A 126,722-nucleotide genomic window follows, 5' to 3' on the forward strand; every position below is an offset into this window, starting at 1 on the left:
TGGTAGTGAGAGCATATATCTAGAATACTTCACCTACTCTGGGAGGACCAGGGAAGGTTTCTCTGAGAAAGTGACCAGAAGCTGAAACCCAAAAGATAAGCATGCTGGAGAAATGTTTCAGGCAAAGTATGCTAAGTTGATAAAGTCATAGAAACTTTACAGAAATGAAAACAAACTTGTATGATATGGCGTAAGAAAGCCCAGATAAATTAGAATTAAATTAAGGGCCTGATCCCATAAGATCATATATAAAACATGGTGATAATAATCGCACTTTATCCTAAGTAAATAGAAAACCTCTGTGATTTTTAAGGAGGGAGTTACATGATAAGATTTGAGGTTTCAAAATATTTAGTTGCTGTGCGGAGAAGACCGGAAGGCAAAAGTGAATGTAGGGAGGGTAGGAAGTTACTGTCCAAGGATAGATGATCATATCTTAGACCAGAGTAGAAACATGAATAAGTGAATTTGGGAGAGATCCAGGAGGCAGAATCAAGAGAAATGTGATTACATTTGGGATAAATGGAGGTGGCAATTAAAAATGTCTCAAAAATTTGCTATAAAGTGAGTAGAAAAAAATAGTGGTAGCTGGAAAAGGAGGTGGAGTCTAAAGAAGGCTTTTTTTTTTTAATTATTTATTTTTTGAGACCTTCATATTTATTACAGGAGAGACCTTACCAATTTTTCTTATTCTGATGGAAAGAGGCAAATAGAAAGTGAAAGAGTAAAGATAGAGAAAAAGAGAGATAATAGCATTAAGTACCTAATATGTTCAGAGGATAAAGGATCCACTGCAAAAATAAAAGAATTACTTAAGCTAAGAGACAACACCGGCATTTTTTCAGAAAGGACTGGAGGATAATAGGTACAGATGCAGGTAGATTTGTAGTGTTAGTGGGATGATGTTGTTTGCATTTTCTTGGTGAGGCAGTTTATGCAAAGTAGGGGAGAGGTAAGAATGATAAGCAGAGGCTTAGAATGAAGATAATTTGAAGGAATCATTTTCACTGATTCAGCTGACTAGTGAAAAGGATTTCTATGGATTCCAGGTTGGTGACAATTTACAACCTGTTTAGTTGTATTTTCTCCTGCTTAACCCAGGCATAGGCCTATATAGAGAATACTACTCATTTAACTCATTCAAAGTTGGGTTCTGTTCAGGCACTAAAGTTGGTAGGGGAGTTTAAGATGTTGACAAATGCATGCCACTGATTGACTATTCGGTGTAAGCTAGAAATGAGGGGAACTGGTGATTTCTGAGGTGACAGCGTAAGTTCAGAGTGTGATGATAATGTATGGTAGCACAGAAGAGCAAGTTATTGCATGTGACCTTATAACTGTATTCTCAATGGGCCAAATCCTGAGCCACAGTCTGAATCAAAATGACTGGATATCCAACTTGGACAGTCTGATAAAATTTTCATTTTTTTTGTTGGAGAATCTGCAACACTCTTCTCCCTGTGTGAGTTTGACTACAAACTAGAATTTTCACACAGTGAAGCCAGCCTAAATCCAGACGATTGTTGATTTTATGATAGGAAAGCAGAATAAAAAAAAAAAAAAGTAGAGATCTGCTGTATACAACAGCTAAGAGAAATTCAAACTAAAGAGAAGCAGAAACAAAGGCTTTGATGTAACCAATAAAGTTAGAACTTTAACATGTGTATGTTTATTATATAATATACTAGTATGAAGTGTACATAGTAAAATAGAAAATTTGAATGAGATAAAAATTATGTGCATGTATGTGTACAATTTCCATTAGTTTCTTCCTGAACCTCAGAGATCATCTGGTACACCCACTTTGGCGAACTGGTACATAGTGCTGATCATCTTTTAGAACAGTAAATATTTCCCTTAGTCCTAAACTAACAGCAGTGGTATTAATGAGTAAATGCAAACAGATCGATCTGAGTACATAAGGAACTCTCCCATTAACTTGCTGTAATTCAGAAACCATCACACTTGGAAATTAGAAATCTTATTAGTTCTTTCTATTTGAGGACATAGTGATGTTTAGAGATTTTGGAAAGTTATGCCCTCCCTTTTGGCCACTTGAGAGGAAGAAAATATTTTCCAGGTCAACTACCATTTATTAAGGTAATTGAGGTGGACAATTTTGTAAAAATGAAAAGTAGCATTTCTGGAGATTAAAAAATTCGTGCTAGAGTTCATATTTTTACTTGTTTCTAAATTTGGGTGGGGGTGGGGGAGTGAGGGAAAGGTGAAAGTCAGGGCAAAGATTAATGGTTTCTTTTAATCACTTAAATCACTTTTATTCCACAAATGTCAAATGAGTGCCTGTTGAGTGCAAGAAACTTGCACAAGAAACTGGGGGAAAAAAATGTAAAACATGCCCCAGCCTTCTAGACTTTATGGTCTCATTGGGGAAACCAAAACTGTGACATTTATGCACAAATAAATACTGATTATTCTTGGTAGTATATAGTAGCATTCAAGAGAATGATAGGTGAGCAAGTGGTACAAGGAAATGAGATTTAAATAGTGAAGGGGTTCAGCACATGCCACCACAAAATATGCAACTTTGGCATATTGACTCTTGAGCTGAAAGTATAAGAAATAGATGTAGGAAGAGCTCTCTGACCTCTTTTCTAACTAACACTGGTCATTAAATTTTCCATAAGAAAGGTGCCCTCCCTCTATCAGGAAGAGAACATTCCTATCACTAGAGACAGGGAATTGATGCCAAAATGGACCTAATAAAATAACTTTTATCTCCCATTAGTTTCCCCAGTATATTCAATAGTCACTGTCCCACAATTTACTGCCCTGAGACTAAGCCCTTTTGTCTTGTCACATCCCCACAATTTATTGTCTTTGTGTAAAAATGTATATAAACTTTTGGGCCTATCAGCTTCTTCAGATTTTCATTTCCTTCTGAAGATTCCTAGGTACACATAAATATGCTATATAAATTTGTATGATTTTCCTGCTGTTGTCCATGTCAGTTTAATTCTTAGACCCAACCACAGAACCTAAGAGGGTAGGAGGAAATTTGTCCTCCCCTCCCTACAAGAAAAGTAAACATATCAGGTGAAAGGAGCCTCCTGAACCAGTGTAGGAAAAGTCATGTTGATGGAATGGGTGAGGTAATCAATTTGGCTGGAGTATGATTCACATCAGAATGTGTTCAGAAGTAAAACAGAAAGATATGTAAAGTGCCAGATTAAAGACTGTCAACTTTATCATTGTCTGCAATGGTACATAACTAAAGATTTGTTTGAGCAGCAGTAATGTGTATGGTTCTAGGAAGGTTTATCTGGCCATTAAGTGGCTGTTGATATAGTCTTGCTGAATAGAATAATGGTTTGAACAAAGAATTGAAAAAATACAGATGACGTGAGGAAAGAGCACACATGACACCTGACTAGAATCACGAAACCGACACAGACGTACATTAGGAGAAAGATTTATTGGAGAACCTTTTAAAGCTTTTGAGTTAGAGCTGACAGTAAGACATGTACATAAAAATATCTATCCAGTATCCAACAAGCAGCGGAAAATGTGAAACTAGAACTCAGATGAAAGTTGGATGGATTTAAGACTCAAATTCTTAGAGAAAAACAGCAGAGAAACCAAAGGCAAGCTTTAAACGCCATCATTTAAAAGTTGGAAGACTAGAGTAGATGAGGATCTAAAATAAATACAGCTATGTCCCAGAAGCTAAGAAAACAAAGGGTTTAAATGAGGAAAAAAGTGATCCTTTACTGATGTCAATTGCTACAGAACTGTTAAATTCACTTGTAATAAGTCATTTGTAACATTTGGGAGCTTTGTCGTTTACCATTTCATCTTCCAGGAATAACTGGGAAGTATCCAATTCTTATCACTATGTCTTGGGCTACAGTTAATTCTTCTTGCTCTTCTGTTAATGATTGGAGTTGAAGATAAATCGTAAACAAGTCCCCGCAGACCTCATTTTCCTGCCACCTACATCGGGTCTTTGGTAAATGTGCAAACAAGCAAAGCACCAAGCAAAAAATGATGTAGGCAGTTCTTACATGCATAGCCTTCTAATTCAAGAGCCAATAAAGGTTATCCAATGTCTGCCTACGTTGAGGTGCACCCATAATCGTGAGAACTCCAGAAAGCCCACGGCTCAATTCAACCTAGACAAGATCTTGAGTAGAGTAGTGGGTAGTGAGTGGTAAACAGGGGAAAGCCAAAACAGACTAAGAAACTGAGGTGTGAATCCTATGGACGTAGGACTTGCAATCACAGGCGATCTGCTTGCTGCTGTTCAGTTTGCGACACTGTCTCTTCAAATTTTTCATCTAAAATAACAGGTTTAAAGGTAACGGATCCTGCAAAACTAATGAAATCTATACACCCTCTCCCCACAAAAATGTCTTCTAGCATGCTTTCCCGGGAGGGAGCTAAGGCGCAGCAATCACACAAACCCGCCCTCGTACAGCCGGTGTCCCGACGCCCCGTGTCTGCGCAGGCGCAGGAGGCCGCCGCGGAGGGCCGGAGTGGGGCGGGGCGCGACGCACGGCCGCGCGCTCCCAGTCCCTGCTGTACCTCCCCGGAAGTCCAGTGTTACCAGGCGTCGGAGGCGTAGGAAGTGCTTCCTGGAGCATAGAGGAGGTCACAAGTCATGTGAGGGTGGCTTTCTGAGGAACCTGCTTCTGAAGTTGTTCCTGAAGGACAGCAGGCAGCCCAGAACCCTCCTTCCCAGAGAAGCAGGCTGTCCAGAAACCGGGTAACGAGCCACTTCGCCCACTTTTCAGGCTTGGGCCCGCGGGTGGCACGGGCGGTGAGCTGGAAGAGGAGAGGACGACTCTTCCCCTTTATTTTGGGCCTAGACCTTGGGGGCTAGGGAGGCCGAGTTGAGTTAAGGCATCCTGGCTACCCGTGTGGGCATCTGGGAACTCCTTTTCCCATCGATTTCCTTGCGCCCAGTCCTAGAGCCGCGGACTCATGCCTCACCGTGATGAGAGCTGACCCTCTTTATTGGAGTGGTGTTGGGGAGGGCGTGGAAGCCTTGAGCGGAGAGTCACCAGGAGTTTCTTTTTCAGGCGTGGATATTGAACCTGCGGGAGAAAGGGGTTCGTCATGGCGGATGTGAGTTAACACTCCAGCACTAGAGAAGGAGAGGGTGGGAAGTTTGGAGGCGGCTACTGGGCGGCGAGAGTGGGTGCTTCCCAAGTAGAAATTCGTTTTCGTTTTGTCCCTCCACACCTTTCTTTTCTCTAGGATCTGGAGTTAGAGATTAATGTGAATGAATTTTCTGGGGCCATGAGTTTCTGCCTGGAATTGGGCTGCAGCACACTTAGGTGCCTCCTCCCACAACACAACCCTGCGGACATAGAGAGGCTTTGAATATCATTTCAATTTTAAATGATGGTTTGTTACTTGGAATCCTTTTTTTTTATCTTCCCAGCCAGTGGTCGTGATGTTTTTCTGGGTTCATTGTAGCATTTTTAGGTGATTTCCGACTGATACCTCTTCACAGCAGTAAAAACCAAATTCTAAGTTTAGGTAACTTAATTGTGCTAGTTAATAGAAACAGCTGGAAATTAATACTAGTACTTATGTTTATATTTTTTATCTTGTTGCTTTGCTTACATACATCCTGGTTCTAAATATTGGACATGTACTTGTTTCTAAAAACAACTTTAGGAGGTAAGCATGTTATCCCTGTGTTATAGATGAGACTGCTGAGGCACAGAAAGGTCAACTAACTTGCCTTAGGTTACACAGCTAGTACTCGTGGAGTCAAGATACCAACCCAAGCAGTTTGGTCCAGAGTCCATGCACTTAACTATTACACTGGTCATTCAGCGTTAATAGGAATCTGATTTTTCTTTTTAGTTTGCAAGATTATGTGTTTCAACATTAAGCAACTTTTTATGCCTTTATCACTTCATTTTTGGGTGTCTCATATTTTCGAGACATTATTCAGGCATCATGAAATCACTAAATATCTTTTGAGCATCTGCCTTGCAGTCATTGCTGTAATAATGGCTATGGGTGAAATAAAGATGATTAACGTATAATTCCTCTCCTTAAGGGTTTGATGGTTTAAGAAAATAGGCAAGTGATTATATATATATATATATACACACACACACACACACATTATTGTGTGGCGATGCAAAGGTTTGTGTTTATCAGGAAAGCCTGTTTGGAGTATATGGCGGTTGAGATTAGCTCTAAATGATGAGTAGCAATTTTTTTTTTTTTAAGTGAGATTGAGGGGGAGAATATTACTAGTTGAATGATAGCATAAGCAGAATTAGGAAAGAGAGGGGTGTGCGTGTGTGTGTGTGTATATATATATATATCTGGGGCTGCAGATATGTGTGAGGGAGTGGTAGGAAGCAGGACTGTACACTTAATTGTAAACCATATTGTAAAGAGTCTCGAATGTCTAAAGAATTTTTATGTAAAAAACAATGGAAAGCTTTCAAACACTGGTTCTCAACCTCAGCTACCTAGGGAGTCATCTTGGGAATATCTCCGACTCAGGCATTAGTGGGTTTTTTGTTTTGTTTCATAATGCACATTATGTGTAATCCATACCTGAAGTTGAAAATCACTGCAATTATGGCTTTTGAGAATAATAATATCATTATTGGCACTGCATAGAACTGTATAGAATAGAAATGGGAGATCAGCATACCAGTTAGGCTAGTGCAAGTCATAAAAAATAAAATGAAAATAAATAAAATGTCAATTGAAAAGGAGAAGAGATCAGTTTAAAAACATTTGACTTCGCAAGTGATTTAAAAGTGACAAATTTGAGATTAGGGTTAAATACTACTCTTAGTGTCACCTGAATAAACAGGCTTGGTAGTGCCATTAGTGGAAACGAGATTGAGGAAATCTGAATTTCGAGTGAAACACAATGGGTTCAGGTGTTTTGTGTGATTAAAAAGAGAGCAAAGGTAAACTAGTGGTGACATGAAATAAAATGAATATTCAGGTTTGAAGAATAGTAAGGATTTGAGCTTTAAAACAGTAGATCTAATTTATCTATGTAGAGCTCATAATTGACACCTGGATTGTCATTGAAATCCCCTAGATGAATAAAATAAAATAGTTTTCTATTTCTTTCATCCTAATTGTGTTCCGTGCTAAACCCTTGTCATACGTTGTTATATCTTTAGTCATGTGAGGAAATTGCATTTTAGAGAAGTTAATCAACTTACCAAAGATTGTTAAGGTGATGTAAGAAAGTCTGTATGTAGATGTGGAAAGATTCATAACATATTCTCAAGTGAACACAACAGTAGCAGCACGATGTGAAATAGGAAAAGTACGATCCAGTTTTATAGCTAATATGTATTTGTGTTTCCCATTTTCAGATATGCTAGTCACTTTATATGTATCTTCTCATAAACTTTAAAAACAATTATTATGACATCGATTCTATTATATTATCCCTACTTAACAAATGAAACTAATCTAAGGCTTAGAGAAAAGGGTTCGTTAACTAGCTCCAAGTCACAAAACTAGTGTCAAAATTAGAAAAAGTAAAACACAAAAAAGGTTATGAATTATGATTTAAGGTACCTGAAATGTGGCTAGGACAGGATGTAAAGAGCTAGTGCAAGGCATATTATTATTATATGATTTATTTTTATATTCTCTTTCAGGACCTAAAGCGATTCCTGTATAAAAAATTACCAAGGTAAAAAAATTTCTAATTGTTACTGTATAAATTCTGTATAACATATTTTGTGTAGAATTTTATTTCCAGCTGTTTTAGACTAACATTGTGTGTATATTATGCTATTATTTAGCATTTTCAAATACCTAACATAACATAATTTGCAAATAAATAACATGGGACCTGGAGAAGTTAAAAGATTTATCCCAGCTTAAACATCAAGTGGATGCCAGAGGACTGAAAATTAGATTTCTACTTTGAAGTAGAGTAATTTTGGGGGAAAAAACCTAAGAACTTGTCTTTATTTTTAATAATACCTTTAAGACCTAATTGTTGAGTCTGCAAAACCCAAAAATGCTGGATTTAGACAACATTTTATACTCGGAAAACTCGTAAGGCTTTCTTTTGCCTGCACACAGTCCATTTGATGTAACATTTTACAAATTAGGCTTTTCTATCGACGACAGGAAACTTCATATTAGAAATTTTACTGATCGAAATGACATTGTTTTAGTTTAATTAAAATTCACACTTAGTTTAGTGTAAAATGATACCTTGCAGTTAAGGACATGAGAGGAATATGATTTGAGACATTTATTTCCACATTCCAGAATAACTGAATAACTGGTGAGAGAATACAGTAGAATATATGCTGAGGTCTTCTTATTTCTTTTTTAATTTCTTATCTTCCAAATCTGTTTGAAGTTTTAAAAGATTTTAGACATCAGTTTATTTCTGTAGGTAGAGGGAAAAACCTTGTTTGGATTTTTTCTCGAATTGTTTGGTGTGGCTTTTCCTGTTGACGTGTGCCTTTACTCTGATTACAGACCACTGGTGATTAATGATACTATCTTTTATTTTTAATTTATCTATATATTTTTTCCATATCAGGAATAAAACTGTTGAGGTATTAAATAATTACCATTGATTTTATGTTAATACAATGCTTAAATTTAATTTTATTCTTTTTCTCTTAGTATTGGCAAACTAAAGACCAGCTGCTGATTTCTGTTCTTGACCTTATGATTAGCAATACAGGCAGTCATAGCTTTGCACAGTACTGCAGGACCATAACAATGACTACACAAGCTAAAATTGTCCAAAGCAATTTTTGTAATCAATGGGAAAAATTAGCTTTTTTTTGTGACCTTTGAAAGTTTTCGTCAAAACATTTAAATCTCTTATTTGTTATATTTAGGGGACTGGAAACAAATGCTAAAACTAGTATTTGCTTAATTCACTGTAACTTAAAACAGTAGAAACATTGAGAATTAGAGTGTTAATTTCTTTGTAAACAACTTACCAAGAGTATTTTGAACAGTGTTTGCGTACTTCTTTTCATATACCTTAAGATATATGAAAGCTGTATTTTAAGGTAAAGAGCAGGCATCTTTTCTGTGCTTTGGCAAATTGGCATACTCCTTTTTAAGTTTGGATCAATGTTCAACTTTTTGTCCTTTAGGCTTTCAATGTTGTAAAATGTCTCAAGAGTTTTTGCCAGTGTCACTTCCTCTGAGATATCTTCATCCTTTTCATCACAACCACTTTCCTCATTTATGTCAATAAGTCTGCCTTCACTAAGTTTCTCTGGCTACGCGTCTTGTTCACAGCAGTGATGATGTCATTACTCCCTCAGCCAGCTATTTCTTTGTTAACTCAGCTTTCTATTTAGATTTCACTTTCAGCATTATCACTTTTCATTTCTTTGCCATATTTCATCTTTATTGGCCTTATTTGAGTTATTTTTTAAATATCACTGAAAGATGAGCTAAAACTATATACTTTGCTCTCATGTAAACTAAGTAACATGCTCAGTGACCAGTCACCAATATACTTTGAAAGAAATGATGTGACTGGTTAATGATCGCAATGCCTGTTATTTATAAAGCCATTTACATAGTGGCTTGTGACCTGAAGAGTTAGAGAAGTCTGTACTTTATACACTTACTCAGTTAATATACCATACTTACGGAAATTTGACCTGGGCTGTTGAGGGAGAGTGGTGTTATTCAATTAAACTGACAACTGAAATGTGTCCAAATTAGAAGTACAAAAATGAGGGCTTTCTATATTAATCTGTATTTACCTTGTTGGGCATAGTATATTGAAAGGCTGCTAAAATTGGTGACGTTGGAGAAGGGGAGAAATACCACACTGGAGACAAAATAGAGGAACAGAAGCATAGTTGATAATTGTAAAAACATAATGAAAATCTTTTCATAATGGAAGGAAAGGGATTACTACCATGTGTTTTTTTTTTTCCTCATGACTGAGATCAGTTTAATTTCCTATTCATGACCATTTCTTAAAAGTCAGCGTATTGAATCCTAAAAGAATAAAGAAATAATGATGTTGAACACTTATAAAGAAAAGTAGTCAAATATACACTTTGATTTGTTGCTATATATATGTAAAGTTAAGGGAATAGGTTGCAGGCAGCCTGGCTTCAGAGCTTGTGGGTTCATGCTTTTATAATCGTTAGACTGCTGTGCCTCTCAACAACCAACTCAGATGTTAATATATGTGGTTTTGGTTTTTTCTCCGGCAAGTTTAATTTTTAGACTTGTATTTTAAAATCTAGTTATGACCCAAAGCAGTCTTAGGCTTTAATAGTTACAACCTTATGTGTTTTAAAATAGCCAAAAGTTTCACCATTATATGACTAAAACTAAGTATGATATCTTTGAATACTAATATAACATTTACTTTTTTGAAATAAAAACATTTGTTTAAGCAAGTTTTAAGGTTTAGATTTCTGCAGACTTTCATGAAATTTAATTTATTCCATCTTAAAGTGTAGTGTACCTATTAATGCATCATAGTTTTTTTCAATTATTACTAAAATGTATTCATGTTATTCTTTGTTGACTGTGTAAAATTAGAAATACCTTTTATATTTGTGACCTGATTTCTTTAATTGGGTATTTTAAGTATGTATGTATTTTTTCTGCTTTGTTGGACATTTATCTTTGTGAATTTGCAATCCATTAAAAAGAAAGTCTTTCTGTTTCTACCTCCTGTTGGTGCATTAGTTATCATTTAAATTAATTACTATGGAAAGATAAAAGAAGCTACCTATGGTGACACAGATATTTCTAAACATTTTTGTAGTACTCTTGTTTTTTAATTTGCTTATTTTTTGAATAATACTTTCATAAAGTTTACTATTCAAAAATTAACTAAAGGATATAGAGTGAGAAGCTTCCCATCCCTGCCTTCCAGCCACACAGTTCCCTTCTGAAACACAAGTTGTTACCTTCAGAGACATTTAATGCACCTACAAGCAAATGCACATATTTACACATATATACAGAAGTCTTAGTGTATGTTGCTATAACAAAATACTATAGATTGGATTTCTTATAAACAACTAAAATTTATTTTTTGTACTTCTGAAGGATGGAAGTCTGCTAACGGTGTCAGCATGGTCAGGTCCTAATGCAGGCCCTCTTCTGGGCTGCAGGTTGCAGACTTCTTACAGCCTCACAAAGGGAGAAGGGTAGATAGGTAGCTCTCTAGTCTCCTGTAAGGACACTAATTCCATTCATGAGGTTTCTACCCTCATGGCCTAATTACCCCCAAAGGCCCCACCTCCAGATAACACCACAGTTGGGATTAGTGTTTCAACATGAATTTTGAGGAAGGTGACACAAACACTTAGTGCTTTGCTACGTACACACACCTGTGCCTACGTATGTTATTACATAAGTTGGTGCTTATATACACTATTCAGAACTGTTTTTTCACTTAATATGTCTAACTTTGAGATCAGTTCTCAGCACATAAAGAACTGCTGCATTATATTTGTCTGCAGAGTATCCTACTATATATGTGTGTCATAGCTTATTTAACCTATTCTTGATGGACAGTTAGGTTTCCAGTCTTTCTCTGTTTTAAGCAATGTTGCTATTAATAACTGTACAAAGTGATTCGTGGGTATGCAAGTATCTGTAGGATTATTTTTATGTAACCTAGTTTTAACTTAGAAGAATATATTTACATATTAATCTTACAGGGTATGTTTTAATCCATAGATAATTTTAGAATTGAATGATAATAGAAAATATCAGTAAATATTTATACACAGTGGTTTCATCATTCTTATTTTTAATCTAAGGCAGATAAATGGCTTTGTAACATTTTCTAAAATTTTAATAACCCTTCTCTGATTTAAAAGTTTTTGACAATGGGATTAATAGAATTTTAATTTAAATATATTAAGTTAATATGAATTTTCTGCATCCCTAAATTAAAATATTAAGGTTAACACAATAAGGAGTGGATAATTCCCGGTTATAGTAGGAACATTGAACATATTTCTGAGTTACAATCTACAGATAGTTACAAGGCTGTGTAACTATGTCCTATTATAATTTTCAGTACTATACTTTTGTGCTCTAGGGATTCTTACTAATAATTAAATATTTAAACTGCCTTGATAAATTACGTCATTGTCAGTGTACGCAGATAACACCCAGATGTTAACTAATGATATTACTATAACTGTGTACCAGCCTCTACTTTACATGCATTACTTTATTAAATTTCACATAGCCATATAAGTACAGTTATTCCCATCTTCAGATTGTGAACTGAGGCTTAGTTTTCATAACTGGCCCAAGGCAGCATAAATAGTAAGCAGGAGAGCCCAGATGGAACCCAGGTCTAACTTCAGAGCTGTTGTCTGGACCATTCTGCTTACTGCTGCCAATGTGGGCATGGCTGACAGGGTTGCTGCATGACCTTCATCCTTCCCTTTTTGTTCCTCAGCCTAGAAGGAACAGTCTTTTTGCGCATCTTCTCTTAATCAATGCGTGCCATAACACTCCAGCCGAACTATCACTTCCTCAGGGAAACTTTCTCTGACCCAGATGTCTAAATCGAGCCCCACTTTGATTTGATAAGATTTCATGTCCCCACAGATCTCTTAATGGCACTTGCCACAGTTGTAGTTTTATATTTGTTAGTGTAGGATTATTTGATTGATAGCCACTCTCCTTTTAGATTGTTTAGTTTTATGAAGGCAGTGACTTTTTAAGTTTTTGCTTAGCATAGTATGGTATTATAAGTATTAAGTGCCACAAATACTGGGCACTTGATATTGGAATGAAGGAAAGTCTTTTTGTCACTATAACCACTACTGATAATCTGTCATACTTTTGTAATGATAATTAGCAATTTAAGGAGAATCAGCTGTACTTCAGATTTTTTATTGATAAACTACATAAATTTGTAAAGATTAAGAACATGTCAGAAATACATATTCAATTTCTGAAATAGTTTTGGCAGACAGGAGCTTATGCTATCAATAATTGCGTTTCCGTGGTTTTTCAGAAATATGCTTGAAAAATACCATTATAACTGTAAGGTACATATTTTGAGAAAATGAAATGTTTTATAATATTTTAACTTTTTTTTTCTTCTAGTGTTGAAGGGCTCCATGCTATTGTTGTGTCAGATAGAGATGGAGTGCCTGTTATAAAAGGTAAAACTGAGCACTTTCAAGCTAGTGTCAAGTTTCTTTTATAATAAAATTATTTATATCTGAGTAGTACAGAGGCAAGCATATAAAACCCATTTCAATAAATTCAGGATATGATCTTAATTGGGGGGGACATATTTGTTTTTGTATATTGAAAGCTGTGTTACAACATAAGTTATTACATGTTCAATATATCATGTTACCATCCAGAGTTTAAGGATGGATTTATCACAGGCCCAGTTTCCTGTTAAAGACATTTTATGGTATAATATTAGTAAGTCTAAGTGATGACTCTGGGTATGTACGCAGCTATATATGTTATACACACAGACTCTCCTAGTATACATATTTTTTTATCATATTGCTGGTAGTTTTAGGATAAACGTCCATACATTTGAATCAGTACATATTTATTGTGTTTTTTAATCTTTCTTGATTTTTCTACTTGTTTATTGGAAATGAGATTTTTTTTAACTTTTAATTACTTTAGTTAACCAGAATCTAACAATAATTTTTCACCTAAAGAAGAGCTTGTTAACCTTAAAAAAAATTTTTTTTCACCTGAATTTCAGCCTTTTTTTTTTTAATGTATGCATTATCACAGAATCAGTATGTGTTAAGACCATTTTTACTACTTCTGTCTGGTATCAGAATGGATGTGTATAGTTATACTGGGAAACTAATAGCTTTACCAGAGAAAGATTAAATAATGTTCTGTACATTTTGTTTCCAATCTGTTTTCCACCTGCAATTATCATATGTGTCAGGTAATTTTAGACTTTAGAATTGAAAAGAAGTTTAGAAATCACTTAATTTAGTTCTTTTTTTTTATAAGCAAAGATGATCAAGTGCAAAGAGTACATTGTCACTACTAAGCTACACATGTGAATGACCAGATATAGTAGAAACCACCATCTCCAGTGTGCATTCTAACTCACCATAAAACATATGTGGCCATGGGCAAGTCACTTGCCTTTTCTTAGTTCTATAAGGACTCAGAACAAAATAATCTCAGATTTTCCAGCTTGTATGTTTTTTCTAAGGATTATGTGTTAAAGCTTGCACTTAACTGGTACAGCTACATGACTTTAATGAGTGAAAGAAAACAAATAGCCAGCTGCGGAATTAGTAAGATCTATAAGCAATACTACTGTTGATTTTATGAGAGCAAAGTTTTCTAACGCTTTTTTTCATTATTCTAGCTTGGCTCTCAGTTAACCAGAATATTTAATTTATTAAATGTACTGATTAACCTGTCTTAGGGTTGATATTAAGAAAATATCAACATTTAGTATTCTTTTAAAAATAAAAAAAATACTGTGAGAATCATCATTTTTTCCCTTAGTTATGATCACTCAGCTTCTGATTGAACAGTATTTCCCACCTGAATTGATGAGATCTAATTAGCCATAAGATTTTAAATATTGTAAAGCAGAACCCTTGTGCTTGATATTTTTATGGATATATGTTTTATATCTGCGCGTGTGTGTGTGTGTGTGTGTGTGTGTATACTGTAAATCTTTTTCCTATCATATTCACTGCGTAGGTTTTGATTAAATCATTTGTATTTCCAGTGGCTAATGATAATGCTCCAGAACATGCTTTGAGACCTGGCTTCTTATCTACTTTTGCCCTTGCAACAGATCAAGGGAGCAAACTTGGACTTTCAAAAAATAAAAGTATCATCTGTTACTATAATACCTACCAGGTAAGTTCATAACTAATTAATGGTTTGCTGATTTCAACTATTATTGTTATGTCTTTTATAGAGAATAACTTGTGTTATTCTAAGTTTTAATTTTGAATGGGATGGAATTTTAAAAATCTTAGCTTTCAAATTGGTTACATTAAACTATAGTACTTTTTTTCGTATTTTACACTGGGAATTAATATGGAAAAGTATTTTTAAAAGATTTAATAATAAAGTACATGTTACCCTGAAAAGGTAATTTAGATCACTGTTACCTCCAGTAGATGGTGCCCTTAGCTTAACAACTGATTTCTCAAATGACACACTTTTTGTTGTTATGACAGATAAAGAATTACTCTAGAAAGTCAAATGATAAGTTATTTAAATTTGTTACTGCTGCTAATACCTTTTTTGATTTGGACTATATATATATAATTGAGATTGTTAATTGTGGGAAAGAAATTATTGCTATATACCTCTTGATCTCCAGCTGTATTTTCTTTTTTAGAATAAATTAATTGCTGTGTTTTAGAGCAGTGTTTCCCAGAGTATGATTTATGTATCACTGATGATAAGCAACTAACATCTTTTTATTTTAAAAATTATATATTCTAATGTGTATTAGGCAAAAGATAACAGACCCGTCTGACCTTTAATTTCACTGATAAGGATTAGGCCGAAGCCAAGTGTTTTAAAAAGATAGTTAATTTAAAGTTAATTTGAATCCATTTGAATTATAGTGGTACACAAGAGGCAGAAAAATCATGAAGGTGTAACTACTTGCATGAGAAATACTGCTTTTAGCCATTTACTTATCAATATTTATTGGAGCCCATACTATGTAATTGACACTCGGCTGGGCTTTAGAGGTAAAAAGATGAATAAGACACAGTCCCACCTTAAAAACTTACCAGGCTAAGTAGTAGTAATGTCTTTAAGAGAAAGTAAGTAACTGTTTTATGAAAATATTTAATTTCAGCTCTTTTCATAGTTCATGATGTAATATCATGGTGTTGGGCTAATATGTTACACATTGACTTTTTAAAATTTTTTGAAAGATTAAGATATTTCATTTGAATTATGCTACCTTTTCACAATACAGCATAATGTTTAGATTTTATTTTCTTTTTAGGTGGTTCAGTTCAATCGTTTACCTTTGGTGGTGAGTTTCATAGCCAGCAGCAGTGCCAATACAGGTTTGTTTTAATTACCTTAAATGCATCTTTTAATTCTAAATAATCTTCAGCTGAACAGTCTAATAGGGTAGGAATAGTAAATTTAGAGTTGAAAAATCTGAGCTCGTGGTCTGGCTCCACCATGTGTTCCTTGCTCTCTGGAGAAGTACCTTCACTGAATTCTGTTTTCCATATCTGTATAATGAGCTTATATCTGCTTTCTCCATCTTATGGGGTTATTTTTTAGTTCAAATGAGATAGTATATGGGTAAGTGATCCTTTAAAATAGATAGAGAAAATTAAACTTTATCTTTAACTCTTGAACGCTACATCTAGCTCACATTAGAACAGCTTAAGAAAACAAAAAGAGAAGATAACCAAACAAAACACATAAATTGGGCAAGGACGAGTTAAATTCTGTATAGACCAATCTATTAGAATTTTTAAAATTTTGAACGAAAGCAAGATGAATGCAAGTGAGAATTTAAAGAGTACAGATAGGATGAACATAATTCATGTACTTCTCAAGTGTCGAAGAATTTGAGAACAAACACTAGGAAACTGTACTTTCTATAGAAGATAGTAAGATCCCATTATATCCAGTAGCCTTCCCTGGGTATTTATGTATAAAATGATAATATTTGTTGAATTGTAATTTTTTTACTCTTTTTAAAGTAGAACTTAAAAGGTCTGTCTCCTTCAGATTAGACTGCTGTTTAGAACTGTTATACATTCCTTTTCTGTTCTTTTCTTTCCAGTTGTTTGATCTAGTTCTATTACTACCTGTATCACTGAAGCCAGTCCTTAGATCCCTCGTCTTTAAAATGAGGGGTTTAGATTTGATGATCTTTTAGGTCTCTTCCATTTCTAAATATTTTAAAGCTGTAAAATACTAAATGTGAAAACACTTTGTAAATTACATAGAATTGTAGTGGTGTCAATATTTTAAGTATGTTAAACCTGTTGTGATAAATCACCACAACTATAATACTAAATTATCAGTTTGTATTATAAATTATGATAATATACAGAATTATATTTTAGTACTTAGAACATTTCCTTGAGAACTCTAGATGCTTTTAATATTCTTTGAGACAGAGGAAGATGTTTATTTGTTTGAACATAAAATAATAATGTCTAAGGTATATAGCTTTTCATTCTGGTAAACTAAGAAGGCTAGATATGCTAATTTCTAGACTTGGTTGTCTTCTAGATTCATCATTGAACTTCCTTTTAAACGTGGAAGTATATGTAAACTTCATAATGAATGTGGTTTTTTGGTTACCTATAGTATTTGTTTTAGTTATGAGAAATAAGCTATGTCTCATTTACTCTTTAGCAACCAAATTTTAACAAGAGGGAATTTAAGTCAAAGACTTTTTCTTAGGCACATTTCTTTTCTGATGTTCTGATTTTTTTTAAATCTCTTTGTTTTAGGACTAATTGTCAGCCTAGAAAAGGAACTTGCTCCATTATTTGAAGAATTGAGACAAGTTGTGGAGGTTTCTTAACCTGACAGTGGTTTTGATGTCTAACAGATCTTGATTTTAATAGACAACGATGTCATACCCAGCAATCTTTAGACCACACCAATACCTGTATCCATGTACTCAAGAAAGGGCCCCTTCTTCCACCTTGCACTAGAGAAAGAGCCTGTAGATATAATTTATGGATAGATTGATTGTTATCCTTTCTTGTATAGAGTCATATTTACTGAGATCTGGGGATACCACAGAAATGGTTCAGTCTATCACAGCTCCCATGGAGTTAGTCCAGTAACCAAATCTGCATGAAATTCTATTCAGTGGGTCAGAATCAAAATGGTACTTTGATCCACTTGAGCCATGAAATGTCCCTATTGTGTAGTACACCCAGGCCTGCAGAATGAAGCAGACCCTTTATATTGTGAATAATGAGGACATATTTTTTTTCATATTGTTTTAGTTCTTGCATTGAGTGTGAGGAAGATAAAATGGCTTAGTAAAAGTAATAAAATCAGTACAATCACTAACTTTTCTATGTATATTATTTTTCATTATAGACGAATATTACTAATCGATATGATTCTTCTCAGAGGGTGCTGCTCTTTAATGAAAATGAAAATGATAGCTAATGGTTTTTTCCTCCACTCTGCTTCCTATAACCAATCGGTGTTTTAATGTTTGTGTATTCTTTATAAAATTTGTTATTTTTTTGTTTCTTTATAAAATTTAGATGTGATTTATTATCAAACTGTTTCCAATATTGGTATGTAAATATGATAGTACAGCCATTTTTTTTATACATAGGTATAAATAAAATAGTATTTTTAAAAGTATAGTTTGATTACTATATAGTTTTTTTTCTGCTGACTTTCTTTGAAAAGTTTAAAGAATATAATTCATTCCTTTCAACCACATGAGTAAGTAGTGTTTCTTGTAGATATTGGTTTAGAGATTTTATTTTCAGTTAGAAAATAACCCTTATCCATGAGCCTAATTTAATCTCTGAAATTGCTAACAATTTCTAGAATATGCCCTTTATATTCAGAAATACAGCCCATCATTAGAAATTATTTATTTCCTCCTAGATTTTTTCACAGTCGGTCACTGATACAGTTCAGTACACATGCACTGAATACCTAATATGTACCATACCACAGTGCAGAATTCTAAGGAGCACTTTTGACATCATGTTTCTGTACTCCAGGAGTACGTTTTACGTGGAATGTATGTTAATGCAGTTTATGGAGTTGTGGAGTGAGGTAGTCGGCCAGGCACTGTGCCTGCATGCTACTTTCCTCACTCCCTCTCTCCCTCTTTCCATCCTATGCAAATATGAAACTAAATTGTGGCAACCCACCTCTTAAAGAATTTACAGCTCAGTAAATGATATTATTTTAGCTACAGGGAACAATAGTTCTTACAACCTAATGAAGCATTAGACACACCCATTAAAAACTAGAATTTCCATTATTTAGGTGATTAGTAGCATCTAGGAAATTTTTGCCAATGCAATGATTCATGAAAAAAATCTCTTTTATAATTGAGGTGACCAAAATTTTCATGGTGGCGGGGGAGGCTAGGACAGTAGCTGTAGGTGTGGAGGTCAGCTCAGCCCAGTAGTTTGAGGAGCTTCTGTATTTCAGAGCCAAGTCCCTCCTTTTCCATTTTTGGGCACCATCGGCTCTACAGTGTTCAGATGAACAATGCGATGGCAGTTAACCAAAAAACACCCCCAAGTTTTATTTAAGTTGTAAGTAGAAGCTGTTCCTGAAGTATTTGAAAAATATGAATTTAGTTCTGTTCCACCTTTCTGTTTTTCAAGAATTCGCAGAAAATTGAGTAATTAGATGGTGCACATGCCCCAGAGTTGACCAAAAAAGTTCAATGACACACATCTGTGGGTTCCCTCCCTCTGGCGATAATGAGCACCCTAAAGAAGACCTCAGCCTGCGCCTGAAGAAGTTAACTCAGGATGCCCCGAGTGCTGTTTATGAAAGGGACTCCACAGGAGCCGCTGTGGTTTCAGCAGACATGGTGGAAATTCTTAACAACATTCAGGTTAGCAGTTTTGATACCTTCTCAGATGAGGAAGTTCATCAAGGCCTCAAAACCTATTCCAATTGGCTCACCTATCTCCAGCTCTGTTTCCAGAGAGCTCATAGGAGGACTTGATATAATTAAGGAACTAGAAGCATCTGAAGAACTAGATAAAATTTGCCCCAGAGCTCCTAAATTAGAGGAAAGGCTCAAATTACTAACAAGTAAAGCTTCTGTGATGCTCTTTATGAAAGGAAACAGGAAGCTAATTGTGGATTCAGCAAACAAATTTGGAAATACTAAATAGTACTATTTTAATATGAGACATTTGGTATATTGGAGGATGAAGTTTGGCAAGGATTAAAAACATACTCCAATTGGCCAATATACTCTTAGCTGTATGTGAAAGGGGAGTTTGTTGGAGGATTGGATATTGTGAAGTAACTGAAAGAAAATGTTGAATTGTTGCCTGTACTGGGATGAATAAATGTTAAAATTGGTGCCCAACTGTTGGAAGAAATATTTAATTACGGTGGAAGCATTCATGAGTTCATCCTCAGAAAAGAACTAGGAAAGGAAAAATGCTGCTTTCCCAGTTTCACTTTGTGTATTTCACAAGGTCGTGGTATATAAATGTAGGTTTCATTTTTTCCACCAAAGATAGAATACAATAAACATCTTCAAATTCAATTTAAAAATTATAAAAAATAAAAACCCCAGGAAAGAAAACTAATAAATGGAGATACTTGACCTTTACAAGGGGAATATTGTTACTATTAAAATTTCTATCTGAAGGGATATAATAGATGAATTGTTCTATGGATAATCTAATAAATTTTTGAAAAGGTAATATAAAACAGATTAACTCTTTCTAAAAGATGGTATAAAACTAGATGAGGTGCACAAGACAGATACATGGAACAGACTAACCCAGGAACAGACTTTAGTACATATCTGGACTTAAAACCTAAAGATGACATATAGGTCACTGGGGCAATGATTAATAAGCAGGGCAGGCATTTCTGATACTCTGCGTATGGAAGTGAAAATTGTTATACCCTTTATGAAGGACAATTGAGCAATCAAACTTTTAAATATACATAACCTTTGACCCAATGTATTAAGATCATCCAGAGAAACAATCCACAGACACAAAATAGTATTTAATTTAGGTACCTCATGGCTAGTCAAGTTGACAAAATTAACCATCACACCCAGCAATTCCACTTCTAGATATTTATCCTATGGATGCATATGTATGTGTGCAAAATTATATATTTACACGTCTATTCATTGCAATTTAGTAATACCAAAGGATTGGAAATAAACTATCCAGCATAGATAGGGTGACCATATGTTAAAAAAAAAAAAATAGTACCAGTTTATACCTGCTCTTGGTATAATTATTATTGGAGCTCCTTTCAATTTTCAGGTGTCCCACTTTAGATGCATTATATGGATACAATAATAGAGAATCAGTTAAATTACTACATTTGCAAAATGGAAAAAAGAATGATGGCTTTAGGTACTAAGATGAAATGATCCCTAAGACAATGATCAATGAAAAAAAGCATGGTATGAAATTGGGTGTAGTATGCTACAATTATGTAGAAAATAAAATATATGCATGGGTGTTTATATTTGCTTATATATAATAGACTATCTCTTTAGATACACAGAACCCAGTCACGTAGGTAGCCTCCAAGGAGTGGACTAGGTACCTGAGAGAACAGAGATCCTAAGTGAGGCTTTCACTCTAAATTTCATTACACTTGAATTTTTATTCAAAAATTATTTTAAAAAAGTATTTCAGCAAACAATTTATAATAAAATGATGAGATATTTGGGGGGAAATGTTTTAACAGGGTTAGCCAAAGAAACAACTAGTAAGATAAAATTATAAAATTTATTTTATGGAACTCGTTTATGTGGGAACTGGCAAGTCCAAAATCTATAAGGTGGCTAAAAGGCTTGAAAATCTCAGGCAGGAGCTGGTGCTGTCATCCTACTGCAGAATTTCTTCCCCTTGGAAACCTGTTTTGCCTTAAGGCATTTCACCTGCTGTGTGAGGCCCACCCACATTATGGAGGATCAGTGGATTGTAGATATTAAACACATCCACAAAATATAGCAGGAGCTAGATTCGTGTTCAAATGAGTAACCGGGTAGCCCAGCCAAGATGACACATATAACTAACCTTCGCAGTCTACCCTTGTCAGCTTAGCACCTGTACACATCTTCAACTGTATTTAATCTCCAAATAAAGACAAAAACCAAGTCGTACTTCTGTCTAATGTGATAAAACTACCCTGCTTATAATTGAGAACATGTTAACCTTTTTTCTGGAAGAGGTTGCAAAGTCCTTGGGTGTTGTTCACTTTTGTCTTTGTAATACTTTAGCTTAAATACTATAATGTAACCATTTTTGATGCACCAATGTTAGAGGATAAAAGAGGGAAGATGAAAGATATTTGCTTTATATATATGTGTGTGGGTGTGTGTTTATAATATATACGTATTTGATACATGTACATAAAAACATTCATTACAAAATAAGGAAGAAACACGATAATCAGTCCTTGCTTCTCCAACTGGGTATGTGGTCATAGCTGATATTTATAACTTATCTTTCATTATTCATTCCATATTCCCTCTGCCCTCAGGAAGCACCTCAGCTGGTCATGGCTCTGCCTGATGGGGTGACCCAAACCTTCATTCCTGAAGAATTTGAGCCATTAGTTGTCCTGCCTGAATTGAATTTTATAGTTTTCCATTGCCTTTAGTCACATGGCTTGGTGGTACTAAAATTTAAGAGGTCTTATTTTGGATATACTCTTCCTCACTCCCGCTGTGCAGTAGCAGCCATTTTCTCTTGGTAATCAGCATCAATCACTCCAGCCTGTTGATTCAGAGGCACAAAAAGCCCAAAGTAACTAGAGGCATTCTTCCTTTTGAAACAAAGACCTCGAGACCAGCACAGCCTAAGGACATGGAGATAGGAAGCAAAATTGTGTCAGAAGGTTACTAGGGTTAATAGTGAGTGGCGTTATGTACATTTCCACCCCTTGATTCTGGCTATGTAGCTATTTAGATCTGATTTAGATCACATATAGCTTCCTGGAGAACACTGCCCCAGCCCTGCAAAGTGTTGCCTTCTAGGTAGTGCCATAAACTGAGTCTTCAAAGGCTATTTCATCATCCCATCAGGCCAGATGCTTCAGGAACATGGTAAGACCAATGAATTCCATGAGCAATATGAGAAATATATTTTCTCCAATCCAGAGTTTCATTAGATACTGTGCCTTTTTGTTGGTTTGATTGGTTGGTTGGTTCGTGGGAGAAGCCAGGTGCAACAAGTTAATCTTTATTTAGAAAAGATATCTTGACTTGTCCCAACTACCAGACCCCCAAAATTTCAGTGAAGTGGAAGGCTGTTAATTTTTTGCTGGATTTATTTCCCACCCTCAGGCATACAAATGTATTAAAAATAAGGTTAGAGTAGTTGTTAACAGCTTGTTTACTCCATCTAATTATCGTAACGTCATTAGCGCAGTGGACCAGGGTGAGAATGTCTTGTGGAAGATGATCATGGTATGTGTAGACGAAATATGACATGGGACTGGAGAACTGATAAACCTCTGAGGTAGAATGGTGAAAGGTGTATTTTTGGCCTTGCCAGATAAACTGTTTCTGGTTCTCCTTACTAACAAAGTATCAGGAAAAAAAATTTTTTTTTTTCCAGATCAATAGCTACATACCAGGTATCAGGGCATGTGTTAATTTGTTCAAGCAATAGAAACACATCTGTAGCTGCAATTGAAGTCATCACCTGATTACATTTGTAATAATCCACTGTCATTCTCCAAGATTCATCTGTTTTCTGCACAGGCCAAATAGGTGGGCTGAATGAGATGTGAAAATCGCCACCCTTGCATCCTTCCGGTCCTTCATGGTAGCACTAATCTCTGAAATCCCTCCAGAAATGTGCTATTACTTTTGGTTTTACTCTCTTCCTAGGCAGATGCAGTTCTACTGACTTACATTTGTCCTTTCTTACCATAATAGCCCTCACTCCCCGGGTCAGAAAACGAATGTGGGTATTTTGCCAGTTGCTGAGTGTGTCTATACCAATATTGCATTCTGGAACTGGGGAAGTGACCACCAGTTCAGGAGTCCACTGGGCCACTTCTCTGGTTCCATCCTTGCTGCTTCTGTGCAAAATCCAGTCCCTCTCAAATGCCTTCCAGATATTTCTGGGAGTCCCCTTAGAGCCCTTTAAATGTATTCCTGAAACAAGTTTCCAATTGTTCTTCTATTCTCCTGGATAAGCTCCGCCCTCCAAACCCTGGCTATGGTTGCTGCTCCTGACTGAGAGAGAATGTGTTTGCCTAGAACCTGCTAAAGGCTAAGGGCACCATCTTCACAGTTGTAAATGTGACACAACATACAATGTCAGTGTCTGTCCCTTGAGAGTCTAGTGAAATAACTTCTTAACGTTTTGTTGAGCAGCTGAGGAACAGAGAAGAATATGTTCAGAATCACTCTATAACCGATGTCCATAATCGGTAAAACACACACCTCAATTCTCTCTACCTTCAGATGAATTCTTTCTCAAGAAGATTCTTGGTTCCTTTTACCTGCCAGTCCATCAGACCAGAGCTCCTAAGAATGTGATCCACAAACTGTGCTGTTCTGTCCATCTGTAGTATGTGACAAGTGAATATAGAAATTGAGAGCAAAGGGTTTAAAATCTTATAGCAACATGACATAGTAACTTGAGGTCTGCAGAATCTGATAAAAAATGGGACTGTGATATTTGTATTTTTTATCTCATTTTTCGGCTGTTACAAAATCCCAGTCTGAAATTTTTTGAAAAGGAAAGTCTGATCCTAAACCACAGATGATTTAAAGAAACTACCTGACATCATATCCACACAGCCTGACTCTGTAGTGAACAGGATATGCTCAAGCCTGGAACTCTGCTAGATACAGTACTTGGCTGGGAAGAGTTTGACGAAAATGGGTTTGCTGCTGCTGACTTAAAGTAGTAGAGGGGGTGGGAGGTAGGATTGACATTCACTCTATAATTATTCTCTTGCTCTCTACCTCAAACATGGACACAGTGTTAACTAGCTGACCTGCATGGCTCACATTTTTGAGAGGTGATAACCTAAGAGCCTGCTCTCTCAGATGCTGTGTAGGTGGGAAGAGAAGGGCTTTGACCACTGAGAATTTTGATGTCCAGTGGCTCTGAAATAGGGGGCAGCTATTCCAGGGGCAGTAATAACCATCCCCACCACAGGGGTGACTCTTCTGGTCCAGAAGGGATGGTGTTTCTGTGGGGCAAGATGTTCTTAGTGGGAATTCTGAGGCCACAGTAGTCTTCCCTTATCTGTGGTCTTGCTTTCCATGGTTTTATTTACTTGTAGTCAACCATGGTCTGAAAATAGTAAATGAAAAATTCCAGATATTTTGAGAGAGAGCGTATTTATATAACTATTACATTATATTGTTATAATTCTATTTTGTTATTAATCTCTTCTCAATTTATAAACTTTATCATAGGTATGTATATTTAGGGTTTGATACTATCTGTGGTTTCAGGCATCCACTGGGGGTCTTAGATCATATACCCTATGGATAAGGGGGACTACTGTAACTGCTAATACTTTGTGTCTTAAGAAGTGAGTGCCTCCTTTATAATAAGCACATACCTGTTAGCCACTGTCTATATTCCCAAACAACCCTGCTTGCATCGGCCTTTGGCAAAAAAAACATTTACCCTCATCTTGGGCTTATAGAAATAGCTGAGGGTCCTTCACCAGGCTCCTCTCAGGAGATGAAATCATGACCACTGTCAGGGCTGCGAGAGCAGGTAAAACCTAGTACTAATTGCATAGTGGATATATGTTAGCTTGCCCTTTTCATGTCAAACCCTTTAAAAAATGGTTTTATCTCCATTGCAGCACATTCTCCATCATATAGCTTTGTGTACCTCACTGGCGACATTTATCTTTACTTCTATACATTATTATGTATTTTTATTGTCTTTTCCATATTCAACTAAGAAATCCTTGAGGATGAGACTACTTCTTCAACTCCAAATCTTCATAGCTCATAGTCTAACCGACTTGTATTCTTTACTGCTATTTATGATATTAATTGTTTCTTTTAAAGATATTACAATATATTTTAATAGCAAAATATTACAGACACAGAAAAAACATGCTCTTTTAATGAACATAACCAAAGATATAAATAAACATGACATACTTTACAAAAGGTAAAAATAATATTACCTACACAAAGAAACACCCGTGGTTCTAAGAAAACAGAACATAAAACCATACAGCTCGGTAAGGCTCCATTTGTAACTCCTTACTTTTCAGACTTCACATAATACATTTTAATTTGACATTTGCTTTATCCATATGATAAGAACATAACAAAACACATTAAAACCTTTTTTTTTTTTTGAAATACACAAAAATTTAATGCAATTTCCGAGTCGAGTCCAAGATGCTTAAATAACAGAAAAAAAATTTATTTAACAAAGTGTCACTTTAGACTGCAAGAACAGTGTCCTATCATAGCTTTGCACCATAATCTTTTTATTTGGGGGTTCCTCCTCCACTTTCTCTCCCTTCAAACTATCTTAAAAACCAGTATTAATAAAGGCAATAGAACCTACTTACGAGCTCTGGATGACAGTTTCTCATTCCCCTATTTCAATCCCCTTATTCTAGTTTAAAAATGCTGTGTAACAAACACAGGGACAGTAGTAGCTATCCCACTTCGTGTGGATTTAGTGTTGCTCCCTCAACCGGCAACAGAAGTTGCTCTTGAATGAGGTGCAGGGTGCTCAGCCATCTCGGTGCCAGGTGGTTCTTACTTCTCTTGGGTCAACACCTACAGCCCACTCTCAGAAAGGGATTGTTATAACACACCTTGAGAAAGCTCTTTCAGTCTGTTTGGAGAAATGTTAGATGAAGATAACTTAGTGCTTACAAGTGATCGATTATTGTTATCTACAAGTCATCTGCAACTTTATTACCCTTCCTCAATTTATGTTTTCTCATTTTATAAAGCATTGCTTCCAAAATGACTAAAAAGAGATTTTTTTAGATTATACTTTCTTTTATCTTTATCATCCTACTTAATCATCCATAAGACATTTAGTTCTCACAGGTTCATCATTAGAAGAGAAAGAAGGCCCCACTAGATTTCTGAGCCTTTTACAAAGAGAAAATAAATACTGCAAACATTTTTCATTTTAGTTTTGGAAATTGTTTTGTTCTTTGTATAAAGGGGTAAAAAAAAAAGCAAAAAACCTCTGCCCTCCCAATCTTTGTTGTTTGCTGTCTCAATATATTTTCTGAAGAGGCGGCCTAAGCCTCAAAGTACACAGCTGCTTCCTTCTTGGTTCATAGCACAACCTGGATGTCAGACAAGATGACCAGGACACAGAGCGGGACTCCAGGACGAAAACGTCCACAAGCCTGGGGACCACAATGTGGGAAAACACAAACCCTTCATCTTACATTGTGTGTTCTAAGAGTGAGCACACTGGGCATGGCGGTTTCATCGGTTTCCATCAGAACGATGACTTAACTCCTGCGTATTCTCAAGGACATGACAACAGCTTGAAGGGCAGCGGTTTTCCATGAGTCAGCAAATGTGGTATGCTCTGAGAGATCCAAATCAGCATCTGCCTTTGGTTTTTTGGTTTTTTTTTTTGTTTGTTTTTTAAAGAAAACTGAAGCCTGCTACAGATCACAGCATCAGGGAGAATGCTGCCCTGCTCCTGGGCCACAGCATTCCTGTCAGGGAAGGTCTATTTAAAGATGAATGACCGAGACCGGATTGTGCCTTCTCCTTGATCGAGCTGTTTTCTTATCTGAGACTGTAATAAAACACATATACATGTATGATTAAGCAATTTTAAGACAACAAACTCTGACTTTAACAAATATTAAATAAGACCTACTGATTAGTAAGGAAACCATACAACTATAAATTATCGTACCCCCATTTTAGTATGTTTTTTATATTTTTCTCAGGAGAAATACAGTAAAGTATTTGCTAAAACATGTACAAATTTGGAATTGGCCTATAGTAATCAATAAAATGCAATGCTATTCAATGAATTAAAGTGAAGATATAGATCTAAATGTATTGGTAAGGAAAGATGTCCATAATGGGTTGGTAAGTGGAGTGAGCATGTAAAGAACACTAGAGAATGATTATATTTTCTTTTTAAGTATTTATTTGCACAAGGAGAAGTCTGAAAGTGTGTGCACTTGATATATCGTTTCCCGAATTTTTATGTCACTTACATAAGTACAAAATGGAAAGAAAACAAAATTGATTCATATCTGAGCAAAAGCTTCATAAGCAAAGTATTTCCCATTAAATATCAAATACACTGGAACTATCTCAAAACGAGTGGTATATATATTTGCATGTCAAGCTATAAAGAGAGCCAAAAGCAAAAGTTTCAGTATCTAGACAGGAACATTCAACAAGATGCCCTATATCAGCTAATTTCATAAAAATAATTAAGAAAAATTATTTACTTTTGAAAACATCAAAGGTCTCAAGATAATCTCTATAGGAAATTTTATAAAGCTTTAAAGACAAGCTCTTGGCTCACAAACCACTAACTTGCAAACATGTTTTTAAAAAGGATGAGACTGGTAAATTTGTTTAAGCATTCCGTCTTCCCCTCAGGGAGGTATATAGAAAGCAGATAAAATAAACCACCTTTTGTCTTTGACCCGCACAAAGTAACGCTTACACTGGAAACTAAACTAAGTTTCTCTGGCAAGCTTCCTTCTCTGACAATTTCCAAGGATTTCCTATTATAGAAATGTGTCAACTTTTCTCTGTCCAACCTTCTTTCTGGTTCTACTTGCCCTCCTCCAGGCAAATTTGGGCTAGCCTGCACACTTAAAGGACGGCTGATAGCAGCAAGGCTAAGGCTCTGCAGTGAGACCCTGGTGCAGGTCCATCATTTCTCTTTTCACCTCTGTCTCCATCCCTTCCATAGCTCAGAAGAATGAACAGACTATTCCACAAGCCTGCAAGTAGACATCCCAGCGATTCTCAAGGAGAGTCTGACTCATTCAACAGAAATAAGTCTCAAATCATCAACATGTTACGTCTGAGGACTAGGCATCCATCCGGAAGACTCGTATAACTCACCAACTTCCAGCGTAATATCTTCATCCACTCATCAGCTTCTACTCCTGTCTTTGCACAGAGATAAAATGTCCTGAATGGAAATACTAAGCTGATAAGACACAAGAAAGAAAGAAAGATACTCCAGATGGTTAGTCGAATACATATTAGTTAAACACTAATTAGAGTATCCCAAGGAAACAAGAACTGACAATGGGCCTGGGAAAGCAACGTGTAGAACTGGTATGAATGGAGCCATTCCTGCCAGCACATTGTGCAGAAGTGTTGAGGACGCTGTAGATTCATGCTGTTGTTACAGGCCAGATTTATATTTTCTAACAAGAATTCGAAGAAGTAAAAAAGATGTTCAGGACTCCCCCACCCACCTCCACCCCAGATACCTTTGCAATGGTTAAATCCATGTACCTCAGGTCAAAACATTTGTACACATTAAGACAATAGTTTTTTTGTATTCCTAGGTGGTCTCCCATCCAAGTACTAAGCAGGCCTAACCCTGCTTAGCTTCCGAGATCAGACAAGACCGAGCATGTTCAGGGTGGCATGGCCGCAGACAACACATATAATTTTTTATTCCTCGGCTAAAGTGTCTGACAAGAAGACTTTTTAAAACATTTCTTTAATAAAACAACTTACCAAAAACAGTTGACCCTTTCCTGTGAGTAATCAAATTGCACGGCCGAACATTCTGTTAAGTCTAGGGTCCGAATTGGTTCTGGTGACTTTAAAAAAAAAAAAAAAAAAAAAACCTATGTCATCGCAAGACACACACAAATCTTTTCACTTATTCCCCTCACAAATCTTCCACTATGTGAAACTGTCTATTTTCCTTTCACCAAGGGTACAGAAAACCTACAAAGGCAGTCACACACCCTTGGTTTGGAAGTTGCCCTTTCATGAAACTAAGCACTAAGAAGACATCTATTTATCAATTTAAATTTGGTGGGGGTAGATTTTAACACACAGGAGTCATTTCTCTCTTACATTTTTAAACTTCTGCTTTCTCGGAAATTTTGTAGAGGGAAAGTAAGAAAAAACAAAATAAATTTAAACTGGCTTAATGAAATGAGCATAGGAAATGAACATGTTTTTAACAAGCAGGGAAATGGCAGTAAGAGACAGCCAAAACATTGTGGCAAGTGAACCATTCCAATACCTTAGTTTAGCAGCCCCAGAGAGAAGTTTGTAGGATACACATCTCTTTATAAAATATCAGGAACCACACTCATATCAGGAACCAAGAAAGAACCGATGTCTCCATTCATTATTTGGGTCTTTCAGGTGCTCATAAGGAAAAGTGTAGAGAATTTAAAGGCAGATGTTCCTTTCATCTAGGGAGCTGACTAGGGAGCTGATTTTTAAAGGGAAAATGTATGGCCATGTTTCTCACCATCTGGTCTTTGAAGTATTTCAGTTCATTCCTGTGTAAAGTGAACCATCTTGTTTTCCAGGTCTGAGAAAAAAAAACATGTAGGTTATGAATTCAGGAATGCAATATGTGAATTAAATATTGTCCTTTTGTTCTAATAGTATCTAAAAAATTATATACGATAAAATATTCTTGTGGCGTCATTTCTGAAGAAAAAGTTTCAAAATATCTACAAAAATAAAAGTGATTTGTGCATTGGGTCATCATGAAGATAAAGATCTCATTAGCATATTTAAACAAATGAAAAGAAATAGCCTATCATAAATATTCAAGGTGTTTTATAAGAATCACTAATATTTCCATCTTATTAACTCTATAATAAGAACAGGTAGCGTTTTTTGAGTACCTACTATGAGCTACATACTATCCTTGGAGGTTTTTATATGTTATAGCCAATCCTCATATAATGTCAAACATTATTATTCTTGTTTTATAAATAGGCAAATTGAGGTTTAAGAATCTCGAACTACATGATCTTCTAAAACTTGCCTAAGAATTCCATAGCATCGGTGGCAAAAACTTGTTTCTCACTGCCTCTTTCTTATTATTAACAGACCCTTTATCTTGTCCTGGGCGGCAAGGTTACCAGTTAGAATAAATAACAATGGATTTAAAAATAAATATGCTATGAATATGAAAACTTCCTGTCTTTAGGAAGCATCCAGTCTAGTAGGGACCCAAATAACTAAATATTTAGGTTCAATTCAAGCAGGCCAGTACCTGCTAGAGAGGTTAAGTGCCATGTACTTAGGAAGGAGTAGAGATGTTTCACGAAGGTCTTCTTGGCATAGTAAAATGACATAGAGTGACTTTAAAAGTAAGATCATATGAATGGAGAGACAATTAAACACCTTCTAGACTAGTAAAGTACTAAATTATGTTAAATTTTTTTAACATAGTTACATTGGCCTACTTTTGAGGAACATTTTATACAGTTTTGATTTCTTCTTTGTTAAAGAAAAATTAAAAAGAAAAAAATAGTGTTAGAGTTCACTTGCTTCTTTCATCCTCAATCATTCCATTAAAGAACTGTATTTTTGCCTTGGGTATCAAGTGTAGGCTACTCTCATACATATGGGTTTCCCAAAGAATAGTTAGGTAACTTTACAGAATTTTAACGAATAATAGCCATTAAGGTGAACTACTGAAACAGGTAAATATCATAATTAGGCAATTATGCTTTAAGAAGTGTCAGATTTGAGTGTCACTGATGTGCCCCCTTTCTCTGTGGCTGGCACCAGCAAACACATGCCTCCTTACCTTGACCAGGCCCCCCTGTTTGGTGAGGTAACCTTCCTTGGTGCCCAGCTGAAAAAGAAAGAAGTACCAAGTAAAACCAACAACCGTGACAACATGATTTTTGTCTTTCTGTTCTGTCCTGTTTTTAAATGAAACACAAGATTGCCTTTGGTCTTCAAATGATCACCTTTCATTCTTCACCTAGGCACTCGAAAATCCTCCCTGTGGTGTTAGAGACTATCAGACTGAACAGTCTGGCATAATTCTGTAGCAACAGGCAACAACTGAAATACTCTCTTCTAACTGGAGTTAGCTATTTGTAAATAATAAACCATATCGTATCACTTATAAAGATTAGTGTTGGGCAAAGTGCGTCACACGAAACCCCGCGGCTCGGATTGCCAGGGGTATCAGGCATATACACATGCACATAAACGTTGACACTAGGTCTATACATTTGGCAAACACCGGGTTAAGCAAAGTAAAGGATTTCTTTACTTCGGGGTTTTCTAGAGTTTATAAGACGCTAATATCTTCGTGAATTTTTAAGAGGGAACATTATAAATCATATTTCCAACATTCGTTTTATTACATAATCCTCCAGTACTCCTTCCCCCTCTCCTATTTTTTCATAGGCCATCTCCTGAGACCTATATTCCATGGGAAACACTTCCGAGAGTGCAGATTTATTTACACTTGATGCATCCGAAAGGGATCTGAAGTGAGAATGAGTCATTTCTTTTAACTCACACATCATTAGTTCAAGAGTAACAACAGCACAAACTTCACTAGCACCTAGGAAATGTGAGGAATGGTGGGAAACTGAGTTAATAGAAATTTGTATAAAACAAGGATCCTAAAATGATGAAACATATAACTTCATAAATTTCTGTAGAAATTGAATTTCTGGTAGTACATTTTGTTCTAATATGGTGTTGTAGCATATTAATACGAAAAAAATTTTAAAAACTGGGAAATAACTTGTTTGACGTTGAGGTTATTTCTATGGGAGTTTCCAGATTATTTTTTCATGAGGTGAATTCTCTCTACTGAATAAAAAGAGGAACAACTACCACCACAGTAAAAAGAGGTAAAGCAAGAAATAGTATACAATCACTTCTTTTAAAATTCTTAAGGCATTAAAGATAAATTTCTCAAGTATTCATTTAAATATTATTAAACAATGTTAGTGAATTTGATTTCACATTATTAGTTTGATTTATTTTGATATTAAAAGAACTTAAACTGACTGAACTGAGTTTGCTTATTATATTATGGAAATGGAAAAAAATTAATATTTTGGGTTGTCTGCTAAGGCAAAATACTTAAGGGTAAATTCTTATGTAGAATACCCTCACAGAATTGTTTCTTGAAACTGAGCTAAGAAATTATGCTACTCATTTCATCCTATCTCCATCCAAAAAATATGGTTAGTAATTTTCTAAGTTTTTAGAAATAGGTGGAAGGCTGCAGTGGAAAGAGCTGAAAATATTAATTTTATTCATAGTCTCAGGAGGTAAGAAAGGAAATAATTATGTAGCACATTTATCTTTAAAAAAGAAAAATCTGTGATCTGTAATAAGAAAAGTGTTCATAAGAGTCCCAAATTAGAAACAAGCTAAATGTTTGGAAATAAAGGATTAGCCTTCCTCTCACCTTTTCTGTCTGCCTGCCTGTTTGCCTTAAATTTAGTCAAAAGCCATCAGGTGGGGTAGAGCAAGGTAGGCATCATTGTGAGTATATGCAGGGTATTCATGCATCTTAGTACAGGAGGGACCCAAGCAAGGTACGGAGATCGTCTATGTGGACAATGGTGGTGGCAGGAGCTTTGTGCGAGGTGTCGAAGCCTGGAAGGGTAAGGAAAACTGCCTGAAGGGGTGGAGGTGGCAGCCAGAGCACAGTTTCAGAGCCAAGTCATGCCAGATGTGCATCTATGGTGCAGGTGGGAATAGCAGTGACCAGGGAGTGTTTCTTGGGCAATAAGATTGCTTAAATGTGATTGATCACAAATAAGTAAATGTTTTGAAGATAATGGAATTCATATTCTTTACCGAGGGAGAAAGGAGTTACAAATATGAAAAGTAAAAAAACTACAATGAGCCTTGTGGTGTATAATTACAATTGGAGTTATCGATGTGAAGCCATGGATGAATGATAGATGATAGATAGAAGGATAGATAGTTATATAGACAGACAGACGGATGATAGATAGATGATAGATGATAATGATAATAAATAGATAAAAACAGAAATATTAATAAATATAGACATCAAAATAGGTATGCATACATATTTTTCCTAGCTCTGTTCTCAGAGTGGACTGGGAGAGTAACGTTCTGATAACAATAAGCATGTAGCATCCAGATCTTAATCCCTAAAGTACTGCTCTCTTGAAAAAAGAAAGGATTTCTTGGAGAAATAGCTGATTCTAGAGCTGGACACAAGGAACGCGCAAGATAAGCCTGGAACATTTTGCCGTACCAGAAAATAAGAACATCCTCAAAGGATTAAGAGGCTATGGACACAGAAGTCATCTTGAGTGGTCTCTTACTGGCCAAATCTGGGAAGATTTGAAGGATCAAAATAAATAATGATAGTCATGATTATAACCCATTGATATAAACATAAATAATTGGAGAAACTCAGAAAATACAAAGCTTTTTCTCATGGTGGAATGACAACCCATTGATATAAACATAAATAATTGGAGAAACTCAGAAAATATAAAGCTTTTTCTCATGGTGGAATGACAACCAATAAATATAAAAGGGAAAAGAATCATTATTTGGCAGCGATATAGTAATAAACAGCAAAGAAATATTAATGGATGCTAAAATTGGTTGATAAAAGTGTAATGAGTAACAGGATATTTATTTAGTCTCAACCTCCACCCAAATATTTATTAATAACAAAGGGAATGAAGTGATTTTAAAGTGAAGAAAACTTGCAGACACCACTGAATAAAATAATCAAACATACCATAATGAGACAAACTGAAATTATGTTCCAACTGAGATGGTGCACTGAGGAGCACAAAGCATCACCTTTGTGGTATTTCTACTAAAAATGCAAAACCTGAACCTAATCACGAGGCAACATCAGACAAATCGAAGCTGAGAAACAGTTCACAAATAACTGGCCTGTAATTTTTCAGAAGTGCGAAGTCATGAAATCACGGAAGAACTGTGGAGGTGTTCCAGAGTGAAGAACACTCAAGAAGTAGAACAAATAAATGCAATTTTTGATTGCAGATTGGATACTTTTGCTCTGAAGGAACTTACTAGGAAAACTGAAGACATCTGAATGACGTCTGTGCATTGGACTGTGGTTCTCTATCGATGTTAACTTCCTAATTTGAATGGCTCTATGAGGTCATGTAGGCAAATGTCCCTCTGTGTAGGAAATACACACTCAAGTATTGGGGTGATGGGGCATCATGTAGGTGGTAATTATTTGCTCTTTGTTGGCTCAAGAACAAATAAATTTTTTTGTATTTACTATTCTTGCATTTTTTTCTGCAACTTTGAAATTATTTAAAATAACAACAATGTGTATTTTCAATAAACCTTGAACAACAAAAATAGCATGTAAAAACAGAGGATTAACTAAATAAAATATGATAGATCAAAATAATGAAATATTAAGGAATTTTTTTAATGATGTTTTAGAAGGCTATGTAATGACATGGAAAAATGTTCACAATATATAATTAAACAAACATTGTAACTCTATTTACAATGAAGAGCTCAGTATATATATTATATATTGATTACGTATCATATATATTTATTCAAGAAGAAGCCTGAAAAAATAGATTCTAAAGAGAGCATACTAAAAAAGGCAAACAGACGAGGCAAGTGTCTAAGAAGAGGAACTATAAAATGTGTTAAAGGGATAACAGAATAAAGAGAGCAAGATGTTGCAGAAGCAAAGGGAGTTGAAATTATAGAAGGAGGGAGTTGCTAAAAATATCCACTATCATGAAAGGAAAGCTAAGGAAGCTAACATTTTAGATAGGACATGTTCTATGTCAGGCACTTGAAATATATTACCTCACTTAATGTCTACCAACATAACTAATTGGTATCTCGTATTTCCCCGGTTCAAAATTGAACTCCTCTTTCCCACCCCAAACCCAACCTTCCTACAATCTTAGCAGTCTCAGTGAATGGAGGAGTGTTTACTCTGTTGTTCTTTCTTTTTTATCACATTCAATCCATCAGTAAGTTTTATCTCTTCTGCTTTCAACACACATCCTGAAGTTAACCAATTATCCCTTCCTCTCGGTCTAACTGTTCATTCTTATCCCTCTTCCCCAGTTTCAATTACCATCATCTTTTACCTGGACTGTGGTAAAGATTCCTAGCTGGTCTTGCCTCCAACTTTGCCCCCACTTAATTTTCCACTTAGTAGTAAGAATGATTCTTTTAAAACTTAAAAACTTAAACAAATTACGTTACTCAAAAATCTCGTAATTTCTTGTCTACACTTAGAACAAAAATAAATTTTCTTCATCCTATAGGTCCTTCGTGTTGTGTAAAGGAAGTACAACTGATGTTTCAGGCAGGATACTTCTTCACTATATATTGCAGCATATTTTGCCTCCATGACTCCTGCCCATTGTTGAGAAACAATTCTCCGGTGTCTCTCATGTTTCTGTACATCTTATGAGCAAAACACTAACAGCCCTTTGTCCCAGACCAAATTTTAAAGCATGTTTGTATAGCAAACGGCCTCAGAAGACAGAAACAGTGTCACCCTCTGAAGGAAAAGGCAGACCACCGGAAGCACCCACGACAGTGGCAGGGTAACCTGTTAGCTTGCAAGTCGAACTGTTTGCAGTTCTTAACACCCACTAATGTTGGTAGTGTCCCGAAGCACTATGACAACTAAAACGGAAGTTCTCAGCTGGGTGGTACGAACCCTTGAGGACTGACTCCATTGTCTTACATGATCTGACCCCTTGTTGCCTCAATAATCTCATTTCCTACCACTTTCCTCTAGCTCATTTCAGGCCAGTCACAATGATCCTTTAGCTAGTTCTTAAAACACCTCAATTTAGTTCCCACCTCAGGGCTTTTGTACTGTTCTCTCTGCCTGCAACACTTGCCCACATCTTGAAATGAGTTTCCTTCCCTTCAGAGAAGACGCTGTTCAAATGTCATCTCCTTAAAGATGCCTCCCCTGCTTCCTTCCTCCCTTATTCTACTTTATCTTTTTATGACGGATTACTATTGGTTTGTATTATTACACTGATCACTGTCTCTGATCTCCCCACTGGAACATGAGTTCAATGAAGGCAGAGACTTTGCCTAATTTACTGCCAAACCCCAAGTCCTGGGTGTATCATAGGCACTTAAAAAAGAAGTTTGTTAAATAAGTGAATTAGTTAAATTTTATCTTATCTCAGAAACCCAAACTAATGCTGTTTACAAAATATGTAATTTCCCCAAATGCAGCTGCCAAAGGATGTGAAGCAGTGTTACACAAGCATCTACATTTCTGGCCAATAGGACATCTGTTTTCATTTTCACTTAGAGCAAGAAGTTCTTTTTTCTGTAAATGGGACTTAATTCTCTTTCTCCACTGCCAGAGCTGTGTAAGACCTGCATCTCCCAAAAAGAAGACAAAAGTCTGAAAGCTCTTGGAACTCTCAGTTTGGAGAGGGAAGTGTAGGACCGCGTGGACATTGGGGGGACAGTAAATGCTGAGAACCCTTGTGCTCAGTAAGGGACAGAAGACCCTGATCAGACCAGAACTGTTGCCCCGGCCAGCTGGTCCCATTATCAACCATTCCTTACTTAAAAGTAATAAAAGACGTGTTAGTATCCACTAGAAAAACTTTATAGTTTTCTGTCTTTAGTAACACACAATAAACTTCATAGACTTCTCATGATATCGTGTGAGTACAGTCATTCTCAACCATTCACTCACCACTGTTTCAAAAACTCCATTATACAGAATCTTCTATGTCTGGTCATATTTAAATACGTGGGTGGGTGAATTCATATGATAATCTAGAGTGAGCAAAAAGGTAAGTAATAAGGCCTTCAGAATTTGGTCTAAGTATGCTATATCTCATGCTCACACCAACTCTACAAATTAGCAATGATCTACATTTTACTGTTGATGAAGGACACACATAGCAGGGTATGGTTCGATTGTCCTTGAGTGGAGATCTTTAGGAGAAGGGTAACAGAGGAGAATGTGAAGTTAAAGTGAGAGTACAAATAAAAGAGATATGGAAGTGATCGATGGTGGGGTAAGGGTGGGTAAAGAGAAAAGTTAGAAAGGATGGGATCGACTGGGAAACAAAGATTTGTTCGGAGGTTAGATCTTATTTTGTTCTTTGGTCTGTTCTGACAGCTATTTATTATCTTCCTTTCATAAGTGTGTTTAGTTCTGAGATCTGATGCTTCCTCCTTCTACTCTAACAAAGCTAAACTATCTTTCTCAATCAAATTCCAGGATTTTTATTTTTAAGTAGATGTAAGATAGTGACGAAAATACAATGTGTGCTGTGAACCTGGCCAGGCTATAAAGCTACAAAGACCAGACGTAATCCTTGTCCTTTTAAGTGTTAGGCTGCTGGGGAGGGCAGCTTCCAGTACGATGTTTCTAGAATAAAGGTTTGCAGAGGGTGCTTGGGAGCAGAGAAGAGGGATATTTTATAGGAGAGGTCTAGGAAGGCTTCCTGGAAGATTCTGATCCCTGATGCAGGTGTTGAAAAATGAGGAGACAGCATGGTGTTGATAGCATCCCAGATTCAGGGAGGGGAGAGGAAACGCAGTCACGGAAATGCACGTCACTGAGGAGGCAGGTTCTACGGCGTGAATGGCATGAGGATAGAGGGGTGAGCAGGGTCCAGGCCAGCTGAGAAGACCCTGGGTGCCGTGGAAGGACGTTAAGCAGGAAGGGCATGTATGAATCTGCTTTCTAGGAGAGATGTTTCTGGTGGCAGAGTCAAAAGAGACAGACGAGCCATTCATATTTTAATATAATTTGCAGTGGCCATCTTCAAGTGATTATTTTTCAAGTGTAATGGTTGCTGTCTAGAATTAGCTCTCGATACTCCATTTGTGTTGTCCCCTTTATCATCTGCACAAATCCAGATATCTTATACTAGGAATATTTAGCAAACAAAGAAGAGAAAAAGAAGAGCCCTGAGCATACTGAAAGGAAGAGGGTGCTGGAGAGGAGTCTGCAGGGTCACAGCTCACAGAACAAACAGAAATGGACTCTTAGAAGAACAATGAGTGCTCCGGGGTCACTGAAGCTGAACACGGGCTCATGTTGCAAAGAAGCGCAAGTATTTTCTGTCTGTTCCCTTCATTCAGTGAAAGAAAACAAGACTAGGAAAAAATAACGTCCCGGGGGTTTACAGCAAGGGTGGAAAATATTTCCCTTCCATAGAAGGGAAATGTAAAAGAGAGTATTTTTCTTCATTTCAGAAATTCGTTGAAGAATAATAATTTAACCAACTATGTGAACTTAAATATCCCTTCTACCGTGAACTAGTTTGGCTAAATAAAGATGGGAATTCTAAGTATTTACAATCCTCTCACTATCTCATTGTACTTTTTTTTTTTACAATTTACTCTAAGTTATAAGCTTCAAACCTTAAGTTCCTTTACAAGTTTTATATCTCAAGTAGAATTTTTATGTGAATAAACATACTTTAAGAAGTATATCATTCTTATTGCACTATTTTTCCTACTAGACAGTGAGAGAGCTATGTCAGATTGATGGCCACTTACAGAAGGCGCGGTGGGCACCAGGTCGTTTTCTGTTCTTCCTGTCTGCATTGCTGTGTGAACCCGGACAGATTCATAAATGGAAGGTTCTTCCACTTTTCTTGGATAAGGATGTTTCAGAACAATCAGAGTACCTGAATGAAGGGAAAAAACCCGTATTCAAATAATTTCCCCAGAAAGATGATCTAGATGCTAACGACCAGATAACTGTGGCTAGATTGTAGTCTCTTGCTCTTTTCACGTGTTCACTTGTTTATTTTTTAACGGGTATTGAGTACCAATGATGTGTCAGGCACTTAAGGTGGACACTGAGGATATAAAGGATGATGAGATGATTTCTGGCCTCCTAATATTCAGAATGAACTATCAACCAATATAATTCAATGAGTAGTCACTGGGGTAAGAGGACAATGTTAGCGACGTGAACATAGCATGCTCGTGTGGTGGTGCCTGGAGGCCCTGAAGACCCTTCTATACAACGCTTCAGAAAAGCTTTCATAGAGGAGGCGACATTGATCTAGACTTTAAGCAATAACTGGAAGTTTTCCAGGTAGGCTTTACAAAAACCATGAAAAGAAAACCCAACACATGCATCAGGATACAGGAGTATTATTCCATTGTCCTTATTGCTTACTAGTTTTAAAAACACTTGTAACAAATCAGTGGACTCACAGTGTTCCCCCTACTGTCTCCTACCATCCAATTAACAAAATAAACTAAATGAAGCCTTTGCTTATCTTATGTGAACATGATGTGAGTGGGCTATGCTCATGCACTTCCATCTGGAAGAAGTCTGTCCAGGTGGGAAATGGGCTCCGCCCGGGGGCCCAGTTTGGGGCTTGGGCACACCTTTGAGGGGCTGGAAGCGGTTCTAACACAACACTTTTGACATTTCCTCCTTCTGATCCTTCCCTTCCCCCAACTAATCAGTCAATCAGAAACTAGAAACTGACTACAAAAAAAAAGTAAGGTAAGAATTTTGTCTCCCTCGCTATGGCTTCTTGCTTTGTATTTCACTAGGGTCTTTTATACGGCAGGCTTGGGATTGTACTAGACACTGAGAAGATGTAAAGAATTCAATAATTCATTTGACAAATATTTAGTGAGCTTTACCATGTGCCAGGCGCTCGTTTAGGCACTGGGATGCAACAGCAAACAGAGGGGATATAGCATCTGCTCTTGTGGCAGGGGAGACAGAAAAAACGTTAAAAAAAAAAAAAAAATCCGGTGAGAGAAGTGTTTCGAACAAAGAGAGCAAGGTAAAGGGATACAGGGCTAGTGAAAAGGGTGTGGTTGAGTGAGAGTGATATTTATATGAGTGGTCAGGAAGACTTCTTCAAAAAGAATATAGAAAGTATGGACCTTAAACTGGACTAAGAGAAAGACAAATAGCTCCTCCGCAGCTATAAAACCCTTAATAATAATGATAAACCTACAAACAAAACAAACCTTTCCACAGTGCTTGAGTACACATAGTGTACTAACTGCACAAACACAACCGTGGCTTCTGATACCTGAGCCCACATAGTGCACTGCTGTGAAATGAAAGGGGCATTGAGAAAAGCCAAGAGGATCTCTAAACTCGACCCCAGAAAAGAATGAGAGACTCTGGTCTCCTTCTCTTTCCGCATCCGACTCACGTCAATAGCACTGGAATTACAATGAAAAAAGCGCTTTTGCAGTTATCAGAAGCCCCAGTCCCGCTTTTGCAGATTATCTGTGCTCTCTTTTATCAATGTGATCCTTTCATGAGAACAGATCTAGTCATATCAGGAAAAGGAGTCGGTTACAGTTTTACAGTCATAATGAAAGCAGCGCCACCTAAATCAAGAGCAGCCATCGTGCGGGCTCAGGGCGAGCACAGTCATAACATGGCACAGATGCTTGGTGAATTTGGGGCTGGCGCCTCTGTGACCTACCATAGAGAAACACCTCCATGATGTGCCCAGCATTGCCGTGGCGTCACTCGGTACCTACTGATCTTGGACAATCATTCTAGCTTTTGTTTCCTCCTCTGACAAGTGAGAATAATTACCCTTTCTTCACAAGGCTGTTTTAAGCACTAAAAGGAAGTGTTTGCGAAAGGATTTTAAAATGTTAGATGTTATTATGTTTTGATATAGATATTTTTAAATCCTTAAATGACAGTCCAGTAATCACATCTTTGGGAAAATGAATTTTAAAATGTTAAGTTTAAAAAGACCAATGTGTAACATTCTGCTAAGAGTGAAAATGGCAGTAGTCCAGTATCACTGACCACACTTCTAAGACATATCAGTGCCTCTTAGACGCTTCTGTCAGACAATGGAGGAACCCAGTGGAGGAACACAGCTCATTAATGAGAAAAAATGTAAAACCGTGTGCTTTTTCTTCAAATCTTTATCCTATTCCACATACTCAGTATGAAAATAATTTTTAAGTGATGCTCTAGAAAGATGCACCTAGCCAATCCTCTTTTTGCATATAACTAGGCACACTCCTAGGAATACTCCGACTGCACTAGTTTCTAATTGCTGCTATAACAAATCACCATAAATATAGTGACTGAAATGGGTCTCACTAATCTAAAATCAAGGTTTTGTCATGGCTGCTTTGTTTCCTTCTGGAGGCCTTAGAGGAGAGTCCATTCCTTTGCCTTTTCTAGCTTCTAGAGGCTGCCTGCATTCCTTGACTGGTGGGCCCATTCACCATCTTCAAAGCCGGCAGCAACAGCAAGCCAAGTATTTCTCATGCTGCCATTTCTTTGGTTCTCCCTTTTCTGCCTTTGGCTGTTACTTATAAGGATGCTATAATTACATGGGGCCCACCTGGATGATCCAGGATCATCTTCCCATCTCAAGGTCAGCTGATTAATTGCCTTAATTCCACCTGCAAGCTTAATTCCCTTTTTTCGTGTAACATAACATATTCACAGATCCAGAGAGAGTTGTGGGATTCTTTAGGCAGGGGTATTATCTTGCCTACCACAATATCAGTCCATGGGGAGACAAGAATAGCCTTAGGGGCCAGTTGTGCTTCCATGTAAGGATCTCAGGGCCAGTGTTGCTCCCTGGGCCTGTGCTGCTAAAACCACTTGGTATTATAAAGTGATTGCCTTTCTAACAGGCATGTTTCCAAGCCCTGTGAGCCCCTTCAGAGCAGGTATGGTTCCAAATTTATCTTTGTATCCCCATCTCTTGATAGAGTTTCTGACAAAATGAAGTCTTGATGAGTGGTTAGATGGGTGGCTGGATAGATGGCTAGATGTCACAATAATTCAAGTTTAAGACAGGGAAGAACCTGAGGTGAACCAGCCTCCTGAGGTCCACAAGCGCCCTGGCCAAGGGCAAGGACAGGGCAACAACTTCAAGTTTGGCTCTCCAGATCTCCATTGCAGGGATCCAAATTTTATTTTGAAAGCCTCTGCTAAAGTTTAACCAACAAAAGCTTAATTGAGGGAAATGATATTGAGTCAACAGGAAAGAAGAATTGACTATAGATTGGCTTCAACTAGTAATACTGTGAATGAGGCAAAATCAAATGGGGAAATGAAGAAATGATAAGCTACTTATAAAATGATAACTTCCATTGATAAAAATCTGGCCTCCTAAACAACAGGTCTCCTTAGCTGACCTTTCTGCCCAAGGAAGGGCCAATATACAGACTTCCTGGTATGGCTGCTAGGCTTCAACGATTTCTCCTTCTATAAAAACTGTCCTACCCCAGTACAGTGGTAGATCCCCATAGATCCCGGCTGTCCTTCCAAACTCCTTACCTGGGCCACACTCATTGGATTTACTTCCCAGGGATCTGCTCAGTTATTTCTCTGGAGAGAAGGTCCACTAACTTCAATTTTTGAACTATGTGAAAGAAACTGGTGTTTCCTGCCTTTTGACTGAAACCTGGTTTCAGAAACGCTCAGCGGAGGTACATTTTGAAGTGATCAGAACAGGACCAAGGCAGGCATATTAATTTGCTGAAAGCTTCAGAGTTTTCATGATCACTGGGTTAATTTCTTATTGTGTCTTGTTGTTCAGTTTGTCCTTAGATTCTGGGAGGGAATACTAATATCTTTCCAAAAAGTTCTACTTCTCTCCCTGTACTTCACAAACAAACAAACAAACAAACAAACAAAACAGCTACTCAGGGTTGATTTCTGTGATTTGCAATCAAAAGAAACTTATCTAATGTAGCCACTACAGACTCATAATTTCTACCCAAGGTCCAAGATAGTGCCTTGGCTCCATAGGAGAGAAACTCTGGGTTAGTGATATTCAAATCAAATTAATTCTAGAACTTGGCTGGATGATTCAGGCAACAAGAGGCAGAGCTGCTAGAGGGAGAAGAGAAAGGAAGATTAGCAACCACAGGTCTTGGAAATGTCTGTATGTAATACTGTGAGATTGCATTGAAGGACCCACCTTGTACTCCAGCAGAAAGAATAAGAAAAGTCTCAAGCCCCAGGCATTGGTTTGATACCTGAAATAGAGTGTAGTGCAAGAGCACACATCACTCATGAAAGGAAAATTTTGTTTTGAATAACTAAATCTAGTGCTTACCCATCAGTTTCCCCAGCTGGACTATAAGGTGTTTGAGAGTGAAGATGATATCTGATTCATTGCTATATTGTCAGTGGCTAATAGTGCCAAGCTCATAGCACTCAGTATCGCTTTGATGAATTAAATTAAAATAAGACCACATCTATTCATGTTTTATTATTGGCCCAAGTTCAGAAAACAAGCATTGCAACTGGCTTATGCATGTGGGTTCCTCTGTCTCGTCAATGGGAAGTGGCTCTTTTTGGAGGCGGGGTTAATAGGAATATTCAAGATTTTTCTCCTTTCTTCTTTGCAACCTGCTTTGCAAATGGACTTTATTTAACCTTTCATAAAATGGTGTTAGTTAACCACATTCATTTACATACAAAGAAGCTTTAATATTCAATTTCTAGTTTCACAGGGAGAAATATACTGAGGTAAGAGAAACAGCCCAGTCAACCAGAGCAAGAGAAAATATATAATATTCTGTTAAAATAACCAAGCCAAGTCAGGTCACTCTTTTTGGAGTGGTCAAAAGGTTGATTCTACCTTTGATATAAATCCACTATGGAACTGGCTTAAAATTTGAAGAAGATATAAACATTTTATAAATACAAATTCAGTTGTCCCTAAACAAACTCTTCATGATATACCGAAGAACGTACAGCTTTTATGTATAATATGATGGAATAACTTACCATAAAAGGGCTTCATTAAATTACAATAATAATGATTAAGTAATTATGCCATGCTAAGAATCATTCTAAATGTCTTACATACCTAATTTCATTCAATTTTCACGGCAAGTCATAAACTTTTAAGGTATAAACTATTATAGCATCAGATCAATCATATAACATGATGACACTGAAACTCAGACAGGTTACATAACTTGTCTGAGAATACATAGCTGGTGAATGGCAGAGTCCAGAGTTGAACTGGGAATTCACGTTTACTCATTATACCTTGTATTGTTCTCAGCCTTGGTGTGATCACCACTATGGAAACTTTCTATGGTGAAATGTTGCACTCTGTCTATTGTGAGCAAGAGAGCATATGTATAAATCAATATTCAAAGAAATGGATTCTTCAGGAGGAGGCTTCAGGAAAGGAGATGAGAGTTTTTGCCTCAACATTTCTCACCAGGGCTTAGTTTCTTCATTTTTAAGAAGGAATTAAATGATCTGAGATCCCTGTGTATTCTAACATTTATAAATCTAGTTAAACACAGAAGCCCAATGAGGGGCAAGAAATATCAGCATGTTTTGTCACCAAATATGTGTCCCGTTTCCTGTAGGCACGCCATATGCATCTGAAATACTTTACTCCTGATGTCATCTTATCTTTGCATCTCACTTTCCTTTTTCTCCACTAAACTTGACATTTTATTTTACCTTCTTACATTTACATAGGCTGTTTTATATCCTTTCAGGGGAGACATGAATGAAATGGGCCAACGTATTTGGATGTTTTCTAGTCCCCCTCTTCATGTTTTAAGATGCTCTAGAATCATTTCCTAAATGGCAACTTATGTAAAGTAAGAAGAGCAATAAATACAAAGACAGAAGTTCAAGTTGATTCATAGTCTTTAGAGCAATGGCTTTCTATCACAACCAAAAATATTATTGTAGACTAAATGTAGAAACAGAGAGATAAGACATATTGTAGTCCTCCGTATCCTACGAACATCCTATAATATCACTGTGGCGGAGATTCTTCCTATCCAAATCCATCTAAGGCTATGCTGTGCTGCGGCACTATTGTACTACAGCGTCACCACGAGACTAGTTTCAGGAGACAGCAAAGTGAGAGGAAAGAACTTATGCTTTAGAGCTAGGCTGGTCTGGATGTCAGCCTCAGCTCTGATGCTTACTAGCTGTGCAAACTTAGGCAAAAAAAAACTTAAAAACTCTGAGGTTTTTATTTTTCTCATCTGAAAATGGGATAACTTTGCACATTTATTGTGGGTGGTTCAGAAGATTAAATAATCTAATATATGTCAAAACATCTATTAAAATGCCTTGAACTTAGTAAATTCTCCACAAATGTTGGTTTCATTCTCTTCCTTGCATGCTTTTTCCTTTTACAAACACACCTCATTACAAACTAAGAAAATATACATTTTTTGCGAACATAAGCTAAAGAAGTGAGTCCTGGTCATGGTTTGGCAAAATTCCAAGTAGTCACTAATTATTTTCAGAAATGTCACATAATTCTAAAATTAAAATTAATTTTAACATAATTATTTTATAATGCCACCTGGGTAAAATGGCTGGTATCACTAAATAAAATAATAGTAACAGTAGAAGTTATTGAGAAGTTGGGAATCCCCACATCAAAACAGAAAGAGACGTGGAAATTTGACATTTTTTAAAAAACCAGATAGGATCTCTAAAACTGAGAACCAATTTCTATAAAGGGTAAGCACAAACATAGCACTTGACTTATATCGTAATTTTTCATGCTGATAAGCTGGTTAAAATTACAACACAGTAATACCTATAATAAATATATATATATATATATATATATATATATATATGACGGTTTCACGTACATGAGTATTGCAACAGAAACAAAAAGTAATGGGAATGATAATTTTTAAAAAATATTTGGACATTTAAACATAAAGATAAACACTTTACATTCTTAAGAGTAAATATATGAAACTTAACTAATTATAAGGGGATATGATCAAAATTAATAATGGACTAAACATATCCAAACTAATAAAAAAAGTCACAAATTTCTAAGTTTATTTGAATTGAATTTAGAAGCCATTTACAAATATGAGGAGTTTTATATAACATCTTACTATTATAAATTTAAGGCAAATTCTGAATTTAATCATTACTGAGCAATCGTACGACACGAAGCATTGTTTCAAATTATGCCTTGTATAAATTTTGGAAGTAAAAATGTATTGTCAGAAGGTTGCTGGTTGTGTTGTGGCCATGCAAGCTGCAATGCAGGCATTCGTAACAGGATACTCAACATGAAATGTTCCGGATAATTATTAGCACTTATCCTTTTAGGTCCTGGGACATATCAGGGAACAAAACTGACAAAAATCCCTTTTCTAAAAAGTTTAGATGCTAGTGCAAAGATTTTTGAAAAAAGTGAAATATACAATCTGTTAGAAGATAAAAGGACCATTAAGGAAAGTAAAGCAAGAGGGTACATTGTATACGTTTATGATGTACTTCGGAAATGACTGAGTTTTGAGGATTATAAACATTTTAAGAGTGTTTATGGGTATGAATAAAGAGAACTTAGAGTGAACAGAAATTTTAATGGAGCTTGGAGAGATTAAATGTAGATGATAGCAAGGAAAAGGGGAAATTATAATAATAGAACCTTAAGGTTGTCAGGAGGCTTAGATCTTGACAACAAATTCCTTATTGAATAATGAATAGCATAGAAGATAGTAGGGGAAAGGATAAAAATCTTAGTTATCTGAGTTTTTTTGCAATATGTAAAATAATTATAGTAATGATAATGAAATAGCAAACTTTAGCTTTGGAGAAAACTACTAGTAGTCAGGATGACAAATCCTTACAATCCCCAAGGCATCAATCATAAACCTTCTTTAGCTAAATTAATGTATTTGCAGGGAAGCTGAACATTGTTACAAACTCAATATTCAAGGAGCCTTTACTTTGGAGAAGTCTTAGGTGATCTGATAGCTTGGTTATTAGAGCAGTGCCAAAAGATTCAACCAAAAAGCACTGCATTCACTTTGATCTTAAAGTGTTTTGAAATCTGTTGGTAAGCAGAATGTATGCCTTTTCCCTAACTTCAAGAAAATTTAGGAAGGAGTCCAGAGAATGATCAATGCTGTTGAAATAAAGTCTAGGAGGAGAGTTTAAGAGAAGAAAACTGACTTTGCTTGGAGAAAGAAGATAAGGCTGAATGAAAGGTAACAATTATAATGGCTTTGAAGGCTACAAAGTGGTCTTATTCATAGTCATCCATTCATTTATTTGTTCATTCATTCACTCAAAGTGCCATCCACTGTACCAAGACCTGGGGTACATGGAGAAGGATAAAAACGGAGGTAGACAAAACAAAGTTCTTGGCTTCAAAAATCTCTTCTCCATTGCCAGTGACCAAGAATTGAACAAAATTCAGTATAGGGTTGAACACACATAGGAAGTAAGTCTGAAATGAGGGGATTTGAGAAACTGAAATGCTTGCCAAAGCCAAAGGAGCAATGAAAATAAATATATCTTTGCCTGCCATTTGTTTATGAGAACTACTGCTGGTTAAATGATGTAGTAATTTTCAGGTCTGACTGGAAAAATTTCCACCAGAAAACAAAATTATAATTTCAATTTTATAGTTTGGAATATTCTCTCATAGGCTTTGTGTGGTCAGTATAAAGTAAGGCAACTATTTTGTGGTTTTCATTGTACTTTTCGTCTATGCTCGACACTATATGATTCATAGCAGGGTCTATCCAGACCACAGAAATAGCTGAAAAGGAAAAAGCGATGGTGATATCTCTTCCCACTACACTGAAAATCACAAAAAGCCCCCTGGCCGTGTTTACCAAGAAAAGGAATAAGTACGAATTCATAGTAACTAGCTGTGTTATTAAATTTTTAGTTCCTCTTCCGCCACAGGTTCTTTATTAACTTGAATTTTCTGGTTTGATGCTAACCACTCGAACAGGAAAATTCAAAAATTTCCAGCCATACTTAAGTACAGTTTAAAAACTTAGGAGAAACCAAAACAAGAGAAACATAATTTTATGATGAAATGAAGAAATTGCTTAGGAGAGCAATTGCAAGTCAACATTTTCAATATTTAGTGATCTTTATGGAAATTTAAGTATGAATTTATTTTTAAAATGCTCAAAATGATCCTTCATGGGTATCCCTGATATGCAAACTACCCATACCTAAAATTATGAAGAATCAAAGCACTGTTCTTACCTTTGTTCTTCTTTTGTTTATTATATATATTATTTTAAAGTGAATAGTTCATTTTAAAGTAATTGTGTACTTTTAATCAATCCTTTAAATAATATTCTGAAAAAATGATCTACTTTGTGAAAAGCACATTTTCTTCTAAAGATATTATTGAAATAATGATATATATAATGATTAATGTAGGATAGGGCATAGTAATTGGAAAAAATATTTCAATTGCATGTCACATGCACATAATTCAATAGAAGTGACAGTATTTAATTGATATCTGCCTTGTATCCTATTCTGAAACAATGTTTCATAGATTAAATTCATAGCTTACCTGTCTCACTTCCAATCAAAGGCTGATTTGCAAAATGCTTGACAAAATCTTTCAAAGATGAAAATTCATTAAAACCAAATTTAAAAGAATATCCGGTATATTCAACATGAAAGTGTTTGACAGAGTCTTTGGCTCTGAAAGAGAAAAGGAATATTTAACATTATTTAATAAATAAATATCACCTTCGAAGGGAAATACTAACCTTAGGTATTAGTATCATCATTAAACCCTCTTAAAAATTGAGAATTATGACACAGTCGTTGAAACCATTGGCATTTTTAAAGCACAGTTTCTTTTGGCAGAGTGCATTTTTCACTAATGGAAGATGAGACAACTCTCCCTGTGCATTCACTGACTTATTGAAGGAGTCCTTGAACATTAATCCCCTTAAGGAGTGTGAATTTAAGAAACGCAGGAAAGACAGATGACAGAAATGGCAGGTCTCACCTTCCCCAAATTCTCCTCTGGCCTTGGCCTTCCTCCCTTTCTAATTTGGGAGTCAGTCTGAATTCTGCTTCTGTTGCTTAAATTAGTTTTGTGATTCCAGCCCTTTTTCTTCCATGCCTGTTCCACTGCCTACTGACTAAAATATCAAATTTCCTACACTGTCATTTTTCACCTCACTTTTGGAATGAGGCAGAACATTAAATAAATTATAAATTATGTATAGTATATGTACCTTATTTGGCTCCCGCTATTCCTCCCCTCTCTGTGCAGGACACACTCCGACTTTTGTATGCCTCAGAAATCAGAATCACCTCGAGGCCTAGGTAAAACTCAGATTTCTGGGCACTACTCCGTGATTTTATGATTTAGTAAGTCCAGGGTCAGGCCTGAGAATTTGCATTCCTTCCACATTCTCAGGCGATGCTGCTGGTCTGGGAACCACACCTTGAGAACTGCTGCTCCAGTCCAGCCAGACCTGCAAATTCCCCGAGGAGTTTCCACTTTGACCCTTAGCTCACACAATTCCCTTCACCTGCACCTTCTTCCCTTTTTTTCTGATCAAGTGTCCATTCAAATACCACCTACTCTATCAAGTATTGCAAGATTCGTCCAGCCTGAGTTCCCCGCTTTTCTCTTCTCAACAGCCCAAGCACTTATCTTGCTTTCTTTCATGTCACTTGCCGCACTCTCCTTTGTAGTGAACTATTTGTAAATGGTCCCATTGCCCCTGATAGGCTATACTTCCTGAGGGCAAGGTCTTTGAATCTTTTGCAACAGTGTCAAAGTGATTGACACAGAGTGGATACTATTAAATATTTATTCTTAAGGAGTAAATGAATAAATGAATGAATGAAAACAGTCATTCTCCTGAGCTAGTCTGTGGTTCCTGTCACCTCTGATGGTGTGTCCTTTGTAAAGGCATTTCCAAGTGCTTGTGATGAAAATTAATAATTTATATTTAAAATTTGATATGGATGTAATGTATATGCTGTCTATTTGTAATGAGCTTATGATTCAATTGTTCAGGTGGGACATATAGAAGTGAAGAGTTAACATTCTTTGACCCCAATATTCCACAGGTTTGTTTGAGATTTTGGGAAGATCCATGCAATAAAAGATCTGCAGCCTAACTACTTGATGAATTTTTAACATTAGTTGATCAGAAGAAGCACAATTCCTGCTTCCACCTAAACAGAATTCTATTTTTGGTTAATAATTTCCCCATTAATGTTATTTAGAAAGTTTGCAAAGAAAATATAACAGAGTAGCATAAAAATGTTGACGTGTCCCCCCCACCCCCTTGTATTTACTGCACTGCCTTCCCGCCATTTCTCTCATTTCCCTTAAAGTAGCCCGCAGCCTTCCTTCCGATAATGGATAAGATCATGGATAATCCTGGGAGTGACAGGTGTGGCAGGCAGCATTCTAATATGGCCCCAGGGTTCTTGGCCCCTGGAGTACATAAAACTTTCCCCAATTATTCAATAAAATGTTAATGTAAATGCTCCAGGATTCTGTAGATAATTAAGGCCCCAAATCAGTTGACCTTAAAATAGGAAGCTTGTCTTAGTGCACCTGACCTAATCATGTGAGAGTTTTCGTAAAAGCAGAGTTTTCTCCGGCTGTCAAAAAAGAAGAGATTAGAGAGACCTGTTCTAGCTGGCCTAGAAAAAAGCAAATATCCATGTGAACAGCCTAGAGGGGCCACCAGTAAGGAACTGGCCCACGGGAGCTAAGATCAGTCTCTGGCTCATCATAGCTTTATGAAAAATGGGGAGCTAAGTCCAACACCAGCAAGGAAATAAATGTGAAAAGGAATGAAGAGGAAAGGAGAGACCAAAGGAATCAGACGCTGAGCCCCATATAAGGCACAGCCTTGACCAAGACCTATCTCACCTTCGTAGGAGCCTGAGCAGAGAAGCCAGCTATATCATGCCTGGACTTCTGAGATACAGAAACTCTGAGAAAATAAATTTATGTTGTTTTAAGCCACTAAATTTTAGGGTTATTTGTTATGTAGCATAGAAAATATGGAAGGCCCCAAGTCTAAAGATAAGAAAATATGTTAATTCTTGGCTTTTGAGCTCGCAGAGGTCTGTCATCAATTATTTAAGGAAATACATTTGTAGCCAGTGTTTTCCTCCATATCAGAGAAAGAGAGGATTAAAACAAACGAACAAACAAAAAATGTTGCTGAGCTGAATAGTAGGATAGAAAAAAGAGACCAGAGAGAAGGGAGTTGCTACTGAGTCATGAGGAGACCTGGACCATGCAGAGAAGGAAAAAAGGGAGAAAATCTTCTTATGCCCAGTCAGTGATCAGTGTGAGGGACTGCAACAGGATGGGAACCTGTGACTTTCTTTCAAGGAGGGCTCCCTCAGAACAGCAATAAAATAGTGACGGTTTGAGGTTAATGGGTGGGTGGCCGAGGGCAGTTTCATGGAGTCCTCACATCCCCAGTCTAAGCCAGGGGCAAATGCCCATGAGCTCACAAAGACTTGCTACATGCCAGCAAACAAGGGATCCTGAACCAACAACTCCCCCTGATTATCTCATGGGTATGTCAACTTCTCTGACAGGGAGTCCAGCCGGAAGGGATAGGTGAGGAGAGAGACCCTGGGAGGATGAGACAATCACTGTTTTTAGCTGGGTATACCCGGCAGAGACTAGATTAATTTTGTTAACATTCAGGGGAGATGAAAGGTCAGTCTATTCACAGAAGAAAAAAAAAAGTTGACTTTTTGCCTGCTTGAGTTTGTGATTATAAATGTTGCACAGCCACATATCATTCTTATTTTCCAGAGGAAGTAATAAATATAAAAAGGGCACCGGACCAGCTTTCAGGGATCTGGCGCTGTTTCTATCGCTGACGTATCGGGTGCCAGACACTTTACCACTTCAGGTTTCAGTTTCTTGACCAGTCAAGCAAGAGGCTTGGACTAAACAGTTCATAAAGTCTCCTTCAGCACTAACATTTTTCCCCTGCCAACAGAAGGAGCAGGAATGTTTTTGTTTGTTTGTTTGTTGTTGTTGTTGTTGTTGTTGTTTATAGTGTCACCACTCAGAGCTTCTTGTCCTTGTGTCTGCTGGTCTAACAGGAATCAAGAGAATTTTGTTACATGACAATTTGAGTGTGATGGCCATGTAAGTAAGAGTTGGGGACCATATTGAATTTATAGAGTTCTTATGCATCCTACCTCACGGAGAGAGAGTACAACCCGGTCCTTTCATTGCTGTCCCTCAGAAGGTAGCTCCCATCACATCCGTTTGAGAGGAGAAGAGCCTCGGCTGCATGGCGGGTGAGGTTGCTGTGATACCACCTGGGAAGGAGAGGACAGAGCTTTCACTCAGGGCAGACCACAGGGTGACGCTTCCTTCTCTGGCTCTTCCCCTCTGAAATTTACCTTAACAACATTCCCCGCACAGGTAGTGCAGGGACCAAGCTCTCAGCCAGGACATCAGGACAAGGAAATTGCTGGGCAAAGCTAAAAACCCGTATGTTGAAGTCCTAACCCTTCAGTACATCAGAATGTGACCTTATTTGAAGATGGGTTCTTAGCAAGTTATAACGAAGTCATTAGTATTAGCCCTCATCCAATATAACTGTGTCTTCTTGTATAAAAGGGACATTTTGGAGACAGACTTGCAAACAGGGAGAATGCCATGTGAATGTGGTGATGACCATCTGCAAGCCAAGGAGGGATGGCTGAAACAGATCTCTCTCACAACCCTCAGAAAGGAAACACGGGCAATGACACAAATAACGTCAATGTTGTCAGTGAACAAAGGACTGTCAGTGAGGTGTGTAGAAGGTACAAGAACTTCCAGGAAGAGCCTGACTCTGGGGGTGAGGAATCTTGCTGTCTTGGAACACACTGGTATCCTCTGTGACATCCCCAATGCCTGAAAGTTTAGCCTGATAATAAACAGTAAACATAAGGCCATCTGTGGAAGGAAGTTTCTACATAGGCTTCCAAGCTCTATTCTAAATCTGCATTTCCTAATGGATATTTCTTTAGCATATTTCCTTTGGAGGGCAGAGATGCCGCCATCCTGTACTGCAAATGTTGCTAGCTAAAGCAATGGCAAGAAAAAACAGCTAATTAGAAAACTCATTGAGTTATTTACTCACGAAGCAGCCTCATTCATTGAACTGATTCACTGACAAGTTCAAATCTTCTCACTACAAAATGCTTTAAAAGGATAATTATAACCTGAAACTAATGATGTATGTCAATTAAAAAAAAAAAAAGACAATTGGAGGAAATAAAAGTGAAAAACTATTTGAAAAAAAAAAAAAAAAACAGGTTTGGCTACAGCCAAAATTCTATTTCTTTGGATAGGTGAAATCTCCATAAGGTCACAGTTCTTAAACGCCTTTTGCCAATAATTAATTTTTGAATGAATGAATGTATCGGAATAAGATTCAGTTTGAGCCAATAGACAATATATTTGAAGCAACAAAATTTGATCAAAAATATTTCTAAAATGTAAGGGACTGGACATTCCTTTGGATTCAAGCACTTACAGAATTCTTCTGATAATTACAGCTTGATGGTAGTTTTTACTAAGAAATTTTTATGGCACTCTTTTAAATAATAACTATATACTATAAACACATATGAAATACCTGAGTATAAGGCAAGAAGAATTGCACTGTGCTTCAATAGGAAACATTTCAGTAAGTGTTAATTTCTGGATGGAGGCTTGATTGAGTGAATCTTGATTTCTCTTGGATTTGATGGAGTCCTGGGCCCTGGCAAACCTAAGACAGAGCCTGCCACATGGCCACCTACATTTCATGATGTAGGATCCTCATTCCCCAAATAGCTCTTCCACAAATTCCAAAATTTCCTCTTTTAATTGTGTTAAGCATTCCTTTCCCAGAAACTTATGATGAGTGGGTCTTCCAGGGAAGTGACTATCAATCCAAAAAACACTACATATCCTTTGTAGGAATATGTCCACCTGTGTGCATGAAGAATCAAAGGTCGAAAATATAATAGAGTGAAGTTGGCAGTTTTCCCATAATCAACTTTCTCTACCTTCTATCATTCAACAGTATGAATATTTATTTACTAAGCTTCAAATCTATGCAAAGCATTATGTAAGGCATTGCACTAATGCAGGTCAAAAAGGACAAAAATGGAAAAGCCTCAAGATGGGCTTCAAAAAACCATTAAACTAGTCAGGAGGGTGAGAAAAATACTTTTCAATCTATATACCAGAGAGGGAAGCACCCAACAGAGTTTCCAGGAGAAAGATCAGAATCGTTTCCTAAATGAGCCAACATCTAGGTTGGCCTTGAAAAACATGTAAGTTATTTTTTAAAGTGTGTATAATTTTTTTTCTGATTATAAAGTTTATATAGTAAAAATTAAAATATATGCACATAGAGAAAAGAAAGTCTTTCACAGAAGAGGAATTATGTATTTCAAATAAACTAACTCAATACTAATCAGAGAAATGCAAATTACAACAATGTGCTATTTTCTTTATCCACTACATTGGTTAATAGAGTTAGATTTAGGTACTGGAGAATTTGGAGACAATGGATACTATCATCTGCTGTTGGTAGGGGTGTAAGTTGGAGGGGAATTTAGCACATGCACTGTAACTGAACACACACAGGTGACCAGCAATTCCATTTCTCATGTCTGCCTAGTGGAACACTCACACACAAACAGAAGGAAAGATGAACAAAGGAGTTTGCTGCAGTCATGTTTGTGAGAGTAAAAATTTGCAGCCATTGCAAATATGAAGTAACAGTGAGATGATAAAGTTGAGTGCTCATAGGAAGAGATTATGTAAAGACTCATCCAAAAATGTTTTAAAAGGCATGAGAGCATTTTTGGTTGTCAGATGATGAGGGCAGGGGAGTGGGTGCTACCAGCATTAAGTGAGGAAGACTTAACATCATTTCAAAAATGACACAAGTTTTGAGCAACCAAGACTTGTCCTACTCAGAATGCCAGCTGCACTCCCACTGAGAAACACTGAGGGTGTTACACACACACACATACACACACAATAAAAGCTGATAGATCCCAAGAGGAGAAAAAAATGGCGTAGATGATAGAAGCTCTGTTCATCCTTCTGGTGACCAAATCAAAGTTGTGACAGTAATAAGGAGCAGCAGCAGAGAAAAATTGCCTGGGATCTAGAGGAACAAGCCATACAACTAGGGAGAAGTCACCCTGGTGACGTAAAGTCAAAAGGAGATTGATGCTGGTTGTACAGGGCATTGGATACCTACAGATCCTTGGCTGTTACAGCGGCTTTATATAAAGGGCTTTTTATGGCTTAATACACATATTCAACAGTTCATTACATAAAACCCTAATTGCATGGACCTAAATTTCCTGTAATTGGAACTGTATTTAAAAGTTTTTGTTTTGTTATGCTGATTTTTAGGAGGAAGAGTCAGATTTTAAGGGTCATTAAGCTTATAAAACTTGGAAGTCTCATTAATAAATTTAATATAAAATTACAAAAAATAAGAAAACATTATTTAGAATATGAAATCACAATTACAGATTTAAAAAGCTGAAGATCACAAACATCACAAATGTTAAGAAAAATAATTTATTTTCATTTATTATTTAACGCACCCCAATACTTTTTCCCTTTATATTTTTAGTTGTATTGTCTTTTATTATTTCTTCATGTAATAATAATTTTATAATATAATTTTCTAGAGGAAAAAAAGAACAGTAATTCAGTGTTTCACCTCAAATATTTTAAAAAATTATTTAGAGTGTAGAAAAGTTATTTTCAGCTTTATTGGTAATGAAGTTTTTAAGATTGTTGGCAAATTTGAGGACTTCCATCAAATTTCTCTCAAATATGAATTGTAAGATTCCAGGGCATTTTAAATGTTCATGTACAGGGACTGATATTAAGTGCTCTTTAAGGTGACAACATTTATTAATTACATTGCTAGGATCTGCTCCAGGGAGGGGCCTTGAAGCTGAAATTTCATTGTCTTCACAGTAAACTTACCTCTGGTGATTATAAAGTTACATATGCTTTTTTATTAAAAAAAAAAACATTAAAAATGTTTAACTTAATAAATAAAAGCCACGTAGAATCCCAACACAACCATCAGCTTGGTTTATAATTCTTTTAATTTTTGTAAAGTGTATGAATAAAATCAAAACCCTAATATGACCCTCATCTAATCTTTGCCCACTATTTTATAGGTAAGTTCATTCCATACTTCTATGACTGATGCCAGAAAACTCTTACCTATATTGAAAAGCTATTTCCTGCTTTCAACAGATGGTCCGAGAATTACTTTCTGGAGTTATACTTAAACTTAAAAAAAAAGTTAAACTTAAAACAAACAAAAAAAAAGATGATACTTAAATGGTTAAAAGCATTTAGAATGTACTTTCTTCTCTTTCCATCATCTTCAACTTCTCCATTTATGATAGGCTATCAGTCCCTTTAGGACGCAGGGACCTTATCACCCAGAAGCCTTATCTCCTTTGAATACTTTCCAAATTTTTATAATCTATTTTAACACTAAGGTCTGGTGAGCAAAACAAATCCTCTCTGGTCTCCCTCATTCTAGCTGCTGGATAAGGCAACCCAAGATTACATTAGTTTCTTGGCAGTTATTTGCATCCTACTGACGATTTGCCCTAAACTGAATGTTGATTTAATCTCCCTCATAAGTCATTTTCCTCTGCTGCTCTGTCAGGTCTCTCCCAGCTGATTAGCAGAATGATGTTTTTAAAATTAAGTGCAATAAGAAACTTGTTACAACTGGGAAATGCCAAGTGAAAAGGAATGCTAATGAGGAGCTAACTTGGATCCCAAACATCCAACCAGAGTCAGTGAGAAGTCTGGGGAGGAAAGACCACAGCTTTGTCTCAGGTCATTTCCTCTGCTAGTCTGTCCCCTCCAATGACTTCCACTTAGTGATGCGACCCCACTAAAGTATCAACCTCAGTTTTCTCATCTGCGGAGGTGACTTATAACACCTAGTAAGAAAAACCTCTTATTTTCATATGTTGGAACATTGTCTTCTTTTATAAACTTTTTATATGATTCTTTCATTTTTGCAGAAGAGAATAAGGTACAAGATTTTCTGATCTATACAACATATTATGAATATGCCAGACATTGTGCTAGGTGCTGGGAATAATTTGGGATAAGTTTCATTGTTCTGAAACTTAAAATTCTTTTGGTCTTGTTTTCCCTGAAGAAATTAAAAAAAAAAAAAGATCAAGAAATTACTATTTATAACAACACGTTCAAAGCAATGTTATATTCTTCTTTTCTGCCATGGCCCACACAGTGCCATTATTATGTCCAAAAGCTATTAGAGGCAACAGAGCAGAGACTTATCAAGCTTCAAAAGAATATTTGTACTGGTTTTTTGAGATTATCAAAACCAGCAGTTGACCTTGAAGGAAACAGTGGTATTATCCCTTCCATGATACAGTAGCAAATTAGGAAACACCCACCCACCAAAGGATTTTCATAGCTGCCTCTCAGTTAGGCACAGGAAATAAGCTCAACCACAGAGAAAGCAGACAAGCTAGATCCAGAAAGCTGGTCCCCAAGTTCAGCCTCTTACCAGGTCTTCTCAGTGCCCCTTCATCCTAGAACCTTCTGGGAAATTTCCCCAGCATATTGGAACCTTCATAGATTCTTATCCCATTGGGTTTCACTGTCTTAATTTGCTGTTATAAATTTATATCTCATTTTGCACTGTCTTTTAAAGGAGAGGCTTTTAAACTTTTTGATTTAGCTCATGGTATAAAATACATTTCTCTCTCTCAATCTCACAATCTTTCTCTCTATAGATAGATAGATAGATAGATAGATAGATAGATAGATAGATATAGATACACACAGATATATATTATAAACATACAGAAAAAGCCAAAAAGTGTTATAGGAAACATTATTCTATATGCAGTTTATTCTCTTTTCTATTTCTTTTTAACATATATTGATTGTGACTCACTAAATTGACCGTAAAAAACATTAATGAGTTGAACATGGTGTTTGAAAACAATGCAAAGCCTTGGTACTCCTGTCCTAGGATCTTGTTAGCAATTCATATTCTCAGGCCCCCTACACCTGCTGAGTTTTAATCAGTATTCATCAGCAGCCTTGTGTGATCGATATGCAGTTTAGAGTTTTGGAAGCACAGAGGTGAAGGATTCTTGGTCCTGAAAACTTGAATTTGTTTCAGTAAACTTGATGGTTTGAGTTCACAGTGTGTGGCATCTGAAGGACAAAGAGGACAAAGCAAAGTACTCAGTGGCTTTACAGTACCAATGCGGAGGAAAAGAGAAGGACTTACAGGCTAATGTTATCAGAAAATCCCCAAATAGCTGCCATCGTAGTGATGTGGACATTAAATGGACCAGAAGAGGACCTCACAGGGGGCTGGGATGATTAGGGAAAGCTTCATGGAGGAAGAAGATCATGAGTTGGAGCTTGAAAAATAAATATAGAACTTATTAGGTAGTGAGAGAAAAGGAGCAATGGCAAAACCAAAGACACCGAGGCTTCCATGTGCGTGGCATATTCAGGAAACAGACGCCCAGCTAAAATAGAGGAACTATGATAAGGAGTGATGCAAAATGACTAGAATAGTGAGCATGGTGGATCTTGCATATTAAGACATAAGCCGCACGCCTATTTAGATTATATAGTTTTGGTGAGAAAATTTCTTAGTAAACACTGTCTATAAATGATTCATATATTTAATGACATTTTTCTCCTTCCTGGCAAAGAGGAGTAACATAGAACCGAGATTCTGTCCCATTAGAATTATAAAGAAGACATACAAAGCAAGAACAGAAACTCCAAATTATGTAAAAGCAGCTGAAAGGCCCTGGAGTTGAACAGTCAACAAAAGTGCTCTTCTCTAGATGATTTCCTCTTTTCATTTTTCTCAATGACATTTGGAATGACACGGACACACCTTCTGAACTCTAGATAATTTTTTCCATTTTCTTCATTATTCTCAATTTTGAATGATGTGCCACACTTTCTCAACTCCTTACACCAAAGATGACAAATGCTTAGCACATGATGCCACTCCCCTTTTCTAAGACACGATAGTGGCACCCATAGATACGCATTAAGTCACATATTCACAAATGTGGGCTTATCTTTCCATGATCATAGCAGTGGACTCCTCCAGGAGAGAAAGCCAAGCAAAGTTTTTATATTTCTAATGAGGCCTCACACAGGCATACTGTAATGTATGGGGGAGGCTGAAAGACTCACCACAGTCTTTCAAATGAGGAGGTTTCTGTGATGGAACCAGCTTGCCTGTGGCTTTCCATATTGCCATTCTAAATGCCTACATTTGCATGTGCTAATAGCAGAGCTAAATGGTGAGGCCAGCTGCCTGAGGCTTTAGGAAGCATACTTGAGTGATGACAGAGGCAGACTACAGGAGTATCTGGTCAAACAGTGAACTAAAGGCAGGTCCCAAGTTTTTTTGGTGGTAGTCAAGGCTCAGCTAAAGATAAATAGGACTGAAAGAAAGAAGAGAATTATGTGGGAGTTGAAGGCCAGGTAAACCTGTTCTTGAAGAAGTCTGAGGAATGGGGCAAGATGGAAGCAGAGGGGGAGAGAGAGAGAGAGAGAGAGAGAGAGAGAGAGACTGACTCAGAGATTCAGAGACATAGAGTGACACAAGGCCAGAGACACGGAAGTTAAGAACCGTTGACAGAGGCAGAAAGATAGAGATCAAAACTTGGAGACAGAGAAAGGCACACCAGTGCACATAGATAGCCAGAAGCACACAGGACAGTGACTTAAAAACACAAACATAGACCCAAACACAGTGATCAAGGAGAGGCAGAAGCCAAAGAGAGAGAAGGATATAGATGAATAAAGAGAAATTGAAAGAGCCTGACTGGAGGTAGCTCAAGGGTGGGTTGTCAGAAACTTGGAGAGATTGGAGGGGCAGAGCCACCAACTGGAGGGAGGGGTGGCAAATCGCATCTCATTCCAGCTGAAGTCCTTGGTGCGGTCCTTAGGTCAGCCCGCGCAGTGCAAGGAGAGCTATAAGACCCAAAGTGCGTCACTGCTTCTCCAGTGACTGGGGCCAGGGAATGTTTGATTTACACTAGGACCCAAAGCTCAAAGACTGACTAGAAAAAGTATTTTATGGTCGGTTTCAGACAGGTTCATATCAGGGGCTAGGAGCCAGAAGTGTGTGGGCGCAGAATAGGAATTTATTCTCTAGGGCAGTTGGTGGGAGGACGACATTAACCCAGGCTTTAAAAAAAACCTGGAAGTGTTCTAGAAACCAGAAGAAGAAAGCCAGGTAGAAGCTTTCTCATAGAAAGGGGCTGAAGATAGGGACTCTGAGAGGTGAACACCGGAACCAGAGTGATTAAACGCTGATTGACCACTGGGTCTCAGAGAATGGAGGGTCTGAGTCCATGTGGGCTTTTTTTATCTTCTAAATGCTCATGTATTTTGCCGACTTTAGCACTTGACTTATGCTATTTTCTCTTTAGAAAATGTCTTCTTTTCGGACTTCAACTGACAAAATCCTATTGGTTACAAGGTCATCCTCTCTATGTCCAGTCGCATGCTGTGTGCCTTATCTAGGCACTGTCATGGCCCTCAGCCCACTCTATTCTGCATTCTCCAACCATGTGCTTGTGCGTTCTCTGTCCTCTATCTTGTAAAGTCCTCAAGGGGACAGCCATTTCTTCTTAATTTCAGTATCTCCCACACTACCTTGCATGTCATCAGTAACAGATGAACCTATGAATGAATGGAAGAGTGAATGAATGAAACAAAGTGACCCTCCTCAGTGCAGAGAACCTGTGTGGACAGATTTCCACATTAAGTAGAAGGAAGTCACCATCACCCACAGAGGAACAAAAAAACAAAACAACCGAAAATGAAATTTGCTTGAGTCAAAGAGAGATCAAACCGTACACTAGTTACAAACTCTCCTACAGTCACAAGAGACCTATCTTCCGTTTTCACTCCAAGGTTACAGAAATGTGCACAGAAGAGGAACAAGCTCTACTTGGCATCACAGATCTGTAAACAGAAGTTTAATGGAAACTAAGAAGTTGCATTAGTGACAGGCATGTGGGTTCTGGAGGAAATCACCTAGATTTGAAAGTTTTTGTGCATGTAAACTTGGGCATGAGATAAAAGCTCTGCCCTTGACGTTTTTCATTTGTAAATGAGAATGACTTCAGTGACAGTATCTACCTCACAAAGATGTTTGAATTTAATAAGTCACACATGCAAAGGGCTTAATACAGTGCCTGGCACATGGTGAGCATCCAGTAATTACTAATAATTGCCGTGATTAGAACATATACCTCACTGAATCAGTGGAAAGAGCTTCGGCTTTGGGGAAATCTAGGCATGTCTCTCAGATGCACCACTTATGAGGCTGGTGACCTGGACAGTTCCCTTAACTTATTTGAAGTCACCGTCTACATCTATGAAATAAGTATAATTGTACATATGGAAAGTGTTATTGTGAAGGCTAAATGATATAATGGATATGAATGGCATGGTGCTGGCACAGAGTAGGAGGTCAGTAAAGAATGACCATCGACAGGAAAGAATGCTGGTTTGTTTGGATAAGCAAGAGCTTGGGACCTAGATTCACTGGGATGTCAGGCAGCCTGGTTGCTCTGCTAATGAGTCCGCTGGCATGTAAATCTGCAATACCAGTACCTTTTGAAGACTAGAGTGGGTGTGTGCAAAATGTCTGCCTAATAAAAGCTCATTTTGGTTATTATCATTTATTCCCTGGGTTAGCAAAACACCACCTGAGGTCCAGTTCCTGCCAGAGCACATGTTTTTGTATGGAGCAAAGAATAGTTTTATGGTTTGAAACTGTTGGGGTCGGGGCGGGGGAGAGAATAAGAATATTTTGTGACCCATGAAAATTATGTAAAATTCAAGTTCCAGAAATAACATTTTATTTGAACACTGTCATTATCATTGTTTCTGTGTTATTTCTGGTAGTTCTCACATGAAGGCAGATGTGAGTCGTTTTGACAGAGATAAGACCTGCAAAGCCTAAAATATTATTACCTGGCTCTTTACAAAAAAAGTTTGCTGATCCCTGATCTATGCTAACCTTCTCTTATATGTGGAGGTTATGGGATAGAGAAATAAAAGACGTTTTGATTTATTTACTTATATATCCAGAGCTTAGAGTTTTGCTTCTCGTCTCTGGCCAGCACAGCCAATTTTTTAATTTCCTTAAAAATTTTGAGATTTGGGTAAGTATAGAAAAAAGAGGATAGTTATTGTATTTCTCACCTGAAGGAATTATGTCTGACTAGATAATCTGCTTATCTAATTTAAAAATATCCTAAAATATTTGTATTTCACAGTATCCCTTTTGTTTACCTCTTTATAAACTGTATAACTATAGTGTTATTACATTATCTCATAGAAAATTTTGTTACAGTCAAAGAATTTCTGGAATTTTAAATTATTTTTTAATTAATTATTTTTTTTAATTGAAGAAATGATTTAAACTCCCCCTCCCATCTACCTCCCCTTGGAATTTTAAATGATTAACTGATTAGTAATTCTACACTAGTTTGTTGCTTAGGTGATGTCTCTAATATTCATTACTTGTTTCATTTCCCTATTGCTTCATTTTGAAAACAACAAATAGCCTGACAGTTCCCAGCCCACTTCTCACTTCTCAAGGGCCATTCTCCACTCCCTTGCCCCTCCCTCTACCACTGCCCACTCCTCCCCCAGTGAAGCCGAGCAACAGCTGAAGATGGTTTTATGTCCCCTTGCTATTGGACACATTAATCTATTTAAGATGGAAGAAAATAAATGTTTTTAGATCGACACTCTGTAAATGAGACAAAGAAGTCCATCTGAGTTACTTGATTTAAGTATTTTAGAGAGGAATAAGTTTGTGCTCTTAGCAAGTCATGCGTATCCTATCTAGGCAAGAGATGGATTTGCTGCAGTTCAGGGTGTAATTTTTAGAGCTTACGTTTCCAGAGCCCGAAGAAAAATAGAGACTAAAATAATAAAGATGTATATTATCCCTCTAATTTAACTGCCACATTATCTGTTTATATCCATCAAAAATACAAACATAAGAATCTGTCTGACTAATCAAATAACATATTTAAAATAATTTAAAAATTAAGTCATTAACACCAGCTACTTTTTATGTATCAAGTACATTATTTCATTTTGTTTTTTCGGAGCTTTTTAAAAACTAAATTAACCAAGAGTTTTGGTATAGGTCATACCTAACCCATGACTTAAAGGTTGGAAAAAACATTTCATTTATGTTTGAGAATTCTGCCAGAGGAAATGGGTCATATTACTACCTATAAAAGTTACATCAGGTATGTCCTGGAGGGGCAAGTACTGGCTCTGAGTTGATTACTTTTCAGGAATTTTCCAAGCTGGCTGTTAAATCCTTGGCAGCACAACATTGCCCGAGATAAGAATATTTACATCAGGGAAATAAGCAGACTATAGAAATCAGGGCTGCCCCTTGCCTAGGTGGTTTATCAGCACACCACTGGGCCTATTTAAATAAACCATGATCCTGACAGTTCTTATCAGGGGAATGAAATGTTCTAAAATTGATTTATGGTGATGGTTGTACCACTCTTGAAAGTCACTAAAAAATTATTAAATCGTGCACTTAAAATGAAGGAGTTTTATGATCTCTAAAATATACTTTAATAAAATTATTCAACGAAATGCTTCTAAACCAACAAACAAGATGTCAACGTGTATTAATGGCTTTAAGATTCACATACATACCCAATAAATAAAAATAAAGCCATATTTACTTAGTGGTGCTGATGGATTTATAGTCTATGCAGTGATTCTCAACCTTGGTCTCACTCTGGAATTCGTTTGGAAAGTTTAAAAAGAAAGTGCTCACCCCTAAAAGACTGAAGCCATTTGTCTGACCTGTGGCCTAGACGGAAAGTTTTAAAAACTCCCTGGGTGGTCCTAGTGCGCAACCAAGGTTAAGAACCACAACTATGAAGCAATGTCCCCAGATATTGGTAGCTCGCTTATTGTTACAGAAACAGTATGTTTAATAAATTCCCAGGCCTTCTGAAATAGAGAAGTCTGGACATAAACGCGCCTTTTTTTGGAGATGTGTTTCTGGGTTGTATTGAACATCTGTTCTTTGCACATGGGGGGAGGACACAGATCTGTTTTTTTGTGGGTTTCACCTATACTTGCGTCCTGCCATAGGCATTATGGTGGGGAGAAGGGACATTATCTAGCTAGAAAGTAGAATTTGATTCTGAGACCCCAAATTTAAAATCTAAAGACAGGATTTATTGAGAACTTTTACAATGATGTGACACACAAAAAAACACAATCTCTGCAGTCCTAGTGCAGAGAGATTGCATCCCTCAGTCAGTGTTTTCTCGGTTAAGAACATAGGCTTTGGCAGGTTGGAATCCCGGCTTTGTCATTTAATTGATGTGTGATGTGGGCAACCGCTTTGGTGCTCCTTTTTATCCTCTGTAAGATGGAGTTCCTATGTCATCGGGTTGTTGTGAAGATTGGAGCAGTCTAGGAAGACAGAGGGTGCAGGTCTTGCCCCTCGTGAAGCACGGGTGTTAAACCAGCCTCACCAGGATATTCCCAGTGATTTAGGGTGACCTTTCAGTGTCTCTAGAAAATCCCCCCTTGCGTAATACTTATTTCTTTGGTTACATGTCCTGATGAGTTGCCTCATCTGGTCTGTTCGTAAAGATAGGACTATGATGACTTTCGCTATCCAGACTCATAACCCGTTGGAGACAGAAATTGTATCCTTTTTCTGCCTTGTTATATTTAAATGCATTCACCCCCACCTTCCATCTCACACATAGACATGCACACCCACGAGAGCTCACAAATGCCGTGTCAGGAGAAAGAAGGGCATATGGGACGTTGCTGCAGACACTTCCTCATTCTTTCTCTTTTGAAAAAGTTCCTCTCCTGTACAGTAGGCTAAGCTTTCTGTTTATCTTACTATGGTCCTTTTACTGTCAACAGCTTAGAACTCAACATTTTTAACAGCACATTTATTCATGAAACAAGAATCAATATCGAGGAGCCTAAGCAACAACAACTCAGTCCTGTTCCTGGTCTCAAAGAATGTCCTACATTTGATTTTTGTCCCATTTTCTGCATCTACCTGTTCTCACATCCAGAAAAATAATACAGGCTTTACAATGCAATTGTCCCCAAGCAGGGAGACACCTAATAGATGCAAATGGATAAAGTGGAAGGGATAGAAGGTTAAGGTGCAGAGTGCTAAAGGTAATAATCCTTAATCAAAGTGAGCATTTGGGTGGAGGTGGGGAGTTAATGTTCACCCAAGAGGCTTTGAAAGGAGATCTGTTCTCTTACCCCAAGTCCTGGATCAGCTCAGCTTCTCCATCTGATCTGCTCCACAGGTCTGAAGGATCCTGGGCGCTCATCTTCTCTTCTAGAGACTCTGCTCTGCCCATTCGCGCTCCTCTCGTCTACGAAGCCCCTGCCAGGTGCTGTGGGAAGAGGAAGAGATGGGCTCTGCAGCTCCTCACACTCTCCTCTGAAAGAGAAGCCAGCTGTGGCTGTGAGTCTCCAACCAGCAAGGAAGTGAAACTTGGTTACCCCTCCCACTGACACTCGCCACCCTAGCCCCAGGGCACTGGCAGGAGTGTGCTGTCAGTCAGGAAGTATGCAAACAGCAGGTAGCCACCTCTCAGGACACCCACACTTCATCACGCAACCTGCAGTTTCTGTCAAAGGAAATGAAAAGACAGCATTCAACTGAGATTGGACTGTTAATTCAAGCTTCTCTCATGAGGCCAGACCACAGTTTCTCCGTAGTGCTGTTGACCTCTGGTTTGTAGACAGGGAGGTGCAGTCAGTCATTCACCCCCACCTTCCATCTCACACACAAAACAATGACAATGAGGAAGCTTCAATTTTAGAAACATTTTTAGAGTCGATCAAGGAATCAGAGTCAAGCCACTAGCTTCGATCCTGAAGTCTGGTTTATAGCAATTTCTCACTATTTCTGCCTTAATTATCCAAGCTTTCCAACATACCCTTGATGTTCAGGTTGGCACGATTGAGAAACAATGATTCAATATTGTTTCCTCCTATGGCAGAAGGATTAAGTGAGAAGAGGATGGGAAGAGTCGGAGGGGGCCAGCCTGTTCCCAGCTGCTGGGGCAAGTTACGGCTCCTGGAGTCTTTGAGTGCCACTTCCTTCTTCACTGGGCTTACTCACAGCCGGTACTGCTTCGGGTCCCGAGCTATGGGCAGAGAATTCCATCTGTTTGGAAGTCCTAAAGGAAAACTGCCATAACTCCGAATCTTTGGGAATCGGATGAAATACAGTAATAAATGAGTAAAGGACCTGTGTCGCTTCCTCACTCTGGGTTCACCAGAGTGCTCTGCAACTTGCTTCTTCCAGCGCCATCTGAGGAGGGGTGGTACTGGCATCACTGGGAACGTATTAGAGCACGGAATTTTGGGTCATCCCGGCCCTTCTGAACCAGCATTTGCATTTTGAACCAGATTCCCAAGGTGACTTCCTGCACTTTAAAGTTTACGGAGACGTCTTCACAGGATACCAAGATAGCAGAGCTGTTCCTAAGGAGAGGGCGATCTGAGCCTGGCATCATTCTCTTTCCTTAAGGCCCTTCCCTATCACCTCTGTGTGTCAGTGATTGGTGAGACCCTGACTTCCTCTGATTTTCAGGGAGAAATTCCCAAGTGTCTAGGGACAGCAGGGGAAGACTGGACTTTGATAAAACACACACTAACTCATTGTATATGAGCATTTAAAATTCTCTTTATGTTCACAGAGAAAGGCAGGACCCACTCGCAAAGAAACCAGGGTAGGGAGGGGCTAAATGTGCCTGCAGTAGAGATAGGGGACCAGCTGGGCTGCAGATTCCTGTTTCCTTTCTACAGCCCTCTGTTCAATGTTTCAGTATCTACTTTGTTCTTGTTTTAGCAAATTCTGGTTTTTCTTTTTTTAGCCTTTTTTTTCCAGAAAAGTAGCAGAATTTACTAACATGACCCTCTTCCCTTTTACAGTCTTCCTGTCATTCTCTCTTTTTCATCTTGCTTTCCCATCTGTTGTTCTCTCCTGTAATGCCATTCTTTCTTTTTATCATTCATTCTATTTCCCCCAGGATACTTCCCCTCCTGCTCCGCTAAGTACACATTCAGCATTCTGCAGTGGAACTAGATGGCTTCAACACAATGCTGGACATTCATAAAATATCCGGTAGTATATTTTACATGAGAGTGTTTGAAAGTTATTTTTTATTAAAGAAATAGCAACTTCTGCCTCCACACACCTTTCAAACAAGTGCAAGGTATATATTTAAGTAACACATAATTCACTTATTTATTTCAATAATCTCTTATCAACGGTGCTGATTCATAGCACCTAATTCTTTCCATGCTAATATTGGACATAGAAGTTGACACAATCAAGTTTATGTTGACAATTTTGGAACTTCTCGTTCTTTGTTGGAAAACATTTATCAAAAATATTAGACCTTTTTTGGAATGGCAATCACACTCAAATTATCAATTTTCTCATAAAGAGAATTCTGGGAGCACTATTGTGTTCAGATTCAAATTTCTTTATTAGGATAATGGGCTTCTAACAGTCGGGACTTCTCTAAGGAAAACTATTTAATTAAAACAACTCCATGTAGTTGAAGGCCCTTTTTGATCTTTTTTTTCTAATTTATTTATCTCTACAGAAAGCTCACATATCACGATGTCGCTCTATCATCTGGGCAACCTGGCAGTGGCAATTTTACTCACGCCTTCCACAGCAGGAGTGGTTCTCTGAGCTCCCTTTGTTACCTGTTTTCTGTTAACCAAGCATGATCTGTTCTCAATTATTGGTGGGGAGTAAAGAATACATTCTGGAAAGGGACACTGTGGTTTGAGATTATCATGAACTCAGGTTACCATAGCTTTTTGGGAGTTATTTTACTTGCCTTTGGTCAATTTTTTTTTTTCTGCCAACCTACACAGGCCACGTGCTGCACTGACCTACCCTTGACTTGTGTGTTGGTTTCTCCTCTCTTCTCTGCTGCTGCATGTGGAATCCCATCACGGTCTGTTCCCAGATCCCTTATTATTGAAGGGGCCCGCGCCAGGCCGCCATGTTCCACGTTCTGTCTGCGTGACGTCACTGCTCCTTCCGGACCTCCAGCGTTCCTTGGGATAGCTACTCAGTCAGCTATGCACAGTTCTCATCTCTGTCTCTACAGGGTTCACTCTTTTGTGAAGATGTGTGGTGGGAAGAAGGAAGTGGTCACAGCACTGCACTGGCTGGAAGTGACCCATTCCTTGAAGTTGATGACTTAGAGCCAGACAGATTTAGCATGGGTACCTCCAGGGAACTGGATGAAGCTAGGTTTGAGAATTCTCTCCAAAAGCACTCTTCGAGGCTCACTGTTAAATAATATCAGACTCCTTCCTTATTTAGAAATTTTCCTTTCATTATTTATTTTAGGCAAACAGATTTCTGGATTCCTCAGACTGCTTTTCACGTGTACGCCTGTCTAAATCCCAACTCCAGACAGAATTTCCAAAACCCCACGTCAAACCAGGTGTGAAGAGTGAGGAGAGGTTTAGGAACGCTCCACCCTCTAGGTTCAATTCCAGCACAACTCAAAGCCTCTGAGAAACTACTTGGCCATGCTTTCTCCTTTCTTTTTCCCCAAGGTAGAGGAGACTCAAATGCTGCCTAATTTTAGTCTCATAAAGAATGCATACACTGTTGTAACATTCTCTTTTTGCTTGGCACGCCTTCACCCTGAACTCTGTCCATTTTCAAGTCTCAGCATAGGTTTCGCCTGTCATCGTGATGGTTTTCTCATTGGGTCCAAGCATCTATACTGCCATATAGAATTTACATATTTTGATGATAACATTTTTGCTACCTTATTGAGATTAAAGTCGTTTTTTTCTTGAAGTGTTCCTCAAGACAAAACTCTTCATTAGACCGTGAAAGCGCATAGGAAGAACTTACATCTTGCTCGTTTTTATGCCCCTGCCACTCAACACAGTACCTGAGGAGTAGCAGCAGCTTGACAATTCTTGTTCAATTGATGGTGAAGATGCTTTCTGAAGATTTTGATCGAAAGCTGCTGAAAATTGGGCTACTTTTTTATTTGAGGCATTATGTCAGTTTGAGTTTTTGGAAAACAGACGCCAAGATGAAATGAAAGGTGCAGGGCGTGCCCTGGGTGAAAGTGCCTGTGGAGGACAGAGGGGAGCAGGAGAGTGGAAGGCGAGCAGGGCCTCGGACCACAGCGAGGAGCTGCGCGTTGGCTCCTAGAGCTGTCATGACAAAGTGCCGTAAACTGGGTGCCTGCAAACAAGAGGAATTCATTCTCTCACAGTTCAGGAGGTCAGAATTGTGACATCGAGGTGCTGGCAGCATGGGTTTCCTCTGGAGGCTCCGAGGGAGGGCCTGTCCCATACCTCTCTCCCAGTTTCCGGTGGTTACCAGCACCCCTTAGCATCCCTTGGCTTGTAGACCCATCACTTAAATGTTTGCCTCTGTGTTCACACCACTTCCTTCTCACCGTGTCTTCTAAGGGCCCTTAGAACACCGCAATCCAGTATTGTCAGCATCGAGCTGATCAAGAAGGGAAGGTTTTGGTGGTGAGACATCCAGTTGCAAGAACGAGGAGGAGCCGACATGAGAACAAAACGGCAGGCACCAAGTTTATTGTGGAGAGCACGTGCTTCTGTGCGAGGGGACTGCAAGGGCTTTATACATGTCAGAACAATAGTGGCGTTCTGCCACACACGCGTGATGCAATGAGCTGAGTCATACTTACATAAGTTACGCGCAGGTGCCCTACTACATTAATATAACATTCTAAATCTGGAGGCCTATCCTGAGCCGCAAGCCTGGATCACAGCCAGACCTGGGACCCACAAGTATGACCTCATTTTAGCTAATTACATCTGTAAAGAGTCCATTTCCGAGTAAAATCACATTCCAAGGTTTCAGGTGTAGACATGAATTTTGAGGGTAAGCTACGGAGCTCAGTATACACTGACACCTGTGAAGGGAGAGAAAGAGGAAGAAGGGGAATTAGGGACAAAGAGCTTCAGATTCAAGTTCTCCAAAGGTCTCAGTCAGGCCAACAGGGAGCCCCAGAACAAAGGTTGCCTGTTAAAGGAGTTTGTGTCAGGCAAGAACGGCCCAGCTCTAGTGCCCTCACAGCAGGTTCTGGAAAGGGCCTTAAACATAAAAATATGTTCTCTCTGTTGTTGTAAGAAATATCTGAACCTGTAGAGAAATTTTATAATAGTTTATTTGAGCCAAACTGATGTCACATGCCAGGGAATAAGATCTCAAATGCTCTGGAGAATAATAATTTTTCAGCTTCATTTATGCATTTCAGATTAAGGAAGGGACATAAGGAAGATTGCAGAAAGCAAGGCAGGGATTGGATTAAAGACAGTTAATAAAATTATGTGCTCTCTTGAGGGTTAATATCCCCTTTAAGGGGTATTACTCCTGGCATCTCAAAGGTGTGTTAACCTAGACACACAGGAACAATGGACAGGGCTCACTTAAAACCTTCCACTAAGAAATTATAGGCCTGGAGCGTGACTGCCCACCATGACCTGCTCAGTTAGAAATTTATGATCAGATCGGCCTGTGAGGTTACTTTCAAAAGAAGCCTCTTTTTTGTCCATACTTCTTTCTTTTCACCAAATAATTACGACAAAAGTAAAGGCCTTCTAGCTCTGGAGCAGTTGGGGGACTGTAGTGAGCATCTCCTGATACCCCAGGCCACTGATCTTCTCTAAAAGAAAATGTGATAGAAGAAAATATTGGTTCCCAGAGTCCAGGTACTCCAGCTGATCAGCTTCTTCTCCAGACAAACCAGACATCTGCCAGAAGCACACACCCGGCAGAAATCTTCTCAATCTTTCCTCTTTTCTCTTTCTATTTCTTCTCTTTTGTTTCTTCTCTACTGTTTTTCCACTTTTCATTTTCAATACTCAATCTTGAACTCCATTGTTAACCTTCTTTATCTAATGGGTAGGATTTGTTCCATTCACTAAGCCACTGACTTGGTTTAATTCCTTCATATTATCTTTAAGTACTTGAAGGTTCTACAGAAGCAGTACATCTGTGTAGTTCACAAAACCCATTCCAGGGAAGGTAGAAAATCAAGAGTCCCTCGCAGTAGTGGGGAAATCCTCATCTTGCATTGAGGTTCGTTAGGACTCTTATTGTGGTATGTCATCCAGAAGAGGATTCAGTCTTCCTACATTTCCTGAAGGCCATATGTACTCTTCATCATTGTGCATTCATAGTAGAGCAAAGCTCACATCCTCCAACAGCGCTACAAGAATGGAATGTCAAGGATCAAGCTCATGGCTTCTGTGGACTTTATCTCAGCTCCTACCGGTACATTCAGCAGCTTTGTTATCGAAGCAGGGACAGAGAGCATCTTGTAGATTACAAACCAAATATATGTTTAGAGCTTTCCTCCCTCTCCTCAAACTAGCCCTTCCCTTCTTTTGCTCCTCTTTGGACATGACTCATGTTTGCCTCAAGCCTCTGCAATTGTTTACCCTTTTCCTGGCTCTCTCTCCCTCCCTCCAGATTTCACATGGTTCTTTCTCAGAATTTATTCAGATGTTTTGTTCAAAGGTCACCTTCTCAGATTAAGCTTCCTAACCACTACATCTAAAATACTCCTCTTGCCCAAGGCCTGTCATTCTTATTCCCTTACTCTGCCTTAATGCTTTTCAAAGCATTCGGTGTTGGCTGTTAAAATACTATAATACTTCCATACAAGTTAGGAAATAGCCACTGCTCTGAACCCTGTCAGCATCCCCCAGTCTTCCGGCCACCCATGTTCCTTGGACACCTAAGACCTTTCCACACTCCACTAAGTGAAGGGGCCTCCAGGGCCCTGTTTCAGCACTAGGGCCAACGTTCATGTTTGTTTTGATTGTTCAGTGTCTGCAACATACCAGTTGTGCATTTCACATGTGTGTTGAACTGCAATTTCCTTGAAGCCTACAATTTAATGATTTTTAAAATAAATTTACAGAGTTATACAACTATCATCACAATTCAATTTTATAATGTTTTCATCATCCCCAAAAGATCCTTTGTACTCATTTGCAATCTAAATATTTTAGATACTGCTTCTGTTTAGCTCTACCCGAATTAATTAATAGGACATTTGCTTAGTTGTAGTAAATAAATTATATAATTTATAAATATATATTACATATATAATTATATATTCTCTCTCTCTTCCATTTTACATAATCTGTAATGTGACCTTGTCACTTTGAATCTGGCCTGGCCTTGGTGACTTACTTACCAGTACAATGTGGTGGAGGTGACACTGTATGACTTTTGAGGCTAGGACATAAAAAGCCTTGCAGCTTCTGTCTGGTCTCTTGGACCACTCAATCTCCAGACAGTCCCTGTAAGGTGTTCTCTTTTAGAATCCATGCTGAGGGAAGCCCACATCACATGGACTGTGTCATGTGCGTGCTCTGGTTGATAGTCCCAAATGAGCACGGCTCAAGTCATTTCAATCCAGGTTTCAGATACATGATTGAAGAAGCTTCCAGATAATTCCAGCCTCCAGCCATTTAAGTCACTCCTGTGGGTTTGATTTTGGCCAGCTGAGGCTTTAGACACTGAATAGCAGAGACAAGCCACCCCCTCTCTGCACCGTTTGAATTTGGGATCTAAAGAATACAGGCACATAATATAGAATGGTCGCTGTGTTATGCCAAGAAGGTTTGGATGCTTTGCTATCCTGTCATCTGGGTCACTGCCTAGAATGTAACTTCCAGGAGGCAGTGGCTTTAAATGTCTGGATACTATGTATCTGTGAAGGTTAATTTTATGTGTCAATGTGACTGGGCGAAAGGCTGCCCAGATATTTGGTCAAACATTATTCTAGATATTTCAGTGAGGGTGTTTTTGAATGGGATTAACATTAAATTGGTGGATTTTGAGGGAAAAAAATTGCTCTTCATAATTGGGTGGGCCTCATCCAATCACTTGAAGTTCTGAATAGAAAAAAAAGATCAGCCTCCCCTGAGCAAGAGAATCTCTAGAAGACTGCCCTTGGACTCCATTTATAACAGTGCCTTTCCTGATTCTATAGCAGACAGCATTCAGACGCAAACTAGAACACTGGCCTCTCCTGGGGCTCCAGCCTGCTGACCCAACCTACAGATTTAATACTTGCCCCTTGCCAGCGTCCATAATCATGTGAACCAATTTCTTACAATAAATCTTTCTCACTTCAGTAAGAGTAAGTGAGTAAGTCCTCACTTAACATTGTCGATAGGTTCTCGAAACTGGCAAAACGACATGTAAAGAAACAATAAATTTCACACAGACTGATATAAACAAGAGTTAGGTTTCTACAGTATCTTGTCAACATTATCAATAAAAATGACATTAAATGAAGTGATGTTACTTGAGGACCTATTGGTTCTGTTTCCTTGGAGAATCCTAATATGGTATCTACAGGCCCTAAAGCAGTGATTCTCGCTCAACTGGGGACAATTTTGCCCCTAGGGAATACGTGGCAGTATCTGGAGACATTTTTAGTTTCAGGACTTGGAGAGAGTACTGGCACACTAGTGTAACGTCCTGATGAACATCCTATAGTCCATAGGACACTCCTTATGACAACGTATTGCCTAGCCCCAAACACCAAAGGGCCAGTCCGGTCTTTCTCAGCACATCTTTTTCTCACTGCAAGAAGATCCTGAAATGATGATGCCATAAATCCACTAAGGGTAGCTATGTAAAGTCATCCACCTAAGGAGGGTGCTAAAATGGAATCAAAAGCCAGCCCTTCTCATCTGCTTCTGTGCACTTTACTAAACGATCCCCAAAGAGCCAGTGTGGCCCAGGGAATGGGACATGCTGAGGGAGCAGGGAATCCTGTGCACTGCAGAGCGACTTCGTGCGGAACGTGGCTGAAGGGTCTCCATAGGACCCTGGGCACAGACGGTAGAGCAGGAGAACAGGAGGGGGCTCGGTCTTCAGCACACATAAAATGGTGTTTCTGGGGACTCCCAAGAATAACTGGGGAAAATGTAAGGGATACAGGCTGAGAACCTGCTTCTTCTAAGAGGGCCCTGAGTGTAAGTGAGTAGAAATTAAGGAACATTAGCCTGGGATATTGACATTGGTCTTCCTTTGTGTCTACCATGCATTTTGTGCTAAGCCCAGCACTGGCATTCAGTCAGCTCTGCATGGTTACAGGAAGCCAGGTTTATTGGTTCATTGGTGACATTTGCCAACAGACCATGTTTAAATAACTGAAGTTTGCCCTTGAATAAGAAATACAATCACTCCCCGTGGTCATAAAGAAATAGCTCTTCCCATTGGCAGCAGGTTATATTTGTCTTTTTCAGGGGAAGAAATAACTGACATATATAACTGGATCAAGATTTAGAGATATTCTAGAAAGAGAAAGATATGGCCAACAAAGGGCAACTTAACCAGAATCCTTAAAATATAATAATGTATCTATAGATTACAATGAGTTTCCATAATCACCTTCATTCGGATATCATGAATATTATATTAGTTAGGCAAAGCAAGTTTCATGATTTTTGTTGTTTTTTTATAGACAAAAAAATGGAGGCTCAAAAATGTTAAGGAACTTTTTAGTAATTAGCAACAATGGGAAGAGAATTTGTGTGCATCAAACGATATCCAGATTAGAAAATTCTAGACACTTCATTCAGAGAGGGATATAATATAGAGAACTGGCTACAAAGATGTTGGAAGAACAAGAGGAGTAAAAGAGGAATCATGAAGCTGTAACTTCCTCTGATCTAGGCCACACTTGCTGATGAAATGAGGGGGACAATGCCACTGCTGGTCCCGGGACCCCAGGAGGACACACCTTCGTCAGTGCAGCTGAAAACTGTCACGGACGCTTCTGGAGCTTGCAACTTGCCACCATTGCTACTGGATGCATTGCAAGAGAGAGAGAGAGAGAGAGAGAGAGAGAGAGAGGTATAATTTTTTTCTCTGCTCTCTCAGTTGGCAAATTCTTTCCAGAAGATAGCTGGCAAGGGAATCAATAAAATGAATGAATAACTGGCACATAATATTTTCATTGTAGGTTCTTTCCACTATATCTTATTTTCTCCATATTAGTCAGGGTATGTTAAATTGCCACGTCAGATAGATCCAACATTTCATACATCAAACAGAGAAAGTTTAATTTTTATTCACATAACTCTTCAGCATGGAGGTTTAAGTCAGTGTGGGCAACCCTCCAACTTAGTCATTTACAAACCAGGCTGATGGTGATCATGCCATCGTTAACAGATGGATTTAAAAGTTGCTCTGTTTCATAAATACAGTCAGCACAGGGGAGCAGGTGAGGAAGGTGTTTATGGGCTGGGCCAGTAAGAGATACATATAACCACTCGCATTCTGCTGAAGACGACTTATCATGTGGCTCTACTCCACTGCGACAGAGCTCGGAAAGTGTAATCAAGCTGTGTACCAGAAAGAGACCAGAATGGATTTTTTTTTTTTTTTGTATTGCTAGTGGTGTCTGGCACACCTCCCATAAAAGTAAATATCTACTTTTAGAGCCTTCATATCAATCTGTCAAGCACAGAATAAAGACACCTGGCTTGAGAAGAGTCGTCTGAAGAACAGTTGAGGGTTTTGGTAGCTTTCTAACTTACTGTGAGACAGCCTTGAGATAGTACAGAAAAAAAATTATAATAAAGAAAAAAACACAACCCTCCCAAACAAATAAACAAACAAAAAATGTTGCTTTAGGCAACATTTGCAGAAACAAATGGCACCAACACCAAGGGAGGTCAAACTCCTGCTCCTTCCTCCCGATGACACCATAGGTTGTTTTTGGTATCTATTTTTTTTTTGTCTGCCACTCTGGAAAACACTTTAGTTTGCTTTTTAATATGAGAGTTTCATAGGCATGCAACCTTATAAAAACCAGTGCTTCTTTATGTAGTTTTCAGTAAAAAATAAGTTCAAAAAGGTGACTGTCTATATGAGAAAATGACTTGAAGAGAAATTCCTAAATGAGAAAATGCAAATGCAAAATCCCACTGATAACCTAAGAAGTATAAATCATATTAGCAATGAGAAATTTTTTTGCTTATCAAATTAGCAAAAATAAAATAAATAAGTAACCCTCTCTCCCCTCCATCCCCAAAACTCCCTTGATAATGCTCAATGTTAGTGGGGTCTATAGTGATCAGCATACTCTTACTCTGCTCTGGGTGTGAAAATTGGCCATTTAGCAGTATAATTTCTCAGGCTTTTATAAGAAATGCAAAATTCCATTCTTTTGGAATTTTGACCAAAATAATTACACAAATACGATGTTTATATAGTAATCTTCACCATTATATTATCTTACGAAAGTGGAAACAGCCTAAATGTATAACATTAACAGAATAGTTAAGAAATGTATGACACAACCATAGAGTGGATTATTACGCAGCCTTTTAATATGTGATTTGTTAAGGGTCTTTAGTATAAGTATACAAATAATTTCAAGCATGGAAAGAAAAAATCGATAGAAGAAAGAAGTGCCAAAAAATGCTGCAAGCAGCTCTGAATAGTGAAATTATGGACAACTTTCTAATGCTTCTTTGTGTTGTTTCTGTATCTTCTAACTTATAAAATAGCACTTTGAAATTAGGAGACATGAAGTAGGAAACCTATTTTTAAAAAACTAGAAAGGAGTATGGCTCTTAGTCACATCACATTTAACCAGAGTCCAGACAGTGCAGGAAGTAGGGTTTGGGGTGGGGAGGAAGGGGGAGCGAGGGTGGTCTGCCCTGCTGGAGGAGTGTTATCACTGACCTTGCTCGGAACTGCTGGTGTGTGGTGATAATAAAAGCAGACTGACTTATCATTCCTCTGGGGTTTATTATTGTTTCTCAATGCTTATTGGCTATTCTTGGGGTTCCGTTGCTCCTGACCCTCCTTTACCTCACCTTCGTAGCGACTGGTAAAAAGATTCTTTTTAACTCGGAGAGAGTGGGACCTTTTGGAAATGATCATGTGGTGTTGCAGAAGCTATCGCACACACGTGGTGCATATTACGCTTTTCGTTGACGACGGAGCCCACTGGCGTTTCATCAAACACCTCTTGTCACAGTGAATCAACATGCTTTGAGACACAGTAGTGTCTGTGCATTATTCCAATCGTTTTAAGAAAGCACATGTATGTGTGGTTTCAGAAGAGTGCTTTGGCATGTGTCCTAATTTCCTAGAACTGCAGTACGGCTTTATTACCAAGTAATGCAAACAAGAGTAAGTGAGTGATATTATGCTCCCTTCTGCAAAGCCTGTACTTCAGCACTCACTTTACCATTTTAAGACACTGTGGCTTAAAAATATGCAAACATCTGCATTTGAGGGTTAGTGTGACAGGTGCTGTTTGCGCTGGTGAAGAGAGGCACCAACTGTATGGAAAGGTCGTGCTTAATCGTCTTGGCAGTGATTTCTGAATAACGAAAGCACGTTCTGAAATGAAACCTCGAACACAGCAGCTTTTGTTATTAAGTTTGTAAGAGTAGCTGCTAACTCGAAAAAAAAAAAGTATGGATGGTTTCATACTTTCGGATCTTGTGTGTTCATTTAAACCCTTCTTGTCTTCTGGGTCTGACTTCATTTGAAAAGATCGCTGTACTAACCAATACGTGCGAATGACAAATAGCAAAAATAATTTGACCAGCAGGGCCAGCTGATATATTTCTGAGATATTCTCCCTTCCCAGGAGGTGCCAGGGTGGAATCAGGTTATGAAAATGGGTCAGCCTTGAAATTACCCTTAATCATGAGGGTGTGTGTGGGGGGGGGGCGGGGCAGGGAGGCAGCGGGAAGGGAGCAGCTCAGCTAAAATTCCAAAACCTTTTGCTCCATCTTAGGGCGGAAATTAAGAAATAGAGAAGGTCTTAGATCTTTATATGGAGAGCATCTCAGAGAGAATCTACTCCAACTCCTCTGTTTAACAAGTTGGGCAAATAATGGAGCACTTACTGAAGGTCCCGCCCGCACCTGCTCAGTGGCGGAGCCGAGATCTGACTCAGCTCCCTATTCTGTCCTTGCTGATCCCAGCGATACAAAAATCCGAAAATTTTAGTACTTTGGAAAAATCACAAAGCGTTTTCTAAACTAGAATTAAATTAATAGAGAACTTGAACCTCGGATATATATCATTTGTCCATTTGGGGCCTGTGTGAAATAAACTCCCTAAGAGTCAAAACGGCGGTTTACATATCCTTATATAACTTTATTTGAAGTTGCATCCAAATATATATATACACACACGTATACGTGTGTGTGTGTGTATCTTACAATAGCCCTAGAATCTATGAGAGTTGACTTTATAGGAAATACAATTTTACTCTTGTCAGTGGTGGGTTTAGTTTACAGATCGCCCTGCAGTCCAGTGGATTCTGCAACGTCTCTCACTTCCACTTCTAACAGGCGGGACTTCTGTGATGAGGATATGCTGCCACTAGGTGGCAGTCATGCTGCATTGGTTTAGGGGCCTTGACTTTTACCTGGAGTGGAAATTAGGTCTATTGCTTTTCCCTCCTACTTTCTATAAAAGCATAGCTCTTTTCTAAAGAAGAGGAATTTAAGCAATCTCACCCAACACCATATTTATGGAAGATACATTTAAAACCAAACTATTAAGATGATTCGGGTATAATTCATGACCTTTCTTACCAAATTTTAAAAGCTTCAATTATTTTTTCTACAATTTAATTTAATTTATTTCAATATTATTTTTATATATATTTTATATTTATATTTATTTTTATATTTTTAATATTATTTTTGTATTATTTTATACTAGTTTCTGGTGTACAGAATAGTGGTTAGACATTTATATAATTAATGAAGTGATCCGCCCAAGCAGTCTAGTACCCACCAGGCACTATATATAGTCATTGCAATATTGTTGACTATATTCCTATGCTGTACTTTACATCCTGTCACTGTTTTGTAACTACCAATTGGTATTTTTTGATTCCTTCACCTTTCTCACCCAGCCCTACAACTGCTCTGCCATCTGGCAATCACCAGTTTATTCTCTGTATCTATGAGTCTGTTTTCATTTTGTTTATTTTGTTCTTTAGATTCCATATGTAAGTGAAATCATATGGTATTTGTCTTTCTCTGTCTGACTTATCATTTGGCATAATATCCTCTAGATCCATCCATATTGTTGTGAATGGTAAGATTTCATGTTTTTACGGCAGATTAATATTTCATTGTATATATGCGCCACTACTCTTTTTTTACATTCCCATGACTATTTTGTAACTACCAATTTGTATTTTTTAATCCATTCCTCCTTTTCACCCACTTCCCAATACCACAACCTCTTTATCCAACCCTCTATTGATGGACACTTAGGTTGCTTCTGTATCTTGGCTACTCTAAATAACGCTTCAGTGAACACCAAGGTGTGTATATCTTTTTGAATTAGTGGTTTTGGTTTTCTTTGGATAAATATCCAGAAGAGCAATTGCTAGGTCATAAGGTAGTTCAATTTTTAATTTTTTGAGGAACCCCCAAACTGTTTTCCATAGTGTACCAATCTGCAATCTCATCAACAGTGCACAAAGATTCTTATTTCTGCACATCCTTGCCAACACTTGTTTTTTTTATTTATTGATGAAAGCCATTCTGACAGGTGTGAGGTGATATCTTATTGTCATTCTAATTTGCATTTCTCTGATGATTAGTGATGCTTAGCATCTTTTCATACGTCTTTTGACCATCTGTATGCCCTGGTTGCAGAAATGCCTATTTAGGTCCTTTGTTCATTTTTAAATTAGATTGTTTTTCTTTTTTTTTCTTTTCTTTTTTCTTTTTTTGTGGTGTTGTTTGCATAAGTTCTTTATACGTTTTGGATATTAACCCCTTAACAGATGTGTCAGAGGCAAATGTCTTCTCCCATTCAGTGAGTTGCTTTTTTGTTTTGCTGAAGGTTTCCTTTGCTTTACAAAGCTTTTCAATTTGATTTAGTCCCATTTGTTTATTTTTTTCTTTTGTTTGCCTTGCCCAAGAAGATATATAAAAGCTTCAATTCTTAATTCCTCACTCTCTTCCCTTTAAAGCTTTGGGAACTTTACCAAAAAGATTTAAATGAGTAAAAAGTGATTTGAATGCAAAACTTCAATTTTATAGCTAAAAATGATTTTTTTCCCCCTGAATTGCAATATATTTTAAGCACTTTCTTCCTCCTTTAGTAAATACAACTCTTCAAAGCATTTCATTCTTCATTTACAATAAGGAAGGCAGGCAACTATTAACTGCTATAGTAGAACACTTTTCCTGTAATGGTGACTGGAAATAGTCAACTTCAGGGTTTTTGGTCTCACAGTGAAAGCAGTTTGAGAACAGCCCCTTATCTGCAGGAAACATGATTTGGCCACAGTACCAATTTTGAAATAGGTGAAATTTGTCACTGATCCTTCCTGGACCATGAGTCTGAGGTTTCTCTGTTAATCATTGGACTGGGCAAGGAACAAAATGCATAAATAATTGTAAAAAGAAGTCTCCCTTAAAATGTACATGTGTTTTATTTTGGTTCATTTTTTTTGTCTGCATATAGGGGATTATTACCAAGGTGAATTTTTTTCCAGAGGGTTAAATGGAGAGAGGAAGCCAGAGGAAAGGCAGAATTACTAGGAATGAGAAGAGGGTTTTAGAAAAAAATAATGTGAACAGATCAAGGAAAATAAAGGGGTCCCTGGCTAAGCTGGTGAAATAGGTGTCCAAACAATAGTATACCAGAAGCAAAAAGAATGAACTACCCCGAAGGGGATTTAATAATTAGAAGGCCACGTAGGAACAAAAGTTAATGGCTCCAGAAAGAAGACCTGGAGTCAGGGAGCTTGGACACTGGGAAACTGAAGGCCAAGCTCTGGCATAAAGAGACCCCCTGCAGCGTGGTCCACAGACCTACAGCCTCAAAATCGTGGCTAGGCTGGCCCCTAATGGATGCCCCAGGTATTTCTCATGCCTGCAAAGTCTGAGGACCACTGGAGACTGCAGACCAAGAGTGAAGTGGTGATAGATTTTTGGGCTTCTGGGTAGATGATGAGTGCTATAGGTCTGAGCCAAGAAAACTGAGCATCTGCTGCCCTAATCAGCTACACAGGTTTGTAGCAGTCCTTTCACACAAAAGAAGGTTTAGTCATTGCCTCGAATCGTCTGTGTGCTGGTCGGCGGTGGGCTGGGTAGAGAGAGAAAAGAGAAATCCCAGAAACAAGAAAGACCAGGACCTTTTCATGCTTGCATTGTGGCGGGGAAGTAAACTCAACTTCTCTTGTCCCATGTCTCTTGGCTGCAGCTCAGTTGAGATGCAACTATGCTATTGTCACGGCTTGGTGGCTCTCCCATGGAGATCCCCTGACAAAGCCCTCTTACGGGTCACCAGCGCTCAGCATTACTGATGATTCTAAGGCCTTGGGGTCCCACAGGCGGGAACATGAACTTTACCTAGATCTACGGTTCAAACACATATATATCTGACAGAGGGGGCAGAAAGGAAAGGGACGGAAGCGGGACTTTAGGGAATGATGAAAGTTTCCTTAGGTCCAAGTACAGGCAGGTGTCAGTGGCTGTCCTTGACCTCAACTCAGCCAAAACCCTCTTACCCTCTAGCACCTTCATGCTTCCTGGCTAAGTCAAGTCCCTTCACTCTTCTGGGGGCACCCATTCCTTTAATCAGAAAAATCACTCCAGGCTCCCCCATCCCACATTCTGTGGCAAATACAGTGATCTCTCTAAGGTTTCTATGAATTCTGGGGACTCACACTCTCAAAGTTACTGTTCTACCCACTTCTGGCTTCCACTAAAATCTAGGTCACGTAGCCAGCTGGTGGTGGGCCTTCTAAGACGAAGTGATGTCTTTTCTCACCACACCGCCTGACTTTAGGCTAGACATAGTCCTCTAACCTCAGCTCTCTTGCCAAAGAGTTGGAGACAGTGGACTTTACTAAAGGTTTGCTTGGAGAAATGGAGGGAGCCTCCTACTATGGCTCAGCTCAGAAAAAGTTAATAACAAAAACAAAAACAAAACACTTCTTATTCAATGGTGGATAGACTCCCTATGCTGAATTTCTTCTTCAACACCTCCACACCCTGGAACCAGCTTTGCCCTCTGGCCATGAATTCCCACCACCTTGCACAGGCCTCTTCCTTCTCCCAATCCTCTGGTTCCCTGAGCCCTCTCTCCAGAAAAGCGGTGGCCACTTGGGAAATGATCTCACTGGAAAGGGCAGAATTTTAGAGACCACTAAACAGATGGCAAAGAGCTCCAGGTGACAGCAGCCTGGAGTGCAGCTGCTCTGGGACTTGGAAGTCTGGACTGTGTCCTCTTTCTCTGCAGGAGGTTGGAGACTGTGTCCACATCAGCATTAAAGCTCTAGAGACCTGAGGCAGAGGTGGTCCCCAAACAGCAGCAGCTGGGGCAGAGGGAGAGCAGAGCAGCAGGTAGAGGCCCAAGTGTCTGCAAGATACTCCCCTCCCCTCTGGACAGACACCAGCATAGGGAGTGACTGAGATATGGCCATTGGCAAGTAGAGGGTATTGACCCAGCAAACATAAGGACAAACTGGTAAAGTGACTTTGCTTAGGGCTGACAAGCTGTTGGGAACATTCAGGTAAATCCACCAAGAAATAGAACGGGGTGCAGTCTCTGGTATCCTTATATCCTCTTTCAACATCCAGAAACAATCCATTGTCTGTCTAACATCCACACCCAAAATAAATCAATCTATACAAAAATGAGATTGGGCGCCTCTAACACTTTACTGTTCACACACATCATCTAGGGACCTTGCTAAAATACAGATTCTGACCCAGAAGGTCTGGGGTGGAGCCTGGGAAGCTTCATTTATAACAAGTACCCCGGTGCGATAAGGGTGATCCGCGGTGCAGTTTGAGAAGCAAGGGTGTAAGCAACCTGCCATTCTCCTTGCCTTCCCCCCAGCCCCTACACTTACAAACGATGACAAAAAATAGTCACTCAGGGAAAAAGGCTATTCTTAGCCCAAAGGCTGGATGTTCATGGTAGATTATAGGATCTAAGTTAAAACGGGGGTGGTGGAAGGGGCGTGGGGTGGCAGTCCTCAGGCTCCTTCGTGGATGTCCTGAAGGAGAAAATCTTTTATCCTTGTTGGACTGGGCCAGGAACGAAATGCATAAATAATTCCCTACTCCAAAGCTTGTCCTTCTTAGAGGCTTGACTTCATTTTGTCTCCTTATTGCCGTCGCTCACCAGTCAGTGACTGTCTCTTATGAAGTGGCTCACCAGGACTTTAGCAGGGATTTTTGGATTCTGCACTTGACCTTTTAATAATAGAATGAAAAGCTTGGACCGTTTGCAGGAAATGAGGTAGGGAGATTATTTTGGGGGACTCCTTGATGCCCCTAAATCAGCTTTAAGAGGCAGTGCTGCATGCTCTTTCCTTTATTCAGGTCTCCTTCTAAGCACTCAGGAAAATATAACAAGATATCACAGCAAACCTTTGCCCCAGGGTGTTTGTTGTGGCATTAGCTGTGGCAGCTGCACTCAGTCCCAAAGTGACATGTATGTTTAATCCCTGCCAGCATGTCAGTCCACCCATCCAGCTCTTCTTTTATACAGCCTTTTGCAGAGCAGCTCCCCAAAGAGTTATAATTAGAATTTTAAAAGCACATAAACAAAATTCAAGCCATACAAGCTTACCCGCCAGGCCTCAGGAAAGCAAAATGTCTCAGGAAAAAATTCTTTTTAGAAGAGTTTATAGGAACAAAAAGCAAAGAAGTAGAAATGGATTAAAACAAAAACAGTCAAACAAAATAGGGCGCATTGGTGGCACAAAATAAAGCTCTTTGTTTGTTGAGGACTATATTTAAATGCAGGAATTTGGGTGGCAAGAGTGGCTTTGATGAGCTGGGAAACTCGCCTTTTAGGTTGTGTTTCTCAGGACAAATCTTTTAGCAGTGGACTGGTCCACATGCGTCCAATAGCTAATTGACTAAGAGTTCAATGAACATTGGGTAGTTGCTAGATGGGGGAAGCAGGGAATGAGGGAAGCGTCGATATGGCTTCTGCTTTTGAGGAAGAGGAGAAGGCACATGAAAATATGTAAGACTGCAAATGGTGAACGTATAAACAAGGAGCCCTTTCGTTGCAGCCCAGCTACTTTAATGGCGTGCTGCCTTAATGCGAGACTCAGCTTCTAGCAAGGAAGAAAACTCATAAGTCTTTAAATTGGGAGTCAAATTTAAAAATCAGGGGACGTTTGAAATGCCAATTAAGAAGAAGATCTTCTCTGGTATTTCTGTTAGTCATAAAATGAGTTACTCTCTGTGGATTATTCCATGGAACCTCCGCCATTTGCAAAGCTGTTACCACTGGGGCCAATCGGAGTTCGGAGAGAGAGGGATAACGATGCAGAAGCTCGTGAGCATCTTTCCTTGGTTTTTCCTCATAGACACAGTGAAGAATCACAAGTCAATGAAATTTAGAAAAGGTTTATGAAAAGTATATATTAGAAAGACAAAGAACGCCCCAAGGAGGCACATGGTCCCAGTGAAGAGCTGTAACAGAGGACGGTAACCATAATATCTAACAGTAAGTGGCCACAAAAAGGCCACAAAGGCCACAAAAAAGGCCCAGAAGTGGAATATCTGTCTTATGTTTGGGCCATGATGGGTGGTTCCAAAGGCATTCTTAGATGATTGACATATGAGGTCATTTTGATTGACACCTGGCTGCTATATGACTCTGCTTAGTGCGCATGTGCGTACCCAGCATTCCACCAGCATTGGGATGTTCTTTGGGCAATCTCTAGGCTGGGCCCCTGTTCTTCTGTTTCCCCTGCCGCTCATGTCTGACTAGCTATCTAGTAAAATGAATGCTGTCCCTGGTACTCTGTACCCCATACCAAATCACGCTTTACAAAAGTGGGTTAGATGCAGTAAAAGCAACTGCGATTACCTGAATTGTTCCAGATGATTCCTGAGATGCTAAACCAGATCCCTTAACGTTGTACCGATGGTATCACGAGCCAGGTCCTTTGATAACCACTCTGCACTGTTCCCTCATCTGATCTTGCAGCATCTGTATGAAGAGGGTTTGGTATCATTATTTCTGAGGTAGAAACGTATGACTTGAGGCTTTCATATGGAAACAGAAGTAAGGAGTGAACCCGTGATTCAAACTCTGGGTCTATCTGGCTTCAAAGCCCCTGCTCATACCCACTGTGTATTATCACCCCTCCCCCTCTGCACCCAAGGAGGTCAGAGGCCCCTCGTGGGACTGAGGCCTCCAGGCTGCAAACACACAACTCTAAGACCTGGGGCGGAGAGGAATTACAGATTGCCAAATACATTTCTCAGGCTTTTACAAAACAGAGATGACTGTAAAGAAAAAATGAAATAGATGTCTGTTGGAAATTTTAAGAAGAAAGTCAACTTTCGAAATCACTCCCCAGCGACTCACTGAATGTATGTCTGATTTCTCAAATATAACCAGCTCTTCTTCCTTCCCCTCCCCACTACCTCATTTCATCCTGAATTTTAAAAGGACAAGACAATCAACACTTGGAGTTCAACTCATTAAAGGTCTATTTTTAGAAGAGGTTTAAGAGAACTATGCAACCCACCTGTGGTAATTAAGGGTCCTCGAGGGCTCTTGTGTAAGCCCCTGGAGCTGGCACCCTGAGCACTGGCTGTTGTCCAGTTTGGGTCACTATATTTAGCTGATGAAAAAAAATCTCTCCTGTGGTTGAACCTGAGGCCATGTTTTAATCTCTTGTGAGTTCACATGTGGGGCGACCCATCTCTTGGGGACTGCACCTTCTGAACCTGGCTCTGCCATTCCTCTGTTATGAGTTTTCAGAGGGCTAACTCATTGAATCCCTGGAACTCGGCCTGACCACCTATTATAGGATGGAGTGATTCATGGACACCTGCCATGAAAAATAGTTAATTACTGGAAAGGACTCTAGAAGTCTGGAGCACTACGTGTCATCAGTGTCTTCCAGCCGTGGTGGATGGGAAGTAACACGTACAGATGGTATTTTTCCACCGAGTATAGGACCTGGTAGAGCTGTCAGATTTAGACGAGATTTCGCATGAGAGGCACGAGTTGGGGATGAGGAGGCCTGGACAGACAGGACTGAATTTGAGACAATGTTCCAAGGCCCTGAGAAAGGGGCTGAACTTTCCATTCCTAAAGCCACAGTGACCCTGCATCTTGAGACTTTGCATCACGGTGAGATGTAACTGCCTAAAGTCATTCTCATTGGAAGCAAGAAGGTATTTTTACGAAGAGTGCTATTGTTTGTTTTCCCGTGCTTGGAAAGTTTGTATCCTGAGAATGTTTGGTTTTAGTACCCACACAGGGATAAAACTAAGTCTCGTTAAAACATTTTTGTTATATATATTTGTTAATTTATTTTGTAAGAGAAATAGCCACACACACACTTTAACCCCTTGTTGACTTTGTGGAAACCACTTAAAAATCAAAAAGTGGTATAGTGAATTTCCTAAACACATTTTTCCTTTTAGATGGTGTTTTTATCTTCCTTAAACTGTAAGGCAATTATATAATATAGGAATCGGGAATTCTTTATGATAAAGATTGTCTCTTACATGTCAGGTTTGTGCAAGTGTTCTCTAGTAAGTAGAGGCAAACCTCAAACACACATAAGGTATTCGTATGCACACGTGTGCATACACATACTTATAATTGCCCAGGAATCCTAGATGTGAATGCTTCTTTGCAGGGAATATGTATCATAAAATGTCACTTGGGTCAACATACTGCTAAAGTATAACTGCAAATGATCTCATCAAAATTCCCACATATAACATTTGCTTTATATTTTCATTTTTGCTATTCAAGAATACATTTTTCAAAATTATGTTTTACAAAAGTGTTTTGCAAGCAGTAAAAGCAAATGTTATTATCTAAATTATTTCAGATGATAATCTAGATGCTAGGCAAGATCACTTAAAGGTATTCCAATGATCTGAATCTTTTTAAAGTTTTAACCAATAAAAATTTTAACAATTACTCTAGAAGTACATGAAGGTATTAGTTTTATTACCGGGGGAATTTGAAATTCTTCAGCACATTTTCTATCTAACTGTTTTCCTTCCAGTTACTTTTGAATGAGTTGTTTGGTCAAAGCTGGCTGTCCCTTCTTTTCTCTAGGCAAGGTGTGCTGACTGCCCAGAGGAGATGTGATCTTGGAGTGCCATGTCTTTGGAACTCTCCAAATCATAAGTGAAATCCTCCCTCAGAATCTTTGAGAAAGAGGATATCTGAAGATTGGAGTCAAGGAAGCATAACTTATTATTATAGGTCAAAGGTAATCGCTTAGGTAAATAAAAGCCTTGAACAAAATTAAAATATGTAAATGTCATCCTGGTCCATCAGGCCGAAGGCCTGGTCTCACTCTTAACAGACAAGTGATTGTGTCCTTCATAGCTCTGTTACAAGATTTCCTGTAATGTTTTCCTCAGTTCTCTGTTGAAGTATTCTAGATGAGATTTGATCTCTGAGAATATTTTCCATCTTCTTGTCTTCAGTTTGGAAGATTCACTGGAACTGAAGCTTACATTTCTCTTATAGATAACTTTCCAAACAAATACATGAATAAAAACAAACAGAAGAGACAAGGTAAAGGGGGTCAAATATGGGAGGGGGGGGGCGGTTGGAGAAGGGTGAAATGGGTAAAGGGGATCGAATATATGGTAGCTGAAGGAAACTGGACTTTGAGTAGTAATCGCACAATAGAATAAATAGATGTCAAATTATAATGTACATCTGAAAATTATATAATTGTATTAACCAATGTTACTCCAATAAACTTAAAAAAAAAAGAGAGAGAACAAAAGATCACCCTGAATGTTCATGAGTACCTGAAACAGGAGTCAGCGCCTGTGTCAAATGCTATGAGAGAACATCAAGTGAGCATTTCTAATTACCATTGGATGATCCTACCTTGATGCCCACCAGGCAGCTTAATATCAAATGTGCCCCCCAGTGGCTTTCCTCATAAACTGTTTTTTGTTGTTTCCCCTTCCTCATGTGAAAATATCACTGCCCTCCCACTTACTGGATTTGAAGTCAGAGCCTTTGACAGTTTTAGTCTCATAATAGCTAATTGTGGTCTGGGAAGATTAGAAGGTCTTAAGTTTATTTGTGAAAGTTTAAGTTTATTTGTGAAATAGAAATAGGTTGAGGTCCTATTCCATGAGATGGGATGCTCATGAAAAGTATGGTAGAAGATGGCAGGCAAACCTCAACTCAAATTAAAAGATTTGGATCCATCCTGTGTTCCTCCCTGGATCATGGTCCACATTTCGAATTTACCTCTTTTTATCCATTTTTACTCTTTCTGGACCTGATGAGGCCTTCATCGTCTCAATTTAGGAATATGGTGATTGCTGTTTCTAACCAGCCTTAAAAAAAATCTCTAGTTCAGTTTCTCAAAAAATTAAAAATAGAACTTATGATCCAGAAATTCCACTTCTGGGTGTTTATCTGAAGAAATCAACAACGCTAATTCAAAAAGATGTATGCACCCCTATGTTCACTGAAGCATCATTTACAATAGCCAAGATATAGAAGCAACCTAAGTGCCCATTAATGGAGGATTGGATGAAGAAGTTGTGGTAATATGTACAATGAACTACTACTCAGCCATAAAAAAGAATGAAATCTTACCATTTGTGACAACATGATTGGACCTGGAGGGTATTATGCTAAGTGAAATAAGCCAGACAGAGAAAGACAAATAACATATGATCTCACTCATATGTGGAATCTAAAGAACAAAATTAACAAACAAAATAGGAACAAATCCATAGATAGAACAAACCAATGGTTGCCAGATGGGAGGGAGTTGGGAACTGGGCGAAAAAAGGTGAAGGGATTAAGAAGTACAAATTGGCAGTTACAAAATAGTCATAGGATGTAAAGTACAGCACAGAGAATGTAGTCAACAATATTGTAATGACTATGTATGGTGCCAGGTGGGTACTAGACTTATTGGGGGGATCACTTCGTAAATTATATTAATGTCTAAATACTATGCTGTACACGTGAAACTAATATAAAACAATATTGAATGTCAGCTGTAGTTGGAAAATAAAAATATATATCTCTCTCTCTAGTTCATCATTCACATTCCTGGTAGCATATATAGGGGAGGGAAAACATTATTTTTCTTCTACTATCTTAGGTTCATTGGCTGGGATCTTGTATATCAGACTGACTATAGTCAGATTAACAGAGAAAAATAAATGGAAGTTTATTGACCTGTGTACCATACATACATATGAGAGTAGAACCTGGTGATGAGTATCTCAAAGGGGTGGTTAGACCTTGGGGTTATATAGCGTCTTAGCAAAAGAACAATAAACTTTTAGAGAAGTACAAGACAAAGGAAAGGAACTTTGAGCTTCCAGATATGGGTAAATTGTGGGAAGGCAGATATATGAAGAAACTAATGGTACTTAAGGGTGAGTTTTAGCAAAATCTGTTATGTAGACACTTGGTTCCATATCTAGGCTGAGAAGGGTCTAGAGTTGTCTCCAGGGATTAACTTCTCTCCTTCCTGGTAGAGGGGGGAGGGAGACACCTTTACAAATGTGTGTCTTGCTTTCAGGCAAATAGGGGGAAGGAAGAGAGTTTTTCTTGTTATCTGCTTCTTCTCAATTGCCTTCATTTCAAAATAATCCATGTGCCAAAGTGATATATTTTGAGGTGACTTATTCTGCCACCCTTCACATACTAATACTTATATATGATCATGCTATAGCTTCCTGCTCAAAAATTTGAGTAACTCTCTATTATTTCTATACAGAAAAAAAATATATCTCCGTAACCTAGCATTCAACTTTCCCATCATTTATTTTCAACCTACCTTTAAAAACATGTTTTTCATCATATTTCCTCCAACCACACTGGGATCCCAATAATTTTCTACATATATTATGCCTTTTCAACTTCTTTGTTCACACTCTTCTGTTATCATGGAATATTTCTCTTCCAAGCCAGAATGTTCTTCCTAGTGTCTGTTCTTCCAAGCACAACTCAGAAAGTGCCTCTCGGTCATTGCAGAAACCTTCTCTCAAAATTAACCGCTCTACCCCCAGCCTCCCTTTGGCATATTCTATAACTCTTATAGTGTTAGACTTACTTTTGTTATCAGAGAAAATTCTATACTATTCGAAGGCATAAACTGCCTTATTCATCTTTGTGTTTTTCTTCTTCCCTTGAACACTTGGCAGAAAGCTTTGCACAGAGTAAATACTCAGTAAACATGCTTTAACAAATGGTAAAAGTAATAGAACAGAAATAATAAAGAAAAATATGTTGCACCTTTGCTTAACTTATTGTTAAATGGGAGCTCAGAGAGAAGTCCACTAAGATTCCAAAAGTCACTGAACTTGTGACAAAAAGCCTAGAGTCACTTTCTCCAGGTTTTAAGCTTAATACTATTATATTATTATAAATTCGTGCTTCATTATTGTAACACAATATCAGGCTAAGATGTAGCTACTGACTGTGACAGTTAATTTAAAACAGGTGTCCTCAAAAGTCATCTGGAAAGAAGGTGATCTTGGGCCTGCTGCATGCTCGCTAGTCCCTGGGGCTGTGGAGGAGCGCAGTGTCATTTGAAATCGGTTTGGCGAGCAGCAGCTTTGTTTAGACACCTGCTCCTCCCCAGTAAGCGAAGGTAACTGATATCTGTGTGCTCGTACGTGCCCAGACAGGCTTCCAGTCCCAAACGGTCAACTAAAATTATCCTTTGAGGGATCTATTTGAATCTGACATTTGCTTATTTATTTTCTTCAAAATATAGTGGAGACACCAAAAGATGGCTCGCTACTATTCCAGGGACCGACTTCCACATGCTCTCTCACCTGATAAGCATAGGCTTCAGTCTTGGGGATCTTTCAGAAGCCCCTGGGGCTGGGCAACCACACATTTTGGAGGAAGGGAGGTAAGGCTAGAGGCTGAAGATTTTTATCTCCCATTTGGAATCCTCAGAAAAGATGTCCATGCTTTTGCCTATGTCATTTCTCTTGACTGAAAGTGCCCTCCTTTCCACCCTATCAATCTTAATCCTACTCATCCTTACATTTCAGTTAAAACATTGCCCTCTTTCCCTGAGGCCTTCTCTGAGTATGCTGACCACATTGCTCTGAACTGCTCCTGCATTTCTGATCTGTTTTTTGCATATTTTGGCCTCTCAATATTCTAAAGATGGTAATCTGATCTTCCCTGCCAGAAGGAAAACATTTTTAGGACTAAGATTATGCATCTCTTCTGCTTCCCACCTTGGCCTCACTTGGCAAATACTTTTTGGAAGCCATTGAAATTAAGTCGAAGAATATAATGTAATCGAAGCTTCAATTACTAGAGCACTTTTGGTAACCTGGTTCCTTAGAAATCCTTTAGAAGCTAAAAGGCAGACTGAATTGTTGCTTAAAAACATAGTTTTCTTAGACACTGGAGACAGTCCAACAAGGAATAGTATACCAATGACAGGTTAAACCATTTGTGAGCAGTTCCTTGTCCAGCGTAAATAGTGTTCATAGAATCTTGATGGAGGGGATTTTAGGGAAGGCATAGTTTTTAATCTTATGGATCACATGGTGGAGAGGAAAGCAGCAGTTTAGAGAAGTTCTTCAAAAAAAAAATGGAATTAGCTCAAGGGCTTCCTGGGGACATACCCAAACGGAAAGGACTGGAAGCTACAATTTGCCTTCATTGGATGCTTAAAATCATTCTGAGACTTTTCCAGGCCGCATTTTTAAAAACACAAGGTTTCTAACTCTCTCTTGTCAAATTTAGAATATGGTTTAACCTTTGGAAATTAGGAAATGTATTACTCTTTATCTTTAGCATCCTATTAAAGCTATAATGGTTTTGGTATTGTCTGGAATTCCTTTTTCATGTAGAAAGCATGAATCTATAGCTTAACCAGGAAAGCACTGTACATTTGCTACATAAGGCACTGAAAAGTTTGCTTATTAATTCCACAGAGATAAAACCAAAAACTATGGCTATGGCAATTCAAATTCTATGAAGTAAAAATAGATGTATGAAATGACAGAAGAAATCTTGTGAGTGGGTATGAGTGGAACTTCGAAACTACAAAGAAATTAGATTTATTTTCGATTGGATTTATTTTACCAGGGAAAGAAGATGATAAAAAGAGAAGTTACAAAGAAGACAGATTTCTTGTACTCTTTCAGAGCTGATTAGGAATTTTATTTTTTATTTATTTTTAGGTCAACCCTTGGTTGACCTCACAGATTGCAAGGACCTTGTCAGCTTATAATCCCTTATTTTTTTTATTTTTTACGCCTACAGCACCTGGTCTTCCTAGGTGGTCTCCCATCTAAATACTGACCAGGCCTGACCCTGCTTAGCTTTTGAGATCGGATGAGATCGGGCTTGTTCAGGGTATGTGGCCATTGACAGAAGTTTTAAATAATATTATGTTGTGATTAAACATGGTATAATAAGTTAATAACACCAGAAAACTATCAAAGTTTTATGTTATAGTGTGTTATATATTTGTGAAAAGTAAGGGATGAATTTAATAATATCACCGAGGCTTTTCATTTAGGGGGGGGAAAAGTTCTAATTGGTACAGAGAATTTCTCCATTCATTAAATCATTTATTCATTCAAGAACTATTTGCTAAACATTGATTATGTGTCAGGCACTGTAGATAAATGAGTGAGTAAAACAGTTAGAAATCCTTGTCCCCAGTGGAATTTATATTCTAGCAGGATGACAGATAAAATTAAATAATAAGTAAAATATACCTTATGTTAGATAGTAATATGGACAAAGGGAAGTAAGAATGCAGGCAAGGGGCATAGAAAGCGGGCTGCGAGGGATTGTAATTTTAGCTAAAATAGCCAAGGTCATACCTGAACAAAGACCTGATTGAAGTGAGGCGACAGAACCAGGTGAGCATCCTGGCAAGGGCATTCCTGCTGGCGGCCCAGCAGCGCAAGGCCCAGAGGCAGGACCGGAGGCAGGCTGAGACAGGCTGGTGCAGCTAGAGCAGCAGTGAGGGATGAGCTGCAGAAGAGTCACAGGGACGGTAGGTCACTGAAGGTCTGTGAAGGGACTTTGGCTTTGGGGGTCATTAACAGAGAACATGTATGATTTGACTCAGGTTTTAACAGGGTCACTCTGGCTGCTGTATTGAACATAGAGTGAAAGAGGGTGTATGAGTCCACTTGGGCTGCAGGAACAATGTACCACAGACTGAATGCCTGAAACTATGGAAATTTAATTTCTCACCGTTTTGGAGGTTAGAGGTCTGAGATCAAGGTGACAGCCTGGTTGGTTCCTTCTGAGAGCTGTGAGGAAGGGATCTATTCAAACTTTTTCTTAGCTCTTTCCTGTCTTCTCCCAGTGTAATAAAAGTAATATAAAAAGTTGGAAATGAATTATTTGTTTAAAAAGTGATTTAGGAAATAAGGAAAAGGAACTCCATGAAATTATGGAGAAAAAAGGAGGGAAGTAAAGATAATATGAACAAAATGGAACACGAGAGTATTTAGAGCAGAGGTCCTGCGCTGGGGGCCAAAGAGTAAAAACTGAATTGGTGGCCATCATTGAAAAATTAGCACCTGTAATTTTAAAACATAACTCTCTGCCTTGTCTGGGAAAATCTGAAGATCTGGAACACGAGTTGGCATTCCTTCATGGAAATGATACACGGAGGCTCCACAGCCCCCTGAGCCTCAGACAGTCGGTCTCGGTCACTCCTGAATGACATTTCTTAATCTTTATTTTGTACATGGACACAACTTCACAATCGGTTCTATCCATGGGAGGTTGAGGTCTAGAATCAGTTGCCACTTCCGTTTCTCACTTCATTGTGTTTCTGACACATGGCTTGTCTCTCTTCCTTTTATTACCTGCTTGGGTTTTATAGACATTTTGAATTTACTCCAATATAGAGAAATTCACGAAGAGAAATTATGTTCTTTATGTTCAAGAACATAAGAATAACAGATTCTCCGGCAGAAGTTGGAGTCAAGGTGGCGTCCCAGTGTGGTATAGAGAAAAGGAAGCAGTCAGGTATATTCTTCCAAAAAAAGAGTAACCACCAATAGCATTCACGGTATTTATGTGCTTAGAAGAACAGAGATTGAGAGATGCTGTACTTTCTTTTCTAACCCTGCTATGCCAATAGAAGAAATTAATTTCTCAAAAAAATGATAATTTGGGCAGAACAAATGAGAGATGAAAAAATATCATAATTAAGAAAAATGTTGGAACTATAAAAATATAAGAGTGGCAACGTAAAAAAAATACTTAAGATGATGGATTTTGGAGTTTGAATTTTAGTTCCATCTCTTACTAGCTGTGTGGTCTTAGGTGAGTTACTAATCTGTCTGTGCCTCAGTTTCCTCTTTCTTCTGTGCCTTATTTTCATTCTTAAAATGGTTCTAAAGAAAGTAACTCTCTCGTTACATCGTTGTGTATAGTAAATTAGTTAGCTTAATATGTGTAAAGTATTTAGAATAATACCTGAACATCATAAGTACTACGTAAGTGTAAGCTACTATACGAGGCAAGATGAATGGAGAGAATCCATTAAGAATGTAAGAGTGGAGGACGGTTTAGAGAGCCTTGACATACCACTCAGAGGAGATAAAGGCAAGAGAAGAAATTCAGAAATAAAAAGGAAAGTGTGGAAAAAATACATTGGGCTGGGAAGGGACTGGATCAGAAAAATTCTGAGGATAAAATTTGTCACATGGCCACTGGTGCCAAGTTTCTCTCCAAATGGCTGAGTTTGGCTGGGCAGTGGGGATGGCCATCTATTGAGGGGATTTTATTTTGACCCTGTAACAAAGCACAATTAGTGGCTCATGTCCCTGTGCATGGACCACCAGGAGAAAGAGCTCTTCTATTTCTAAGGCAAGAGATGACAACAAAGAAAGCAAGTCTTCCCAGTTTTAAGTAAAGGTGAAAGGAAGGGTGTGTTAATCTAGGAGTTTTGCTAACAGAGAAAGACATCTCTGTAAAAGGATGCTCAGAAATGGCTGAAGGACGACGGTAAAAGTTGCCAAAGAGAAAATCAAGGTAACGTATCATAAAAATCTTCAGAATCCCAGCTACAATGACTTTTGACTAAAGCCTTTCTCGACCACTTTAAGTAGGTCTGCTTTTTTATTCCCCTCAGTGACCTTGAATATTTCCTTTCTGGCACTTAGCACAATTCAAAGAATGTTTGTCTACTTCCTTGTTGCTCCACGAGAACTGGGATGTTGTCTGTTTAGTTCATCATTGGTTATACCTGTGCCTCACACATACTAGAAGCTCAGTATACACAGTGTTTGTCAGACAAATGGATGAAAGGCGATCTATACACTTATTTTATATAATAAAAAGAAGAGCTTTAGAAAGAAGTAGACCTGAGGATGAGGCATGAGCTCAGGGAATAGATGAGCTCAGACAGTAGTAACACATGAAAACCTCACGTAGACCACTGCTGGCTACAAGCAATGAAGCATTCAGGGCCAATAGCACACTTCTGATCAAAACACAGAGGAAGCTGGAAGAAAGACAAAAATGCTAGATCTCTGAATTCTTTGAATAAAAAAGTTGGTTAGCTGTGGGCAAATTGAAGGAAGAAAGAAAACACAGTCACATTTGTGCAGATGAAGTTATGGATCTAGCTAAAATGTGTGTTAGCGACACGTGAAAGACCCAGAAGAGCCAACTGGAAGAATAGGACATGTTCTTGAAAAGAGAAGATTCTAATAGATGAAAGGAAAGTAATAAAATTCGATACTACAGTTCTAGGAAATGGCTATCACAGCTGCTATGGAAAGTTCTTGGTATTTGGAAAATACAAATATTGTTATTAAATAAAATTTTGGGTATGACAATTACATATTTAAATACCTATTTAAATAAGTAAAAGCACATAGAATAACTTAAAAAGCATTATGTAAATGTTAGCAATTATTTTTTTCCTTTTAAATCCCAGCAATAAGGAAAATCAATCTTTTTTCTTTTCTTTTTTTTTATTATTTATGCCTACAACACCTGGTCTTCCCAGGTGGTCTCTCCTGTCCAAGTACTAACCAGGCTCAATCCTGCTTAGCTTCTCAGTTCAGACATCAGGTGTGTTCAGGGTGTCATGGCTGTAGACCATGGACCGTGGCTCCATTGGGGAGTGAACCCAGGACCTTCTGCATGTAAAGCAGACGTGTTAACCACTTCACTATGGAACCACGTCTTCTTTTTCTTCTTCTTTTTTAAATTATCATAGGTAAATCTCCTTGGGGAGATGAAGTACCCTGCCAGCTGAGCCTTTAGACATGGAATTTTTTTCCCCCATGGAAATACTCTAAGTAAAGCAATGAAATGTTCAGGAAAGGGGAAGCTCTGCAGAAGAAAAATAGAGTAAAAGAAAGGACCAGCTGTCAAGCATATTGCTTGCATTTTACCCCTTACATCTTGCTTCCAATAATATTTTCCTTATTTTTCCACCTGTACTAACTTTTATACTTTCGTGTTGAGTTCTTTCTCAGATATACTTCATAACTACTAAAGAAAGAGTTAATATTTATCATGCTCTTAAAACAGTTCTGGCCACATAATAAGCAACTATATAAATACTTGATAAGTCAGTGCATGATACTAAAATGTCCACCCTCAAGATCTTAATTTAACCTTACATATGTTTTTCTTTATTATACTTGAGATCAAAATGGCCAATGATATGAAATGGAACTAATGATATACAAAAGCAGTGGAAATGGATATGTTAAGTGGGTTGGTACATTTATAAAAAAAGATTAAATGTCCCATTTTCTTATAAAGATCTTTATTCTATGCTCCTCCCTCACACTTCTCTTCCTTACTTCATGTGATCTATAAAAAAGTCTTAACTAAACATGATGGGAATTTTATTCTGACATTTTAAAACATTTGTCTCTTATTCGTCTATTAAAATAACCTTTTCCTTTTCATTTGTAACTGGTCACAAACCCTCTTGCCATCCTTAAAAGAAATGTGACAAATAAGTGTTTATTATTCATGTTTCTTTATTTACTTTATTGCTCTAGAAAAAAAGTGATATGGATTGAAGAAAATAGACTGTGTTTTTAAATATTGTTTTATTGGCAGATAGACCAGTCCAAAATTCATGTCAAGTCCAGATCTCTAATTTACTACATTAAAATTCTTCTGGAGAACTATGGGAAATTTCTCTCTTCCCAGTTGGTACTGCCTGAACCACATTTAGAACTCTGCAATGTGTGCTTCTTGCCTTGTGTCTCTTCTCTCTGCCCAAATGTGGAACAGTTGGATTGAAGGGAGGGGGAGACACGGTGGCCGGACTGCCACGCCTGCACCTGTCGGAATGGCAGGTCCCTGTGTGTCCTTTCCTGCCCCTCAGTCCTCAAGTCCTTACGTCCAGCTCTCCAGCTATGCCGGCTCCGTACTTGTCTTCCCTAGCTTGTTTCTGGCCCCAGTTCGTACACGGTGTCTACTAATAGGAGCGATGTATGAAGGGGGCCAGATGAGGGTAGGGGTGAGAGCCGAGGGCGGGGTCAGGTGCAGGCATGTAGGGGTGGTGTAATGAGAGTGCCTGCAGTGTGACCTGGAACCGCGGATGTGATGCCTCTGAGAACCAGCAAGGTGACTCTACTTGGAACTGATTTTCCACAGAGAGGATATACAGCACTTCCCATTTTAACATAAAATTGGTCTTTAAATTAGGGAAGAATAAATTAGTAATATAGGAAAACGGGAGTTTATTTCAGAGAGAATAGTAACAACAAGATACTAAAAACTATATTTCATTGAATAGTGAAAGGAAGTTCAGAGCTATTAGTTCACTGTTCTTTTGAGAAATATTGTGGTAGGCCATGTAGCCAGTTCATTCTTTAATTCTCCTTTTCAGAAGGACAATGGGAGCTGTATGCCAAGACTTGGGTTCTATCACGAGTAGTTTCTCAGATGTTATTTAAATTCTCTGAACCTCAGCTTTCTCATTGGTGAAATACAAGGTTTAGTCTAGATCAGGAGTTGGCAAACTTTTTCTGTAAAGGGCCAGAGAATAAATATTTTAGGCTCTGTAGTTTATAAATTACCTGTTGCAGCTCAATTCAAGCATCAACACAGACAATAGGAAAATGGACGTGTGTAGCTGTGTGCAGATATAATTTTATTTACAAAAACAGGCAGTGGGCCAGATTTGGCCCAAGGAATGCAGTTTTCTGATCCCTGGTACAGAACAACTCATTTCCCAGCTGCTCCCCAGAGATGTCTACGGTTGCCTTAAGGGAAGAAAAAGGAGCAGGGAACCTGAGTAGGATGAGTTCTGTGGCTCTCGTCACCATTTTAAACAGAGCGACTCTTTTTATGTTATGGACTTCCAAATTATTTTTAAAAGTTCTTTAGTTATAAAGCGTGTAAAGAAAACACTGAATCTCTAAAGGCCCCTTGAGGATTCTACGCATCTAAGTAATGCCGACCACTCCATGAGCTGGACCACCAACCGTCTCCCACTCTCCCTCTCACCCTCACTGATGATCTGATGCTTTTCACATCTTCGTTTCCAGTTCAGAATCCTCTCTGGATGAGACTCCTACATTCAATCTCCTTTAGTGTAACTATCTTTGTTGGACGGTTCCATAGACACCTCACAATCAATACATTTAAAATGTAACTCATTTTTACCCCAAAACCTGCTTCTCATCTCTTTTTTCCATTTGAATTAATGGCTCCAAATTCCCTCTAGTGACACAAACCAGAAACCTGAGACTTTCTTTTCACTCCTCTCCACTGAACGTCAGTCATAGAGTCGGACAGGTTTTATCTTGTGATTACACGTTCTAACTGTTCTCCCTTCTGCATTAGTCCTTCGGTCCTAGTTTAGGCCTCCACTCGCTCTCATCTGGGCTATTAGATGAGGAAAATTAGAGAGAGAAACCAGAGATGAGGGATATGCAGGTCTTAGCCACCCTCTCTCACCTGGGAGAATGGTTTATCTGTAATACAGATCTGAGTTAGAAACTTACCTCCTTAAAATTCTTTATTAGTTTCTCGCCCATGCAAGGTAAAGTACAGGTTTTTCAATTTGGAATTAATATAAAGTTGTCTATAAGTGACTTCCACTGATTAGGTAAAACCATTTGTCCGTAGGTCCAAATGGTTGAATACAGTAGTGTTGTCTGGTTGGCCTAAAACATCTCTGGTCCGCTCAACTGCCATTCCCTCACTAGACTGATCAATTTCTGCATCTTTCACATCTTCTGGGGGACCGTTCCACCAAATCGTCTCCAAACTGCCAACTGGTAAAACGTTTCCTGTTTCCGTAGCAACCACCACCAAGGTTGGCAGGCTGAAATTACCAAGCGACCCATTGGTGCTGCGGTCCCCATTGTGAGGGCCTCTTTATCTCCCCTCTGCCTGGCCACGTGCAGTTCCTTTGTTGAATTGAACTGAATGGGATGGAACAAAACTAGCAGTTTCTTAGCAAATAACAATCACTAATCGATGAAACTGACTTCATTTCGTAATTGTGTTTGAGGTTTAGAAGTCTGCAGAATTTGAGCGGCTAGTGTTTTCATCTGCTAATAGAAGTAATTTGAAGCATGAAGTGTCAATGAACGATTAGCTTTGAGAATTGAAATATAGATAAGTCAGAAGCTAGTATTTTTACCCACTATATTTATAGCACAGGTAATGATTCAAATAAAGAATTTTTGGAGTTGTATTGTGGGAGAAAAAAATCATTTTATAATATAAATAACACAAACTTTCATTTCTAAGTTCTCTGAATGTGCAAAATTGCATTTTCTTGAATCTCCTCTTTACATAGAGATCTGCATAAAGATGATGTGTGTCAGCCCCCCCTTCTCCTAAAATAACATACTGAGAACATGGCAGACAAATAGTAATATTACTTTAGATAAAAATAATTTGCAATCATAATTATAACAACCCAGCTGTGAAACTATATAGAGTGTGGGAACAGACGGGTTTTGGGGCTGTTGGGGTGGGGGTTGGGGGGAAGCAAGCAAACTTTTTAATGCCAAGAGAGAATGTTTCCAAACACAGCAATCCTGCCTGGAGGAGATGTAGATAACAAGCCTCTCTGCAGGCAACATCTGTTAATCAGTCACCTAGTTGTGTGGGACTCATAGAAAAGAGAGACCAAAGAGGAAGGCAGGATTCATCAACACATTTATCCTGGTGGCCAGAGCCTGCCACACTCTAGGCTAGAACCAGGCAACAACTCCAAAGATTTAAGGAATTTTAGTGGAACAACAAGAAATAACAAGCTTAAACAGGGGCACATAATGAGCACCTCTCCTAGATAGGGTGCCCAGTGGACGGTTCTCACAGAAAAAGCCTCTTTGTGGCATCTTCCTTTTCCTTGAAATGCCGATCTCAAGCCTTAAACAATCTTGCTCATCCATATGTATCAGGAGCCTTGTCTCCAACACGGCACCAGGCACAACAATTAGTAAAGGGATTTGTTTTTCGATACAGCGACCCCTCCTTATCCTTGGGGATATGTTCCCACACCCCCAGTGGATGCCTAAAAGTTTGAATAGTATTGAACTTTATATGTACTGTTTTATCTATACATACATACCCATGATAAAGTTTAATTTCTACATTAGGCACAGTAAGAGATTAACAGCAATAACTAATAATAAAGTAGAGCAATTATAACAATATACTGTAATAAAAGTATTTGAATGAGGTCTCTCTCAAAATATCTTATTGTACTATATTCAACTTTTCACTTAAAGGGAGCACTTTCTGGCTTCTCTTTGGCATATATATCCAAACTGTTAGCCTCACTATGCTTGTGCTTTGGGACCATCGTTAAGTAAATTAAGGGCTATTTGAACACAAATACTGTGATACTAGGACAGTTGATTTGGTAACCGAGATGGCAACTGTCCAACTTCTCCATGGACATATGCACAGGTGGCTCAACTCGCTCCCTAAGGCCAAGCCAGTAAGAGGTAGGAGAGCACTTCATCTAAGATACATATATATAATGAGCCCAGCGAGTAACCAACTAAGCAAGGACAACACACACACAAATAGTTGCCAGAGCATCACACAAGTTTAATCATACCAGATCCTGATGGATTTCAGTCCTCGTAGACCATCCGACGGTGCTGGCAGAGACAAGACACGTATTAAGCAGTGACCAGTTGATGCTGGTTTGGATGTTGTCGATCTGTGAGGGTCGATCAGTGGAGGCCTCTTCTTCAAAGCAGAGCAGTCAGGAACCAAGAGATGGAAGAATGTAGTCCTAGGAGGATAGGGACCACGCTCTCTAAGTCTACATTAGAGTCTCTTTTGTTTTATACTCTATGATGACGTCTTTGGTGTCTTATCAACCAGCCACACGGGTGTCTGTTTATCTTCCACACTTTGGATAGCTAAGACATTTTTTGAGGGTTTGTATTGTCTGGGTCACACACACACAGACCACTACGCCAGTAACAACAGAGAAAAATACAACTTTTAAATTCTTATATCACACACCCACCCACAATCATATTATGTTTGTCACTCGGATTACTGTAACAGCTACTAGTGAGTAACTGGTGGGAAGTGTATGCAGTGTGAACACGCTGGACAAAGGGGTGATTCGTATCCCAGGCAGGACGGAGCGGATGGGACGAGATTTCATCATGCTATTCAGAATGGCGCACAATTTAAAACTTGTGAATTGCTTATTTCTGGATTTTTTTCATTTAATATTTTCAAACTTGGCTGACTGTGTAACTGAAACCACAAAAAAAGCCATGGATAAGGAAGGGAGGATGCTGTAGTTAAAACATCCTCGCCAAGAAAAGGGAGAATGAAGACAAAGAGGGGTGAAGGAGGCCATGTGTAGAAGTTACGTGAGAACACCCTGGTTGCAACATATCCCGTGCTCAGAAAGGGCTCTATGCCTTGAACATTGAAGCTATGTGCATGGAGGATGCATATAAGATTTCGTGGCTTTTATCATGATCAGGGTAAAATCTAAATATAGTGAATGCTGTTTTTCTCTTCTTCTACCCTTTCCCTCTTATTTCAGAGTTGTGTGGCTCATCAGAGAAAACAAAATGACCTTTCTTAACTCAGTTGCACGGAGTCTGATTTTACTACCATACCTGGTTCTATTTCTATCTATAAGGAACCCATATATACTCCCCATTTCCTTTTGCCTTCACGCAGAGTTCCTTAAGTGTCTGATGCATCTCCCATTTTCTTTTGTGGCTGTCACCCATCATTCTTGTGGGGATCTTTAATGGTTTCCTCTAGGGCTGGGCCATGATTTTTTATCTAATTGTTTTTATATGCTCTCTGCCTTTTCAAATGATGATGAAGATGAGGATGGCGTGTGTTGTTTAGCCGCTGTTTACTAAACATCTAGTATATGCCACACACTACTGTGAGGAATTTACATATGTTTTTTATACTCATTTTTATTCTCTGTATAACTAATTGAGTAGGTATTATCATCTCCATCTTTTAGATGAAGAAATTAACAGTGAGAGAAATGTTTTATCTCTTCCAGTTGACACGTAGTCAGTTAGTAGCAACGCTACATTTAATTTGTGTTCTGTTTGACCTGGAAGCTCAGGCTCCTTCTATTGGAGAACTTTTGTTGCAAGTGGTTGCATGTAGCTCTCCACTGTCATCTAACTGTATCAGTTTCTTTTACTCCTGAGTTGGCTTCATTGACTTTTCTTTCAAAGTATCCCACATGTTTCACTAGTACTTTTATGTGGCCATTTAAAAACTTGCCTTTCTGTTCCAACTCATATTCAGAGTACTTTGCTACCTAGTTTTCTCAAAAAATGTTCTCAGAATATTTTTCCCAGAGATTCATCGGAAGACAAAATATTTTATAATTTTTCTCCAGACTTTACTAATTTAGACCTTTTTCATAACTTTGAAAGCCCTTATAATTTGTCCTATCCCCTAATTACACAATCTTTATGTAAAATTTTAATCTTTTCTATAGCAATTTACTGGGGACAAATAAATATTATGTTTTTAATTTTTTTGAACTGACTTCACCTTTGTCTTCCAAAGGAGTCCATTTGATACCTCTGACTGATTCACTAGGAAAAAATTCAAATTATTGCTACAAGAATGTCAAGATATATAAAGAGTTAATATTCCTCTTCTGTAAATTGTGATTTTATAATGATAGTTTTGAAAGCTAGGCATTTTGGAGAGATAAAATTATAAATTCCTTCATCCTCACCTTTGCTTATCAAGGACCAGGCTTGGTGTGCTTATTCATAAAGACCGATTTAAGGAAAGTCCCGATCTGACGGGATGAATAAGGGAGGAAAGCCTTCCTCCTTCTAATGTGGGGGAAGAAGAACTTCAGATGGCGATGATGGAAGAACCACACAGAGGAATCCTACTTGCCTGAGTGTGCTGGAGAAAGGCTGTAAGGCTCTAGGGAAAACCAGACTTGTGAGCACTTCCAATAAACTTCAGAGAGTTGGTGGAGGGGTACCAGCAGGAATGATTTTAAGGGATAATACCTTTTTTTATCTGATATAGTCAAACTTATAGAAGCAGAAAGCAGAACGGTGATTGCCATTACTTAGGGAGAGGGGGAATAGGGCATTCCTGTTCAATGGGTATAAAGTTTCAGTTACGCAAAATGAATAAGTTCTAGAAATCTGCTATACAACATTGTGTTTATGGTTAACAATACTGTATTGTATACTTTAAAATTTTCTAAGTGGGTAGTTCTCATGTTATCTGTTCTTAGAGCATTATTGGTGTGCAGAGTCTGGGGTTGGGGAGAGGGAGTCTCTGAGGATGAGGAGCCGTGAAGTCATTAGCAGTGAAACACTTTATCTAAAAAGTCAGACAATACTCACTGCACCTCAGTGTTCACCAGTCCAAGAGGCATCTGAGACCAGCCACTCTGCATTAGAGTTTGGCAAGATCTAGAGAACTCCTTATGGATTTATGTCTTCCCCACCATCCCATTAACCATGAGGTTGTGGAGCCAGAGCTCTCACCCATTTATAGAGGCCTCTTGAAAAGGATCAAGAAGAAAAGACATTTGAGAAACTAAGCAATTCTCAATATGAAACCAACTCAGTCTCATTATAGAAAACACACACACACACACACACACACACACACACACACACCCTATCATATCTATCTATCTATCTATCTATCTATCTATCTATCTATCTATTTATCTATCTATAAAGAAGAAAACAACAATACTCACAATACCATGTAATCAGAGATAACAGCTTTTGAAAGCAGATTCTTTTAAATGTAATCCCCTTATCTATCTCATTCTCTCTCTCTCTTATATACATATATATATATGTAATGTGTGTGTGTGTGCGCATGTGTGTGTGTCACTGACATTTACTACTCATATGATCTTGAGAACATTCATCATTTGTAAAATGAAAGTAATAATAATATCTACTTCACAGGACTGTTTTAGAATTAAATATGAAGATGCATAGTAAGGTAGAACATAGTAAACATTCAACACATTTTAGCCGTTTAATTTTTTTTAAATGGGGGTGTAACTTCCATGTTATTTTTTAAGGTAAACGCATAGTGAACATCTTTTTATTTCAATAGATACTTTTTCTAAAACATCACTCTAAAGAGTCGAATAATACTCAAGCCTACGCCTGGGCCATAATTGATTTAATGGGTCCTTTGCTGTTGATCATTTAGGTTATTTCTGCCTGCTCACTGTTGCAAATAGATCTCATACAAATATTCTTAGAGGTACAGATTTGGAACAAATCCTTAATTGTTTCTTTAGGTTAAATTTCCAAAAGAGCAATTTCTTGGTTAAAAAAGAGGCACATTTTAAAACTTAGAAAACATATGTATTTTCAAATTGCTTTCCATTAAGGCTGACCTCAAAATTGAGACGGCTTTTAACAAATTCAGCAAAACATTCAACTGCATATCCTTTTTCATCCCCTACAACATTACTATGATTCACAGCAGGATAAAATTCTGCTATGAATCTGAGAAACTCTGCCTGGAACATGAGGTCTGACATTTATCTTTTCAGATAGAGTGAAATCTAGGAGAAGCATAAAGGAGGTTTTCAATTTAATGCCCTGGTCTTTGTGGCTGGTTGCCAAGTATCATAATTTCCTTACAGTATAGCAAACATACCTGTCTTCTCTTTGTAAAGCATTTTGTAAAGACTCTTGTTTGAAAAAATGCCTGCATTTCCATTGGCTAGCATTCTATTTCATTATGTCACATTCCTAACCGAATATCACTCATGCATATGAGCACATGCATGCACACACACACACACACACGCACATACGCACAAAGCGATTACTCTGAAAACTCTCCGGTCTTGAGTTTAGCTCTCACCCCCGCATGGATCATCACCATGATGACTTCCTTAGGGATTACACACAGGAGCAAAAACAGTCAGCCTCACACATATGGAAAGTCTGAAGGCCACTAATCTACAGAACTTAATTTAGAAACAACCTGCAAAAGATAGTTAGCAACTAATGAAGGTTAACCAAACACTCTTTGGAGATGGTTCTCCTGGCTTAGCTATTACTGTGTAAAGCCTTTCTTTTGCATCTGTTACACCCAGGAGGCCAGAGAAAGAAAGAAAACCAACGTGTGACAAATAGAGTCAGCTCTTCTGCCACATCCCTGCTGCCCTACTTAGGAAGGGAGCTAAATTTGAGAGCAGGGACCAAAGAGAGTTTAATTGAATCGGGAATGAGAAAAATCTAGATCGGAGCAGTAAGAGACTCGGCCCTGGAGGGACTGTATAAGGAGGAGAAATGGGAGGGGAGAGGGGAATTCAGAATCCAGCAGGATGGCATTGTCACTGAGAAATTCCCAGTTAAGGGGGTCTACATGGTTTTTAAATTTAATTGAATTTTTAATTTTCTGAAAAAATTTGCATGATTCACAAATTTAAATAACACAGAGGAATACAATGAAATGTCTCAGTCTAACTTTTATGCCTATCACTCTCCTACCCCAAGTAACTTCTTTTTTAGTTTCGAGGATATCTTTCCAATGTTTGTGCGAATACAAACCAAAATTAATTTATATTTTTACTTTCCACCTTCCAAAAATATTTTAATAGCGATATCCAATATTCAATTTATTTGAGATGTGAGACAGATCTTTAAAATTTAGTAAATCTCCTTCCCACAAGTCGTATGAAATATGCATATGTGTAGTTGTGTGTGTCTGTGTGTGTGCCAAGAAACAAGGTGGAGTTCCACACCTGGGTTGACATGATGTGGAAGGAACAGTAACATATGAGGGATGAAGAGAGACTCCATACTCTGAATTAATTCAGCAGAAGCAAAATGAAGCCAGAGGTGATTGTGAGAACTTAAACCCATCAGGAATTGAGAACAGTGCTGAATTTTTCACAAAACATGTAGCGGTGGTGAGAGGCAATTTTATTTAGCCTTGAAGGAAGAGTAAACTCAATTGATATCAGAATTATACATTCTTGCCTTCAGCTATGAAATAATCCTTAATTAATCATTCACTGGTATGCTGGGACTGGGTGATAAAATATCATCATGGCCAAGCTGAGAAGCTTAGAAATTTTCTAAAAGTACATGAAGAGTCCTTGAAGATTTTTGACTATGGGAATGACATAATCAGAAGTATATTTATGGATGTTTAATTGGCAGCAGAAAAATTTACAATGCTATTTCTTTTTGGGAATACCCATTAGGAAGTATGTTAATTATCCATTGCTACATAATAAATGATCCCCAAATTTAGCATCTTACAACAATAAGTATAATTATCTCTGTTTCTGTAGGTCAGTAATGTGGGCATAGTTATCAGCAGGATTTAGCTCCACAGGGGCTATTAAGGGACTGGGAACCTTAGTTCGTCCATGACCATCAGCCAGAGGCCTCCTGTACTTCTCCACCTGAGCCTTTCTGTGAGGCGGCTCATAACATGGCAGCCCCTTCCCTTAGCCAGCAAGTGAGAGACAGGAAAGGGCAACCAAGACGGAAACAAGAGGCTTTTTGTAACTTAATCTCAGAAGCGACATCCCATCACATGTGCTATGTGCTGTATTTTATTCGTTGCGCCTTATTCTATTCATTCAAAGTGAGTTGCCAAGCCCAGTCAACATGGAAGGAAAGGGGATTAATCCAAGGTGTGAATACCTGCAGGTGGGATCACCAGGTATTTTGGAGGTTATTTCAGCCTAGTAAGCTGAAAGTAGTGAGGCATTGCAATAGGTGGCTTCTATCTGGCAAAGGCAGGGGAATGGTGTGAAAATCAAGACAGGATTAGTATTGCCAGGATTTTCAAACAGATCGGATGCAGGGTGGGGGAGTGATGCGTAGAAGAAAGGCATCGAACCTGGATAATTGGGATGATTGCCAAGGGAGTCACAGAGAGAAAACACGAGGAGAAGCAGATTTGAGAGGAACGTCAATTACCCAAAATAGGTTGTAGTGGATTCAGCATTGAAGGATCAGGAGAGAAAGAAATGAGAATTCCTCTGGTTCCACTAACTTGCAGCAGCTGGTGTAGGAATGAGAACATGTGGATTGGAGTGAGACAGACCTGGGTTCAAGTAGCAACTCTCCATCACTTACGAGTCCTGCCCTATGGAACAAACTACTCTAAGTCTCAGTTACTCTTCTGTTAATACGAGAACCAATTCCTACCTCTCCTGGTTATTTTCAGAGCTACATGAGACAATTTCTTTAAAATTCCTAGTACAGATTAGGCACCCAATAAATAGTACTAATCGTGGTTCTACGTATTCTCAAAAGCAGGTATAAAAATACCTTTTGTCAATGTCTCCCTACAACCATAAAATGAGCCTGCTTATATAACGTTACTCTATTAATTTAATAAACTGCATAAAATTTGCTTCCGCATATCTGTACACCTCAGTCATTTTAGAGGTGTAGGTTTTATATATACAGGTCTTAAATGTATCATACAGATATTCCCAAAAAGAGGGTACCTCAGCATTTAGACTTGGATATCACAAACTTACCATTACTCATGTACATAATTAGTATATTATTTTTCTTCTTTCTTTCTTTCTTTTTTCTTTTTTTGAGTCCTACTCAAAGCTTTAGCTAGAATGTTATTTTTAGTAGCTTATCCTTTTATTGTATAGAAACACAGTGTAGTAAAGTGGAAAAAAAAGAGACTAGACTGCATTTGAAGACCTGGGTTTGAATCCTGATATTCTTTTTTTTATTAGCCATGTAAGTCTTTGGGGCTCCAGTTTCCTTATTCATAAAAATAGGAACAGTATAATCTGTCTTATATCCCTACAGAGAGAATGGCGAAGAATTACACAAGTGGAAGTTGCCATCATCCCTGTCTTCCCTGTAGCAACTCAGAGGTCAGGGCCTTGTCACTGTGTCCGCTACCTAAGCACCAGTGTAGACTGGGTATGGTGAGCACTTGACATTGAGAAATTAGTTCCCCCTTACTCATCTTGTCTGGTCTCAGGCAGCTTTCTCAGGAGCTACTCTTCTGCTAGCAAGAAGCTCGTGGCTTGGCAGAAAGGAACATGGATGGAGCTCTTAACTCTTGTCTGCCCTATATCTCCACATCTACGTTGTCCTCTTGACACTTTTCTGAGGACTCCTGTGTGCATCTACAGTCTCATCTTTTCAGTTCATGTACCATTCTTCATCTCAGGGTCCCTCCCCTGTGTATTTCTTGTCCTCCCTGTCCCAACACTTTTATGAGGGTGACCACTATGAACAATCACGAGAGACCTCCCATCTTAGACACCGCCTGAATTGGTGGAACCTCCCACCGGATATCTCACAGTTCCTATCTGGAGAACCCCCAAGGATCAGCGTACCCCTGCGGCTGGGCCTTGAGTTTTCCCTCCCCTCAGGGATTGTGGTCCTGCCCCTTAACACCACTGAAATCCTGCCACTGCATTGTTACTCCAGCCTCTCTTCTTGCTGTCCTCAGTGCTGCATGCTTAGCTTCAGACACACTTTTAGTTGTTACAGGGGACTTGTTTTTTCTTATTCTAGGGTTATTCTTGCTCCATGTGCTATCCTCTTGGTCTAGAATACTCTGTTTTCCTTTCTATCACCTAGCAACTCCTTTCAAATCTTTGATTCCAATGTCACTTCCTCCCCCAGCCTCTCTTGACCTTTTAGTTAGTTCTTGGTCAAATGTTCCTCATATGAAACCCTCACCATCCTGTACTCCTCCCATCACAGAATACATTACATTAGAGTGACATTGCCTTTTGATTCACATGCAATCCCTCCTAGATTCTCAGCTTTATGATGACAGGAAATCCATCTTCCCATTGCATCCTTAGTTCCCAGTACCCAGGAGTTGTTTAGGAAATAGTCACTAAATTAGTTAATAAATATTTTTTCCAGATGCTGGCTAAGTGCCTATCTGAATCAGAATACCTCCTGCTCCAACATGTTCTGATGCCTGAATCACACTGCTATAAACTATGCCCAGCCCTCTGTCTTCCAGCAGTGGCACTTGTTACTATACTTTACAGATACTATATCTGGTCATATGACCAACAGTTGGTTTCCCTGCCATGGCGTGTGTCCGTTTCCACAGCCTCCTCCTTCCCAATCTACTTCTCCCTATTCAAGTTTACATCCTGTGGCAGGCAGCCTCCACGATGGCCCTCAACAATTCTCAGCTCCTGGTATTCATGCCTGTGGTGCACTGATAGGGCTAGCCTGGGTAACCAATGGGATGTGGCAAAAATGATGTAATTTGACTTATAAGGTTTATTATAAAAGATATTGTGGCTTCTACTTTCTCTTGGAGTCTTGGCTCTCCGAGGTGGGGGTGGGGGGAGCTGGCTGCCATGTCATGAGGACACAAAAGTAGCCTCATGAAAGTGAGGCCTCCTGATGAGAGCCAGCTTCAATTTGCAAACATGTGAATGAGCCATCCTTGGAGGCAGACTCGTTAGTTCCATTCAGGCTTTCAGATGACTGCCACTCGGGGAGACATCTCAACTGCAGCTTCATGAAAGATCTGAAGCCAGAACCAGCCAGCTAGGATGCTCCTGAATACTTGAACTATAGAAATTGTGAGCTAATAAATATTTATTGTTCTTATAAGTTGCTAGGTATGAAAATTTGTTATGCAGCAATATGTAACTAGTTGAATTTCCTATTTGACCTCATAATTAAAGCCAGAACACACACACTGGTGTCCCATTTCATTTCACAGTTCCTAGTTTAAACTAATTGCTGATTAGTTTAAGCATGATGCAGATAACAAAACAAGGCAAATTTTTGCTCTGAAGGAAACAAAATAAAACATAGTATCTATGTTTGGCTTTTCAGATGCAGTGCTAATTCTATAGCTCAAGAAAATCCATGTCAACTTGAAAAAAAGAGTGGTAGAAGGACCTAAAATAGATACAATAATCAAGGGGACTGCATGAAGCAGATATTTTCAGTATAGGAAAATAAAGGTTGAAAGGAACTATAACTTAAGTCTTTAATATCCTACAGGATGTGGACAAATCGAAGTGGAATTGTTCATTTGATGTCAGTGTGAATGCTTAGGTCTCTAGTAATATGGTATTTTTAGATGTCTGGTCTATATTGGGATTATAAAAATAGGACCCACTCCAGGGAACAAACATATGTATTCATGCAGAAGTTGTAGGTTGAGATATAAATAGATACAAGTAAAGATTTTAAAAATTATAGGCTTCAAATATCTCATCTTCTCATTAACTAGCCCTTAGTCTTAGTGTATCAGGGGATTCTTAAATTCTTGTAGTATCTTCATCCACATCAGCCTTCTAACTAGCACTCTCACTTTTACTCATGCCCTTTTGCAATGCATTCTCCACAAGGTAGTTGGGATGTTCATTCTTAAATATAAAACAGCTAATCTCTCTTTTGCTTAAGGTATTCAGGGCCTTCTCATTGTCCTTGCTGCCAGGTACAGCCTCCTTACTGTGACTTATCAGGCGCTGCTGCCTGCATCCGGCCTCTTCTCTAATGTCACTCTTCTGTGTTTTTTCTTTTCCAACAATCTTCCAAGCCCTTTCCTGTCTCTGGCTCTGGCACTAGGAGTATCTCCTGTGGCTGACTCATTCTCCTTCTTCAGGTTTCAATCTAACTCTCACCTCCTAGAAAGGCCTTCACTGACAATCTCACCAGAAGTGAGCTACACAAGTTACTCGTTATTTGATTACATGGTTGCTTCCCTTCACAGCATTTATCATTATCGGAAATTATATAGCTTTCTTACTTATTTATTACTTTATGTCACTAATCCGTAAATTTCAAATGTCTTGTTGATCATTGTAATTCGAATACCTAGCACAGGACTGACATTATTATTTTCATCATCATCATCATCATCATCATCATCATCATCATCATCATATTGAATGAGACCGAAGAGACAATGAACTGCTGTAGAGTTCATGGAAATTTTTCATAACCAACACCACTTCACAAACTCTCTCTTCCTTCTTTCTTTTCCTCCTTCTGTCCCTCTCCTAATGCCTTCGCTCTCTTGATTTCTCTGTGGCTTAAAATATACTTTGCTGCTCACAGAGAGTATAAGACAATTATATTGTATCCTAAGCTCATGACTGAAAGAGCATATGAGTTTAACTACTGATTCACTATCTACCTTAGTTTCTCTTTCAGTATAGTGAGCATGCATTTTCTATTTGGTAAAGAGTTTTTAACATACTAGCTCTGTTGAGGGGTATTAGTAACATGTGACAGAAAGTGTTGAGGGAGTAAAGAAAAGTGCTATGGTTGGCAGCACTATTAATAGTAATTTGGGAAACTGAGACCTACTGGAGCAGGACTCAAGTCCAACCCGAGAACTTGATGCCTGTGCTAGCCAGGAATGAGCAGAGTTTTCTGGTAGCTTTGCCCTATTAACAATATTTATTGAATGTGTTTTCCCTTTTTATTTTACCAAACTACAGGTCCACAGGACCCTAATTAATATAAATAAAACAAAAATAATACTTTATTTGTTAAATTGTTTTGTGTTATATTTATTCTGATAAGTTTTAACATTGTTACTATTTTCCTGAAATTTATTATATTCTTTTACATTAAGATAAAGAAAATACATTTCATTTTCATTCATATTTTTCCATACCAGTATATTACTTAAGATAATTTTTTTACTTAATAATGATATATTAGAATAAAAGTCAAGCCCCGAGAGACTACTTACTGTGTTATCTTTCAGAAATTTGGAAATCAAGAAAATAAATACTAAGAAAAGGCCTTTTCTATTTTTAATAAAACTATCCCCCAAAGCATTAAAAAATATACCCTAGGCTTATTTAGCAAACTTTACTTATAGCAAGATTTATGAATGAATTACCAACAATCAGAGTTGAGTGTACATACACAGTTGCATATTCACAATTCTGGAGTTTAAAGTGGTTTTTGTTTATTTGCATATGTGGCAAACTCATTTGGCAACAAAATCTAACCTGAACCAATAATGCAAGGCTGTTGGTTATCTTTATTTATTTCACTGAGTGTGAACAGCCATACATTTTACTGCAGGAGTACTAATATGTTTTCTTTGGGGGGTTGCCTCAGCCAACATTGAAAGTATTATAAAAACTAGTTTATGTACTCCATTACATTTGAAAATGTGAAACATGAAGTCAGTAACACATGCAATCTCAAGGTTTTCCAATAGGCAATTGAGGACCTGTCTCACAGAATCATAAATAAATGTTTAAGTTGGCAGTTACCTGAGATAATATACATATTCCAGCCTCCTTGTTTTATGAATGAGGACGCTGAGTCCAGAGAGGTGCAGTGACCTGCCAAAGGTCTTACTACTCGGTTAGTAGCAGAGATAGAAATAGACTCCAGTCCCCAGGTGCTCAAGTCCTGGGCTTCTTCTCATAGTCTGTAATGAGCTCTTGCCTAGTGGCTGTGATTTCTAAACAAGTGAAATAGACATAAGTGTGTCCTCTACTCAAGACTCGCTGATTCAGTGTGGAGGGAGATGCAGAAGCGTGCACATACCTACTTTTGAAAGAAACTGTGCCCCTCTTCTTTTCCCAAATTGATCCCTATAAAATTGTTCTTCTAATCAGGACAAAGACAGTCACCATCACAATCTTCCCAGTTTGTCAGACATGGTTCCAAACACTAAAAAGGCAAAGTCCTAGACCTCATACTCCAATTTAACTTCATCTTTTGATGAGTTTCTATTCAAAACACTTCAGAATAAATATTAGTTTTCAATCGATCACCAGGAATTTACAGGATTTCTACATGCCCCAGATTGTGAAATGACTAAATCAGTGATTTTCAATGAGGGGTAATACCGTCTTTCAGGAAATTATTGGCAATGATTGAAAGCATATTTGCATATCATAACTTGGGGCATGCTATTGGAATTTAAGGGGGAGAGGCCAGGTATGCTCCTCAACACCCTACAATGCACAGGGCAACTTCTGGTTCCAAACAGCAACCTAATTAACATTCATGAAGTTAGGAAGAATAATTAAATATTAAACTCAATGGTTTAAAGATTTAGATTCAGAAGACAAAAGTTCGAGCCCCATCCTGCCATATATTTCCTCTGTGATCTTTGGAAAATCACTTAAGCATTTGGGGTCTCAGTTTCCTTATTTCTGAAACAAGGTTATTGATAATTAATCCACATATTTTATTGGGCTTCTGTGAGAATCAAAGGAAATGGTGTTTTTGAAAATACTTTGAGAACTGTAAAGCATTATATAAATATAAAGCAGTAGTTCTGCTATTCCTTATAACACCATCTTTCATAAAATACAGACAGACGTGTTCTGCATTTTATCAGCCTAGCACTGAGGTTCTTGTGGAAATGTCCACCTTGATCTCAGTGAACAACATCATCATCCACTGGCGATCTGAGTTAGGAACTCCTATCCTTCTGGATTCTTTTATTTCTCTACTCCCCAACCAGTTACTGAATCCTGGAGAATCTACTTATTTTCTCTTTTTCAAGGAGTAAAGCAAGAAAACAAATCCAAATTAATATTCCACTCAGGCATTCACTGATGAATCTACTGTCGAATCACAGACTGATGTCGCCACACTGTTTAATTATGCTATGTGTCCCCTGCTTCTTCTTGCCTTCTGCCCTCAAACCCCTCAAGATTTCTTCATTATTTGGGAGGAAATATCTTCCTGGAGACTCAGTAACAAGTCTATTGTTTCCTTATGTCTTGCCACTTTTGTTTTTGGAAATAAATAGACTCAAGACCAGGTGGATAGTCATTTTCAGAAGGGAAATCAGGATGTAAGTGAAGGGGTATGAGGTCATCATTTGAGGTCCAGTAGAGGACCTCAGATCTTTGGAGTCTTTGAAGACCTCTGGGACATCTTTCTAGAAAGCATGGTCAAAATGAGAAACTCTGCCATATATGTAGAGGGTACCACAATGTACTACTTTGCATAGAATATTTTGATTATGCACGCTTAGTATATTAACTCCTGTTTATATAAAAATTTGCTATGGTTTAGTTTGCACTCTCTAAAATATGTTTCATCTGTGAAATTATTACTAATAGTATAATATATATTCTTCTAGTGCAATTAAAACATATTTTTACTTGCAAACAAAAGTTCTAAAGGCACATCTCTTCTGACGTGTTAAGTGAGGTATATTGGGTGGAAAGAAAAGGACAAATGAGCAATTCTCGTATTGATGGAAGAATTATATAGTATAATTAGAGTAAAGAAGGAAAAGAGAAGGAAAATGATTTCTTTTAAAAACTCATTGGCACAGATAACTTTATAGAACCAAATTTACTTTTTAAATCCATAGAATCTTTACTGCTTATAGTACACAAATCTGTGCTATGGTTTCATGTGGATAAAAATAAATACAGTGAAATGATTTATTTCTATTTTCTTTCTCTTGATGTTTTAAATTCTATGGTAATATAAAACCTCAGCATTAAGATGCTTTTAAATGAAACGTCCTTCACAAATTCTCAGTGTCACTCAAAGGAATACGAATGATTATGATACAATTAAATTATACTACTGACTGGGTGTTAACAAAAACTTTATTATTTTACCCCCTGTGATACTCAGAGAGTTGTATTTTTTTCCCTGACAAATACATTCCCCCCCCCCCTATTGCACAAGATCATGCATCTTCTGATTTGACCCCTACCCATAAAGCCAAAAAGAACAATCTCGCCTGGTTATAGCTGTTGGTACACCCATCACGCCCACCATCACCCAAAGCCAGGCAGGAAACTTCCCTTTAACCATAAGCACTAAGTTGTTTTTTTCATCCCAGGCCATGCATCTCTTTGACTCTAGCTTTCTCCATGTATGAACACTAAAAATCTGGTGGTGGCAGACTGAGGAGCAGAGAAATGGAAACAAGATAGATCTCACTTTACAAAGTATAAGGAAATGTGGGTTTGATTTTGTAGTCTAAACTTTAACATGCTATAAACTAGATTATTCTATTTGATTTTGGTATCATTTCCTAGGGCTTTATATTTCACATTTACCAGTTTCCTCTCTCATTTGCATGCTTAGGGGTTTGCACTAATAACATCAATGTCAGAGAGATGTCTGCTGGATTTATATAGAAACTTATTCTATAAAATCATATACCAGAATAAAACTGGCATCTTTAACAGTTCCAATAGGCTTTCCAGGAAAAACTTCTTTCTAACTCAGAAAAAGCCCATCCTCTATTATTTTCTTCATTGAGTTCCATCTAATGGCAATTACTGGCTTTTCAAAAGCTAGGGAAATTCATGATGTCCAGGTAAAGGGCAAACTCCTCCAGGGGCATCCAGGGAGCTGAGTTTGGGCTTTTCTCAGTAACAGTAGTAAGCCTTGGGGTTTACCTCTTGCTGCATCAGGATTTTACTGATTAGATTGATTTCAGTCTTGAGCATAAAGAAAGTCAACAAAAGAGAAAGTATATGCTTTCACTTAATCATATCCCAAAGCAACATACCCCTGGTGCACAGCTCCGAGGAACATTCGGCAGGGGTTGGAGTCATCAGCTGTTCTAAAGGTCAAGTCAGATAAGAAAATTGCCGACTTGAGACTGAAGCCTGCAGGAGGCCTCTCTAGCAGCCCTTTACTGCATTATTTTATAATGCTGAGGCAATGCAGAAAATGCACAAAATGGTGGGCATGCGCTTCAAGATCAAAACTGCAGGAACAGAGATGCAAGGCCTCGTTGGTCACTATACTGCTGCTCGTAAAAGTGGAGAGACCCACAGGGATGGCTCTGAGGGTGTCATTTAGTAGCTGCCTCATGCACATTCTGCTGAGTCACTGGCCTTGGCAGGATGAGTTGACTGGGACCTGGCAGGCAGGTGATAGAGGGAGAAAAAAACCTTCTTTTAAACTAAACAAAAAGTCTCTTTCCTAAGACTTACTTTTTATTTTAGTTCAATCTCTCATTTTAGTCCAATCCCTTACCTTTGTTTCTTATATTTGAGCCATTCAGACAGTACTATAAGAATATTTACTCATAAATGTATCGAGTAATTGCAAATATGTCAGTCTTCAGGAGGAAAGAGGCTCTTTCTTCTCTTCCACTTTCACTTCTGTTCAAACATATAAAGCACGTGGACACTCACACCCACTCTCAACTGCCTGGGGAGTATTTATGGTCACGGCTTGGAGAAATCAAAGGACCTAACACCAAAAATGAGATAATACAGAGAAAGTGGTTAGGATCCCATCCTAGGCACCTAGTTCCTATGTCTGGGATCCTATCTCGTGACTGAAGGAATCCGACGTAAACAGAACCATCCTCGCCTAGCGCAGTACGGACTCAGGCTGCCGTTGGAGGCGGGATCCTCCAGGAAACTGTTAGCTCCCTCCTTGTATCTTTACACTAACTTGCTTAATTGGAAAGACTTTCTATCCCATGAGTGAGCCAGTAAATGTTTCCGCTGAAAGGCTGAGAAAAGTGGGAATGTTACATCCGGAAGCAGCTGTTTGAGTTCCAGAACACCCATCAGGCCAGCTGGAGGTCCCTTTATTATCTTTGTTATCGAGATGAGGTCTCTCCCTATTGCAGAGCCTGGCTTCTCAAAGGCATTGCATTTCAGTGTCTTACTATATTTACCCATGACCAGTGGGAGTGACTTTGCTTCTCCAGCCAAAGGTGAATGATTATTACGAAAGATGATCTAAGGACTAGGGTGACAGCGAAAGAGAGGCAGAAAATGCAGTAATACATCTTTATTTCAATTCGTTTAGCATCGCCCCCTCCACCTAAACCAAATATTCCTCTGCTGGTTGTTATGGCTTTGGGCCATAATTTGTTTTCTAACAAGGAAATTCTTGTCCTGAACTGCCTCTTCAGGGACATAAAGTGGCAGTGTCCGTTAGGACATCTTGATTTAGAGAAATAGAAAATACCTTCTGTGTCCTCCTATAATGATCATGTTGCCTCCTCTGTAAGGGTCAAATTGTTCCCCAAGAGGAGTTTCATAGCTCTGTGGGAACTGACCCTTCACTTGTAACTTCGCTTCTTTATCCCTCTACAGAACACAAGCTCTAAATAGATTAATTAGTACGCTTGCTGCCTTAACAACCGACACCCGCACTGTATGTTAGGCCTAATGGTGATAACATGGACTCATAATCCTCTTCCCTTTCTAAAGCAGGGGAAGGCATATGTCCTCAATTCTTCTTATTCATTCACCCCCTGGAAAGATTTCAGATTGGTCTAGAAACAAAAGGCTCAAGATATGAGACGTCAATACCGAAGCCCTGATATTCCTCCGGCTGACAACTGCCACACTTCAACAGTACTCGGGTCTGACTTTGGTGCATTTTCAGAAATTCATTCAGCTACAGGTAACAGAGCACTTTCCCAAGAATGGCTTGAATTCATAGGGATGATTTCCCCAAACCTTTAGTATGTATTTTATTCTCTGTAACGATGTGTCTTTGCCACCCCCAACTCTGAGAGAGTCTAAGAAGTTGAGATTTTCAGTCAGGTACTTTGTTGCCTTGAACAAAATTAATAAGGGAGTGGTGGGGGGGGGTGAGGATTGGACTTTGGGTAGGAAAACAGTAGTGACTGCTATAATCCCTGCATCTAACACTGTAAATGAAACATATTTGCTGAATAAGGCCCTACAATTTTAAGATAAGGCATGGTCAAATTCTAAAATGTTAAGAGAAGCTATGGTCAGATCCTGAAATGGTAAGACAAGGCATGTTTGGAAAGGAGGTAAAAAGCATTGTGACAGAAATCTCTATGTTAAAATTCAGTCCCTGCTAAGAGAGAACCTCTGCTTCTCTGACAGACTAAGAAGCAATTCATGACCCCTCCAACCTCCATTCTCATCCCTTTCCCTCAGCTAAATTAGGGGAGCAGAAGAGAATCGAGCTCAGAAGTCATATGGGGGTTGATGTTACAGGAGATCCTTATATCCGAAACTCTGGTCAATCAAAGCAGGTGGAAGGTTTGTAGATAACTGACTAAATTGGGGCTTAAAATGATAACATTGAGGTGAGTGTTGTCACTTGTGTACACTGGATAGATAGTATTTTATTCCTTCTTGGATACTTCATGTTGCTGGGTTTTTTTAAAACCTACATTAGTTTAGATGTTTTCAGTTTTTTTGTTTTGTTTTGTTTTTCAAAGCTCTGGAGTGTATTCCACATGAGAGGCATCAGAACTTATTGTGATTTTTTTCTCGATAGAGGGTTCTTACTATGTTTTACAGCACATTTGCTGTGGTGTTACTTTGAGTTGTGACTGTAGCTTACTATGACAAGATTGACTATTTTTGTCTCGATTTTATTTAATTACTTATTTTTTTCTCTTGCACTGCTCCTTTCTTTTTTGGGGGAAATTTATACCTAAGCCAGGTTGATTGTTGGCACTCGAGTGAGAGTCAGCTCATGCTGTCGTCTGGGAATGTGGGAAATGGAGCAACCTCAGTCTCTTTCAAAACCAGACAGGCCTTGGCAGATAACCTGTTCTTGTTAAGGGAGGCAGGACATTTCCATGATTCCAGTTAAAAGGTCAAGGCTGCAACTTCAACTCATTACACTATGAGGTCTTTTTCTTTTAATTGCCCTCCCTTAACTGGGTGCTTTTATCAAAAGCTAACCTATCACAAGGATGACAGGACTATGGCCTTTGCTGGCCCTCTCTAGCAGCTCCTCGGATGAAGAAACCTACCGTGTGGACATTAATGTGCGAAAGCTCATCAGTGCCTGAAGATGCTCAGCTTTACCAGGGACCCGGATGTAGTGCCGGAACTGAGGGTAACACGTGAGGAAGATAGAATCCTTGACAACAGCCATTTCTTCTAAGAGGCATTTTCCTGCTTAGCTGGCCATGAGAATGTTTGATTATGGAGTGTTTAGGCAGTTCTCTTAAAAAGCTATTTTCTTTGTTGAAATTAAAAATTAGGTACTTATGAAAAAATAGAAATCTGCTTACAGTAGGTGATTTTAAGATTTATGTAGCTCAAAAAATGTAATTTCAGTCACATCTTTAGAAACCCACTAATCTGAGACATTCAGACATTTTCTTGCTAAAGGGGAGATCTCTTGAATAGAAACATTATGCATGATATTTTCTTGTTTATGTATGAGAATATATTAAATCCAATAATAATCAAGCGATGAGCAGATTATAGTATGTCGCTGCACTATTTCAAGCTGTTTACTTAAATGAGGATGCTATCATCTTTAGGGGGTACATTAGGTCGCTTTTAGTGTCATAACGATGTACCGCAGACTAGATGGCTGAAAGGACATGATTCTAAAGGTTAGAAGTATGAGGTCGGCAGTGTTGGTTTCTGCCGAGGCCTCTCTCTCTGACTTGTAGGTGATTGTCTTCTAACTGTGTCTTCACATCATCTTCCCTCTGTACTTGCGTGTCCCAATTTCTTCTTTTTATAAAGACACTAGTCATACTGAATAAAGCCCTACCCTAGAGACTTTATTTTAACTTAATCACCTCTTTAAATGCACTATCATCAAACAATCCCATTCTAAGTTACTGAGGTTCAGGACTTCGACATATAAATTTTGGGGTGGGGGGAGGCACAACTCAGGCAATAACAGGAGGTATTAGCAAGAACAATATATTGACAGAGTACATTAATATTGATGCATATTACCTTCCAGGCAATGGGATAATTGTCTTACATACATTATTTCATATACCGCATACAATAATCCTAAAATCTAGATTATTAGGATTTCTATTTTACAAATAAGGGAATTTGGGCTCAAAAGTTATGTAACTTTCCCAAAGCTAAGAAAACAAAACCAGGTCTGTACGCTGACTTCAGAAAGTGCACGCGTTATCACGTATGCTCTTCTGCTTATCAAAGGTCACAGAGCTGGTTGGCAGCAGCAGATGGAGGCCTCCTAAATCCCAGTGCAGTATTCTATTGCACTGATATTAAACTAATGTCATTTTCACTACTCTGCTTATTAAAAAAGGAAGACGTCATTTTGCCTTGTGTTAGTTAAGCTGTTTTAATCTAGGTGTAAGGAATAGTGAACAAGATCACATTATAAAAAACTGTTAATGCTTTGCTTGTTAGTTTGGACTATTGAAGGATATATACAGGTAGAGTGACCAATCATCCTGGTTTGCCAAGGTTAAAACTGAGGGCTTTCCAAGGTTATGGGAGTTTTTGTGTTAAACCTGAGATAATCCTAGTTTTAGAAACAGAAGCAGTAAATATAGGAAACAGTCTCAGCAACCACAGAGTTAGGCCCTATAGAGTACACTGTTATCGATTGAGACACAATGGCTAGAGACTTTTGAGATACTGAACATACAAATATGCAAAGGCCAGACCACATAAAAGTAGACCTTGATCCACAACCTGTAGCAACCTGCCCAGGAAATCAACTTCTTGTTTGTAATACACAACCCAGGAAGCCAGTCCGTTATAAATCACACTTGCAGAACCAGATTGCTATGCTCATGGCAATCTAGGAAGCTGAACAATAACTTCTGAAACAATCAGCCCCAAATAGACGGGACTTAATAACTGACAGCATCCCTAATTTTTGTCCCTCTTTCCAGCTTAGGACCAACTAGAGAAAGCCAAATATACACCCTTAACCAATCACTTAGGATGCCCTGCTTCTGGCGGGCCTACCTACAGCATCCACATGCCAACAGCCTCCAATCGCAGCATACCTGAAGCCTTCCCCCACCTTTTTTTTTTTTTTTTTCCAGTTTAAGGTGTTTTATTGATCAGAATGTCTGCTTGCCTTTGAGTCTCTGTCAAGATGTTCATGACAATGGCAGACTCCCTTGCCATAGCTAGCTTAGAATAAATAGCTTTTTCTTGCTCTCAATGGCTAGTGCACATTATTCTTTCTTTACTGCAGTGTTTCACCATTTTGAGGACTCAGTACTTGGTCTCTACTGCGTTTACCTCCCTGCTGCCACTGAAAACAGCCTCTATCACTGTTCAGTCTCAGGTTTCTGCATACTGTCTTACTTCCGCATCTTCCAGGTTCTTCTCTTTTCAGGTTCTTCTTGATCACCAGTTTCATCTCTCTTTGAGTTTAATTCTCTGAGAGAGAGAATCTGACTGCAATATGCATGGAATGCCTAGGGAGCATCCGTATTATATACATTGTTATGGCCCCTGCAGACTCATAAGCTGCTGGCCAGAATATGGATGGCTGCCTTTGGCTCAAGGGCCTGCCTTTGATTATGGCTTCACTTGGAGAGAAAAACCGGTTAATAGTAATACCCTTAACAAGGGTTTTGTCTGAAAAAGACATCTGATCTTTACTAAAAAGATACACTTACGTTTGAACATGTGAAGCACACATGGCAAACTACCGTATGTATTATCCTCTACTTTTCTTATTTCCAAGAGCTCTTTCATCCTTTATAACTGGAAGAAAGAAAAACTTTAAGTAAGTTCTCAATCTGCTTTTTTTACCCCAAATCATTTTACTGCTAGGCTTTCCTGAACATTCTTGTAAATTAAATTACAAAATGTGCCATTCTCCCACCTTATTGAATGGTCCCTTGCATATGAAGCATTTCAGTAATTGATTTACAAGTTGTTATTCATATGTATTTTTTTTCTCAAATGAATTTGAAACAAAGACTGGCTACTTTTGAATTCATTTTTCTTACAGTTCTTCAAGAATGTTTAAATAGTCTTGAGTTACTTGTATTCGTTCATCATTTATTTCTCTTATTTTCTGAATACCTACTATCTTTCAGGCATGGTAGGATTACCTATCTTGTATAGTCTGATTTCCCAAGAAAAATTATTATACTTTAATCCCCAAATCACTTTACTGTAGATACACCAGTAGATGAGTGCACAGAGAAATGTAATTCTAATATCAAAATATCACTAGGCTCAACAGCAGCCGTTTTAGTATCTAATCTTCCTTTTCTGTGGAACTCCTAGTTTACAGCAAATGACTAATCCAAATTACTAGAGAGATGAATTCTAGAACCAAAAAAGTCATTAGGTTCTGTCTTAATCTCACAGAATATCTCTCAAAAGCCATCCAGTTCCCTAATTTTTGAGTTTTTCTAATGGGAAATACAACTTGCAAACCAGTCAACATAAATAGTCTTTTTGTCAGCAGTGTTTCTCTGGTGAGATGATGACTGGCAATGTGATATATAAATCTGTATTTCTTGGGTATGATTTGTGTGTACCAAGGTGAAGAAACATGAAGAAAAATAACTTAATCAGCCTAAAAGTCCTCTGTGACCAGAGATGAGATCATCCAGCATGGGCTACACATTCCTTTTATGTATTTCTGTGGTGCCGAGTATGCATGTTGGCACGTGTAGTAAATATAAATTAAAGTTGTCAGAAACTCATTTCTGAAAACCATTGGTATTAGGAATTTATTATAGATAGAGTCAGATAAAGCAGATCTAGGAACAGAGACTGAGCTGAGGCACTGCCGTGAGAACCAATACGGGACACACACTCAGTTAGAAGCATGGGGCAGGTAAGGGCCCAGGTGTGTTGGAGTTGTGGAGAAGTTTATGACTGTAGGATATGAGAAAGGGAATGAGGAGTGACTGGAAGATGGGGAAAGGAAGTTTCATTTTCAAAAGTCAAAATCCAGAGATTGGGTTCAGAATACTAGCCCAGGAAAAACATTCTATTTCTTCAAGTATAAAGGGCCGAGAAAGAGGCCTTAGCAGACAGTTAAAAGAACTTGCTGTTCTAACTGTGTATCACTTCCCATTCTGCACAAGATACTGTACAATTTCAAGATTTCTACCATAAATTAAATCAAGTCTTACATCTTTTATGAGCCTTGGTGTGGAGCTAAGGAGCAGAATATTATTGAAGGTCACTGCTGTGTTTGCAAAGCTGCAGCTTACATAAATTCTCTTTCCATCATTGCTAAGTGATTGTAGAAGTAACCACTGATAACTCTGTGAGCATTAAAATTTCCCACCAGCTGCCGAATGACTATACCAATGTACGAACATATCTACAAGGGAAAATTTCAGATTGGATGAGGTTAATAATCCTCAAGCTACCTGATTCTTTCCCTCCCGTATTTCACATTTTACTTTGCTATGCTGCTGTCTCTTTCCATATCCTGAGCTTGGATGACCCCTGTCATCTATCTTCACACAGCATCCTCAGTCGCACGTTGCTCTCCTCACCCCATCCTTACTGTTAGCAAGTTAGGAAAGTTACTTCATCTCTTAGTTCATCTGAGGCAGGGTTAGGCTTTGACTCTAGAACTGGCTGACACAGAAAGCATTGATTTCTTGACCTAATCTAACTAAACCTAATCACATGTATTTTAGTGAGATACCCCAGCTTGGTTCCTTGTTATTGATTCCACTTTGTGTTTGCTAGACTAAACTAAGTAGATTTGGATAAACACTGTTTAAAAATATGGTAACAGTCTCACTCAAAATAGATTCTAAATATCATCTTCAGATCTGGGCCCCTGGCTGCTCAGTTGCTATGTTCTGAGCCCTGTGCTCCCTCATTGGCCTGTAGGGAGAAAGCCATTTCTCAATGTGTCTGTGTGTCCTCAGTCTTTCTATTTTGAGCCATCGCCAAACTCAATCCCTGGGGGGCTCTCTGGCACAGGGGCCCTGGATATTCATCCTGAAGCCCTCATCCATTTCTGCCCAACGTGTATGATTCACTTAACATGTGTTTAGTAGCCAGTGAAATACTAAGGTTAATTTCAACCACAAAATAAACTTAGCTCCCTTACCTACTATTCCAAGTTAGCATCAGGTTTTAAGCTTATCATTATTTATCTGTCTTTGATGACAGATTCCATCGATCCACGTTTCTAATCTCTATCCATTACTTCTAACTATGAGAAACAGAATCTCTGTCTTCTTTTGGAAAGTATCCGTTTTTATCTGGGTCCTCTAGTAAGTTACTATTTCCTCTCTAAAAGAGGGCTTTAAATCTTAGCTTATCTTCAGAATAGGATAGCTCTTAATGAGTAACCAAACTCATGTAAGCAGCTCCACTTATTGCCTAAGTTCTGCTGGGTGACTCAATTATGAGGAAACTCTGAGTTGTCATTTTTCTGGGATCCATACCCTCCACTTGTTTTATAATAGTAAAACTATTTTATTCTGACTTATCACTTCTAGGATATTTAAGAGATCTCCTGGAGAAGCATTCTCTAACTTTTTGCTTTCAAAATAATTGAGGAGCCCAAAGAGTTTTTGGTTTTAATGTTATTGATGTTTATAGTACTAAAATTCCTAACAGAAATTTAAAATATTTTATTAATTAATTTATAGGGACAATAATAAGCCCATTTTATGTTAGCATAAATAACATTTTAATGAAAAATAGTTATGTTTTCCAAACCAAAAAAATTAGTGGTATTATATTAATCTTTTAGAATTTTTAAAAAGTGTCTGGCTTAGAAGACCGCCAGATTATATGCTTCTACTTTCAAACAATTGCTTTATGTTATTTTGGTTCAAGTATATGAAGAAAGTCTGGCCTGAGAAAAACATGAATTTGGAAAAAGAAAGAGTACTTTAACAGGCTTTTCATATAACTGTGATATTCTTTGACATTCTACCCAAACTTGACAGGTGGCAGTTTCCTAAAGATCTGTTGTAATGTGGAACCTAAAATTATATCCTTGAAGTCTTCTTACTCTATTACATTAAAAGTTATTGGTCTATCTTGGGCTTTAAATGGACCTTTTACCCACTGATAGTTTTGTAACACTGTACATTGGTCATCTGGAAAATGTTCATTTGCTGAGATACGCAGATTTTCCAAATGTTGACATTTTTCATTATACGATATCAAATAAACACATTGTTATTATATCACCAATCTAATCGGAAAACTTTAAGTATTTGGAAGCTGTCTCTTTTTATGTGCAGATACAAGTTTTCCAAAATTCTGAATGTTGTTCAAAAGCTTGAAAATGAATTTTATTATTGACAATAAATACTGCCTGGTGTGCAGTAGGGCAAAGGTCAAAGGTTATATTTAGTAAAGAGTGAAGGACATTAAATTTTAAAAAACGTTATCTCCTTGCCGTTTTAACATCTTAAGTTTCCGTCCTAGTCGATTTTGATGGAGGCGTCATCTACACCATCTTTCATCCTCAGCTATGGCTGATCTCGAGCTCATAAACTCTTTGAGGCAACTTCTCTAGAGAATAAACTTCCCAGTCCTTGCTACGGTGGAGTAGAGGACTCACTAGCTATGATGGGACATGGAGAGCTACCTGGGAGTCCACACACTCCTTACATATACTTTTACTATTACTCGTCTCAGTTCTCACCCTCGCTTTCCATAGTAATTGCTGAATGCAATTCCCAAGACTCTTCATGGTTCTACTAAATGAAACGACCTACTTCTCAGCATCTCCTTCTGTGTCTTAGACACTTATGTTTCAGCTTTCTCTACTCTGCCTCAGTTATCACTTATCCATCATCTTTTCATTTTCCCCAAATTTGACATTCCTCAACTCCTGTCATCTATTTCTTTTCTTGTGATTTTAGAATATTTATATTCTTTTACTGTTGTTTATGAGTCCTCCAAATGTTTGTGAAATCATGCTGGATTCATACTGGAGTCAATTAAAAAAAACCTTAATGTTTTGATTAGCAATATATTTAATGTATAGATTGATTTTACTGTATAGATTGATTTGGGGAAAATTGACATCAACAAATAATACAGCTCATCTTTCTTCGACTGTTAAATTGTACAATTCCTGATTGGTGGTAAAGGTCATAGAGGTGAGTGGTATAAAAATCGTTTTTGTGTGTGCTAATT

The 126,722-nt window shown here is 38.3% G+C and overlaps 2 protein-coding genes and 2 pseudogenes across 4 annotated transcripts; 2 read left to right on the forward strand and 2 right to left on the reverse strand.

Moving 5' to 3' along the window:
* The first annotated feature begins 4,570 nt into the window (after positions 1–4,570).
* On the forward strand, positions 4,571–17,994 carry LAMTOR3 (late endosomal/lysosomal adaptor, MAPK and MTOR activator 3). 2 transcript variants are annotated; one of them, XM_016159120.2, is made up of 8 exons: positions 4,571–4,723; positions 5,040–5,085; positions 5,218–5,367; positions 7,623–7,657; positions 13,063–13,121; positions 14,693–14,826; positions 15,941–16,004; positions 17,421–17,994. In XM_016159120.2, exons 3-8 carry the CDS (start codon positions 5,362–5,364, stop codon positions 17,492–17,494), a joined length of 372 nt encoding a protein of 123 aa, XP_016014606.1. In that variant the 5' UTR covers positions 4,571–4,723; positions 5,040–5,085; positions 5,218–5,361; the 3' UTR covers positions 17,495–17,994. The 2 variants fall into 2 exon arrangements, with proteins under 2 accessions (XP_016014606.1, XP_016014605.1); XM_016159119.2 differs by lacking the exon at positions 5,218–5,367 and having other exon boundaries at positions 4,572–4,723.
* A 403-nt stretch (positions 17,995–18,397) lies between these two features.
* On the forward strand, positions 18,398–24,984 carry LOC107517928 (annotated as a pseudogene).
* Positions 24,985–26,808: 1,824 nt separating this feature from the next.
* On the reverse strand, positions 26,809–101,761 carry DAPP1 (dual adaptor of phosphotyrosine and 3-phosphoinositides 1). 2 transcript variants are annotated; one of them, XM_036227668.1, is made up of 11 exons: positions 101,562–101,761; positions 85,385–85,507; positions 65,725–65,861; positions 52,542–52,664; positions 48,898–49,031; positions 39,128–39,258; positions 31,392–31,439; positions 30,093–30,155; positions 29,339–29,424; positions 28,709–28,796; positions 26,809–27,407 (listed from the first exon to the last, which is right to left on the reverse strand). In XM_036227668.1, exons 3-11 carry the CDS (start codon positions 65,823–65,825, stop codon positions 27,339–27,341), a joined length of 843 nt encoding a protein of 280 aa, XP_036083561.1. In that variant the 5' UTR covers positions 65,826–65,861; positions 85,385–85,507; positions 101,562–101,761; the 3' UTR covers positions 26,809–27,338. The 2 variants fall into 2 exon arrangements, with proteins under 2 accessions (XP_036083561.1, XP_016014585.1); XM_016159099.2 differs by lacking the exons at positions 85,385–85,507; positions 101,562–101,761 and having other exon boundaries at positions 65,725–66,002.
* Positions 92,777–92,894, reverse strand: LOC118609181 (annotated as a pseudogene).
* Positions 101,762–126,722: the final 24,961 nt, after the last annotated feature.

The sequence above is a fragment of the Rousettus aegyptiacus genome, unplaced genomic scaffold, assembly GCF_014176215.1.
Source record: "Rousettus aegyptiacus isolate mRouAeg1 unplaced genomic scaffold, mRouAeg1.p scaffold_m13_p_10, whole genome shotgun sequence".
NCBI classification, from domain to species: domain Eukaryota; kingdom Metazoa; phylum Chordata; class Mammalia; order Chiroptera; family Pteropodidae; genus Rousettus; species Rousettus aegyptiacus.

Bases quoted from the DNA above. Each gene is read 5' to 3' on its own strand.
- LAMTOR3 (XM_016159119.2), top strand. The intron at 7,658-13,062 runs GTAAAAAAATTT...TTTTTCTTCTAG, and splicing joins CTGTATAAAAAATTACCAAG to TGTTGAAGGGCTCCATGCTA. The intron at 16,005-17,420 runs GTTTGTTTTAAT...TCTTTGTTTTAG, and splicing joins CAGCAGCAGTGCCAATACAG to GACTAATTGTCAGCCTAGAA.
- DAPP1 (XM_036227668.1), bottom strand. From the start codon at position 65,825: ATGGGCAGAGCAGAGTCTCTAGAAGAGAAGATGAGCGCCCAGGATCCT. The intron at 49,032-52,541 runs GTAGGATGCATA...TTTCTCTTTCAG, and splicing joins TTGTACTCTCTCTCCGTGAG to AGCCAAAGACTCTGTCAAAC. The intron at 39,259-48,897 runs GTAAGCTATGAA...CCCTTCATTCAG, and splicing joins TTTGATTGGAAGTGAGACAG to GTACTCTGATTGTTCTGAAA.